General features: G+C 40.2%; 4 protein-coding genes and 2 pseudogenes across 4 annotated transcripts in view; all 6 read right to left on the bottom strand.

Moving 5' to 3' along the window:
* Nucleotides 1-13,075: 13,075 nt before the first annotated feature.
* chrnb3a (cholinergic receptor nicotinic beta 3 subunit a) lies at nucleotides 13,076-26,690 on the bottom strand. Its single transcript, XM_029431987.1, has 8 exons — nucleotides 26,405-26,690; nucleotides 20,525-20,676; nucleotides 17,852-17,896; nucleotides 17,338-17,447; nucleotides 16,009-16,522; nucleotides 14,702-14,892; nucleotides 14,101-14,308; nucleotides 13,076-13,592 (listed from the first exon to the last, which is right to left on the bottom strand). The coding sequence occupies exons 1-8, from the start codon at nucleotides 26,478-26,480 to the stop codon at nucleotides 13,461-13,463; spliced, it is 1,428 nt and encodes a 475-aa protein (XP_029287847.1). The 5' UTR covers nucleotides 26,481-26,690; the 3' UTR covers nucleotides 13,076-13,460.
* Nucleotides 26,691-44,751: 18,061 nt separating this feature from the next.
* On the bottom strand, nucleotides 44,752-75,426 carry chrna6 (cholinergic receptor, nicotinic, alpha 6). The gene is made up of 8 exons (XM_029431887.1): nucleotides 75,289-75,426; nucleotides 64,264-64,403; nucleotides 62,728-62,772; nucleotides 59,933-60,042; nucleotides 57,836-58,043; nucleotides 55,938-56,549; nucleotides 51,297-51,569; nucleotides 44,752-46,778 (listed from the first exon to the last, which is right to left on the bottom strand). The coding sequence occupies exons 1-8, from the start codon at nucleotides 75,344-75,346 to the stop codon at nucleotides 46,653-46,655; spliced, it is 1,572 nt and encodes a 523-aa protein (XP_029287747.1). The 5' UTR covers nucleotides 75,347-75,426; the 3' UTR covers nucleotides 44,752-46,652.
* A 15,006-nt stretch (nucleotides 75,427-90,432) lies between these two features.
* On the bottom strand, nucleotides 90,433-103,492 carry chrnb5a (cholinergic receptor, nicotinic, beta 5a). Its single transcript, XM_029436896.1, has 8 exons — nucleotides 103,177-103,492; nucleotides 98,080-98,225; nucleotides 96,975-97,019; nucleotides 96,772-96,881; nucleotides 95,159-95,685; nucleotides 93,331-93,824; nucleotides 92,244-92,389; nucleotides 90,433-91,456 (listed from the first exon to the last, which is right to left on the bottom strand). Exons 1-8 carry the CDS (start codon nucleotides 103,220-103,222, stop codon nucleotides 91,441-91,443), a joined length of 1,530 nt encoding a protein of 509 aa, XP_029292756.1. The 5' UTR covers nucleotides 103,223-103,492; the 3' UTR covers nucleotides 90,433-91,440.
* Nucleotides 103,493-111,829: 8,337 nt separating this feature from the next.
* Nucleotides 111,830-117,347, bottom strand: LOC115007797 (excitatory amino acid transporter 3-like; annotated as a pseudogene).
* Nucleotides 117,348-122,074: 4,727 nt separating this feature from the next.
* Nucleotides 122,075-127,868, bottom strand: LOC115007792 (serine protease HTRA3-like; annotated as a pseudogene).
* Nucleotides 127,869-130,067: 2,199 nt separating this feature from the next.
* pi4k2b (phosphatidylinositol 4-kinase type 2 beta) overlaps nucleotides 130,068-144,179 on the bottom strand; it is a 15,565-nt gene continuing 1,453 nt past the window's right edge. Inside the window, exons 2-11 of the mRNA XM_029440694.1 lie at nucleotides 137,874-138,025; nucleotides 137,437-137,517; nucleotides 137,189-137,308; nucleotides 136,771-136,902; nucleotides 135,449-135,602; nucleotides 134,519-134,601; nucleotides 133,197-133,299; nucleotides 132,278-132,411; nucleotides 132,119-132,178; nucleotides 130,068-131,373 (exon numbers count right to left, since the gene is read on the bottom strand). Coding sequence (XP_029296554.1) covers nucleotides 131,200-131,373; nucleotides 132,119-132,178; nucleotides 132,278-132,411; nucleotides 133,197-133,299; nucleotides 134,519-134,601; nucleotides 135,449-135,602; nucleotides 136,771-136,902; nucleotides 137,189-137,308; nucleotides 137,437-137,517; nucleotides 137,874-138,025 — 1,193 coding nt within the window. The 3' untranslated portion in view covers nucleotides 130,068-131,199. The remainder of the gene's footprint in view (nucleotides 131,374-132,118; nucleotides 132,179-132,277; nucleotides 132,412-133,196; nucleotides 133,300-134,518; nucleotides 134,602-135,448; nucleotides 135,603-136,770; nucleotides 136,903-137,188; nucleotides 137,309-137,436; nucleotides 137,518-137,873; nucleotides 138,026-144,179) is intronic.

Genomic DNA, 144,179 nt, shown 5'->3' with positions numbered 1-144,179 from the left:
TGCATTTCCTTTTGGCTGAGCCTGCAGGGATTGGAGTTGTTACCGTGTGTCTGTGTGTATTTGTTGAAGTGTTTCTATGTGCCTTTGTTTTGTGTGTGCACCTGTTTATTTACAGCGCAGTCCTGTGTATTCTCTTCTAGTCCAACTGAATAATACCCCACTGTCTTTACCGCACACATTAAAATTTGCATAGTACATAGTAGCCCCGAGCCCATGCCATAAATATAATAATCTCAAGCTGGATCGTCAAATATAGGGCTGGACATGTGATTTATGCTGAGACTTGCGTCATTGCATATGTCTCAGCATACTTCAACATTTTACAGTTTTTCTTCAGCACCCTTAATGAAGCTGGGATCCATTTGATCTTCATCATTAGCACAGCAGAAGTCTTCTCTGGCAAATGTGTTGAAACTTTCTCATTGGTTTCAAACTTTATTTACACCCGTTTTTCAAAACAATTACAGATCTTATAGAAAGAGTCAAAGCGCTATTGGATTTACTGTGTTAAACAAAAAGGAAAACTTATTTTCATTATAAATATAAATGATTTCCTTCATTATGAAACTCTTGCTGCTACAGTATGCCTTTGCACAATCATTGGATCCACCAGAGTTTAAGCTTTCCAGTGATCTATGCAATTCCAAGACTTGGAGACCTCAGTATACAGATGTATTTAAATACACCATTTTTAGAAAATGCTAAAAAAAAATAACACATTTGTACCATATGCACAGAACTGCATGATTTTTAACCAAAACTGCACAGGATAAGCTTTAGGTGGGCATGTCTGTAAAGGGGAGACTCATGAGTACCCATTGCATTCAGATATCTTGAGGTGAGAGGTCAAGGGACCCCTGTGCATATCTTCACTCTTAAACACTGAGCCAGCTACAACCTCTGAAAGATCGTAATGTCTGCCAGGATCCCGTGGGTCACACAGGATATTAAATTCAATTGAATTGGATAATTTCAAACAAAGATAGCTGTCACTGATTCTACCTGGTCGTCTGCTTTCATCATTGCATTCACTGTAGTCATTTTTTCATAATTTTATAAATGTATATTTTACTTTGTTTTTTTGATGAAGAAAAGAATCAGTACAAAAGCTGAATGTCTAACTTAGTATAGGTGCTTACTGTAGGTCTTAGCATGAAGAATACTTATGTGGAAAATGTCTTTTGTTTCTCTTCTTTTTTTTGGTACAGTATTTCAGCAGGATGTGCAGAGGGTTTGTTATCTCTAGTGAAATTATCTTTGGAGAAAATAATAACTTTCATGATGTGATACGCTTGCTTGCCTTTTTTGGCACATATTATATAAAGCAAATCAACCAATGGCGCAGTCTTATCACAAATGAAGGTTGAACCGGTTCAATGTATTGCTGTGTTTTTGTATTTTGTTATCCATTGTACATCTACTGATTGCAATGATAATAGAATATATTAATAGAATAGAATAGAAGTTGTGTCGTGTGATTTTTTATGTTTTGTTTTGCAAAATAAATGTGTCATTTTGGTCGGCAACTTTCAGTTTGAAACGAATTGACAAGGCAGAATTTGACAAGGCTCACACACACACAGTTTGTATATGTGACGTTTTAATGGATAGCACAGGTGAGATATGGCAGTTCTCTCTCCCAGCGCTGCTTGCAGCCCCAGAGCCAGGACACTGCCCTGTAAACTCCCCATGATGTACAACCTAGGGTTGCTTCATTAAGAATGTATGTGAGACTGACCTTGTGCTAGAATGTGTGTTTCAGCCTTTCCTTCCCGATGAGCTTAATTCTTTCAGTAGTGATAACATATGTGAGGCAGAAAATTGAGTCTTTCTACACACCGAGACGTTCCCCAGAAGGCACACATAATCACGTTTTCCATCTTTTTTTGTATGCTGCTACTGGAGCTGTACACAAGTGTCACAGGAAATTATGTATGTACGTCCCAAGTCAATTCTAAAGAAAGAGAAACACTGTACACGCTCTGAATGCTGCTCAGAATGAGCTTTTATTGTGTATTTCAACAGTGTCTCTGTCAAGAAATGCATTGACTTTAAATTGCAATACCTGACACATAAATGCAGGTCAGGTTGGATTCAGACTGTATGGATTGAGTTCATAACATAATATTCACAGATTGTCCCTTTGGCATAACGTAAACACATAATCGAATCAAAAGCTCTATGAATATATGAATAGTGTATGTAGACTCCATACAGTGCATTACTTGTCCCCAATTGTATATTGGCCGTTCATATTACATAAACAATTCACACACGTTGTTTTATTAAGCCATGCTAGCTACCTGGCCTGGAACACTATGGTCGATCTGTCCGTCATTGTCAGTGCTGGTCAGTCCAACACTTTGGTCCGGACTGAAATATCTTCACACCTATTGGATGGATTGCCTGAAAAGTTAGTACAGATATTCATGGCGAGACACAAAAACATTGTTTTTATTCAATTTTGAGAGTTAGCTAATTTCTTTGAGAGAAGCTATTGTGCTGAATAGCTATTCTATTCTCCTGAGTCTGTAGATTTATCCTAAATTCAACAAAAGTTAGCGTTAGATAATGCCTCATGTTCATATTTAAATCTAACAATTTACAGAACACTTGTAATCCAAGTAATAATTGTGTTAATCAACTGAGGAAGTTTCATGGTGACATCTGTAGTGTCTCCCCTTATGGTCCCCAGAGGATACATCCTGCTGACTTTGGTGATCCTCTGAAATATCTTAGCATCTATCAGATGGACTGGCTCAGCATGTTGAACAATGGTTCCCATGAGGTTGACATTTGCCATTTTAAACTAAATGTCTTTACAACTGTGCAGACATTAGTATTCCTCTCAGGGTGAATTGTAATAACATTGGTGATCTCCTAACCTTTCATCTAGTGCAATCATCAAGTCAATTATTTCATCTTCTAGTGCTTTGGTGTATCTGCAAAACTAATGACATTCCCATCATCCTCAGCTGTACTTTTGTTGATATGCTAAACAATTGAGTTTAATGTAATACAAATAACTTATATGTCATACAATGTATTAGTATTAATTTATGAATTTCACAGCTGGTGAATGTTAGAACATAAAATACGTATATATAAATATTTTGGTAGTCCCACATATGATCACAGATTTTGTTTCCTTGCAAAGAACCTGAAAGCTTGTTTATTTGTATGAAATCCTGAGGGGCTCACACCCTGCTGTGTCACAGTCTGTCTGTGTCACACACACACACACACACACACACACACTCACGCACGCACACACACCTGTCTGCTTGAGTCAGATCTGTATCGGTGAATAATAGATGAGTGGGCTGAGGTCAGACTGTTCAAGTACAGGGGAAACAGGGGAGAGGCTTTTACTTAAGCATGTCAACCATTTTTAATAAGTCAGAGAACAAACTCATGTCTCCCGAAAACTAGGCCAAAGCAAAGACACGCTGTGAAGGTTTTGGGGACTGCTATTGTAACGATGGGTGACAAAAGCCTGATGGCTAGACAAGAAAGTTACAACAGCAACTAACCCAGACCTGGGCATTGTACAGCCCGCAGGGCACATCCGGCCCGCGTGAGGACAATCGTAAATTATAACATATATGAAAACGTATATATATATTAGTATATATATATTTTTTAAACAGCACCCTTTTCAAAATAAAAGCAACACCATTGTATTGCGTGCATGGTGTAAATAACTTTCTAACTGTGTTGCTATTATTTTGAAAAGCGTGCTGATTTTTCTTTATTAAGTATGCGCGCCGCGCGCGTGAACAGCTACAAGTAATGCTGGCCCTCAAAATGTTCGCTCACGACAAAATAAGACAGATTGATACAGAATGCCGCGTTTTCAAGAAGACATGGACTGCTAAGTATGTATTTATAGAAGTCAGAGGTAAAGCCGCGTGCTTAGTTTGTGGTGCGCAGCTCGCTGTGTTCAAGGATTACAATTTGAGTCGCCGTTCAAGAACTTGTCTGACTGAAGAGCGGGAAAAGGAGTCGGTGCTTTGCTATCTAAACTGTAAAAAAAACAAGGACTTTTTACAAAACATTGCACATCCAGAGATGCAGCTGTCAACACAAGTTATGTCTTATCCCACAAAATCGCTAGAAAAAGTAAACTGTTTTCTGACGGAGAGTTTATCAAGGAGTGTTTGGTGGATTCTGCGGAACTCGTATGTCCGGAGAAAAAGGAGGCATTTGAGAAGCCATGCAGTCAATGAAAGGGACAACAACAGGGAGTGATGTGTTCACGGAGGTAAATGCATGTGTGGACAAGTTGGGACTGAAATGGGACAAGCTGGCAGGCGTGACAACGGATGGTTGTCCAAATCTGACGGAGAAACATGTTGGACTTTTGAAGAGAATGCAGTATGAAGTGACAGAAATGAACCCTGAACAAAAATGGGTATTGTTGCATTGTATTATACATCAGGAAGTGTTGTGTAAGTCAGTTCTAAACATTAACCATGTTGTTGATGTTGTAACTAGAATAGTTAACTTCATCAGGGCAAGAGCTTGTTTGATGTCAAGCACTGTGACAGACAGTTTGTTGCACTTTTGGAGGAAAATGAGACTGAACATCATGACATAGGCTACCTCACAGCTGTCAGGTGGCTCAGCCTGGACAAAGAGTGTCTGAGAGAAGAGTCAAGACTTCTGTGTGAAGAAAGGAAAAGACGTCCCACAGCTTTCAGATGCAGACTGGATGGCAGACCTTGGTTTTGCTGTAGATGTGACTGCACTAATGAATGAACTAAATGTCAAACTGCAATGCAAGGGCCTTTTTGTGCATGAAATGTACAGCGCAGTGAAGGCTTTCATGGGAAAGTTGCAGCTTCTCAAGCCAAATGGAGGACAACATTCTCACCCACTTGCCAACACTGAAGGAAGCCACACCATCAGCTGATCACCTCCACAGGTACTCATCCATGTTAGAAGCACTGCATGGTGAGTTTTGGAGGCGATTTCAAGACTTTAAAACAGGTTAAGAATGAAATGCACATGATTTTTCCCCATTTTCATGCAATGTGGACGATGCACCCAGTGATGTTCAGCTCATTGACCTGCAGTCTGACACACTTCTGTCAGAGCACTTTAGGTCAGTCTCACTGCCTGAGTTTTACTCTTCCCTCAAAGAGGAGAACTTTCCACACATGAGGAGACATGCGCAGAAGATTCTGGTCCTCTTTGGATCTACCTACATATGTGAACAGACATTCTCAGTGATGAAGTTCAACAAATCCAGATACAGATCCAGATGATGATCACCTGTCAGCTGTCCTGCACATATCCACCTCAGACATTCAACCAGATCTCAGTGCACTTGTTCAAGCCCAAGACAGACTGAATGTTTCTCACTGAACAAGTAAAGTGAACTGAAAAACATCAAAAGCACTTATTGCTTTTTGTATAAAGTTGATTACTTGCTTATCTTTACATACTGTAAAACACCTTTTCAGTATTGGTTTGTGAAGAATACTGATGTAATGATTGTTTTTACTGTTTATTACTTCTCTAGGAGTATTTTCCTATTTTTTTTAATGTTGTACTTTTTACTTCATTATATTTATTTGTTAATTACTGTTTACAGATTTAGATTCATGTAAATAATAAATCAACTAATAATGATGTATTATTATAGGTGAAGCTACTTTCTACTTTACTCCTACATTTTAGAAACCAGTATTGTACTTTTTACTTCATTAGATTTATTTGACATTAATTACTGTTTATAGATTTAAATTAATATAAGTAAATTAATACTTAATTAATTAATATAAATCAACTAATAATGATGTATTATTATAGGTGAGGCTACCCATCTTTATACAAAGTAAATAAAAGTGGCTCCACCTTTACCACCTGCAACAATAATTCAATAATTATAACACAGTGATATATTTAAGCAATAGCTCACGACAGGCCGTGGTATATGCTCATTATATCACAGTTAAGGGGCGTGGTTCGCGGAGGGTCGACAACCCCCTTAACTGTGATATAATGAGCATATACCACAGCCTGAAGTGAGCTATTGCTTTTATAAAACGGTTACCAAGTGGGGCAATATGAAAGAAAAATACACACTCCAATTTAAATAGTTTTTATTATTAAATAATGATGTTCAAAATAAAATAGTCCCTCTGTTGCCTTCTGCACAAAACATAGTGCTAACAGCTAGCGCAGTGTTCTGTTCGTTTCGTTTTTTTCTTCCATTTGGTCTACCTGCTCTTCACGTAGCTCTGCATGTCGTCTTTTATATATATATATATATATATATATATATATGTGTATATATATATGTGTGTATATATATATATGTATACATATACGTACATAAACATATATATATATACATACATAAACATATATATGAATACATAAACATATATATATGAATACATGTATACACACATATATATATATACATGTGTGTATATATATATATATATATATATATATATATATATATACATACGTATATATATATATACACATACGTGTATATATATATATACATACGTGTATATATATATACAGTATATCTCAAAAGTGAGTACACCCTTTAGATTTTTGCAAATATTCTGTTATATCCTTTCAGGGGATAACATTATCCTACTGAAACTTTGATATAACTTAAAGTAGTCAGTGTGCTGCTTGAATAACAGTATAGATTTATTGTCCTTTGAAAATTACTCAGTACACAGCTGTTAATGTCTAAACAGCTGGCAACAAAAGTGAGTACACCCCATAGTGAACATGTCCTAATTGTGCCCAATGATGTTGTTTTCCCGCCCTGGTGTCATGTGACTCGTTAGTGTTACAAGGATTCAGGTGTAAATGATAAGCAGGGCTGTTAAATTTGGTGTTTTGGGCACAATTCTCTCTGAATGCTGGACAACATGGCACCTCATGGCAAGGAACTCTCTGAGCGGCTGAAAAAAAGGATTATTGCGCTTCACAAAGATGGCCTTGGCTATAAGAAGATTGCCAACACCATGAAAATGAGTTGCAGCACAGTGGCTAAGATCATACAGCGGTTTTCCAGGACAGGTTCCACTCGGAACAGGCCTCGCCAGGGTCGACCAAAGAAGTTGAGTCCACGTGCTCAGCGTCATATCCAGAGGTTGGTTTCCAAAAATAGACGTGCGAGTGCTTCCAGCATTGCTGCAGAGGTTGCAGAAGTGGGATGTCAGCCTGTCAGTGCCCAGACCATACGCCGCACGCTGCATCAAATCGGTTTGTATGGCCGTCGCCCCAGACAGAAGCCCCTTCTGAAACCGATGCATAAGAAAGCCCGCAAACAGTTTGCTGAAGACAATGAATCCAAGAACATGAGTTACTGGAACCATGTCCTGTGGTCTGATGAGACCAAAATAAACCTGTTTGGGTCAGATGGTGTCCGGCGTGTGTGGCGGCACCCTGGTGAAGAGTACCAAGACAAATGTGTTTTGCCTACAGTCAAGCATGGTGGTGGCAGCATCATGGTCTGGGGCTACATGAGTGCTGCCGGCACTGGGGAGCTGCATTTCATTGAGGGACACATGAATTCCAATATATACTGTGACATCCTGCAGCAGAGCATGATCCCCTCTCTTCGGAAACTGGGCCGTAGGGCAGTTTTCCAACATGATAATGACCCTAAACACACCTCCAAGATGACAACGGCCTTGCTGAAGAAGCTGAAGGTTAAGGTGATGGACTGGCCAAGTATGTCTCCAGACCTAAACCTAATTGAGCACATGTGGGGCATCCTCAAGAGGAAGGTGGAGGAGTGCAAGGTGTCCAACATCCGTGCGCTCCGTGATGTCGTCGTGGAGGAGTGGAAGAAGATTCCAGAAGCAACCTGTGCAGCTCTGGTGAATTCCATGCCCAGGAGGGTTAAAGCAGTGTTAGATAACAATGGTGGTCACACAAAATATTGACACTTTGGGCACAATTTAGACATGTTCACTATGGGGTGTACTCACTTTTGTTGCCAGCTGTTTAGACATTAACAGCTGTGTACTGAGTAATTTTCAAAGGACAATAAATCTATACTGTTATTCAAGCAGCACACTGACTACTTTAAGTTATATCAAAGTTTCAGTAGGATAATGTTATCCCCTGAAAGGATATAACAGAATATTTGCAAAAATCTAAAGGGTGTACTCACTTTTGAGATATACTGTATATATATATATATATATACATACATGTGTGTGTATATATATATATATATATATATATATATATATATATATATACATACATGTGTATATATATATATATATATACATACATACATGTGTATATATATATACATGTGTGTATATATATATATATATATATGTACATACATGTGTATATATATACATATATATATACATATATATATACATATATACATACATGTGTATATATATATACATACATGTGTATATATATATATACATACATGTGTATATATATATATATATATATATATACATACATGTGTATATACATACATGTATATATACATACATGTGTATATATATACATACATATATACACAATTGGCATTTATGTATGTATATATATACGTATGTATATATATATTTTTTTTTTAAACTTTTTTTCAAAACAATTTTTAGGGCACATTTGGCCCCCCCTCCACAATCATTTCGCCCCTCCCCATGACCTCCCATGTATAGGGCCGCCTTGGCTCATTTGACCGCCGCTAGCACCGGCTTATTAGGCCCCCTGGGGTTTTATTGGCCGCCGGCGATTGGGCAATTGCGGTCGCCAAGACTCATTTGGCCTGCCCTGGTGTGTGGTGTCTGGCCGCCCTGGTTCTTGGTGCTTTGTACTAGAGCCGTTCCTAGCTAGCTGTTAGCGCCGCTCCTAGCTGTTAGCGCCGCTCCTAGCTGCCTGCCTGCCTGCCTGCCTGCCTGCCTGCCTGCCTGCCTGCCTGTCTCGTTTCCTCCTGCTGAATGACCAACGGCCTCAAACCGGCGGCTTATATAGCCTCATCTCGTCGCTCATTGGTCAGTTAAAATTGGCTGTTGCGCGTCGCTCATTGGACAGTTACAACTGAACATGTTCGCCTAATCAAAGAAGCACGCCACCAATAGATCGTGTGCATGTGACGTCACGCTTACGTCCCAACCCGTAAATCAGCCATGTTGGATGATATACACAACCAAGACGGCGCCCGTTCGTGTGGGAGTTGCTGCACGCTTCGTAATTTTCTTTGTATTTAAACGTCTAAGATTGAAAGAAAATGCCAATTGTGTGCGCAGTGTATAATTGTGGTCATAACGCTACTCGTGACCCAGATAAACGGTTCTTTAGATTTCCTAAAATCATCAAAAACAACAATCCACAAAAGAGGGATGAATTAGTGGACCTAATCCATGACAACCCGGAGTTGAGACCACTCAAATCCCCATAATGACTGTGTCTGCCCCACGACCAATGAAATGAATCAAATCAATGTTAAACAGAGGGGGAGTTATACAAAATAAACTAATATAAATTCACACCTCCGCTGCTAAAGTGCAACTATGTAGAACAATTAAATGTGGGCTCTTAAACATCAGATCTTTGTCATCTAAAGCTGGACTAGTAAATCATTTAATATCAGATAAGATTTATTCCACTTCGCCTCGTCATAATAATACTCACGTTCCTCGAGGCAACGGCCGAGGAGGTGGAGTTGCAGACTCAAGCTTCTTAATCATTCCTAAACCTAAAAGCCTTGTTCTTACGCTTTCAAACCCAACATGGAAAACAATAAAGCCAATTTTATTTGTTATACTGTTCTGAATTTATATCTGAATTCTCAGAATTTAGTCCTTAAAAGAGATAAAGTAATTATCGTAGGTGACTTTAATATTCATGTGGATATCGATTACGACAGCCTTAATAACGCGTTTATCTAATTAGATTCAATTGGGTTCAGTCAGAATGTACATAAACCAGCTCACTGTTTAAATCACACCCTGGACCTTGCACAAAGTCCAGTGTTGAATTAACTCCCAGAGTTGATTTCAACACTTTTTCAGGGTTTATATAGGTCCACACTTTAAATGAACCCTTTCATAATAGTTAAAACACTGTGCCAGAGTTCCTTCTTTAACTCACAAAACAGAGTTAAAGTAACACTAATTAATATGTTATTAAATAATATATTCATTGATTCCAATAAACAAAGCCATTTTCATGGTATAATGTACAAACTTTCATCTGAAACATTGTATGAGCTTTGAATATCAAATGGCTTATGGAATTTAAGCTCAGACATTTTTATTATGAACCTTTCCTCACTTTGTAACACTCGAAATGCACGATGATGGTCATCAAAAGAATTCTCGGTGAATAGTTTGTTAATAAACAAAATGTGTTACCTTCAACCAAAAGTACATCACATATTTGACAAAAGACAAACAAGTCCAGATGTATATTCTACACACCATCAACTTTAACACTAGTTGAGAAAACATCTTTTGACAAATCATTTCAAGCATTTCATTGTTGACCACTTTCACATCGCTGAGGGAATAAGTCTTAATCGGACCACACTCTTTATTTGAGGGTGAAGGTTTCCCAGTGATAAGCAATAGCCATCTGATGCTTTTTAGCAAGGGATTTTGTTGTTTTTGAAATAATCTTTAAACATCTCGTCTCGTCTATGTGGATACAAGTGCTTAAATAGTTTGTGGTGGTCAACAATCAAATGCTTTAAATATATTGTCGTACCTAGAGTGAGAAAAAGTGACAACCATGTTCATTATTTTAAGTAACAACAGTAACGCATTCCAGTTTTCGTTTCCTGCAGGAATGATGTCACCAAACAGGGGGATGTTTTTCACAAGACACAATGTCTGAATAGAATTCAAACCAATGCCATTGCCAGCACTGTCCAAAATTATCTTTGTGGGACGTTTCTTTCGTTCTAAAAATCCGTAGTCAACAATATAAATTCTGGAAAGCAAGTTTTCTGTTGTGATATTAAGTCTTTTGTGAGATATTCAAAAAGCAATTTGATCTCACACTGAGTCACACCCTCAAGAAGGTCATGCATTATATCAAATGAGTAATTATTTCAAACATGGAAATACTTCAATGAGTTAAGTGTAGAAGTCTTTTTAAAACCATACAAGGAGTTCAATGGTGGGTTGTCTTGGAGACATTTCTAATGCATATCAAACATATTTCTTCCACGAAGGATCACTTTGGGATCTTCCTCACTGTATACTGTTTGAGAATCATTCCTCTCAATCAAACACTACTAAGACTAAGGCCTTGGGTTTCCAGTAATTTTATATCATTTATCAACGGTTCCAGTATAACACCATCAACTTCTGGCTGCTGGGATACAAATTCTGACACATGAAACCGGTCAGTATTGTTTTAGCCTCTTACTCAGAGAGTGAGACCGGTACTAGCTGGTCAAGCAGTCTGGCTCTCAAGTCTCTGACTCTGGGTGACTCCTTCATTTTCCCCACATCAATGTTATACACTGTTGTCTGCAAGAATGTGTAAAATTTCAGTAACGCAGCATCGTACGACAAATTAAACACAAAATGGGTTGAGGGATGAGATGCTTATCCATGTTGATGTAGAAGCTGTCAATCTTGCTCTTCTGACGGCCAACAGCGAGGAGGTATGGCTGCCGACCCTGCTGGTTGCGGAGATGCTCCTCCAAACTGCAGCATGACTAGGGTTGAGATAAAGAAACCTAACATTACACACAAGAATAATGTGCAGCCACAGAGAAAACTACATTATCACATACATTATGACACACATGAGTGATCAGTTATTCAAACATCTTCTTACTGGCTAGTGCAAGATGGGAATGCTTGTGAAGACTTCATTTCAATTTCATTCACTTTTTAACAACTCTCTTTTGTGGCTAAGAAGGTGACGTGACAATTATAATCACCTTAATACACAGTATAACCCTATATTAACTACAATACCTCACCACTACAAAGTATGTGCTCAAACTAACAAAATTGTCAACAATAAAATGTGTTGTATCTAATTTTGTTGTTCAGGTTTTTATTCCATTGTTCCCTCTCCCTGTATGTCTGCACAGCTCTGTGAGATATTAATGACTGCAACCGTGCAGATCCTCACCTGGGGTGAAACTGAATGAAGATGCATCATTAGTTTTACCACATGGCCACAACTTGTCAAATGTTCCAGATATCGATCTGCACCATCATGGCAACCTGATATGTCATGAGTTAACACTTTACCTATCAGGTTGCCATGATGGTGCCATATTTTAAATATTTTTGATCACATCATTTTTTCTGTGAAGCTGCTATTTTTTTGACCAAAAAAAGATGTTTGCTGCCACTTAGTGGTAAGACTCTGACATTACAGCCAAAAACACAACATATCTGATCCACTCCATCCTGTCTACTCTATACATACTTATGGTTATGGTGCTTTTCTACAGTAACAGGGCCATATTAACCTTATAGGTGGACCTGGTGCTATAATAAGATGTTTACCCCTGTTTCTTCAACTGTTTTTGCATCGTGGGTTACATGGTAATAAGCAAGAAGTTGGTGCCAAATTAGTTTGGAAATATGCACCATGTAAGCATAAAATGGGACCACATGATCTGATCCTCTTACCTGTAGTGCTAATTATCAATCCAGATTGTTTTGTTGTGAGAGTGTAGAGATGTCGGCCTTCTCTCCAATACAACAGAAAAGTGGCAAAAAACAAATACATTTGTAAAACTCAACAGCAACGTCTCTTTCCAGAAATCATGAACCGATTACTCAAGATTATCCGCAGACCTTGTTGTGAACAGTTTCATGTAGGAACTATTTCCTTTCTACCGAACTACACCCTCCAACCGTTTCACCACGCAGAAGGAAGCGTGCAGAAGGCAGACATCTCTATGGCCGATATCTCCAACACAAGGCATCTGTAATACAATATTACTAAACAAATTTGCAGGTAATTAAATGAACAAAAACAAATGGTCATGCAGTAAACCTGCAGCTGCCATCTTAACCTCGTTGTAAACACAACGTTAGCCTCAAACACAGGACTGGATAATTGATTTTGTATATTAGATTTCTTTTAATTCTCATAATCATTACATAGTTTACAACGGGAGGGACAACATGTGACACACAAAACAACTTATTATTCATACAAACAGGGATATTTAAATGATACACGCTACTTCCACCTGCTTATTGCTTTTATTCCTTTGGACTCGTGTGCATGCACCTCACAGTGCAAGTTGCATCTAGAACATCACAGTTTGCTGTAGTCATTACAGGCTGCAAACCATACTGCAGGGAGGTAAAAGTTTGCAGCTCGAGCTTGTTTCAAGAAAAGAAATATACAGTGTGAATGTTTTATTGAGCTTTATCAATAAGTCACAGTCAGACAAAACAAACTGTAAAACAAAAACGAGCTGTTGGAAAATATTTGTGAGGTTGTGTGTGTGTTCATCACGGTGTGCTGTAGTACATCTGCAGTGCAGGGGTGAAGATTAGGACAGTTCCCAGTATTGCCACTGTAAGGAAGGCCCACAGGAAAATCCTGTCCAACACCTGAGCCACGAACTTCCAGTCTTGAACAACCTGAATGAGACAGAGGGGGAGAGGAGTCGACAGGAAGAACAAGAGAGAGACAGACACAAAAAAGAAAGAATCGCAGGTGTGAATCTGTGTCAGCCGCAAGCTTATTCACAGTGAAAACATCCCTCGCTCAGGACACAAGAACGACTTTGTGTCATTTTAATAGCAGTTATAGAGCAAGTGAGATCACTTTAAACGCACAATGTGTCATTTTCTGCCACTAGAGTTCTCTCAATCAAAACAATAACGACAGACAGAGTCTGGTGGCGGCCTGAGGTAGCGCGGGATCATGGGAGTTGTTGTCTTCACCACCATTGTCATTTCGACCTTGTTCAGATAGCTCAGCTTGTTTCTCTAATGACTTAAGATCCAGACTTACGATGATTTTAGACATTTCAATGTGGAGAACTTATTGTATCTTTAACAAACAATAAGGTGTAACAGTATATTCAAAAAGAGAATGAAATACAACATGCGAGCAAACACTTTCATCCCATGTCTGCCCACTTACCTCTCGTATGAAGTGCTCCTTTTTGATGTGACGGCTGATGTACCGAACTGAATTTGTGGCTTTCTCCAGCATGGCCAGCCATGCCTGGTTCTCGTCCTCCTTCCCTGTGAGGGGGCTTTTCTGCTGGCCGCCGGGAGCCCCCTTCCTTCCCACACCTTTGCGGGCATTCAGCTCCGGGCTACGCATCTCCATATCTGGAAAGTGGTATCTGAGGATATTGGACACTAACTGTCTTATTCATTTCACATATTTATATTCTAATATGTTCTGGCAGATAATAACGGAAGGGTTTGACATTTTGGGAAATATGCTTATTTGTTTTATCAGAAGAGATTGATACCGCTCTCATCTGTATGCTCAATATGAGACTGTCTCCAGGAAACTGTTAGCTTACCTTAGCAAAAAGACTGGAAACAGGGGAGACAGCTAGTCTGGCTCTGTTTAAAGGTAACAAAATCTGCAAGCAACTACTTCAAAAGCTCACAATTTAACGTGACGGGATGTGTAACTATAATAATCCTCTACTCTAACTCTCTGACAGCAAACAAACATTTCCCGAAATGTCGAACCGTTCCTTTAACTACAGTTGATCCTATATTACCTGTCAGTGTGCCCCCTCATACACAGCAGCCTGGGTAATCTCTGAAGGAAGAGGCTCTTTACCCAGGGGGCCATGGGGTGGTAGGTGGTAGAGGAACGGTGGTGGACGTTGATGACAAAGACAGTGACGATGATGGAGAAAGTGACGAAGATCATGATAAAGAGCAGGTATTCTCCAATCAGTGGGATCACCTGGAGACAGGAACACGTGAGGAGAAATTAGATTATTTACCAGATCAAAAAAAAAAAATACTCATTGGGTATTTCATAGGCTGAGTGCCCCTCAGCCTATGAAAACAGCTGCTTAATGTCTCCTCTGGCTTTTTTCTCTTCTGGCTGGAGTTTTTTTAATAATCTTTTTTATAAATAACCCTGATGATGTCATCAGGGATATTTATAAAAAAGCTCATCAGAAACAGTGGTGCTTTGAGTTAAATGATAACATTATCTAAACTACACAGACAGTGCTAACATGCTAATGTTTACTCTGTAATATTTACAAGAAATTTAGTTTAGCGTGTTAGCATGCTAACATTTCCCAATCAGCACTAAACACAAAATACAGCCGAGGCTAATGGGAACATCATTAGTTTTGCAAATATTTGCTCATAGACAAAAGTATTGGAAAATAAATAAGTTAAGGAATCACCAAATTGATTTGAAATAAACCCGTCGTGACCTTGAATATTTGAAGAAAATTAAACATTTTCACTCCCAAACAAAAATGTCGACTGTATAGTGACACTACAGGAAGTCAAGTCAGGATATCTCCAGCCTTTAGGATTTGGAACCATGGTTGTCTGTACAACATTCTTCCCAAAATGTTTTCTTTTTTAAATCAAGTAGATGTCTATTTTATAGAATGAGTGAACACTTTGACAGCCTGATGGCGTTAGATAATAAGTCACAAAGGAGGTATCCACTAGGGAACTACGCACAATGCACAATGCACGATGGTAGTTGAAGCTTTGGTAAAGTATTTCATGTTCAGTACTTTTTACGTTGCATTGTGAGATGATTAGATTTGAATAATCCTGAATAAATATAATATGGAGTATATATGTATGTGGAGTAGAGGATGAAGTGGTTGTCTTCTGTAGACTTCTGTATTAGAATGAGATGTACAGTGTCTGAAGTCAATAGCTTCCTAATTGAGTTGACATGCAGTTCAAGTTGCAGGTAATTAAGAGGGCTGTGGTTTGGCTCTGGGCATACTGCAATTAAGATTACAATTAGGATAGATTTAAAAATGACAGCCCAGTAGAAAGTTTAAAATGAATATTGGCTTTTCCCCCTTATGAAACCCACCTTTGAGGAAGAAGGGATAATTTCTTCTATGACCAGGAGGAACACTGTGAGCGACACCAGCACAGATGTGGACAGTGACAGTTTCTCTCCTTCGTCTGACGGCAAATAAAACACGAGCACGGTCAGAAAGGAGAGGCCGAGGCATGGGAAGATGAGGAAGAGGGTGTAGAACAACGGCAATCTTTTGAGGATGAAGGAGTAGGTCACAAACGGGTACCAGTACACTTCATCCCTCCGGCTTCCCCTTTGTCCCGTTGCATTGAGAATCTCCCACTCGCCGTTATCGAAGAAGTCTTTACGGTCCACGTAGTGGTCCACCAGGACCAGGTCCACCATGTTTCCCTCGTAAGTCCAGGAGCCGAACTTCATGGAGCAGTTCTGTCGGTCGAAGGGAAAGAAGGTGACGTCCATGGTGCAGGAGGACTTGTAGCTGGCAGGTGGAGTCCATGTTATGGTACCATCCCAACGCACAATGGCTTTGGTCATCAGGGAACCCTCAAAGCGACCGTCCGCACTGGGAGAAGATGAGGTGGCAAAGAAAAGTCATTAAAGGAAAACTTCACAACCAAAATGATAATTTGTATGTCAATTACTCAGTCTGTGTTACATTGAAGAAAACATTTCTCGCATGCCTACGAGGTTGAACGAAGAATCCAAAAACAGACAAAATGATTGATAAATTGAAGTAAATGGGGGCTGTGTCTGTTCTTTAACTTGACCCACTCCTCATGGGATTATCTAGACACATTGACTAACAACAAACCAAACATCCCGGCATGTGAAACCACCATCATCTAACAGCACAACGGAAAAACAACAAATACACAAAGCAGCCCTCTAAGCACAAGACACTAATCCAAACAGACAAGATCTACATCTATAACAACAATACTTAAATAATGACAAACTCTCCGCATTAACGGTCCCATGCAGAAGTGTTTTAAATAGTAAGGTTTTAGAGAAAATGCATGTTTCTAGGAAGTAGTGAGAAAACCACTGGATAAAGGAGACTGTTGTGAGTTTGAACACAGAAGTTTTGATATAGTTTGCTGTTGTTAAACTTCACTTCAATTCATCAAGAACTTTCTCAGTTTTCGGATTCTTCGTGGAGGCAAGACAAACAAAGTTCTCTTCACGGATTCAAGGCAACACAGGTTTTGTAATTGATATATAAATGAGCATTGTAGGGTTTAAGTATTCCTTTAAGACCAGGCAAGTTAAGATGTGGAAGAGACATAAGTCTGGAAAGGAAAATGGTATGTGCATCGGAGTTATCGGGCACTGTTTTAGGAGGTGCTATTGATGTGTGCAGAGTGCTGCATAACTCACTTTTCATACAAGACGATGTCAGGCAGCCATATGGTCTCTGAAGGCACTCTGATGGAAGTAACACCTCCATAGTCATCTGGGTTCCACTTCAGCTTCACGTCAACCCACTGCTTTAAATAAATCAATATCAACGCATGATAAGTGACATGATAAGACACTAGGCTGAACTTAAGAAGTGTTGAAGTGCACCTTTTTCATTTCAGCACCATGCACTGGACTGCAAATCCACACAAAGCAAATGGAAACTATGTTTGATGTATGCGTGTATGTTTGATTCAACATCTTATTGCATTCAAAGAAGCAGAAGCTATTTTGTTGATTTCCTTTAATGTTATTTTTGATTATATTTACTTCTTGAAATATGTTTATATTTAAAATGTCTGAGCTCTTGAATATTCATACACGACAATATGTCACAACGTATATTAGCTCTAAATGTTGTAAACACAGATGTAAAATAGCACCCCACAATTTAAAGATTCTGCATTCGTACAGGGTAGCGTAGATTTATTACCTGATAGAGCCAGACATTTGTGGTCATCAGTTGATTCTTTTCATCCTGGAGGAAGACAGGGAAGAGGTTTTGTTCACTATTTATACATCTCAGCAGTGTTTACTGTGAAAGATAAGTGAGGCTAATGAGGAGGTGAAGAGCAATCCAGAAGCTGGAGACCAGAGTGTGATGAAAGAAAAACCTAGTTAGAGAGGAAGATTTATTTTTTTTCAAAGTGGGTTAATTGCTTCTATTGCATTCCACTAAGAAAACACACTGGAGCAGCTCGGGGTGTTAAGTACCTTGCTTCAGGGTGAATCTACAGCATTTAATGAGTGAGAGAAGCACCAATTACTCTTCAGTGAACAATATCACTGGCAAGATAGGTACTGCTGCCACGTTAGCTCAATACAAACGAGGAGGAGGGCAAAGGTAGTAATGCATTTCTGGAAGTCAGAAAGGTTTTCAATGTAAGTTAACTTTCTGTGCAGGAAAAGACTTCCAGAAACAGAACAAGTTAAACTAGTGAAGAGAGAAAATCTATGGAATAGATTTTGTGGTTTGACTGCTCTCGAGAATCGCTGAGGGGAACCTGATTGCATGCCCCTCCTCTCTAAACCAAAATTGATCTGGGGTGTTTTTCTTCCATAAATCACAGTAACTTGGCCAGAATACCACAAGATGGCACTCTTCTAAATGTTAAATCTGCAGTACAGGCTGATGTAGTAGTAGATGTAGTCTATGGAGTTGTGGGAGCAGCTTTGTGTGTGTGTGTGTGTGTGTGTGTGTGTGTGTGTGTGTGTGTGTGTGTGTGTGTGTCTTTCCTTGTGTAAATAATAAATGCGATTTGGTTCCTCTCAGCCTGATGGCCTCATTACTTCCTCTGCTGCTGTGAGAGACCACTTTGGACCTCTCCTTTAACCTTTCTTCTTCTCTCTTCCTTTTACTCTCTCTTCCTGTCTATGTCCCTTTAAATCCCCCGACTCCTTACCCTCCTCCTCGTTTATCCTCACACTTCTGTCCTCAGTGTAGCTTCTGTACTACACAGAAGCTCCTCTGGTGACCTCCCTTCAAAGCATCCCTTCCTTTCCATCTCTTACACTCCTATCCTGCCTTTCTCCGTCTTTGTATTTGTACCCCTGCCCTTATCATTTATTCTCAACATTAAATAGTAACCTTCTGTCCCGTCGTAAACCGATGATTAGCCACCTCTAAACAATCTCTACCAAATTCTTCTTGTGGATTTCTTTCCATTCCCTTCCTCGCCTCTTCTTCTTTCAGAATAACCACCTTGTACTCTGTATTCTTAGGCTTCTCAGAGATGGTGAATTTGACCTCCTCCTCTCCTTCATCTTTTCCTTCCTTTCCTCTGTAGGACACACATAAACCTTCGATCCGCAGAAGACTTTGACAGGATAAGGCCATTTTAATTGCTGCAGAGAGCTTCCTTAACAGGTACACACAGCATAAGACTGTGTGCTGCGTAGGTCTCCTGGTAGCATGAGAGCCTTTATGTTTGGTTCCACTTTGCTCAAGGGCGCTCAGGATGTGATAACTGCAGAGATCATTTAAAATACCCTCATCTATCTAATATTTATATGATACATAATGTGTGGCATGGACAGAGCCAAAAGTACCATTTAGGACACTGAGGTCATCAGCTTTCTATTTTATTTGTGGGCTTTGGCAAAGATCTAGTTTCTAAATTGACTTTTCAAAGGTCGGCCTGATTTGATTGATTTCCCTTCTTCCATTCTGCTTCCGTCAATACAACTAAAACTGCAGAGTAAGCCCACAAGCTGCATACAAATAAGCTGGTGAATATGTTGAATACTCCACGTAAATGAAAACAACTTGTTTATTTTGCTGAGAATTCATAAAGAAATGGCCTAATCATTTTTTCATTCACTTCTACTTTGTTATCCATTTCATATAAACCTACTCCCTGTCCCATCTAACACCATTCCCTTCAGCTCAATTCTAATAAAACAGAAATCCTTGTTCTTGGCTCCCAATATATCACAAAACAATCATCTCAGAAATATTGCCAACATAATTAATCCACTGGAAGTTTTATAGATGCAGGAACAGTTGTACAACATTGTTGCAACAATCTCGTCTCTTGTCTTAGTCAACAACTTAGAAACCACGACAGAGTAAACAGATCTCAGCTGCTAGGCTTTAAATCCGAACCAAGAGGTACGATCACATCACACCTGTTTACATCGGCTCCCTGTTTCTTTTAAGATTGAGTTTAAGATCTTACATCGATTACCTTTCTTTTAACTCTCTTTTAAAGATGTACTTATATCGGAACGATTACCCTGATTGTATCCGAGCTGCCTTTGTCTTTTACGTTCTTGTTATTATTATTGTTGCATGTATTTTATCATTTATTTTGGTATTTATTTCATTTTTGCTGTATAAATTAAGTTTTTTTATTATAATGACAGCCGAAAAACTGGCCTTAGAAATGGCCATGGATTTAAAAACTAATCAATTTGACCAGGATTCACAAAGGCAGCATTTATGCAGGTGAACAGGACATTAAGATGGAGAATGCATGAGCCTTGTGTTACATGTGCTTACAGATACAGCCCAGGAGGCCTGTTCTCTATATAAAAAGATTATTAATTAATATCTACGTTATGCGTATGCCTCCTGTGTGTTTGCTTTTTGGTGTTGTGTACTCACCACGTCAACCAGCTGTGAGATCTTGAGTCCAAAGCATACTGTGATGGTGTCGTTGGCATTGTGGACAGGCCGCACCCACTTCTGGTAACCTCTGAAAAGGTTCCTCAACAAGGAATCCTCCATCTCGGCAAGCGACATAACGTCTTCCTGAGCTGGAAGGAGTCAGAGAAGAGAGTAGTGATGAGGATAACATAGAGAGGAAGCTCGGGGGAGAAAATGGTATCTTCATGAGATTATAAACCATGGTAAAATTCCAGACAATTAGTATTACTATCAAATTAATCAAGATGAATTAATCCCTTGCTTGCCATGATTAAAGGTTTAAAGTGACCTTTAAGGTGGACCAGCTTGTATGCAATGTGGGGTGGGCTCATTGTAATTGGAAAACAGAAGATAATAATAATAAAAAATAATAATAAAAAATATATATATAAAAAATAAAAGAATAATAATTAGTAATATTGTAACTGAACATTTTCAGCCCATTTTAATACAGATATAGGTATTTTTGGCCTCCCTGGCTTTCCATACCAGGATACTGACGCGTTGCTCTTGCCACTGTTTGCATGCTGCGTAGACATTATACAATACATGTGTACTAAGGCTCACAATGACCGTTCTAACACACCGATATTTAGCCGGTGTCATCTTTATCACGCTCACCAGTTAAGCAACAACTAGTACTTTCAGTAGTTTAACCCCACATGTGTATCTCATGGTAACGCTTGGATCAGAGGATCACCAAAGTTGTGAATATTGACATTGAATGTATATTCAATGGCTGTTGAGATTCAGTCTGAACCGAAGAGGTGGACAAACCTACAGACAGACCTTTATTATATTGCTAGTTAACTTTGCTTGTGTGTAATATTAATGTGCACAGACAGACGTGTGCATAAATGTCATCCTCTTTCACATGTTTAAGAGCATACAAAGACACAGTCGTGCATGAACACGGTGAACCACCTCCCCAGAGTCTCAAAAGCAAGTGGAGGGAAAAATTAAGCCAGGGCCTTCGAGTCAAACACACACACACACACACACACACACACACCGTCAACCCAGGACTGACAGCTGGTCATGGCCAAGCGAATGCATCTAAGCTCCCAAGGCTGACAAAATGATCACGCTGATATGATCACCTCAGACAGAACAATTGCCAGGGGAGACGAGCTGAGCTCCGAGCGCTATGTGCAGCCAGGCACAAGACATGGTAGTCAGTTAAAGAGTGATGCTCACGCTGAGCAGGAGACGATGCGATGAAGGAACAGTGCTTTTACTTCATCCGCCGCGCGTTCAAGTGCAGACAGCTGGGAAATATCATGTCTCTTCGGTAGACAATTACAGAAAACACTAATTCAGTTAAGAATACACAGTCAGACTGTTGAGAGACTGTTTAAAGTTTGCCTTCTTCATTCTACTGACAGCCAGCATGCTCATCATGAGTTATATGTCCCGACGAATTGTCCTTGAGCAAGACACTGAGCCTCTTCCCTGTTGCTCATTGTAACTCGCTCTGAAAGATGCAGATGACAGCAAGCATTTGCTGGACGCTCTGAGCATTTTGTGGTATTTATACTTGAGCCTCAGTAAGTCTATCAACTCTGAGCATTTTGTGGTATTTATACTTGAGCCTCAGTAAGTCTATCAACTCTGAGCATTCCACTGCAGAAGAGGACGACATTTGGCACCGCCAATGGTAGCGTTGCAACAGAGGCGGTGGCTGATAGACAGAAAAGAGAAGTTCGAATCAACAGCCTCTCAAACAAGGGGGATGGAGCAGAGGAGTGGAGAGAGCTGATAAGGAAGAGAGTGAGACAGAGTGACCCGGAGCAATTCCCTTCAGTGTCTGAAAGAGGCAGAACGAGGGGGCAGGGTAGAGGTTGGTACAGAAGGAGAAGTTAACTGGGGCAAGGGGAATGAGAAGAGACAGCAAAACAGATAGCAAGGAGAGAGCAACTTCCCATTTCAGCTTGTTTTTTCACACAAGGTTGTGTTCTGCAGAAGCCAATCCCTCTCATCCCACATGCTACAGATATTACTTGATACACTATATTCTGCTTTAGTTCAAGATTCTGTTTGGGGTTGAATCAAATTTAATTTCTCTGTCTTTTCCTTAATTTACACATTCAGTATCCAGAACAATGATGGTGAAAGAGAGGAGGCACAAGGTGTATTATCATCTGTTTTTCAAGAATGCAATTAGGGTAAAGGGTTGCAGTTAAAAATGATTATAATGTTTGTTTTTTACAACGGTTTTGTCACAGGATTTGGATTCAAATATATTAGTTTTACTCCAATTTTAGTCAATTGACGTTAGTTTAGTCGAGTTTTGGTCTAATGTTTTGCTCTCTCTCTCTTTTTCTCGTTCTTGCTCATCTAGCATAACTGCTATTTAAATAGTTTTTCTCAGATATTGTGTTGCTTGCTGCTTCTTGTCAATTTTAGTGGATTGTAGATGCATTTAGATCGTAAATCAGTTTCTTCCAAGAACCGGTAATGTCAGATAACAGTATTGACAAAGATATAATGTTACTGAATGCAAGCTGCTTCTTATTAACGAGAGTGTTTGCAGCTAAATCCAATTCTGAGATGTTTTATGTTTTGGGGGACAGAGGATGGCGCTTTACGCACCAGGAGCTACTGTGTGTGATTCTGCAGATGCATGCCGGTTGTTGAAGAAGTAATTCATACGATTGTCCATTTGTCCATCTTTCACATTACCATTTATTTGTTATGCGTTTACAAAAAAATGTCACATATTTCGTCATAGTTCTCATTTTGAATTTTTCAATGAGTTACAGTTAGGGATATGTGTATATGTGTATGTGTAATATATAGTTTATTTTCTTCATGGTGAATGCTCTGGAATACAGGGAGTTGTTAGTGAACATTATTCAAACAGGAGTAAATTGTGGATTTGTTAGGTAAAATCTTCATCGGTGGATAAATACACATTTGGCACTCTAATAAATATTTACAGCAGCAGGACGGTATTTTTTAGGATTGATTTAAGATTTTTGCTTTAGAGTAGGGCTGCACTACATTGGAAAAACTGACATTGCGATATATTGTTTCTGTGACATCTATAGCAATATGAACAAATATAGGAATTATCACCAGATAATGACAAAGTACCTTTTTCTCACGCACGTCCTGCAATGTGACTATTACGCGTGTGTTCATCCCAATGTTGATGGTAAAACAATAAAGCGTGCAGCCCTTTATAGAGTGTGTGCATGGACACAAATGCACATTTATATTTCCTGTCTTCAGTCTCCTCCTGTTTCCTGTTGGGTGTGTTACAATCTGAATTTTAAAGTACACAGCCTGTTCAGACTCAGACAGATTACCTCCCATTGCATCAGATCCCCCGTAAAGCACTCAGTTTGTTAAGGCTTGAACTGGGCCAGCAGTGCACTCAGTCAGCTGAATCTTATCTACTATCTCTTCAGGAAGCAACTCTGTCTCAAGATCACCATCAAGAAAAAACACAGGAGACAAACTAGTCAAACACTGCAGGGACAGATCTTCAAGAGCCCGCTCCCTCCCTCAGATAGGTACTGATGGACTGTGTGTGTGTGTGTGTGTGTGTATATGTGGTTGATTGAGCAGAGGTGAAGGGGATAGTATTGATTAGAACATACATCCTGATGGCTGGGGGATGGGGCTTATTCTCTTTGGAGAATTTATGATGCATTAGTGTGTTGTGTGTGTGTGTGTGTGTGTGTGTGTGTGTGTGTGTGTGTGTGTGTGTGTGTGTGTGTGTGTGTGTGTGTGTGTGTGTGTGAGAGAATTACAGTGTGCTGATGATTGATACAGACACAGGGGTGACCCAGTGTTCAAGCAATCACCCTGCCTACTCCTCAATCTAACACACCCCATGGGTGACACTGTGGTATGATCACCTCTGCCCTTCTGCCATTTGTTCACTGTGGAGCCACAGCGGGATGTACCACTGAGAGGGGTAAAAGGATGAGAGGAAAAACAAAGGGGAACCATTTTTTTTCTTCACCGACTAGTGCAAATAAAAGACAGTTTATCTTTTTGTTTTTGCCTTTTCTCAGTGCAGTTGTCACTGATATCTAATGAGATGCTTGGACATCTTTGAAGGCAATAATCAAGACAGAATCATAAAAAGAGAGAGAGAGGGAAGCAAGCTGTACAATCTGAGCTGCAGCCCGGCTCTTTTTTACCCACAATGCAACAGGACAGGGGGAGCCAAACATTTTCACAATGGTTAACCCCATCAGTCACAGTACGGTAGGCGAGTGTAGACACCAACGCATGTAGGTTTCCATTGGAACTACTTTCTACTAAAGAAATAGTCCCTGTGGAAACTGTTGTCAGCAAGGTATTTGGATTAGAGTAAAGGCCTTTGTATACCGGAGGCGTGACGAATAAACACGAAAACACAAAATACTCCTCTTCAAATATTATGTTAGGGCTTTTATTGTGAAAGGTAAGAGCAGAAGGAGTGGATCTGGTATACGCTGTCATTGTCAATGTTAAAAGGAGTTATAAAGTTTGCCATCTTGGTTCGGACAACAGAGACTCCGTGTTGTTGTTTTATAATCCTCATGAGTAGAGGTGCAACTCAACTGTTCAGCACAACATCATTGGTGGATGCCTTTATTCGCAGTGCAAAAGCTGCAAAAAATGTAACTTCAAATATAGTGACGTGCAAATGATTTGCACAAAAAAAGTTTTTACTGAGACATTATTTCTGGAAAGAAATGGTGTGGTTGCATTTTTAACAACTGTGAATGCCACAAAGGAAGTTGAATTCATCTTTTTTGAGTTGGCAGCATATACGGCAGAGATGAAGATCTTGGAGCGATCAAAATCTGTGATGCCTGCATGACACTAGAGGTAAGGTAAGTGAGAAAATATGTATGTTTTTTTGTAATTTGGGTGAACTGAACTTTTAAAATTCAAGCGTGCCAACCTGCTTCCAGTAGGTGACATTATGCTGTTGCTCGGTATTCAAAATGTGATTCCTCATGAACTTTTCTGTGGACTGACACTGGGACAGCTAATTACTCACTGAAGGTGCATTGATCATTTGCATCAACCTGTCATCACTTCTCTCTCCTGCTCTCTGTCACAAGCACACACACACACACCACACGCACACGCACACGCACACACACTTATATGCAGCATAAATACAGCAAGAGAGATGTCCAGCATGTGCTGCCAAAAGCCACTCCATCTCAAGATTAGAGTGGTGAAAATGCTTTACAGTAAGCTAATAGCAACACACACACACACACACACACACACACACACACACACAAACACAATGAGAGAGAACACAGCAGAGTCTGCTTTTCACAGTTACACAATATTTAATTATTTACTTTTCACAACAAAGCCGCAACTGAGTCACAGCTTTGGTATGTAAGGGAATTCTTTCCCCATTAATTTCAATGTTTTTTTTATTGTCCCATATTGCTCTCTTGCAGCGTGATATACAACCGTGCTCAGTCACACATCCCAAGGGGGGCGCTGTGCTGCCATACTTTAATAAATCATGAATGTGCTCTTCTCACCTGACCCCAACATTTTGTCCTGCTGCCACCCACACGTCAAAAGTGCAATCACATTAACACTACACATTATGCGGCATCTTTTATGAATATTTTATAAATATTCTTTAAAAACTCATTTTATATTATTAAGAGGCATTGAGCAGGACGGAGCCACACTGGCCGATTACTCTGTCACATTAATGAGTTTGTAAGGTGTTTTTGAATGCTGATATGTTTTGATCGCGAAACACGGCACCGTGTCCTCCCCTCTTTTTTGTTTGGACAAATAAGATGCCACCGGGCAGCAGCGCACCTTCAACTGTTTAGAGACGAATGTGTTTCTTACCTTCCATAGTAGCCTTCCCGAGAGCCAGGGAGAACCACAACACCGCGAGCGCGAACTTCATGCTCCCTCTTATCATCTACAACACCGATCGGAAGTATCCACAGAACAGATCAAATAATTTTACTGTTCACTCATTCCTGCAGAGTGCATCCCTTCAACAGCCGAGTGGGACCTCCGGAGTATCTGTGTGCTGTCCAGTGTAAGTAATGAAAGACAGCCGGTTTTTGGTGGCTTTGTATAATGGACCAGCCTTCACAATGTGGGGCAGCAGCTCGTGTGTTCTTTTTTTTTTGTCCCTTTCCTTCTGTTCTGTCGCCTGTGCTGTTAACCCGCAGCCTCTTTTCGTGCGCGTGTCCCGGTGCCGAGATGGATGTTGCCGGAGCGGAGCCGGGTTGAGGGCGGGACGGAGGAGGGCTGGCCCGTCAGAGGATGGAGGGAGGACGCGGGCTGGGGAGGACAGATCTAGTACCCATCCAGACTGAAATAAATAATTAGAGCTGGATAGATAGATGGACAGACAGATAGGTGCACACATAGGCCCATTGTTCACAATACTCAAAAACGTAAACATATAACAGAGATTTTAAATGCATTTATATGACATGACATTTCCTTTTTGGTTAATTGTTATGTAATGAGAAGCTTTTTGTTTTTGTAGCCTTTGCTACGTGTCAAAATGTGTCATAATAAACAGTTTGTCAAAAATCAGTAGCTCCACCTTTAATTTGATAATATATATTTGTTAAATGTCAGTTTGGGTGTTGTCAAAAGTAGTGATAAATATGCTCTGTTGCTGTGCAAACAACTGCAGTACCTTGAATGGCCACGGGAGGCTGGATCAAAATGGGTGAATCCCCATAGACCCCCTGGTTAAAATCGCCAAACTTTACAGCAGAAATAAACATGTTTACAGCCAGGTTCAACAAACACTTTTGGGCTCTGTCGCTAACTTGCTATATACAAATTCACACTGTACATCATGAACTTGGGGTCACAAGTCTCTAGCCGCAAGCTGGGCCCGCCTCAGCTCCACCACCTCTCCACCTCTTTGCCCATTTTTGGATTAGCAGGTAGATAGGTGGAGTGAGCACTGTCAAGATAGCGATGGGCGGAGCCACCCACTTTTGAGCTTCACAACCTACTCTTCAGAAACCTATGGGTGACGTCATGGAGACTACGTTCATATTTTATACAGTCTATCTGTTGCACCTGTAATCACGCCCAACAGTGGTGTAAGAGTGCTTCTACATATTCTACATCACTGCAGAAAAAAGAAGTTAGGAGGAGACGAGTAGTGCTTTAAGACACAAATGTTAAACTATCCTTTAAGCCAGACAACAACAGCGGTGGTCAAAACTTGACAGACATCCATCATAAACTCTTCATCAAGGCTACAACTCAAGTTACTGCACAGAGGTTCACATAAGGAGCAAAGGATTGCGCTGAACTACAGCATTTACTTGATGAGTAATAGGCATTGAAGTCATAAAGCACTTTAGTTTGTGATATATGGCTGAGGATCATCTTTCAGGAAGCAGTGACCTGTAAGTTTCCTCTCAGAAGCCCATCACACTGTTTTATAGGCAGTGAGTGCGCACATTATCGTAAATCATCTAAGAGCGCAATTTGATGCTTAAATCATTCAGCTACGCACTTATCATGCCATGTCATGTCATGTCACGCCATACTATACATGCCATGCCATATTCTCATTATTGTCACAGGGAGAGGCTGTAAGCACAGAGAATGTTTCAAGCAAAAGTAAATATATGCTAATGCTATAAAGACACTGGGCTCTGGAGTGTAAAAGGATCCCAGATGACCGGAACAATACACTCTGCCACATCACATCCTGAGAACAAATCTGATTAGAGCCCTTACTGTATGTGGGCATCATGGAGTCTGATTAGAGCCTGATTCCAGTACAAGTGAGCCCGCAGGACAGGAGGTGGTTGCGCTTTTATTGTACGTATGTTGTTATTCCAAAGCTATCACCTTACGTTGATAAAAGGTGAGATGGAGAAGATGAGCACTTACTGTAGCACAATCTATCTAATTACCTGCTGTACACCCTGAGCGGATGAGGTGATCTAGCTATTGATCTCAAACAGAGTTTCATGTTGGGAAATTGAGAAATATTCATCTCTTCCGGTTCAGTTCACCTTACTGTTATGAGTTAATGGTGGTGGGATAGAGGGAAACCACATGAATATAATCAGGCTTCACAATAGGCTTAGCAGTTTTATTTTCCTTGCATGTAATATAAACTGCATCATTGTGTCACTGGGTAAAACACAACGAGCAGGAGAAGTGATAGAGTGTGAAGAATGGGATTGGATTTATGGAGGCGCAAAGGTCTGACAGCCGGAGCATCTGACAGAGCGCAGAGAGCTCGGATTCATTTGCTTTGTGTCATTTATTCAGGCAGTCAAATAAGCAGTTAGTTCACTCGTAAAAACATTGCGGCGAGCCAACAAAGGAGATGGACACTCTCTCTCTCTCTTTCGTAATTAATTTCGAGCCAACAGCAGCTGGAAGAAGAACTGCAAGGTGAATCATTCTGTACCCGCGCACAAACATGGCAACAAACGCATGGGATTCAACGGGTCATTCTACGTCAACATGGACACATACTTCTTCTCTGCAGGTCACATGGCACTTGGCTGCTTCAGTTGGCTTTGTGTATCTCATTAAATGCTGTGTTACTCGGGCACCTGATCGCTGCTCTGCTACTGCCAAGACTTGCCCACAGGGGGCCTATCTGGCTCACACACCAGCAGAGACAAACACTCACACGCATGTTTCAAGTAGGCATAACCTTCTGGCTCATCTTACACCCAAACAAACCCGGCCACTTCTGGGTCTGTGCATGCAAACCGACAGCGAGTGCGTCAGTCAGTCTTGTTATCCAGCGCTGGAGGGGAATGCAGATTCTGGATGGTCTTTAAATGCCAGACTACTTCAGTAATTAGTCTCATTCCACTTTCAATCCATGTTAATTAAGAAAATGAGTTCACAATAAGGTCATCAGAGCTGAGGGGAGGTCGGGAGAGCAATCTGTGCTTAAATTATAAAAGAGATGTTAAAAGCCCAATTTTGACAGAATTGCCAAATCTCCTAAGTATTTTGAAACAGAAGACACAAGTATTTCTGTCATTTCTTTCTTTCTCCAGCTACATAATAGCTTTCTAATGTGTTTACATTTTATCTCCCCCTTCTTTCCATTTGAGAAGGAAACAAGTAATTGAGTGTAACGGAGAGCACCATGGGATCTACTTTCACATCTGTGTGATTTTCCAGGATTACTGTATTTGTCCCTTATGGTAAAATGTGCCGTGTTTTTGTCTGTTGTTTACACAGATGTATGGTATCCTAATGCAACGATGTATGTTGTTGGATTGCTCAGTCACCGTGGAGCTGCAGCTGCCCTTTCAGCTAACCTCATCAGACCGATGCTTAATGCAACAGCACAAAGGCATGTGCACCTGGCTGCTCACACACACACACACACACACACACACACACACACACGCTCATAATCAAACTGCTGTTGTTCCCACTACCATGTAACAGTCCTGCTTCAGTCTGTGTTCAGTGACCTTTTCAATCCAAACAGAAAGATAAACTACGATCGAAATAGGAGCTTTTGCCTGTGGCTGTGTACACATGTGCGTTCCTGTTCATCTATCTTTATGAGAACCAATCCCTCAGAGCAATAAATGTGAGCAAAGAGAAGCGATTTTGTCTGTAGAATCAGGATTACTGTTAATTAAAGGTTGATTTTACACAGCAACGCCAGTTTACTCGACATGTGAAAACAGAGCTGTCTAAAGAAAATGACCTTGATGATGTCATCAGGCTTGGAGACACACTTATGACAGAAAAGCTGGTCACAAATTTGAGGTTTCCAACTGGGAGGGTCTAATGAAATATGCTGTTGAGTTGCAGTAAAGGAAATATTGAATCCTGTGGTTCTGGAGCTTGAGTCATAATAGGGAATATAATACAGGACAATTCAAAATAAGATAAGGTTGTTTTTTTAAATCGGTTATTCCCAAGGCCTCTAACTTTATGTAAGTGACATATTAATCAGGCTGTCGTCATTCACTGTTCGTACCTATATCTACGAAAAAGTAATGCTCTATAATTCGTATACAACCCACATTATCAATTTGTATTTGTACCCTGTAATTGTGAGCCAGGACGTGGCGTAGTATAAAGAGTGATAGTGTCCACACAGGAAGGAGGTGTGGTTGGATGGACAGGTTTAAAAACCCTGGACTTTCATCCAGGAGAATGTTGTTCGTGTCCCGTGTGAAACTAAAAGTCAACTTTTATTTAAATTATTTGTACGCACTTTTGTTACTCGTCCTTAACTAACCTCAGGTGTGTAAAGGACACAGCAAACGTAGGCTACTTTTCTTTTTACTTTAACCATGATCGTTTCCTAAACCTAACCAAGTAGTTTTGTTGCTAAACAGGTTCTGCACTGTCGGAGCATGCACAGGCACACTGATCGCTCGTGTTGCTAGACATTTGTAGGAAAACGCAGAAGAAAAAATAACTAAACATTGTATGAGGATACGTAGACCTGGACTACCATTTTAAATTTGAGGTGAAGTACTGGAGAATGAATGTAGTCATAGTCCATTTAAAGATAAAACAGAAAGGGGTGTGTGTGTACAGTAAAATATAGACGTACTGGTAAGACTGTTATGCATTAGCCTGACAACTCTGGGACTGGATCTATGCATTGCGGTATAAGCATATAAGTAGCTAAATTTCCCACAAGAAGATTTAGAGAAAGCTGACATGATTCAGATTCCGGAATCCCGACTGCAGGAGCTACTACCTGGGACTTCAGCTGCTGTCATTTGTCATAATGATGTTGTGTCACGTTATTACCCTTCCCTCCTCCCCTCCCACTGTCCCTCCAGTTAGGAGGTTTCTTATTTTTCTTCATGTTAAGATCAGTTACTTCACACAGAAGCAAAACAGGCATCCAAGCATTAACTTAAACAGAGGATGACAATGAATGGCTGGAGCAAAGCTTCATCCACCAGCAGTGATCCACCAGGGCTGAGAGACCAGTGTCTCCAGGAAAGAGCAGCGCCCGGGAGAATAAAGCTAAAGCTCCTTCTCCGTAGTCGTCTGACAAAGAGTGAGAGAGAGACAGAAACGGTGGGAGATGGACGACAGAGAGAATGAGTTGTGGATTTCAAAGAGAATTGTTTAGAGCCAAAACAAATCCAATCTTAATCTGTATGCTTGTGTGCAGACTGTGTGTTTTAATGCAGGTTAATGGTGACTCCTCTGCTCTCAGACTCTTAAACAGGAAGTATAACACAAGAATATTAAGAGGACAGAACAGAAATCACTTGCTTTTCATTTTTTCTCATTGTTTTACAGATTACAAAAAAGTAAAAGTAACTAACATCAACCCAGAAACGGTGCAATTAGATGATAGTAACATTGTCAAGGATTATTTGATTAAAGTCTTTCAAATGTGTCAATTTTAAAATGATGAAACTTCTTTTCGTGATTAGTAAATTTACTCATCTCAGTGTGCCAGGTTGCCAGTTTTGTTTTTGGCTGATTAACTAATATTTGTTTCAGTTTTTTAAGGATGATTTATTGATTGTGGAGCTTTTATTGCTTTTTATTTAGATTGAAAATGAAAGATGGATCTTGAATGTGGCCTGTGATCAAAAAACAGCAGCAACATAAATGTATTTGAAAGAAACAGCATCTCACATGTTGTGTAGAATACACAAAGTACACCTGTGCTTTTTGAATTAACCATATGTAAATGCTAAATATGCAAAATGCATTTTATTTGCATTGACAATTGCATTTGAGATGCCTAAAGAGAAACAAATAATATTTTCTCAAATAGTTGTGTCCATTTTTATTAAAACTAATATTTTCAATATTTGCTTTAATCCAAAAGTATTCATATAAACTAACATTGTTTAGTAATCCAATGGATTTCATCAATAATAAAAAAAAAATCCATGTAATTTGTATTCAGTAACTGACTGCTGTTCAAAGTAATCAACCCTGTGCACAGGGTAGAGCAGCTATGTGAAAGAGTGTGACAACATGCAGCCACCACTGGTGCTCTATGCTGCTCTGCTGGAAGACTCCCAAGAGGAAACGCTCTGTAGTGCTAATGGAAGGTTCAGGGTGAAGCGCTTTCTGTAAGAGCTGGGGCACGAATGTTTGCATAGGCACACACACACATCTATAGACATAAACAGCACTTGAGTGTAAAATCAAACCAAAGAAAGATAATATCATCAAATGAAAATTAGAAGAGTGAAGAAGCGGCAGACAACAAAGAAAGCTGGAAGAGAGACGAAAGAGGTCAGGGAGATCGGAAACCGCGATTCTGAGCGTTGCTGATTATGACAAAGCGATACGTCTGATTTTCTGCCCCAGTTCCCGTGGCAGCCAGGAGCAGCTGCAGTGACAGGGTAGCATTCGCTTTGCCATTCCACTCCTCCGTTCCCCGAGCCAGTCGATTAGCAATGATACGGAAAAACAAGGAAGATCCTGCCGGGCCCGCTGCCCAGCACATGCTAGGGCCACAGGAAGGAGAGGACGGGGAGGCACACTCCGAGAGACATAGTGAGACAGAGAGAGGAGGAAATGCTGTTGGCTGTATTATTACACCAGTCCATGCTTAAAGGCAAGTGGGACAGTAGAAAAGGGAAGTGAAGACAATCACACACATGTAGTTGGTAGATACAGCAATGATTTCCTTGTTAATGGCTTGTGAGTGCTCATGTTATCGGACAACTCAAATGGCTGCATGACTACGATGCTATCATGTAAGGGTTATAAATACTGTGCACTGACAATATAACACTATATGCATTATATTTGGATTTAATTACAAGAGTGTTTGTTTGGTTTTCAGACACATCTCCATTATCATGAGCGTGGCCTAATCCTTGCTCTGTTTGTCTAATCCCATGCATGGCAGACACTCCCAGATGCTTCCAATTGAAAAGTTTAGGGAAACAGCTGCTTCATCAGAGGTTGGGAAATTAATCCGATGTGCATTTGACAAACCAACCACTAAAGCTGGAATTGTACTTATTTGAAGATGCACTTAAACAGGCAGCAAAAAAGGGATTGTAGAGGTTCACAGTGGAGCCGACTTCATGTGTTTGTCCGCAAGTAGATTGGTTGACTCAACTCCTGTCACGAGTCACGTTGGAAAATGAAAGGAAAATAAACATAAACATATTGCTTCCAAATTTCAACAACACGCCACAGACAACAATGTCAAGCAAGCTCATTGGTTGATCCATCTCCTTTTAGGAGATTAGGAGTTTCAAACAGAGAAGAAAAAAGTTGTGGCTCAGGAGCTAGAGTGGTCGTCCAGTGGTTGGAGGGTCGGTCGTTCGAGTGCACCTTGTATGGTAGCCACTGACTCTGTATGAATGTGTGTTGTAAAGCGCTTTGAGTGATCGCAAAGATTGGACAATTGCTATATGAGTGTAGTCCACTTCCCATTAAAAGTATAAAAAAACAGCCATCACATCTGTGAATGTGCACATGTGCAGTCCTGAGAAGCATGTTTCTTCATACTTGAAGCCTGCTTGCTTGTAAAACTGAATATTTATTTGAAACGCTTCAGATGAAGGATACATCTCACCTGTGTGTCCAAGTAAGTTTCATATTCTTCTTCTCATTCTAGAGCACCAAGCAAAAAATGGACTTATTATTGTCTTCTGTAGCAGATGGGGCTAAGGTGGTTGGGGAGAGCTGCTGTTGTAGTTGACGTTTTGTTTTTCCCCCATTGACCACAGCGGGCAGGAATGACACCATTCTGGTAGTACTCAAAAACAAACTTAGACAAGCCACACAAAGATGAGATTCGTGACTTAAAGCAGTACAGGAGAACTCATGAATGAACGAGGTTTGTCTGGTTAACTTTCCCACCTCTGATAATGAGCATTGCACAGCTAAATTCTTCAGTAGGTATCATCTGGGGCTGCATGCAATGGATGAAACAGTCCCGAACAGGGCTAGCCTAATCCTATCCTTGACATTATCCTAACCCTAAACCTGAAATGAAATGGGTTACCTTGTGGGGACCAGCTTTTTTCATCAAATGGGAGGTGAGTTCCTCCCGTAAGTGTGTGAACAGTATTATGTTTCCACTCCATGATTAATGCAATAAAATGTTGTTGTACATATTGTTGGTCTATAGGGCTGAAGCAGTGTAGAAGTGAAGTTATTTATAGTAAAAGTCATGACTTCATTGTCAGTCATGTACTGTCAACTGTGTGTAGTAACACAACTAGAGCTGAACTGACATTTTGTCCGTTGAACATTTTGTTTGTTGTCTGACAGCTAAAAGGACCTTTCAGTGAGAAACAAAGGCATCACAAGAACACACACACACACACACACACACACACACACACACACACACACATAAACACAAACTGGAGGGAAAGAAGTTGACATTAAGTAAAACCAAGTCTGTCATTTCCACTCTACCTCGCTGCCTTTTTTCTACTGAAGTTGTCACAAAAATATTCTGATAGTGAGACAGAGATCTGGCTACGTGCGACTCCCTGTCTGCACTCGTGGATGCTGCATACCTTGATACATGCACTCATGCACCATCTGCACACACATATACACTCACACTGATGTACACACTCCACTGCCATTGAAGTTGTCACAAAAATGTTCTGGACTGAGAGTTAAAGGTATGACTCAATCAGACTCTTTCTCTCTTCCTTATTTTACTCCCTCCACTGCATCACACACACACACACACACACACACACACACACACACACACACACACAAATCTTCAACCTGACACAAAGATGCAGAGACTTTCATATATGACTCATTGTCACCATACAACCGCTCGCAACCTCTCTCTCTCTCTCTCTCTCTCTCTCTCTCTCTCTCTCTCTCTCTCTCTCTCTCTCTCTCACTGTCACACACACTCAAAAGAACCCTCTGTTACCGACTGTAAAATACCACCCTGGAGCAGACCAGTATCTGAAGTCTTTGCAGTATCCTGGGGGTATAGCTGTGGCAGCTATCAAAGAATAATTCAGCCAGCCTGCCTTAATATGGAATATTTTACTCTAAAATAGAAACGCTCTGATTTTTAAAAGGCTTGCATGTGATTTATCATGAATTTCTTTCATTGGATCTTCAAATATCTACAAATGGATTGATATCATAACAGTTTATCGACTATTACGCTGCCACGCTGGGAATGAATGTTAAATATAAAGCATTAACAATCATTGTTCGGATAAGCTAACAGAACGGTTGTGATGAATGCTTCTGGGAATGCTTGTTCTGTTTAAGTGTGCCTGGTAAATCTCAGCGGAGGAGATGATTGAAGCTGAAACTGTGTCGCGGAGACGCTAGTGAATTCTGATTTTCATTTCAACTGTCAGTGCAACACTTGTTCTGAAGTATAAAGAAAGAAGAGTTGATAGAGCGATCAGTGTGTTATTATAAAAACATATCTCTTGACGCCCACTCCTGTTCTCTGACGAGCTCTTAGCGAGGGGTCTTTAACAAGATTTCCAATGAGTGGGTCATTAAAGATCCATTATAAGGACACATTGCTCTCAGTCATGTCACCACACTGAGTCATCGTAGAGGACAATAGGCGGGATGAATATGTCATTCCAGTCGTCGTAGTGTGTCAGATCATAATGTAGATAGCTTGACTTCTCTGAAACTGCCTTTTAGTTATATTGATGTTGAACTGTTTTTAATCTTTACTAAACAGTTCCCTGTATGTTTATGTTTAAACAATGTTTCAGCAAAGAGTGGGGGCAAGAGACACAAGTAGTCAGAAAGGTTTTAAATGAGACTTATTATCTACCACTATTAGAGGTTAACCTGAAAGAGAGCACACCCCAAATTTCTAAAATAAAACTCTCATTGCACAAGAAAGATGGGTCCAGTGGCAACCTCCGGGTCTAAAAAGGGAAGCCAATGTGGTAGTGCCTTAAACCTGCATTCTTCATATTGGTCAGCAGGGGCCGACTCTTCTGGTTGCAAAAAGAAGCCCAATTGTATAAAAGTCAATGAGAAAATGACCCTACTTTTCTTTTGATTTGTTACCTCAGGAAACATTTTTCCAATGAGTTTATGGTCTTAATCGCTTGTTTCAAGTCTTCTTCAATACAGCATGATGTTCATTTAGTACATTTTGGTTCCATTTAGAGTAACATAGTTTCATGTTTCTTGCATTAAATTTCAGTGACGTAGCCACATTCCCAGAGACCTCAGCGGGTGACTTGGTTGATTACAATGTTATCATTAACATGGCCGAAACTTCGAAAAAAAAGACACAAGTTGTAACAACAATCAACAGTCAACAGACAACAGTCATGCTGTCATTATAACATTTACATAGTCCACAGTTTGAATCTATTCAGTAAAAGGATGCATTGTGAGAGAAGGTGGTTGGTTTGGTACTATGGGGTCTCAAACCTGTCATGAATTATTGAGACACATGCAGCCTCTTCCTTGTTAGTTCCATTGGCCTGTCTGGCCACTGTACTGATGTACTAAACACTCTTCTGATGGCAACTGTAGTAATGTACTAAACACATCGGGCACAAATGCATATATGATACAAACATCCTGCCACTATGTACTGTACATATACTGTGGCAACACATTCTCAAATCACCAGCATTTCCCTGCTGACCCAGAAAGAGACTGAGCATGGGTTAGGAATTGGGCTGTGATGTTGAGGGAAAACCACCAGACTCTTAAGCGATGTTGTTGGATACACAGAAAGAGATGATGAAAGTCTTGAGGTAGGCGGAGAAAACAAGCGACCTGAGATGTAGGGATGGCGTGTTGGTCTCCTTCCGGGACCCTGGGACACGAGCACATTTAATCCCAGGACAAGCACTCACGTGTCAGAAGGGTTCAAATCTGGGGTTCTGAATAGTTGATGCAAAAAAACATACTAAATGAAAAAGCGGTACAGACGGGCAGTTAAACACAGCTACTTCAGAAAAGCACTCACACAAATCCAATCTTCACAACTCATTCAATTTAACTTTCAATCTTTGAGAACCACAGCACACCTTCCCTTGTTTTCTTAGAGTTAAGTGTCAGTATGTTGAAACAAGACAAGGCAGAGGTGCTTTAGTATTAAGAAAATTACATTTTAATGTCAACCTTGCCCCTTGTGTTCATACAAGAACAGAAATGGACTCAGTAACTGGTTAAAATTAGTTGTTGAATAGAGATTCTTTCAGTAAAAAGGGCTCAGATGTCTGAACTATACATGGCATTGCAGTGTCTATCTCTGCAGTAAAATCTGAATGACGTTATGTTACTTTTTCCTCACAGTTGATAGAAACTGTGGTTTCAGAAAGCAGAAAAATGTCACTGCAAAGAAATTAAATATCAGTGGTGTGTTCTCAGTATAACATTTTATTTCAGTGAAGTCACATACCATCTCCAGTATGCAGTGTTGTTGTACATCTCCCTCCCACTGTTCTGTCTGAAGTGTGCCTGTGAGAGTTGCTCAGTTTAACATTGAACATTAAATCTTGTGATTTCCTGCCTCCGCCAGCCATCAAAGAAACACCTCTCTGTTGCTGTGGACCGCAGCTCTGTCTTTCTTCTTTTCCTCCTCCTCCTCCAGTATCCCACAAGCGCATGTCTCAAAAAGGGAAAGTCAGAACCGCCCTCATAAGTACGGCTGAGAAAAGTAAGGGAAGGATTTTCACTCATAAAAACAACCTTTTATACAGTGCACGTGTTTAATACGTGTCCTATAACAGCAACATAATATCTTATCTTGTCTGTAGGATGTTGCACGTGTTGGTGTATGTGTGTGTTTGTGTGTGATATTATTAACTACCTGACTTGAGATGAACTGTGTTTGTTCTTGAGTGGATGATATGAGTCTTAAATAAGCGCTGTGCATGACTGGTCCCATCATAACTCTTAATACCACTTTCCTCCAGTGTTTACAAAATTAAACCAACCATTGAAAATTAATTCGAAACTGATGCTCAGCTGTTTTACACTCTCTGTCAGCCAGTATATCAATGTGAGCAATCTCTCTGAGAGCTTCAGAGCTTCAGATAACACAATTTGGGTTCATATATTTCTGCACTTGTTTTATTGCAATGCTGAAATTAGGACATCTAACACAATTTTCAACATTGTCATCACCCCTCTCTTTCATTTGGTCGGATGTGCTTTCTTATTCACCCTCTGTAAACTCTTCATCAAATATAAATTTCATCATAAACTCTTGGCAGCATGAGAAACTAATTAAGTACTGTATATAAATATTACACCAGTCACACTGAACCAAGCGGAGGGTTGCTTCGCTTGGCTTTTCATAAAGTCATGTGACATGATTGAATATGCCAGTGCAGCATAGAATGGCAATTTTCAAAAGGGACTCAGATGGGAATTTGTATTACATATGATGATGCTTCCTATTAGAGTTGAGCTCCACTCAGTTTTTCAAATCCTATAGAAAATGGAACATGAATAGAAATTTGACATCCCAATTTCGTTTGACCACCGTTACTAAGAGCCTTTTTTTGTAGACGTAACTACCGAGTTATGATGTTCCTTTAATGTTTTTAATTTCTCTGTCTTTCTTTTGTCTTTAAGTGTAGAGCTAAACTGGTTCTGAATTCAATCTAAATACCTGGTTTTTGGTCGTGGTTAGGGTGAGGCTCTGTGGGGATTGTCTCATCCTGTGTGTGGGAGAGAGCCAGGTGCACATTTGCCAAACCAACCACAAAGTCATCATCAGTGAATTCTTGCAAACCTGTAAAATATCATCATAAACATCTGTTGCTCTGAGTGTGAAATTAAAATTGAAACGAATGGAGTTAGTTGAGAGACGCCATTGGCAATGCTATCAAGATGCCAACAGCCACTGCTAAAGCTTCCAGAAACCCTCTGTCAAGACTTTTTATTCTCTTATTTTGTCCAAATCTGGTCTTTACATGGATTATGGATTTAATATTCAGCCAGTTGATGTTTGATGTGGAACTATACATATTATTTGCTTTGATAAAATGTAATAATGATTTTATCAGCACACAGTACATTTTCAGTTCTACATCTGGACCAGGGGTTGGAAGCAGCCCCCGGATTTAAAAATAAACAAACAGTGAGTGTTTTTAACCGTGTTGCTGCAGAAGCCTACGCTACCAGTTTTTGAGATTTTTTTCCACATTAGTATGACTGATGTACTGAGGTCATGGTTGAGATAAGGCAAGGCGCTAAAAACTGAAAGCACTGTAAGTCCTTACAGTATGCCCAAAAACACTGTGTGTGTGTGTGTGTGTGTGTGTGTGTGTGTGTGTGTGTGTGTGTGTGTGTGTGTGTGTGTGTGCGTGTGTGTGTGTGTGCGTGTGTGAGTGTGAGCTAAAGTAAACACCCACTTTCTCCTGTGTCATATATTGAGGGTGTGATGTCTACATGGAAAACTGAGTAAATTACTCATTCATATCACATTATATATGATTAATATCCAACAGCTGTCTAAACCCAAAAATGTCATCAACTTGGCAACATCCCCCACGTGTCAGTCATTACCCGCTGCGATGTCTCAGCAGTCAAAGATGAACGCTGTGGTTTGTGCTGGATTATTTCTCAGTAATGGAAGATGAGAGCAACTGGCAGTCCACTGTGTTATCCTTTGAAATAGTATGCTGTAGCTGTAACTCTCACTTCAACATGTCGGTCGTCTTTATAACATTTGTTGTTGTTTTTTGGACGAAAAGCTAGCAAACGTTTTCTTCAGAGTAACCCTGCTACATTTTAAAGTTTTTTAATATCAAGTGTTTATCCAGGTTTATGAAACCAATACAACACAGAGTACAGGACAATCCGTGTGTGCCTAGTGTGCATTTAGACAAACGTATTTGATTATCCTGCTAATGTTTTTGCCACGCTTGTACTCATAAATACACATAATGTTTCCTCTGCTGCTCTTTATTAAAACTCTCTCTCTCTCTCTCTCTCTCTCTCTCTCTCTCTCAATTTCAATTTTAATGTGCTTCACTGACCTGACACATCAATACATCTTTGTTATCAAAGCATAGGAATAAATATAAAAATAAAGGAAATAAGAAACAATTTACTTTCTCTTTCTCTCTCTCTCTCTCTCTCTCTCTCTCTCTCTCTCTCTCTCTCTCTCTCACACACACACACACACACACACACACACACACACACACACACACACACACACATTGTTTCCATGATTACAAGCCTCAGGGGGCAGTTCAGGATATTGCGTTTTTGCCTTTATCACCTCAAATGAAGTCAATTATCCCCCCTGTGACTCTATGAGTCATCAGACACATTGTGCACACTAAATATTTTTTTATTTTGCATATTTAAGCTTGGAAGGCTGCTCTTGTATGATGCAGAGTATTGTGAATTGAAGAGCGCATCTGTTATGTCGATCTGCAACGTTTTTGGTTGGTTGACTTATTTAACAACCACTGAGTCTTAAATTGTTTTGTATGGAATTTATATTGCTTAGTGAAGACTCTTTGACACTTCTTAATCCATCATCCAAATGCACGCTTTACACTGTACACACAGAGAAACATATGAACCCAGTTACTTACCAATAATTACAGACAGCAGGACCACAAATGCTGCTTTAACAGTCTTGTATGTTATTGAGATGATATTACTGTAACTGTTTGAAGGATATTTCTTGTTTAACGATGTCCACACAATATAAAAATAGGAGAGGCAATAGGAGATTTTTTATTAGGTCTATATTTACTGGGCAACAATTAGTTGTGTAATGTAGCATTTAGTCCCACCCAGCACGTACAGAGTGTTCTCTTCTAGACCAGCCTCCACGTCCCTGCTGGCTGTCCCTGCTCTCTGGCACTGTTAGTGCCTCACTGAAGCCTCTCCAGCCTCTGGGCTACAGCCATGTGTTTCATGCTCTGATGGCACCATAACATACCATAGAGGAGATTATCCACTGAGTCAAACTGCTCTCTGATCTCTTCTAAGTCTGTGCGTTTGAGTGTGAGCAGCCATGTCTCCCATGAATTACGTTCATATACAACTATTATGCATTAGATATTTATGTTCAGTGTCAATGCAGGAATTTAAGGCGACGCTCATAAAGTGTGTGAAGGTTGGGGTGGAGGGCATACACTGTGTGTGTTTGCTGTTAATGCTCAATGTTTTAACACAACCTTTGTGTTATTATTAGAAATGTACAGATGAGAGTACAAATTCCCCTAAGCCATACAGTACATGCCAGGAGGATGTGAATGTGAACATTACATGTGATTGCTGAACATCTCATTCTCAACCTCCACTCTTTTGGGAAGGTTTTCCACATGATTATGGAACCTAGTTGCAGAGATTTGCTCCCATTCAGCTGCAAGGGCATGAGTGAGGTCGGACAGTGATGTTAGGTGACAAACGATGATACTTTGTTGTCTTTTTCTGTCTGTGTGTGTTGCTCCTATTTAGGACAGGTGGGGGGGGGGGGGGGGGGGGGGCATTATTATTGCCATAGACCAGGGCCATGGACCATGGGCTTTAAATTCAAATCTTAACACATTTCAACGTGCCCCCCTTCTCTGAAACTGGGCACCAGTTAAAGGTTTCTAAACGCATAAGTAATTACAGATATTTCCACAAATATATCAGCAGAGTTGTAAGTTATAGATCAAAACGTAATTTTGCTTGACAATTTCACTGTGTTCGACATATCAATAATTGTTGTTTAATCCTGTGTATTTACTGTTGATGGTTTGAGATTGTATTCACGTTTGGATCACAGATTGAGTCAAAGGGGAGTCAAAGTGAGTTGCAGAAAGAACCAGAACTATGGAACTCAAACAATTCCATTCTATTACATGAACAGCAGCAAGAGTTCTGACAGAATCATTTCATTTCAGACAACACTCTGAGAGAGAGAAAACTTTAAACAGAGATGACATTCAGACCACTGATAGCAACAACAAAACTATAACTAAACCATGACCTTCAAGATGAATGTATCAGCCTTAGGCTTCAACACATGGGCCAAGCATCTGAAGGACTGCGAGACAGCAAACGAGGCTCTAGGTGCCCAGGCTGAGGTGTTGAAGGCTCACCTCCAGGGTGCAGAGCAGCACATTGTCTGCCAGGAGGGGAATGTCGGTGAGCTCGCTACCAGTCTGGACACAGAGACCAAAGAGAACAAGTCTCTGGGGGAACAGGTAGAGTTAATCACCAACGAGCTCCAGAAAGAGCAGACCTGCAGAGTGGAGTTCAGTGAGCAGTTGCTGCAACAAAATGATACCCATCAGCAAGAACTTAAGGCAGAGAAAAAATCTCACACTGAAAGGGAAAAAGAGGAGATGGAGCTGATTCAGGATCTGATGGACGAGCGGAAAGCCCTCCATCAGGAGTTAAAGAACCTGACAACAATCCTGGAGGAACTGACCAAAACCAACTTCATGGTTGTCACCAATGTCCAGACTGAGAAAGAGGTCCATCAGGCCCTCCAGAGAGAAACTGCCGGGCTGAAAGACGAGCTGAAGGAGCATGAGGAGGAGTCCCTTGCTGTTTTACAAGCACTGGAACTTGAGCCAGAGCTTGAAGTCTCTGAGAAGAAGCTCCCAGAGAAACAAAAGAGTCACTCAGTCTGGAAAAGAGTACCCCACTTCTTCGGTTTGAGAAAGAAGAACAAGGAGAGGCAGGAGAAGGAGTCTCCTACACCTTAGCGGCTCAGCACCTTCCAACATCATCAGCTGGTGGTTCTCACTGCGGCCTCACAGGCAGACCTCTCTTCCTGTGTGGATTCTTCATTTTCCTCTCTGTGCAAGCAATTAATCGCCTTTAAAAAAAACTTGATTTGCAAAGTGGTATTACACACAACCCTGAATAATCAATGTTTTAGGACAGCAGCATTGTTGGACACAAAACATTTGACATGTGTTTGGTCTTTATTGGGTTTCACATTGTGCCCTCTCTTAAGTGATATATAAATGTAAAGCCTGTCTCTAAAATCACTACCTATTTACTATATATTGCACTATAATTATCCATTTTATTTGAGTGTTGCAATTATGTCAAACGTCTGCACTATATAGTGCTCTCCAATGCTAAAAAGATAATAGCATGTTCACTTTTTGCCAATCCTAAAAAGGTCAAATGTAAAAATGGCTGTTGTTCGACTCCACATCATGAATGTGTTATAAATGCTCTACAGCTGTCAGTGACAAAGCAAAGTGATGAATAATTAGGATCTGAAACATCAATTTGTTAGTTGTGAATAACTGAACAAAGGAATTGATTTCAGACACAGCCTATATTTTACTTACAGACGTTTGCAAGGATACAATATAATTTTAGTTACTACCAGTGTAGTAAAGGTTTCTTCACTAGGTGCTAACTTTAAGTTGCAAAATATATTTCACATCAGTCATTGACAAAAGCAGTAGGAAAACAAACTCTCCTGGTCAAGTTCTTCCGCAAAAACTGGGAAAACATTAGTTTTTTATAGACCTGGCTTTGATCACAGGGGGATAGTCATGTTAAAAAAGCTTTTGTGCTTTGATCCTTTGGTGCTTTGGTAATTTTGTGCTTTGGTACATTGGTGCTTTTGTGCTTTGGTGCATTGGTGCTTTTGTGCTTTGGTGCTTTGGTGCATTGGTGCTTTTGTGCTTTTGTGCTTTGGTCCTTTGGTGCTTTGGTCCTTTGGTGCTTTGGTGCTTTTGTGCATTGGTGCTTTGATCCTTTGGTGCTTTGGTCCTTTGGTCCTTTGGTGCTTTGGTGCTTTGTGCTTTGGTGCTTTGGTCCTTTGGTGCTTTTATCCTTTGGTGCTTTGGTCCTTTGGTGCTTTTATCCTTTGGTGGTTTGGTGGTTTGGTCCTTTGGTGCTTTTATCCTTTGGTGCTTTGGTGTTTTGGTGCATTGGTGCATTTGTGCTTTGGTGCTTTGGTGCATTGGTGCTTTGGTCCTTTGGTCCTTTGGTGCTTTTGTGCTTTTGTGCTTTTGTGCATTGGTGCATTGGTGCATTGGTGCTTTTGTGCTTTGGTGCTTTGGTGCTATTATCCTTTGGTGCTTTGGTCCTTTGGTGCTTTTATCCTTTGGTGCTTTGGTGTTTTGGTGCATTGGTGCATTTGTGCTTTGGTGCTTTGGTGCTTTGGTGCATTGGTGCTTTGACCCTTTGGTGTTTTGGTGCGTAAGTGTAAGTGTGTAAGTGTATGCGTGTGCATGTGAAATGTTTATGTGTACATTCACAATGAATTTGTTGTTTTCAAAAACATCTACCATCAAAAGCTATTAACTTTTTTTGAACAAATATTGCTTTTATTTAAAGTTCAAAGACAAAAGAAAGGCAGAGATCATTTGAACAAACATATTTGCTCCCTTCAGCATGAGTTTCTTCATCGTATAACAATACACATGGATATAAATGAAATTAAAGAAATGAAGCAATACATTTATAGTGAACTAATGTAACGACAATGTATTTGTGGTCGAAGCAATCAAAATTTCTGTTGTGCATGTTTCTTGTATTTGCTCTTAATGGTGAACTTAATCAAAAGTGACAAGAGAAAAAAAAGCTTAAATTAATAGCCATGGAATTGGATGATAGAATCATCTCATGAATTAATAGATGTAATGCTATTTCAGGAGCATCTCATCAAGTATCATTTAATCCAATATTTACCAGACCAACCAATTACTGTGTGGAACATTAATCAGAGAACATTTATAAACACATGGTTTCTAATTACAAAAAAAGAAAAACAGCCTCTAATTCTAAATGACACAAAAAGCAGTGAGCGCGATTGGCTCTGACAGTGAGCAGCTTGATGAATCAGACAGGGGAGCGAGTATGACAGTCATCAGTCAGTTCCATGGGGAGGGTTAACTGGCTGCTGCAGGGTTGAGTTCAGTGCGGTAGAGAGTTTGTGTCACGTCTACTGGATGTGTAAAGTTCCCAGTAAGCCCACATCTGTTGAATCTTAATTGTCAGGTTCCAGTCCTGAAGGACTATTGGATGTGCAGAGTTGCTAAACACTAGTATACCTCTTTAGAACCACAACCACGCAGGAATCAACCTGACGCCTACAAAGTTACGTTCCCATACAACTGAACTGCATTCTCAATTACGTTTTGAGGGAAACTATTCTTTACCGGATTACAGTCGCAGTTTTAAACGCATTTTAAACACGTTTTAAACACGTCTTAAACACGTTTTAAACACGTTTTAAACACGTTTTAAACACGTTTTAAATTTTAATAAAATAAAATAAAAACACAACAAAATGACTTGGACTTGGTTCAGAAAAAAAGATCATGTTTTGACTTAAAATCTGAATAATGTGTATATTTTATAAATGAATGTTGACTTTTGATTTCACACGGGCCACAAACTCCGGTCTGCCCATGACCCACCCATCCGTCCATCCTCCTCCCTACATGGACTTCGACTTAATCCAGGACAAAATATGTTTCCCTACAAACCCAATTGACAATGCAGGTTCAGTGTATGAGAACGTCATTTTCTGGAGACCATGCTGACAGGAATCAACACGACTAAAACTAAATATTTGGTCATAAATTTAAGTTACAACTTTTCATATTTGTGGCATAGAAATTATTGAATGAAGACAGCATGTAAAATTTGCCACAAAACTAGCTAAAAGGAACCAAACCACAGTAAATGCTTTGTAATGCTGGCCAGGCTACAGTAACTGCAAACTGTTTATTCATCTCTGGGCTCTACAACATGTTGTTACACATTCTGACAAACCTAGCAAAACAGAGATATATTCACCTCCTTTGAACAATGAACCACAAATATTTAAAATAAAGTTTAAACTTGTTCATATGGTCAAAACCGCTGAAAGAACACACTGTGTAGATACAGCATTATCCCTTTCCTTTCTGTGAAGTTTATTCCAAGGCAGCCTTTTTAGGTGTTGTGTAGAAAATATTTTTTTTAAGGAAAAGAAGCCTTAAAGGACATAAAAGTAAGGCTTTATAACCTTTGTATCTGTTACGCAGTTTACCAGCCAGTCTGAAAACCTTAAACCCTTTTTTTCACTGTTTCAATATTACTGCTCTGCAAAAGGCAAGAAGCAAATCTAGCACACCAAATAGTGCTTTAGGACTCTAAACTCTGTCTTCTGATTGGTCAACTGAGAGCCTCTTGTTCAGGATTGTTCGACACAGGGCAAAAGTGAACCCTGAATGTTTAGCAGTTATGAGACAAAGCCACAAAGCGGCTGGAGGAAGAGGCCCACGGTTCCCAGGACGCACACGGTCACAAACACCCAAAGGAAGATCCTATCGATCACCATGGCAACGTACTTCCAGTCATCCTCCACCTGTGAGCAAGGGAGGGGACAAAACAGCAAGTGTGAGAGGAAAGTGTCGGCGGTGGCAAATGAAAGATGAAAAGTGAGGCGAGGAGAAGTGCTCAGTGAGAAGAAACAGCTGATTCAAGATCTCAGGGTGGGAGGTTTGTGGAAGTCGATGGGGTGAGGTGAGGATTACAAAGCAAGAATTGAAAGAAGGAAATACACAAAAAAGAGGAAGAGAAGAAAAAAGTTGAACATTTCTTGTAAGCTAACAGAAAACTGATACATAATTTATGCAGAAGGACATTTCTATGATAATCACATTCAAAATAAAAGACAGGCGTTTTGACAAAGCTGATTGAGCCACAAGTTTTGCATATCAAAGGCTGCTTCTCCCCGTTGGGAGATTTCACCCACTGTGCTTATAACATAGAGAGAGGAGGCAGAGCTCTCGACTCACATCTGAAATGATGTGGTTCTAAATGACACTACTGTTAAGTTATGGAGCAGGTTCCGCAACAAAGCTGCACAGAATCATGTATAGCTCTCCCGGGCCAGCACTGCTCACAGTGTTTTTGCATAAATACATTATGCATCGACACGCTTGCAGTGTGTTTGTTTTGCTTCATGTTTATATAAAAATATTTAAAAACACTGGAATATTATATTTCCTATGTGAATTGATCTAAAAGTTTAGTCAACAACTGTATGTTCTAAAAGGGTACAGCTCAGAGTTGGATTTACAGTAAGACTGCGTAACAAGCATATTGTTATTGTTGGTGTTAAATTCAACACATATGATACAGTTACTAGGGCTTTGTCATCATGGGACCACACAATACAGGCTGAAGAATGTAACATGAGAGTTTATGTTGGGCCAATGTAAGACCAGTCCAGCAGCTCTGTTCTGGGCAATTTGTAGTTTCCTCAGTACACTTTTTGATGCAGACGACCACACAGATGACCAAAAGTCCAGGTGGTCTAAAATGAAAGATTTAAATACTTGCCCCAGAATGTGTACTGGACCATATGGAGATTGTCCATTTTCCTTACAATCGTGTCAATGTGCTACCAATGAGAGTCTACTTTCTATTATTAAATGCAGTCTTACGGACTCCAAGATGATGGATTTGGTTTTTGATATGTTCAGTTGTATCCAATCAAAGACCAAGTTCAACTCAGAAAGTATTTGCTACATAATACCGTGTAAGATTGTTGACGTACATTTGTATACTTGCTTTACGTAACAAAGATGACAAGTCACTTCTAAAGGTGGAATACAGGAGTGGTCCTAGACAGCTACCCTGCAGCATGCCACAAAGCCCTTTACAGTCAGACATGCTCCCATTGGAATACACCCTTTGTGTTCTGCATGAAAGACAACTCATGAATGAGATGGCGCTTGATCTAAATCCATAGCATTTTAGTTTTCCAATTAAAAGTACATTATGTACAACATCAAATATGTCAGTAACATTTAACTTTTCATCCTAGAGTCATCCATCTCCTTTAAATAGTCGTCTGTCATGTTCTTTAGGGCGTAACAAGTGGACTAGTGTCTATAAGTGTGTTGAAATCTAGTATTTAAACAATTACAGTCAACTTAATCTTGTATTTGCTATTCTTTCCATTAGTTTATAACATTGAATTCTGATGGTCGAAAGATATATGAGCGGTAAAACAGGTTGTAAACAAGCCAAGTTTAACCTGATTTCCTAAACCACTTTAAAAATGATGTCAATAATAATCCCTCATTGCATAGGAACATTGCGAGTACAGTGGGTCCAAATTTAATCAAATATCCTGTGAGCTGTAATGTATGTTTACTACACAGTCTGGGTAATACTTTCACTTTTTGTCTTTGTTTTGTTTTCCAAAACATGTTTGCTAACCTGGGGGTTTGTTTAAAACCAGCCTGACAAACCTTTTTCACAACACATATTTTGACATGACAGGTCCTAATAATGAAATTAAGGATGGCTGAATTCCATTTAACGGCTTATGTTTCAGAGTCCTGGTATTGTGTCATACAAGTCCTGATATACTGGCTCACTGTCACACTGCCATGACTTACTGGGACACTGACAATGTTATTAGTAACACCTGTGACAAGTCAAAATGTCTGCAGTAAAAAAGGCCTCTTGTACATGTTGGCTCAGTGGGACACTTATTGGAACAGAGCGATTATGCGTCTTACTAATAACACCTGTGCTTTGACCAGTCAACATGTCTGCCAAGAAGAAGGCCGATTATCTTGTGTTGACTTCTTTATATAGCCGGGTGAGTGCAATATTATTATTCATATGGCCCAAACCATAATACACCTATTTTGTAAAAAGGGTTATGCTTAAAGATGTTGCAGCTTTGTGTTTGGGCCATCATGGATAATACAACCAATTACAACCAATAGTACATTAACACATAGACAGATAAACATTTATAAATAAATTGTACTTACCATATTATACTTACCACCACATCTCATTTTTAATGTTGTTATAAATGATTAATGGCTGTATATCTACAATTAAAATGTCTTTATCTTATAATTGTATGATCAGTAGATGTTCTATTTGTATCTATAGAACATGAGATATCTTGTATTATCCTTACTGTGTCTATATGTTATTATCAGTAGATTAACACTTGCATTGTTAAAGTTAAGTCATTTTGAAATTGTACCCGTATATGTGTATGTATTATTTGTTATTTCATTTGCTATTTTATTCTATTATATCCATTTTATTCTATTAAATAATAGTGTTATTCACTTAAAGGTTTTGTTGATTTCATTGATTCAGGGTGCCATCCTGCCCCAGTCTAGTAGTTTTGGGGGGTTTCCTCTCTCCTGAGTACTACCACATGGTATTAATCCTCATCGTGTCACAGTCTGGCTCTGTGTCAAGATGCCCTCAGTCTATTTGCAAAGACTGGACTGAGTAGTAGACTGAGTTGTATCTGGCATGATAATCATTTACATTGCTTATATTAGTCTGTCTTTGTTTTCCCTCCGGTCTGAACTCACCCAGCTTATACCCAGTCTCAATGTTCAAGATGATTTTCTTTTCTGGGTTTGTTGTATTTGTCCTCCTGTGTTCCTGTGCTGCCTTTCCTTCCTCAGCCTCATTAGGCCTTTCCTGTTCCTAGAGTTTTTCACCTGCCAATCAGCTCCCTTTATATCCACCTCACAGCCACTATGTGATGTATCTGCAGATTCGTGTTTAGCCTTCCTGAGTACAGCATTGTCAAACATATTGCAAAGTTTTTTTCTGTGACTTTTCAATTACCTTCCCTGCAATGTTTTTTGGAGAGCATGATTTTGCTCTTTGCACTCAAGTTGCCATACCATGCTGTTATGATAAATTGCTTTCAACCAGGCTTCTCTATGCCATTTCAAGTGTGTATTGGCTAACACCAAAGCTGATTAAAAACAACCGTTGATTGGCACTCTTAAAAATGCTCTCAGACTTCTCATTAAAAGTTAGGCATTGATTAATAAATGTGCCCAAGTACTTAAAATGTTCTACATTTTATACAAGCTGGTTATGACAGGGAGGATGTTACTGGTTCCACCTGGATTTTGCTGGTATTATAAGTTATTTAGTTTTGGCCACACTCATTTCCCGTTTGCTTGCCTGACATCAGTCCTGAAGTACTGTGACTTGGCTAAAATAAGCCTCCTCATGTATGGCATTGTCTTTCAGGAGAAGACCAACAAGAGCCATTTCATCAGCATATTTGAAATGGATGACATTGCTGCTGGGAACAGTCATTTTATGTATGTAAATGGAAAACAGCAGTGAGAGACTTGCGTCTCCCTGTGTGATTTGTAGCCAGATTGTAGGGGATCAAGTTGATTTCATCAGGAGCTTTGTTGGGTCTGGTTTTAGAGTGACATTTAGCTATTTCTCTCTCAGACAGCTGGATAGAATCATAACAAACTATCTGCTTATAAATTGTACATTTAAATTCATCAGGGTCACCCTATTGCAGCAGAGTGTGAATGTTGCATGTGTTAAAAATCCCCAAAACAAACACTAGCTGATCTGCCGATCGTGAAAGCGCAGCATTAAAGCTGTCAGTTTGTGATACTTACACATTTTGTTCATCATGATAATCTACACAAGTTAAGCACTTCTATGATTTTTGTGGTAAAAAACTAATTTTTACACTATAATTTAACCACAATGTGGTTGCATGACTTCAACCTCCACCACTGAGGAGATACATTTACGTGTTCGGTGTGATGACGTTTAACGTCCCTGACAAACGCTGAAGTCTCATTTAGTCACTTGTTAGCAGCCGCCTTTTTTTAAGACACGTAAAAGCTGCACAATTCACGAGTAGGGTATTTGCTGAGGTATTTTAGGTCACAGAATTTTTTTTTAAATCTCTTATACTATACACAGACATCCAGGCATCTAACCAAACAGCTATTCAAAAAACCCATTGACTTGGAGACGGATGTGCACAGTTTTAACTCCTTTCTCGGATTTAGGACTCATTCCAGCAGCACACTATGCACTGAAAATAAGAATGACTCACTTCTTTGGCCTTGTTGCGACTCCTCATGTTCTCAGCGATGTACTTGACGCTCTCGATGGCCTGTTTGATCTCAGGCGACACCACAGAAAAAGCCACCACCGTGTTGATGCTCTGTGGACTCAGCTGACGCGTTATCTTCCCCAAGTCTGGTGTGTCTGGGGTCTCCTTCCCATGCTGGCAGGGGCAAGGGCATTTCTTTCCAGTGCAGCCCTCCACGGATGAGAATGTATTGTCCCCAAACTCTAGACAGTTGAGAGAGCCTCCTCCGACTTGCTGGGGATCACAACCAGAGTTCAGATTAAGTTTGACATTCTGCTTAAACTCAAATTCAACATTCTCTGGTAATCATTTGTATATAAAACTTTGGGATCTCTGGGATACATCTATTCAGTAGGTGTATGAAGGAGAGACTTGTTTCTTTCCAGTGTTTTGGGGAGTAAAACCTTTATTAAGTGCTTCCTCTGAGCTCTCAACATTGATAATTAAGAATGTATTTGATCATACGGTAGATACACTGTGTGTGAGAACGTTGTTAACATTCTTTAACAGTAGAGAAAAGTTTTCTCTTGGATTCCCCTGGCAGTACTTGCAGTAGGTGAGTAGCTAGAACCCAAACGGTTTTGGAAGAGAACTTGAAGGTGGAAGACTGTTTTATGGTCTGACAAGCAAGCTATCAAATGGTTACAAACACTCTTGGTTTGTTGGTGGAAGTAATCAAAGGTTTGCTTCCCAGAAATACTGTATGTTTTGAGTCTTACTTTAGGAAACTGTTCAGTTACTTCCCCTAGCCCCTTTTCGCTGCTATAGTGTATAACTGCCTGATCGATGACCACCAAGATGGTTCCCTGTCCCACAGCTGAAACACAGTTGATAGAATTTTAAATATATTGAGTTGTCTTTCAGACCTTCAGCTGCAGGTTTAGGTTAAAGCCCAGCTGCCTCTTAATTAGTAGCACACAAGAACTGGATATATGGAAGGAAACTGACTTTGACTTGATTAAAGGGAGTATTGTTCTTTCCAAAGTTTTGGAGCCCAGCGTTAATGAAAACTATAAAGCAATATGTTTGTCATTGCCCTTTTTTTCTATGACTTAGATGAGAGGATGATGAGACGGCATTAAACACAAACTGTGACGATATCATCATGCAATATTGTTGACGAACAAGGACAAGACTAAAATGTAGTTTAAATAATAAAAACTTTACAATCTCTATACATTTTTTGTTACTTTTCACCTTTTCTTCCCACTCTCTGTCTCTGTCTGTCTCAAATACACTCATACACACACACACACACACACACACACACACACACACCACCGCGGCACTTAGTCTACAAGGACACAGACGTGCTTGTGCTTCAATATGAACAGACCACAGTCCTGACAATTGTGCCACTATAACCCATAAAGTGTGTGGTTTGCGGGTTGGTTTAGTTACGGGTGGTTGAATCACTCATATGTTTGCATGTTGGGCGGTTCAGATTGGCTCTCATAATGGGCCAGGTGGATACGACTGACCTGCGGTGTGCATCACTAATGAGCACAGTCAGGATAACTCGGAGTAGCAAAGCTGCATTCTTAATCATTCGACCTGTGTTTTTCAACGGATAAATGAAGTTAATTAGTTGACTGAGGTTCAGGAGCGGTGCCATGCCTCTACCACAACTCTAATCACTTGTCAAGCATACCTATACCCAGTCAACACATCCAACCTTGTTTGTCTCAGAACTCTCAACCCACCCTCCTTCCTACTTCATCCTTACCCATATCAGCTTTTCCCATCTTTGCTTCATTCCTTCATCCCATAATACATTCTTCCCATCTACCCTCATCCCTTCCTATTCAATCTGGTGCATACCTCTCCCATGTCTCATTCTAGGTACCGCCTGGGGCCTTTTATTTAGATTGGGCAGAGATACGCCTAAAGGCCCTGTCACACATATCCGCATGGCAGAAACGTATGCTGGCGTATACGAAATATCGGCATTACGTTGATATAAACTAAAGGTAAGTTGTGATCGTTCGAAGGACGCAGACGATACGCCGAACACGGCAGACATAGGGCCCTGTCACACAGTTCCATAAGGGAGACACATATGCCGGCGTATATGAAAAGTAACTCAAAATTTGTCAGAGTCCAAATACGTCCAATTTTTCCACAGCAGTGTTGTAGTTGACGTATACATAACGAATACATAACTAATTATTATACGTATGTCAAACCTATTGATAGCTTATCACTTACTTATACAAAACGTATCAGAGAGTCTGGCCAACGGAGCTGGAAAAGTACCATTTGGTTCACGTCATGCTGATGTTGGAGAACGGCTAGAATGTACTCTCAGCATCCTCCACTCTCTCTGATGATGGGTTGATGTATTCATCAAGACGTGCTGTGAAGAAGTGAGGATGAGCTACTAATAGGGACCCTATATACTATATTCAGACTCCAATAAGCTCCCAAAACGCTAGCTGAACGCTAGCTGTACTGTAGAAACACGTTTAATAAGTTACTCTGTTGTTAGGGATAAGCTTAACATAGGTTATGAATAGCTTATCCACTCGTTATCAATAAATTGGCTGTAGGGTTCACCGTCAGCTGACGTAGCCTATATCTAACGTACCTCTACCGTATTCACGTAGGTATTCACGTAGGTATTTACGTACTGTATTTACGTAGGTAAGTATTCACGTACGTATTCCGTATTCACATATGTCTAACGTAACTTATGTGCAACGTTTGCATAACTTATGAAGCACACAGTCGGGTATGTCCGGTAATTTTGAACGTGTTCAAATCATCATTCACTTTTCCGATCCGATGACAAGTTGGACGTATTTGGACTCTGACAAATTTTCATATACACCAGTATACATTTCTGCCATACGGATATGTGTGACAGGGCCTTTAGACGGAACCACCACACTGAGTCTCACTCTGCCAAGACTTCAGTATGTCCTCCGGACCAGCCTAACAGACGACATCCTTCACTCCTGCCTCTGACAATCATTCATCAGTCCTCAACATCTCCTAAATACCTCCTTAAAATTCCATTAAATCTTTAAACGATATACTGTTGTGGCGTGGTCCTTGCCAGTAAATGATAATATAAAATATGATGTGAAAATGACTAAAATTACAAAATTATTCAAAATAGCACCTAAAGGCACTGTCACACATATCCGTATGACAGAAACTAATGCGGTGCATACGAAAATTTGTCAGAGTCCAAGTACGTCCAACTTTTCATCGGATCGGATCAGAAAAGTGAACATATAAAGATACGCATGTCTAGCGCATCACTTCCTAATACAAAATGTATCAGATGAATGCCCAACGAATGCATAAGATATACAAAAATATGGCGTATACAAAATATCGGCAACACGCTGGTTTACGTTGATATAAGGTAAGGTATAAGTAGTATTCGCTAAGAGCTCACTGTGTTACGCTGGGGTGCGTTGTTGAACGCTGATGTTTTGAGCATGTTCAAAATTACCGGACGTACCCGACGTGTGCTTCATAAGATATGCAGACGTTACGTGACGTTAGACATGTGTGAATACAGAATACGTAGTTGAATATTTACCTACGTACAGTACGTAAATACTTACCTACATAAATATAGTACGTAAATACCTACGTGACTACGTTAGAGGTACGTTAGATATAGGCTACGTCGGCTGACGGTGAATCCTACAGCCAATTTATTGATAACGAGTGGATACCTTATTCCTACCCTATGTTAACATTATGCCTGATGACGGAGTAACTTATTAAACGTGTTTCTACAGTACAGCTAGCGTTCAGCATTTTAGCCGTTCTCCAGCATCAGCATGACGTGAACCAAATGGCACTTTTCCAGCTCCGTTGGCCAGACGCTCTGATACGTTTTAAATTGGTAAGTGATAAGCTATCAATGTTTGACATACGTATAATAATTTGTTATGTATGCGTCAGCTACAACACCACTGTGGAAAAGTTGGACGTATTTGGACTCTGACACATTTTGAGCAAATTTTCATATACGCTGGCATGTTTCTGCCGTACGGAACTGTGTATGTCTGGCATGTTTGGCATAACGTCTGCGTCCTTCAAACGATCACAACATACCCTTAATTTATATCAACATAACATATCAACCTATTGCCGATATTTTGTATGCGCCGGCATAAGTTTCTCTCATATGGATATGTGTGACAGGGACTTTACAAGGCTGATTCACTTTGTCTCCCGACATTAAGTACTTTACGACAATCAACGTAAAGAATACAGAGATGCAGAAGAAAGATTGTAGGCAGGTGATTGTAGAACAGCTTGGAATTGGGGATGGCAGGTACTGATCACAAAACAAAGGATGTATCGAGATTAGACAGTAGTCATTGTGCTCTAGGCAACTAAACGATAGCTTTTTACTCATTTACATGAGCCCCATTTGGGACTAGCCCCATCCATTACATCCATGACACTATTCAGTTTCGTCTTGTTTTGCGAATTTTCGCAATACAAGACAAAGCTGTACTTTAAGATTTTTATTGGATGACAGATTTAAAAAACCCTTGTGAAAAATACAGACATGGTATACAAAGGCCTTAAGAGCTCAAGTGGACTATATGTTTTGGGATGGGGACGCCTTACCTGCATCAAGCTATTCTTTCTCTTCTTCCCTCCTTTCCCTCCTCCGCCTCCTCCTCCCCCTCCAGCTCCTCCTGCCTCCCCACTGCTGTCCAACCCCCCAGCCTTGCTGTCCTCATCAATCGGTCTCCGCATCAGCATAATCCTCGGCAGCACTTTGAGAAACACAGAGCGCACCCAGTCTGGCATGGTGTGGGTCATTGGCGTGCGGTAGTGTACGTTCAGCACGAACACGGTGATGACGATGCTTAGCGTGACAAAAATCATTGTAAAGAGCAGGTACTCTCCAATGAGCGGGATGACCAGCGACGTGGAGGGGATGGTCTCGGTGATAACGAGCAGGAACACAGTGAGGGAGAGCAGGACAGAGATACAGAGCGTGACCTTCTCTCCGCAGTCGGACGGGAGATAGAAAACCAGCACTGTAAGGAAAGAGATGAGGAGGCAGGGGATGATGAGGTTGATTGTGTAGAAGAGTGGCAGGCGCCTGATGTAGAAGGAGTAGGTGATGTCTGGGTAGATCTCCTCACAGCAGTTATACTTGATATCATGCTTGTAGCCTGGAGCATCAATGATTTCCCACTCGCCACTCTCCCAGAAGTCTTTCAGGTTCACCTAGGTGATTGATAAAGATCTTGAAATCAAATCATGCAATGATTTAACACCAGAACAACATTCAGGGTCAACTTACGATTCATTAAAGACCCCTGTAAATCAGTACAATACATTACATACATGTTTTTAAGGTTATATAAGGTTTTTACAGTGTTTTCCTGATGAAAATGGATGAATATTTGTTGGAATTTGTAAAACAAATTAAAACTGACTTTCACCTGGGTTTCATGTCCACATTCACCCACATAAAAGTTGCTGCAAGAAGACGCTGATCACTGTAGTTTACAGTAAATGAGGCCGCCTTGCGATGTTTACAGGTCTTACAGACAGTCTTGCGGTAATAGGAAATTAAGCGGAAAATGAGGAGAAAATTAAGCCATTATCCACCAGAGTCTCTCTAAATAAGCAAACTAGAGATTTGCGTTTCAAATCTTACTTTTAAAATAAAAAATTCACCTTTTAATTCTTCTTGCTGGATTTATATTCAAAGCACACACTGATACAGGATGTTTAAAGTGGTACTCCAGAAATTCATTGCACTTTCATAAACTGAGGGGACTTACAAGAGAAAAAATAAATAATAATGCAACTCAGTAACATCTTTCATTAGACTTTAAATTATGTACCCACTTCTTTCAAACTCCATGCCCCAAGTTTATGAGGCAGTTTTTTGTACTCAAGGTAACCATAATGACATCACCAGGGTTATTTTCTCCGACTTATGAGAGCTCCTTCCAGAGCTACAGAATCAACCGGTTCAGTTGATTCTGTACAACCGGTTGAAGTAAGTATTTACTTACTTAACTTAAATTACGTAATAAATGTGCATGACATATTTTTACCCAAACCATGATATTTTCCTAAACCTAACCAAGTAGTAACCTAACTTACTTAACTTACATACGTGATATACTTAATTTACATCACACATTTAAAATAACGTCAGCCACGTTAAAATTATGCTAAAGTCCTGTAAACAGAGAGGCGTCTGGCCAAGCTGCAGTATTTGAAGAGATGGGAGTCACAACGTGTTGACAGAAGACATTATACAAATATTTTCACAGGCTGAGTAGTGCTCTCCATTACCAGTAAATTGACCTTGGTGTGTAAAATCAGTGGGGTGCTCCTTTAATACACAACAAAAGTACTGATCTCTACAGTAAAGACATGCAGTCATGGATGCATGTAAGCAGTGCTTTTCTTGTAGGTAGGACAGAATAAAAAATAATTAAATACATAAATAATTGATAGTTACGCCAGACTCGGATACAATCAAAAATACTGACCTTAGACCCGATAAGTACCAGGTCAATCTTGGCTTTGTCATAAGTCCAGGAGCCAAACTTCATGGAGCAGTTCTGATAGTCGAAGGGGAAGTAGGTGATGTCCATGGGACAAGAGGATTTGAAAATGGCTGGAGGAACCCAAGTGATGGTACCATCAAACTTCAGCAGAGCTTTGGTTTTATCCTCCACCAGGAAATCACCTACAGCGCTGTATATGACGTGTGTGTGTGTGTGTATAAATGTGTGTAATCAAGCGGAAGTAGTCCCAGAGAGGATATGAGGAGATATGATATGAGGTTAGAGGGAGGCAGAGACGTCAAACAATGAGGGGAAAAGCGAGTAGAAAATGAAAGCGAGGAACAAAAGAGAGGGGGCAAGATAAAGAGAGGAGGTAATGGCGGTAAGAAAGAGAGGATTATGATTAAAAGACAGAGGACAATGAAGCTGCATTATGCATATTTGTGAAATACAAAATTGCCTTTGATTAACATTATGAGTTACTATAGTAAGTCGAAAGAAGCAATGAGCCTGAAAGACTGGAGCACAGCACAAACTAACCCAGAACAATAGACTATCACTTTGGCATATTTCAGTGTAATTACAGTACAGTCTGTTTCACGGTGCAGCAGCTGAGGTATAAAATACATTTGTGCTTCAAGTAATTTGGACAGTTATGTAATATTGTGATGATGGCATTAACTCAAGTTTTCATGCCAAAATGACAGGATAGGTCAGGGCCTTCCAAATGTGCCAATATGACCATAACAAAATGATTCACATGAGCAGTTTTCTCATCCGTCATCTCTACGTATAAACTCTCGTCAAATTTAGAGAAATATAAACTATGTGGTTAATGAAGCAGTAATTGTTCTCCTAACCCTGGGGGTCATTGGAACAAGCTGTAAACACAGCACTGTCATGTTTCCACCTAAGTTTTTACAGCAAACATGTACACCAACAGTTGCCTATTTACACATCTGCAGAGACAGAGCAGCATTAGCATTCGTTTGGGGTCGAGTTTCTTGTGACTTTATGAATGTAAGTCCAATATACACTTTGGTTCTAGCTCTCTTTTGGGCTCCACCAAAACCCGGGTGAAATATCTGGCTCTTCAGCTGCTACAGTAAATGCTCTACTATATTCACCAGCTAGTCTCTAGCTGTGTCTGTAAGCTGTTGTGTCTTGATAAGTGGATTTATCAGAGCAATTATTGCTGAAAACCTCTGCGTAGAGCTCCTGGAATCAATTTTGATGAGAAAGAAAGCTGCATAAAGTCGGTTGTGAAACCAAAACAATGAGCTGAAAGGAGACTAAATCACTCTTTCCTGATATCAGACAGAATTGTCAACCCCATCTTCAGTCTGACATCCACCTTAGCTGATTTCTACTGTTTTGCCAAGGTTTTAAGAGTCAGTGCCTGGGTCTACACCTTTAAATCCGCCCACTCCACCAAATGCAAAGACTGGAGCAGATCGAAGTACCAAACATGTGACAAAGTACAAACATGGATGTTGAGCAAAACTGACATGCCATCTATGGGGCATCGCTTGACAACAGCCCCTGGCGCTGATTGGTTAATCTTTATTTCCCCCAGCGACGCTCATTGATTAATCGTTTTTTAACCGAGAAACTGCTGTTTCATGTCACAGTGCCAGACATATCACTCAACTTGCTCTTTGGTGGAGTGGGCGAATTCAAAGGTCTGGAACCAGACAAAAAACAATTTGTAAAGCTGAGGGAAACTGCAGAGTTGGGTGATAATTATTTTTGGGTTCATCACTAATAGTAATTAGTAGTAGTAACATATTGACTAGTGTAGCTTTAAATTTAAATAGATTGTGATCTGGATTAAAAGAAACATTGTCCACAGAAACAGTCCCCCTGACCTCTCCTTAACGGGATTTGCAGCCTCATAATATCATGCTACTTCAGGTTTTGGTCCCAGCAGACAATAGCCATTATTTGCATGGTGATAAAAAGAGGTCACTTGCCACTTAATGTTTTTGAACAACAAATGCTGTTGATTTTCTGGTATCTAATCTCTAATAATGATTGCAATAAGAGTGTACAAGCTAATAACAATGGTGACAGTCTCACTTGTTGTAGAGCACAATGTCGGGTCTCCAGATCTTGTTTGATGGAACTCTGATGAACTCAATCCCGTCAAACTCCACCGGCATCCATCGCAGCTTGTAGTCATTCCAAATCTGAAAGAGAAGTAGAGAAAATCATTGAGCGCATATTGGGGAGCAAACCATCTGTTTTGCATTTTGCATTGTACACTGCAGACAGTATTAGTCGCTGGAGACATTCCCCTTCATTGGGAATATTTTGAAATACATATTTATACGCCTGGCAGAACTTCCTTTGATGTTCTATAGTAGAGCCAAAGATGGAAAATGGAGCAAAGAATCTAACGCGTATCAACAGAAACATGAGTTTCAAGGAGCAATCGAGTGCTTTCATTGTTTTTTCACAGAACAATCAAGCAAGTATATTTTATTGCAATGCCTCCTCTTAATAGAGTCACGAAGCTTCAATAAGCAAATACAAACACATCTGAATAAATAACTTTTCAGAGAGAACAGTAGTTTAAGAGTAAATAGCTCACTGACAGAACACTGACAACATACCTGCGGGTAACATTTCATGAGACGCAGATCCATTAGTCATGGCTATTTGCATGCCATTCAAGAAGAATTCATTCATTAGGGAGGAGGATTAATATCCAGTTATGACCTGGGAGCTGTTTAATTAACCACTTCCTGCTACACTGGCTTTATTCATTTATCATTTACAATTTAATTGGCTAGAGATGTAACTCCTGATCGGTCGAGGTGTATGGCTTGTTGTTTATGTGATTATTTGATCATGACAAGAATGAGAAAAGCACACAGTGAGTCACTAAAAACCTGCTGGCATATTTAATATGTATTTAAATGAAATGCAACAATAAGAAACAAGTTTTTGCAAATTATCCTAAACAGAAATGATTGGAGAAGGTGGGCAAAAAGGCTTATGTAATCATTAATACGATCAGGAGGGGAGGGGAGTCTGACTGTTTGGTTAGAGTTTGGGGAGGTTCTTTTATCCCCCCTGGGGATTTTGTTATATTTTCCATAACTTTGGGAATTGCTATTTTCACTTCCTCTGGCGCATGCACTGTATGGTTATTCTTATTGCTCCAGATATTAAGTAGATATTAAATTAGGTTTGAACCATTTTAACCATCTTAAACCATTACATTTAGTCTCTCTTTATAAATAGTAAAACGAGTTGTACCAATATGATAAACTTAATTATTTATAATATAGTTTATATTTTCATTAACTCCATATCTTTTGTCTTACTATCTGCCAAGAAAACAACCAATCATCAATATTGATTTCACCCCCAGAGGTTGATTAATAAGCAAGTGTCAACCTAAAATACATACACAATGGAATAAAAAGAAAAAAGCCATGCTGAAAATTGACAGTTGGCATTAATTAAAACTTATATAACAGAGTTGGAATGGAGCTTTAAAATAATAAACAATATTTGTTTATTTCATAGATACTGATTTATTTATTATTATTCATTGTTTATTTATTTAATTAATTCAAGATATGTAGGGATATTCGTATTTATATATATTTAATTTTCTTTTAATATATTTCACCAATTATTTATGTATCTAAATGTATTTTTGTATCATTAAAATGATGACCAATCTAAAATAAAACACCCTAATCATTTCCATACAGTCCCTTAGTGTGCATGCTTAGGGATAAAATGAGTCACAGTGCTAGAAGTAACAGACATGGAATAAAAGAAGATAATGAGCAGAAATAGAAATATTCTGCATAGTTAGAGCGAGGCCGAGAAATTATTATTTTATTCTGCCTCTTCCCAGATCAGCTGTAAACTATTTAGTACTGCTTAAAACTGTGTTCTCTTATCCCCGTTCTAAAAGTAATCAGCGGAGCTTGGTTTTAAGGAGTATAGAATGAACACATTTAGAAACACTGCATGCTGCTACAGAAGGAATCCCCTGCAGTGTTACTGCAGAACAGACACAATAAATTCATCACGGGGGGCTTTCTGAAACAGCTAACACTGTAAACCCCCCTGGCTGTGATTCAAAGTCTGTATCAGTGACTGTGGTGTTGACACAGCTTCTCATTAGAGTTTCCTTGTTATAAATAAACAGCTCAGCCATTACAAACAGCAAATAAGATCAGCCTATACGAGCCTTTCAATGCATTTTAATTGGAGAGCTCAGAGATCACAGTATCATCTAATCAACCATTGAATCTCATCAGCATCCAACATATGTTTGGCCGCAATTAAGCACTTATGCAACTTAAATGATATGTTTTTTTCAAAGAGAAATACAGATTTTGTACATCGAAAAGGAAGAAATAAAATAGCAAAAAGGTATCAGGTAAAAGTGGCAGTTTGGGGGACGGACACAAAATGTGTTATTTAGGAGAATAGCTGGCTGGGGGAGGTCAGGAGTTCAGGGTCCGGGGCCATAGATATGCTGAGAGACAGAGCGTGACTAACCATAATGCTGACATTCATCACTGGCTCATTGCATGCAAGTGTCCATCTGAGGTATCCCTGTTTTCTTCTTCACTTGTCTAATCTTCTTTATTTTTTACTTCAGTGATGTATGACATTCACACACACACATTTGAACCCACAGAGTGAGAGTGTGTGTCATTCCATATTGATGTCTGCTTAGTATGTATAGGTGTGTGCTAACACACAAGTGTGTGTGTGTGTGTGTGTGTGTGTGTGTGTGTGTGTGTGTGTGTGTGTGTGTGTGTGTGTGTGTGCATGTGCGTGTGTATGTGTGTGTGTGTGTGTGTGTGTGTGTGTGTGTGTGTGTGTGTTTGTATACTTACATGTCTGAGCCATAAATTTGTTTCCATGATCTGATTCACCTCATCCTGCAAAGACAAGGAGAAGAAGGAGAGCGTGTTAGCCAGCAGAACTGTGTGTGTGTGTGTGTGTGTGTGTGTGTGTGTGTGTGTGTGTGTGTGTGTGTGTGTGTGTGTGTGTGTGTGAGAGAGAGAGAGAGAAAGAGAGTGTTGTTGGTACAGCAGCTAGAATAACTAGGAGCACCATATGGAATTTTAAAAGAAGATAAATAAGAAAAATATAACCAGGAATGACAATTCACAACATCTTCGAAAATAAATGAAATGTGTCTTCTAGAGTTGGTTGTCTGAAAAGGTTGAGCTAGTTAATAATAGATGGCGGGGTTACAGATGTCACTTCCTCTCCACCTCTCAGTTTGAGTTGCAGGTCTGTGATTCTCAGAATTCCACATAAATCACGTCCAGACGTGCATCAGCCACATACACTGTGTACAAGCAGATACGTGAACATCCACACACTCACCTTTAGATTCATCTCACCTTCCTGAGCAAGCCGCTATAGCTACATATCAGCCCAGTCTGAAAAAGGCTCCTGCTGGCAATTTTCTCTTAATCTGAGGATTTCCATTTTGAGCTGAAACACCCCCAACCATCCCCCACCCACATTAAACTTAACATTTCCAATACAAAACAGCAGCGTACAACAACACTGTGTGACATTTTCGGAATCCATGAAATTGAGCAGACTAAATAAAGACTGTATTCACTTTCTGCTTTCACTTCTCTCGTTCCGCAGCTTATCTTTTGCCTGTTCTGTATCAAAGGTAGGACATATGATCGAGGAAAACGTCTCTCAGTTCATACACACTCTCATTTATGGTTGAGAGAAGGCTATTAGAGAAACAACATTATAGTTTGCTCATACACACTCACTAAAGAGATATACAGAATGGTATGAAATCTCACTTTTTAAAGTTGCTCTGATGTCCACAGAGGAGAAAACATGTTTCTTGTTTCCTTAAAATACACATCAATTTCATTTTTTTCAGTCCTGATAATCACCAGCACATATTAATTAATTTCCCCCAATTTCACCCTTTAAATGTCCGTTTGTTAACATAATGCCACTGTTACTCTGAAAACTGAAAAACATTTTAATCAACACCAGTCCTGATCATCATAATCAAATATTCATTCATTTTCAGAATGTCTCAGTGTGTTTACATAATGCCACTGTTGTTTATTAGAAATGATTAGAAACTGCACAAAAAACACAATATTTGAATAGGTCGAAATGTTAACCTGATATAATGTATGAGTGTATGTTGTTATGGTCGTGGGATGTGGTTTTAATGGGTTTCAATGGAAAGTGTTTGTCTTTAAGGGTCTGAGTGTATTTTGGCCGCACAGTTTATTATAGACTTATTATAGGAGCTGAGGTTGAACTTTCAAAATTCAAAGAAATGTCCTGAGTGACACAAAGAGTCTTTACAAGCTTTGTGCGCATGTTATGCTCAGAATATCCACTTCTGTGTGTATGTGCTTAAGTGTATAGCTTACAACTTTGACCAGCTGAGAGATGGAGACCTCGAACTCCACGGTGACGGGGTCAGAGACGTTCTCCACTGGTCTGATGAACTGGTTATATCTTCTGAAGAGTTTCCTGAAGAGCCGGTCCTCTGCCTTGGATGAACGGCAGTCTGGACGGACAGAAAGGGTCGAGGGGCAGAGATAGAGATAAGTGACTGAACGAGTGGTTAATAAAAAGAGAGAAAGAGACTGAAAGAAGAAGAAGAAGTAAGACATGCATCCAGTTCAGTGGAGATGTAATTGTCTCTGTGAAGTCTGAAAGGCTGGCAGTGCTAATCAATCACAGAACTGTGAGAAAAAGAGACATCCACCTCTTTCAGTTTCAGTCTTTTGACTTTGTAGATGAATGTTTTAATATATTTCATGAATCATCTATAAAGAGGTCTCTTAGGATTATAGCTCCTCTGCTAAGATCATCAAAGTTAAAAGTACACTTTGAACAAGTCTGTGACATGAGTTCACTTTTTAGGGTGATTCTTTGTGGGATTGGGCTCAGCATTGAAAAGGGTGCAGTAAGGAAGCACAGAGCACCACTCTGAATGGTTTGGGTGTAGAGTCAGTTTCTTATTTTCTTTAGGATCATTAGTTCACTGCTTCATTTCAGTCCAGACATGTAGCGTTACGGGCAGATGGTATACTACTATATCCAAGATATCCTATAACAGAATTTCATTTAAGCTCAAATAAAAACATCTAGATCACAGTGACAAGCGTGTCCTGTTTTTTGAGAAGGTGTTGACAGCTGGTTCATCCTGTATAAGTATACACATTAAATACATACACACTAAATATAGGTACGTGTTCGGATGGACTGTGGCTTAAGCGTTGTATACATATCCAAAATAAGAAGGGGCCTTGTTTACTAATTATCAAGGAAGGAGCCTGGGAGGCCTGAGGCACGAGATCAGCACGTCTACCGAGCAGAATGCACGGCAAGCTATTTTAACTTAGTGCGGAGGAGTTGAAGACTGTTGCCCTCGGGAGCAGGAGCAGGAGCAGGAGCAGGAGATGAAGTGCTGAAAGTTAGTTTTTCTTAGCGCAGGTGAGGAATCGAGTTGTGGGAGAAGCTGCTGGTTCTGTTAATGATTTTCCCCCATTTATTGTTCCTTTAAACAACATCCTTAGTGACACGTAACATAGAAACATTGCACTCTCGCGGCTAATATAACAATCGCATAGGTTTACGTTATCATGTGAGTTAGAGCTGTAGCTAATTCAAAACACTGTGCCGTAGTTGTTATATATATATACCCAAAGCTGAAAATCAAACTCCATTGTTGATACTGAATGCATCAACAGCCTTGTGTTGCTCAATTCAGTATCCAGAGATAAACTCTTTAAGTAGTACTTTTATGTTTTTGTGACGCAGTCCATCATTCCCACCAGGCTTTAAATACCTTCCAACATGTGAGGGATCTACAGGTGTTACTGTTTGTAATGTAATCTCATTGATATCAGCCTGTACAGCCTTCATCCTAACACAGTAACAGAGGTGTATTGAGTTACTTATAATGCTAATGCTAACCAAACATTTCCTGCTTGATATTAAAAGCATTTAACACGGGTTTGTTTTTATTGTGAAGGAGCCAAATATGCATTTCAACATGAAAATGCAGAAGGTCGCCTTTTGTGATTCTACACTAATGGAAACATAATTATGAATATTATATTCTATTTCATGCCAATAGATTCCTCTTACTCCTACACACTGGTCCTATATAAAGATACAGTGAAACTGTATTCTTTACCAAGTTGAGCCAGTTTGTGTTGGTTGTGTAAGCCACACATGTTTTCAAAGTGAAACATATCAAAGCGACGAGTTGAAAGTTCCCCACACAGTTTGCTGCCTACTGGATCACAACGGTTATTCACTGCTGCCATTTGTGAAAGTGATCAGCCCACTCTTCTTACTTCAGGACCCCCAGTGCTCTTACAGTACTCACGCAGAGTGGCAGAAACCCCGCTCGCTCCCCATCACTAACAATATCTCGATCAATACCACATTCTTCTCTGCTGGGCAGCTCTCGTGGTGGTTGGACGAAGGAGAGGTTGCAAGAGAAAGGGATAAAGAAAGCAAGAATAAAACTAACTAACTAACAAAGCATACAAAGAAATACGGGAAGCAGCAAGAAGATGTCTGTCATTCAAGAACGTTGCAGAACTTGTGCCACCTCAAGGACACTTCACTTCTGTTGTTTTCCCCGAAACTCTTTTTCAAAAACTATCCTAAAATTAGCCAAAGTGAGTTTGGGTTAGATGAGAGGAAAACGTCTTAATTAAAATGGACTTCTTTGGAAAAGGCCTTGAAATCCTAATGATGAAACAGTGCTGACCCTATTACATCAAGATCCTTCCTCTAAGCAAGGAGATAACCCTGTTCATGCAGACAGCACTGACACCAGAAAGTCAGCTGGTGCTGAACTCCTGGTGACAGCCCTCTGGAGACAACAACAAGAGGAATACAAAGATTTAAAAAATAAAAATGAGACACTGAGAGGGGAGGAGAGGAGGAGGGGAGGAGGGGAGGAGGAGAGGAGGGATGGAGAAGAGGTGAGGAGGAGAGGAGGGAGGAGGGGAGGAGAGGAGGGGAGGAGAGGAGAGGAGGAGGGGAGGAGGGAGGAGAGAGAGGAGGAGGAGGGGAGAGGGGAGGGAGGGGGGGAGGGAGAGAGAGGAGGGGAGGAGAGGAGGAGGCGGGGGGAGGGAGGAGAGGAGGAGGGAGGGGGGAGGAGAGGAGGGAGGAGCGGGGGGAGGGGGAGGAGGAGGGGAGGAGGGGGGAGGAGGGGGAGGGGAGAGGAGGGAGGAGGGAGGAGGGGGAGGGGAGGAGGGGAGAGGAGGGAGGAGGAGAGGCGAGGAGGGAGAGGGAGGGAGGAGGGGAGGAAGGGAGGAGAGGAGAGGAGGAGAGGGAGGAGGGAGAGGAGAGGAGGGAGAGAGGAGAGCGAGAGGAGGGAGGAGAGGATGGAGGGAGGAGAGGAGGAAAGGAGGAGGAGGAGGAGGGGAGGAGAGGAGGAGAGGAGGGAGGGGAGGAGAGGAGGGGAGGAGAGGAGGAGAGGTGGAGGGGAGGAGGGGAGGAGAGGAGAGGAGGGGAGGAGGGGAGGAGAGGAGGGGAGGAGGAGAGGAGGGAGGAGGGGAGGAGAGGAGAGGAGGAGGGGAGGAGAGGAGGAGGAGGGAGGAGGGAGGAGGGGAGAGAGGAGGAGGAGGAGGGGGGGAGGAGGGGAGAGGAGAGGAGGAGGGGAGGAGAGGAGGGAGGAGAGGAGAGGAGGAGGAGGAGGGGAGGAGAGGAGGAGGGGAGGAGAGGAGGAGAGGAGGAGAGGAGGGGAGGAGAGGAGAGGAGAGGAGGAGAGGAGGGGAGGAGAGGAGGAGAGGAGGGGAGGAGAGAGGGAGAGGAGAGGAGGAGAGGAGGAGAGAGGGGAGGAGAGAGAGGAGGAGAGGAGAGAGGAGGAGAGAGAGGAGGGGATGAGAGGAGGAGAGGAGGAGAGGAGGAGAGAGGAGGAGAGGAGGAGGAGGAGAGGAGGGAGGAGAGGAGGAGGAGGGAGGAGAGGAGGAGAGGAGGGGAGGAGAGGAGAGGAGAGGAGGAGAGGAGGAGAGGAGAGGAGGAGAGGAGGAGGGGATGAGAGGAGGGGAGGCAGAGAGAGACTGAAGACAAAGCCTTCTTAGGTGTCACTCAGAAGATTATGACAATTCAGACTTCACAGCTTTATGTCTGGGAGCTGCCCAGCATGTGTTAAGATATTCTAAATTGAGTTTAAAAGGAGCACGGTACCAAACACTTTGTACCTGATCCATGTTTGGCAAAAAAGAAAATATTAAAATATAATATGTTGAAAGCAGTATTTTTTGGACAAGAAAAAATGAATAGAAGAAAAAAGAAGAGTGGAAGGAAGGAAGGTCATTTTAATTAGAAGATAAAAGAAAAGAAGTGGTTGAATTAGACTAAAATGGGCTGTCATGGTGCTCCGTCTGCTTATTGGTATAATTACAATGGCAGAGCTGCTCTCTGCTACACGTTCTACTAACTAAACCAGCTCTTTGATCAAAACCGGATCCACACACACGTGTGAACACACACACACAGACACACATTTAACATGGTCAAATGCATTTCACGTTGACAGTCCTAAAAGAACCAATTATAACAGAAAATGAGCCACAGGTTCTGCCCACTTTCATCTGGATGTGTCACATTTCTTCTCTCTCTCTCTCTTTCCATGTTTCTAATTATAAGTCTACCAATCTCACTCGCCGGTTTCCACCAGCTGCTTTCATCCTGCTAGGATTAGCATATCATGTGGCAAAAAGGTAAAAAATGATTTACTTAGACGTAAATATCAGTGAAAAATGTGTTTCATGAGGCATAAATAAAACCAACATGTAATTAATCATATAATAATATTAATCATGATCACAAATGCACCTTGCTATAGCCATTACCACCAACTAGATAAACGTGAAAGGACTTTATTAGTTTACTGTTTTCTAAAACCCTCCCGCACATGAGGATTGTCACATCAGAGCTTTAGTAATCCATAACTCTCCACTTACAAACTTACTTAATAACTAGAACAGCTGGTGCAACCTCCTGATCAGCATCTGACATTACTTATTACTCGTTTACCTCTTACCTCGCTGATCACTATTACTGTATCAAGTCTATATTATTATTTATCTTGTTTTTTATGTCTTTGTTAAAAACTTTTTAACTTGTTTTTAGAAAAATGCTGTATACATAACATTGTTATTAATATTATAATTCCTGCAAGTCATGTTTTTAATGTTTTATTGAATAGGGCTCCTTTTTAAAAAAACAAATTCAGAAATATTAAGCCAGCTGCAGCTTATGATAGAGGGAAGAAGAGGAGTTTGTGATGGAAGTAAACTCGGAAACATAGTTAATGTACTCAAACGCACATCAATTATTCAACCAGCTGTGCAGAATCTGTCAAAAACCACTTTAGAAAGCAAGTTAGTTAGAATATAGATCCCGTGAGATATTTAATGCACACAAGACAAGAGGGTCAGAGGTCAACATGCATAGTTTAATCAAAATAGTCCAGAGATGACTTGTCATTGAGGACGGTGATGAAGAGCGAGCGTGAGGAGAAGGAAGAGGGGGGTAAAGGGGGAGAGGGTGAAGAACGGATAATGAGTGAAGGAGGAGAGACCATTTTATGGGCTGTTTGAGAGGATATTGTGAGAGAGCCATTTAGCCTTCATTCTCCCCTGAGCATGCAAATGCTTTTAAAGGAGAGTGCAGAGAGGAAGAGAGAGAGACGGTGAAAGAGAAAGTGTGTTTTTACTTTTACATCTTCATCATGCACAATGCTCGTATGGTAAACACTGTAGAAGGAGTAATAGCGTTGCGATGAGCTGAAATGCTTCACTCCTACTGTTTGTTTTTTCTTTTGCTGCTACAAAGCTAAATGAGCTGAAGTCAACTGACAGAGATTAAACAAGGGGGAAGAAAAGAGAGGGGGGGGGGAGACGTTGGAAAAAGACTGAGATAAAACTGAGTAAGATGAAGTAAAAAGCTGATGGCAGCAACAGAACCTGAGAGATTTGTGAGTGAGAAAGTGTGGAGACAGGTGCAAAGAGCCAGAGAAGATAGGATAGTGGGCCAGCGATATGACTGTGTGTGTGTGCTGTGTGTGTGTGTGTGTGTGTGTGTGTGTGTGTGTGTGTGTGTGTGTCCAGTAAATGGAAAGGATGAAATGCCTACGACAGCAGAATGTTCTTTCTCATCTCAACTACACTGTGTCAAAACCCCTGCAAACAACATCCGTCCATTTTTCTTTTCTTTCTGTATTTTTCCAGCAGATACCAGCACTAATATTTACATCTAATACAGTGCTATTAAAAACCCTATGACATTCAAAGAAGACTGCAAGCTTACACTTAACGCAATTAACTTTTCTTTCACGTTCAGAATGAACAAATTGCACATCTTTCCCTGAAGGCATGTTCCCCAAAAAGTGGGTTACATGAATTTAAATATGTTTCATGTAAGAGATTCATTCAACCTTAGTATGTTCAATATCTCATTTAGACATTTGTGTGTTGATTGGCTTTAAATGAGAACCTGAGTGGGCACATTCTTCTGTCTGGGGTTCAGCAAATGTCATCTTAACCTTGAGAGAAGCTAGGCTTCAACAATGTGTCTCCTTTGAGAGAGTATATGTATTATGTTACTCTAAATAATTATTATCACAAGTGTAGGTGAGACACTACAGGCAAGAACACGGTTTCTATGCACTGGTCAATTTTGAGAGTTTAGGATATTTTTGCTGTCGTCTTCTTTCGGGACCAAAATACACATCTAGGCGATTACTTTGCTAATTTGATTCTGTTTATTTTTCCTAAATTCACCATAAGTCTCATAAGTCACCAATAGTGCTTCATTTGCATAATTAAACATAACATTTTAGAGACTAAGAAAAAACGTATTGTCGTGGTGAAATCTATTAGTTAAAGATTGTTTACCCTATTCACTGTCTTGCAAAATGTATGGAATTTAACAATGTACGTCTTTAAAGTATGAGCTCTCTCATACTCTGAGCCAGAATCTCCACTTCAGTAGCACTTACATACACAAAGGTTTGTACAGAGGGCTTTGTTCATATATTATTCTTTCCACATTGGTAGATTGTGTGTGGACAAACAACATAAGGTCCAGGGTCTAGTGAGTCTGATGTGTCGTGCTTGATCTGTCCACTTATCAGGTATGAAGAGGGGAGCAGTGGATTTTTACAGACCCTAGAGACTCTATCTGCTTCTCACTCCAGGTTATTTGACCCTATCACAACGTCCCACACCTCCCGTTACTGTGACGGTGACACTCAAGTCTACTCCTCTCTCCCAGCCTCCAGCCTTCAGGCTGAGGTGAACATAACATGCACATCACCAATTCGCCAATTCACTCTCAAGAATATGGAGCAAGTGTGATTTATATTACATTTTACTCCTAAATGGAAATGGATTCATTTTTATGGCTGCTGTCAGTATTTTCTGATGTATGGAGTGATGCAAAAGAGAGATACACAATTTGACCTTTGACTCTAATGTGTCAACAAAATGAAAATTATGAACCAGGATCCAAAGTTCAGATTTCTGTTCTGGAAATGTATGCAATTTAACACATGTTTACTATGATAATGCACCAATTGCATATTTAAACATAACATTTCAGAAAACATATAATACAAAAAATATTTGCCTCAACTTAAGTAATGAACTTGGAAAGTTTCATAGTTTCACTATTAGTTAATAAATATGTTTATCCTATTCACTTGGGGTGTCTCCACAAATTATGAAAACATTGTTTTGCTGTTGACTGACATTGGCTGTGTGTATTGTCACAAACTTAATGTGCGCAGATAAAACGGTGATTGTCATGATAAGTTGTGAATGGAAACGATTCCATTCCATTACTCGATTACAGCGCTGTGAAGCGAGCACTGCAGTGTGAGGTGTTCTCATTTATCTTTGAGTCACTTTGTTTAGCCATGCCCCCTCTGCTCTGTGGTCCGCTCTATACATGTTACTATGATATAAGCCTTGCTATCATGCAACTACACACACACACACACACACACACACACACACACACACACACACACACACACACACACATACACACACATACACACACACACACACACACACACACACACACACACACACACACACACACACACACACCTCATCACCACAGTTCACTGACCGGATCATCAGTAATGCATTCTAATACATTAAGAGAGCAGCCTTGATTTGAAAACAAGGGGCAGACTCATGAATATACCTACATGCTGAGGTAACACATTAGTAGCAGCACATTTCGAAACCACCTGAAGCAACAGATACACTGTATATATATGTACATGCTCTTTACTGTGTGTGTATTCATGTATTGTGACGGCACTGGGCACCATATTAGTTGTCATGTGTATGAAGCTAAAGGTAAGGTCACATTCGCCAAAATGTTCCAACACTCAACATCTGAAAAGCTTGTGAAGTCACGTTTGATGTGAGGACCAGATCAATTGTGATCAGAGTCATCGCTGTAGGAGCAATGCTGCAGTTTGTAGTCTGGTAGTGTAATATTGCACTTAACATGGTAATGACACGCCCTTAGCCATAGAATAATGTCATTTCAATCGACATCACTGTTTTTGTTGGCAGAGCGTTCACGTTGTTGACATCCACAGTTGAATTTAAGTGAACTCTGAACCTTGTGTCCGTCAGAGCCGGTTGGAGATCGCACACGAAACAGGAAATGTGTGCTTGGATTGTTCTGTTGTGCAGGCTTTTATACAAGTGTGTGAATGTTTCTGTGGTGGAAGTGTGAACGCACCTTAAATCATTTGCTAAATTTGTATGTAGAGTTGTGAATATATGTATTCCAATCTATAAATGTGTGATTGGATTTGTAAATGCCTTTAATTCAACCCTATCTCATACAAAACATGTTTATTGTAACTTGATCTGCTAAATATGTTACAGAGAGGATAATTGCTGCCCTGGTTACATTCATGAGCAATGTTTCTGCAGTGAGACATCACTATATTGCACAAAGGTCATAAGGAGGAGGTCCGAGTGGATGCTTGTATAAAGCACACACAAGGGGTCATGTCCTGCATTTCAGGTAGAAGTTGTTAAATAACGTGTGCTTCAAAGCAGTGTTGATTTATATCAACATTTAATCAAGATTGTGATCTTTCTCCAACCTTAACAAAGTGCTTTGGGTTGCCTAAACATAACCAGAACAGTCATGTTTTAGTTGCTATGCGTGGATACTGTCGGCAAAACAAAGATTTAATATTTTAGCAGTTGGCAACATTTTGCACAAATATCTAATAACTCCAATTTGTTGTAAATTAAGGGGAATTTGTACAAGGCAAGAATTCTTGTTTTGTGAGAGTACTTGAATGTATAATGATGTGAAACAATTGGTAAATGTGCATTGAGATTTGTACATTTGAATCTGATTCGTAAAAAAATAAAATGCCGCCAGATTTGAAAACGTAAATCAAATGTGTCCCTCCAAACTTCATCACAAAAGAAGTCCTCAGCATCAGAGTAAATGTTTGGAATATATCAGCCACATTTGGCCTGCTACCTGGCTAACATTAGCTACTGTAACTCCCCTCCACCAAACACCATTAATGTCAAGGTGGTTCCACTTACTTCCCAGAAGTCCCTCTGTTTTTAGCAGTGAGTCCACATTTGCATGCACAGATTGAGATTCAGGAGCTCTCCACAGACATTTACAACTGATGTAGGTACAAACTTGTCTCCTGAAAATACAGAGGACATGAGTGAGAGAAACACACACACACACACACACACACACACACACACACACACACACACACACACACACACACACACACACACACACATATAAACATAAAAACACAGACCTCCCAGCCAAGAGTGTCATGCATGGAATGAAGCATGTGTGTGGAGCCCGATAAACCATGAAAGAGCCTATCCGCCACCTTGCATAAATCAGATAGCTGCTATTTATGCCCTTGGAGCAAATGTTTACGTTACTGCTTTGAAATGCCGCAGCATAATTACCGTCACTGCATCTCTTCCACAGAGTGGCTCCAGGTCACATCCAGGCGCATCAGCTGGTCAGTGATTAAGTCTGGGTGGGTTTCAATAATACCAGATCCTTCATTCTTGCTCCCCTTCCCCCTGCCTGTCCTCCTTCCTTCCATAAATCGTTTCTTTCCCCCTCTGTTCCTTCCTTCCTTTCTTCCTTCATTAATCCTCTTCTTCATTTCCTTCCTCTCCTTCCCTGTCCACCTGCCCAACCTTCTTCCTTCCATTAATCATTTCCTTCTCCCTCTGTCCCTCTGTCCCTCTCTTCCTTCCTTCCTTCCTTCCTTCCTTCCTTCCTTCCTTCCTTCCTTCCTTCCTTCCTTCCTTATCCAATCAATTTCAACTCAATGCAGACAAAGATGTTCTCTTTCTCGTTGTTAAGGTATATTTATAGATTCCATAGCCCTAATGTCAAACATCAATATCTCCATAATCTTGACTCCCACTTGACCATTTAATCACAATGTGTAACTCTAAAATACCCCTTCATCAAATGTGAAAATCCATCAACATTACCTAAAAATGACGTCACTTTACCAAATATCTCCCCTCTAAAGCTTTAAAAGTGTACTTTTAAGAAGTACCGGTGAAAACACAGTAATGGCAAGTAAGTACAACTTTTTATTCATAGCATAATTGGGGTAAACAAAATAAGGTTATCAGACTAAACCAAAGACGCACATGGCAATGAGAAAGGTTTTTATTATCAGATGACTGCAGGCGGTCAAATCCCCCCTGCCTGAAACCCGCCTATCTGCCCTCTGTGTGAATAATACAATGTTGTCTCAGGCCCTCCCTCTATAACCCTACACTCTCGCTCGGCGCCGCAAACAGGGGAACAAGATCCGGTAAAGAAATTCTAATCTGTTTTGATTTCCTGAAATCACGACTGACGCCTCAAAACAACATTTGCATTCATCAAAATGCATTTCCCAGATTATTCTGCATTTCATTTTGTTGGCCTAGTTAACACAAAAACAAAGACGTGGTTTATGACGCAATCATGTCGAGAGATAAACACATTTGAAATTCACAAGGCTAAAATTAACAGTTTGACATAAGTCTTTGGACGCGTTAACGACTGTTTTGTCTTTTTCAAAATGATAATACAACTAAAAAAAGTTATGAGACTGATTATCGATGACTACAGCTCTGGTGGCTGGGGAACCTCTTTGGCTTTTACGCACAGGACAGAAGCTCAGCCGTTACTGCTGAAAGATTAAGACAAACTTATTGAAAAGCGTTTAATTGAATCATCCCAAAATCTCCAATGCCCATGCACTGATGCTCAAACCTCACACCTTATCATTGCATACTATTTTAAACCACACTATCTCAAATACCTACATGATATATATGTGTGTGTGTGTGCTACCTTGGATAAATCCTACTTACTTTGCACCATCAACCCCACAACAAGAAGCAGCAAAGTCCATCTCGCCGCCGGCTGCATCTCTCCTCCGTGTCGCTTGAGGATCCTTTTCACTTTTTTTTTTTCCTGAAGGACCTCTTGTCGGTTCAATCGATGAGCGAAAGAAATAATGTGTAATGGCATAAAAACGTGCGTCGTCTCTCCCCTGATGCCGTCTGTCTCGCTCTGCCGGTGCGCTCCTTCCTGATCTGATCCGAACTTGACTGACTCGTCCCTCCCCTCCCCTCTGGCGCATCCACGCGGACTCCACACAGCAGGGAGGGAAGAGCCGCCCTAACACTTGCTCTGAAAGATAATAGGCGTAGTTTGATCCCGTGGAAAGAAGGAAGAGAACATACATTTTTATCAAAACAAATTTGAGCCTAAATTGAGGAGGAATGTTTGGCACTGGGAAGTGTTGTACTCACCATGTGTAGTTTTCTTTAAACAGATGGTGTAAAATAGCCAACAACTCACACTTTGGAGCATTCAAATGCCCCTTAAATTGTATGTGGCAGAGCCAAGGAGGTCAGTAATCATAATAATACAATAGAATAATATTGCTGCGCTTTTATACCCAGATATGCAGCTGATATAGAAAGTTTCCATGTTATGGTGAATGCGAGACTGAACGATGTGTCGCTGCTGATTTCAGCACCACGGACAGCGGCACTGAGTCAGCTGCATACTCACTGTAATTAAATGGATATTTCATATATTATTAGTATTTTACAGCATGTGTTGTTGCATTAGACAATACCTTTTTGAAACACATGTCATTGTGCCCTGGTGAGTTATGTGCATTACTTCACACTGTTTGCGTTGCTAAATCCAAGATTAGAGTGCGTGTAGCATGCTGTGTCTTTTCCCAGCCACTAAACTGCAGCACTGCGCTGCTGAGGAGGAAAGTTTAGCTGCTCCGTAATAAAACATGGATTATGTCTCATTGAGAAGCGCTGCTCGTATGAAATGTTCCGCAGGTGCCTCTGGATCGCGCTGATTTAGTTTAATTTTAGCCTGCGATTCTCCACGCTTAGTTTGACGTCATCAAACAAAGTAATTAAGGGAGCTGAGCTGAACCGAGCCGACATAAGAAGAAAAAAACTTCAGCGAGTGGGTGGAAGTGAACGAGATACAACTGGGGAGGAGAGAGAGAGAGAGAGAGAGAGAGAGAGTGTGTGTGTGTGTGTGTGTGTGTGTGTGTGTGTGTGTGTGTGTGTGTGTGTGTGTGTGTGTGTGTGTGTTTGTGTGTGTGTGACTGTCAGAACTTGATTGTTCATGCGCAATGTTTTTGTTGGCATTGACACATTGGCTTCATGCTTAAACTCTTGTCGTCATCACTACCCCCCCCCCCCCCCCCCCCCCTGTTAAACCATTTCTGATTGAACGACCAGCTAAATTGCAAATTCCATTATGTATTTGTTATGACCTATAGGAAAGTTCAATCATTATTTGTGAACATGAGCTCCTCTCAAACTTTTTTGAGATATTTTAAATGTTGTGACCCACATAATGTTTGTTTTCTTTTTGTACCCACAATAAACTTTATTTTATTGAAGTGTTTTCAGTTTTAAAACAGAAATCTACCCATATGTGCTCTTAATGTCACCTGTAACATCTTACCAAAATCATTGTCTATGGAGCAGCTCCAGACTTTATACTTGATAAAATCACTAATTTAAGCTTTAGCGCTCTAGTTTTTGGATTTAGAGAGAGTTGTTCATGTTTAATAATATATTTTGGACTGTTTTAGACCATAAGAATAATAGGCAACTACAGACAATACTTCTGACTGAGTCATGTGACTTTCCAAAGAGAAATCTTAATAACAGTCACTTCAATCAGAGGTGTTGGGGCTCCCTAACACCTTTGTCTCTGGGCCTGTGCCCGGTAGGACTGTTAATTATTAATTAATACTTAATAGTTTATTTGTATTAGATCATGAAAATGCAAAATGCACTGTAGATGCATAAGTATGTTGAACCTTTTTGTCAAATACTTAAGTGACCTATTATAATACCCCACGTACAATAATGTGTTGCTCTGGTGATGTGTTTTTGATATACTTACAGAAGAGTATCAGTGCCAGGCATAAGGAGAATAATGAGAAGAGGAAGATTTAATTTAATTGATTTAGCATTCTGAGAATAAAGTATAAATATTGGGAATAAAGTTGACCTTTCAGTATATGCAGTAACACTAGTAGTTTGATTTATCATCAGCAGTTTCATGTTTATTCTCAACATTTTGACTATATTCTCAAAATGCAAAAATACTTTTTTTTCCTTTTAATACACTTTCATACTACATATTCTGATATATATATATATATATATATATATATATATATATATATATATATGTGGCACCCATTATCATTATATTCAATTTAGTTTAATTTAATATTATCTTTTTAATTAATTACCAAGATAATGAAAAGACAGCAATATGAGACTGGGTGGTGTTTTGTCTCAGGCGAACTCCACCAGATGTGGCATGTGAGATATAAATAACATGTGAAAAAAAATAGGTGTTTGTATAATACACACACACACACACACACGTACATGCACACACACACACACACACACACACACACACACACACACACACACACACACACTTAATGTCAGAACCTCCCCTTCAGCCTGAGGCCATATCACCAGGATAAACACAATCATCCCTCACAACAAAGTCTAAGTGTTGTCACAACAATCAGTATACTCTCATTTCAACACAACTAAAAGAATCAAAATATGCATTTCTCCCTCTTTTCCTTATTTAGTTATTATATGTTATATATATGTATAAAAACGACAGATGAAGAAAAAAGTGAATGAGCATGGCAGGGATAATGTGTTTTTGCTGTTGCTGGTGTCGCCATCTGACAAGTGCAGAGCTCAGTGTGGCGTCATGACACGCTTGTCTTCGCCAGCCTTATTAGTGAAGCGGTTCAGAGAAGGAACTAGGTGAGAATCAATGTTTCTGCCAGGGTTGTTTAGCGTGACGCACCATGGCTCTGCCCTGGGCGATGTTTAATTCATGTTTTTTGTAAAAGCTGTATGCACCGAGCCCAAAAGCCATTAGTGTCATCCTCTTTTCTCTCCACAGCGTCATCTCTCCATTTTCACTTCCTCTCCTTTCAGTCGTCATCCCAACAATACAACAACTTTCTTTATCAATCTCTGTCCTCCTTTTCCTCTCAGTCCTCTTGTTTTTCTCGATTTTCCTTCCGAAAACATTTCTTACTTTTCGGGCTTTCTGTCGTCCTTCTCCTTTCACCTCACATACTTCCAACATGCTTTCCCCCTGAACCTGCTCTCATTCATACAGCGTACACTGGTGCCATCTTTCTACCTCAAGTGAAACACAACATATACAAATATCTATCTCCCTCGCTAGAACTTTTAGACCATCCTGAATAATTCACGTCCACATATTTGCAGCACCACATCCCCTGACCCCGAGAGAAGTGCTTTTATTTTCAACCCCGCGTAATGAAATCTGGATGGCCTTTTTTATTCTCCCTGGCATGATCGTCTCGCTGAGGTAGAGTTTAATGGAGCAGAGATGATCAGAGGCTTCTGGAAGCTTGCAGGAGGCAGGGAGGTGGATATCATGTCTTCCTTATGTGGCGAGATAAGAAATAAGAGTGTGTGGTGGAGTAAAAAGCTCAGGGTTGCAATATGGACAGAGCAGAAGGCATGGCTTTCAGAGACGCATTGAATCCAGGAAATAACATTAGACTCACTAAGAGACTCTGTTCTACAAATGGCAAAACACAAATGAAATATGTCATGGTAAAATAATACATGCACTTAATCAGTTGAGCAAATGAGGTTATAAACAGGAAATGTAATACAGCTTCGACTGTAGAATATGCTTTTTACTGTCACTGCTAAAAGCTGCGCTCCCCAAATCTTTTTCTTAGTTTCTGAGAACAAAAACTCAGGAGTATTGCGTGTATCACAAAATTGTAAGGTCATAAAACGTAGAGCTCATTAAAAAAAAAAATCAATACATCTTTCCCATCATTAGTGCCTTGCCAGGCAATATTTAGCCATTTGTTTTATTTCACTCTACTTACCTTTTTCTGTTCGTCAATGTAGTTTAATGTAGAAAATAATATTTCAGGAAGAGATTCTAATGAGTTTGTTTACATTTTTTCATTAAAATTATTGTTTGGTAAAATACTCCACTGGATCAATGAAAAAGGAGAACATGGTGGTTTTAATTGGGCTGTCCTCGATGTGACTGTTGTAGGTAAAGAACAGTGAAATAGTAATAGTAAGGATAAAAAAATATAATATAAATATACAAAAGATGTCTAAATTAAGTGTTTCAATCATTCGCAATGGAAATGGGTGCTGTCGTGTTCTTTGATTTGGCGACGGAGTTTCTACCTCAAATCAATCCAGTAAACTTATTAATGTGATATGACCGCATAGAAGATATACCCAGCTGAGGACAATTCAGCATCACCGATACACAGACTGCAATGAAGCAGGTATTGTGTCCTCTAAAGTTTCTAACATTTTGCCTAACTCTCTTCCGTGGGGCGTTGTCCTCTCCCATTGGTTGACCCCCTGTTGGCGCGCAAGCGTGTCCACGCCTCCTGGCGCAGATGTCTTCCTTGGGATTCTTCAGTCGCCCCCTTGAGGAACTCCCCACCTCTAGCAGATGTTTACACTAATATTTCTTGACCTAAGGAGTGAATACATTCAGTACACAATACTTATTTTCAGTAGTACACAAATACATAGTTAACTATTACAAATTGTAGTAAAATAAATGCATATTTATACATTCAGGTGTTAATTATATCACAGTGCTGTAACTCCAAGAGTTAAGCAGATTGGCCATTAATTGTATAGGGATTAGGCCTGTCTCTGGCTCCTCCTGTCCACATGTAAAAGTATCCTTGAGCTACACAATGAACCCCAAATAAAAAGAATACTTGGCAGATGATTGGATGAACCATCTGTCATTCAAACTCTCGGGAGAACAGTGAAAAACATATTTTCCATAGAGAAAAGCCTCCAGTGCTGTTCTCTGCTCTTCTTTCAAGGAGTAATTAGTTCTGATATGACTATACAGATGCTTGTGCAGCATCAATGCTAACGTCTTTAGGAGCCGCTGAGCAGTTGCCTCACCTTGTGCTGTCACACACACCTAAACCACGCCCAAACTGCCAGTAGCTCCTCACAGGATGCTGATTGGTCTGGACACAAACCAAGCCCCCGGAAGAGCGCAGGGCTTTGATGTAGTGGACAAACCATGGACACGTTACAACTTCCGAGTCCTTCACATGATGCCATTGGGCCCTAAAATACTTTTTCTCACAGACTTACATTGGAGAAGAGACGTCTGTAAATCAACAGCTAATTATTTGTTTCGGTGAATCAACCTGCCAGCACGAACACTTAAAGAGGTCTTATTAAAATCATTAGGTCCTTAAAGCTATCAAATGCAACAATAGCCGAGTGCAGAGTCATTTTCCTTCCTCTATTCATGTTAATGAGCCCGAGACCGGAAACTCTAGTGCACTTGCTCTTCGTGCCCCATGGATGCGGATTCAATCTCATTCGTCAAGTTGTTTGGCTTCATCTGCCACCGAGCAACTTTCTTAGGAATTGACGCCTCCAACACTGTATCCTCTTCTCTTTATTTATTCATGACTCACAAACACATTACTTGATACTTGATTGTAAGATTTTCGTGTGATTCCAACTGCCGTCCAAGGTCACAAAACACCATATTCATGTGATGAATGGTCTTTTATTACTTCAATGGTGGCTTAATTGCAGCCATTGAATTGAAGTCCTTCCCTCAGAGCAATCTTTTGTATCATGTTCTTTCATCCAGCAATTTTGAAAATAACAGAAGCAATCAAAACATAAGCAAAGTGTAAATTCAAACCAAGAAAAACTGAAGACTTTTACACATTATATCAACACATCCTGTTGTGTCTACATTAAATCCCATGCCAAAAGAAGAAATGTTGTTTTTGAAAGAAGGATTTTCAGCTTAAAGCACACACACAAATACATGCAGGTGGATCAGCACATACACACACCTACACAAACACATCTGTTCATTTGTCTGATTAAGGAAACCAATAATTTGATTGACTCTGCCCACGTAGATCTATTATAGCTCCCCAGTGTGAGTGTGCTGTTGTGTAGCTTTGTGTGCCTACATAGAGATGGTTTACGGCAGCAGCAGGTACTATATTTTACACTGGAGCCAATACATACACACAGAAACACACACATGCTGGTCTTGCAAGAAACATTTCCTCTGGGACAGTAAATTTCATACGGTCCGGTGCATAGAGTCCAAAAATGGGTTAACTCATGCTCACTATAACTGCGATTCATCGGGGACACCAATTTCCACCCCAAATTATATATGAAACGTCCAGATTAGTAGTTTAAAGTCCTGCAATGTGGCCCCATATGTGGTTTATGATAATCTTCACAGGCACACATGCAAACCACTGAGCTCCACAGGTCTCAGTGTGAGGAGATTGCAGGTCAGGGATTGTTAACTGATGTATAAATCCAAAATAAATGCGGCAGCTCACCAGTCTGGTAACACTTTGACTGTTACAGCTTGTGAAAGCGAGGGTACGCCTTGTATCTGAAATTCATACACACTCGAGCCACAAACGAGAGGAATACTTAAACAGGCTCAAATCTCTGTTAGTACATCATAAGTGCCGTCTTAGAGCATCGTCCTCATTACTGTCTGCTGGATATATTTTATTCAGCGCTGTGGTAGTAGGGGAGTGTAATTACCAAATGTACTGTCAATACTTGGGATGTTTTAGCATGGTTTGGATATCTGAAATGAACTGAAAAGCCAAAATTAAAACCCGGCTGCCAAGGAAAGTGCATCAGTGCTGTGTTCCCAACGTGGAATATCTGAAAGGATAAGTCTTTTGAATATTCAAAGTTGTTCAGAAGAGTCGGGCATTCATTTTTCGACTTGAATTTATTTCCCGGCGTTGCTTCTGTGCTGGTGTCCTTTCTGGTCATCTTCAGACAGCAGGCCGAACATACAAACACACACACACATCACATACACACACATGCAGGCTGACACGCACAGCGATCAAATTTTGTGTGTTGCTGAGAGTGGGTTATCCTGTGGGACAAGCTGACTTAAGCCATCATGCTTAGCTGGCGATATCTAGTGGAGCCACAACGACACAGGGAACACTCAGAAAGTATAATACTGCAGGGTCATCAGGGAGCAGCCTATTGCTGCACTGGCACAACTTAACATCAGCTGTTTCTCTCTCCACTAGTTTTCACTTCTTCTCTAGTCCGGAATAAGAATTGTGTCAAAAATCAATTTCAATTTCTTACAGTCAGCTTGAATGCTGCGGTCAGTTGATTTGTGGTTCCACGCTGGTAACAGCCGTCAGTGAAGCTTTTAAATTACTGCACAACACTCAGGTGGAGGCGCACAAACACACACTAAATCCACACTGAAGGCTGGTATCTGGCGCACAGCCTGTCCCATGTTCTAAGCTATTTGGGCGTGTAGCGTGAAAAAGGACATATAATTGGGTTTATCACTGGCGTATTTTTAGTTCCCATTTCTCCACACGCAATTTACAAGAGACTGAAAAAGGGGCGGAGAGAGTAAGAGAGTGGAAGAGCAGATATAGAGAGAGGAGGAGGGGAAGGAGAGGAATGGAGGTTAATAAAGGCAAGATAAAGAAAGAATGGGCCACATAGATGGAGCCTGGCACGTGTCCAGGTTTGGTGGAGTGTGTGTGAAGGAGCAGTAGTGTTTTCCGCCCTAAGGATCCAGTGCGGGTAGACGGAGCAGAACAAGCCCTTTGGATGACTGCAGGGGTTCCTGAAAAAACCCTGCTTATTTGGGAGAGCAACCTTAGGAAACTTTAGCAATGTAGGGAGCAGGATTATCCACCACGATGCAGACCTCTGTTAACACAGGCAAACATCGCAGAGCATAAGAATATACATCTGATGGTTCTCGTGGGGTTTGAGGCCTCACGTCATGTTGATAAGGGAGATGTGGAAACAGTTTGATGCGAATGCTAGTGATTATTTACATGGCAAAAATTCCATTAGGGGAGGTCAGGAGGAGAAAAAGAAAATACAAGTATTATTTGACAATAGCATCACTCTTGGCAAGAAGGCTAAAATGCATATCTCTTCAACTATTCCTTTAAAGCAACTGAAACAATGTGTTTCAGTTGTTCTTGGAAATGAAAACTAATCTTATGATATAAATATTTGTGCTTGCTAAATGACCAGAGTTTGAGTCTACAGTACACCAATCACATTTTTCACCACGCTTTTTTTAATGTCTATCCACGACCCCTTCAGGTAATATGTGTGCTTTATTTTCCACAGAGCTAATCATTAGGATTTGAGAGCATTTTGCATGACAGCATGCTGGATATTCACAGGGAGCTATGGTCAATGAAAAAGTGTTAAATGAACACCACAGCTGCTGTACCTGAACAAATGGACAAAAGGCCCAGTGAGTACACGTGTGTGTGTGTGTGTGTGTGTGTGTGTGTGTGTGTGTGTGTGTGTGTGTGTGTGTGTGTGTGTGTGTGTGTGTGTGTGTGTGTGTGTGTGTGTGTGTGTGTGTGTGTGTGTGTGTGTGTGTGTGTGTGTGTGTGTGTGTGTGTGTGTGTGTGTGTGTGTGTGTGTGTGTGTGTGTGTGTGTGTGTTGGACAAAAGGTGCTGATCTGAAAAGCTGGGTTCACTTAAATTAAGGCTGCAGCAGAGATCAGATGGGTGAGGGTGAGGGGGTGGCTGCAGAGGTTGCTGTAGCAAGAACGGGAGAGATGGAAAGAGAACAGTTAAAAAGCAGTGACCTGGAAAAGTGCTGCTCTGTGAGAAACAGAGGCATCATTCAGAAATCAGAGTCACAGTAGGAAGAGAAAGGAAAGCCGTTTCAACCGTTTAATCCATTACTTTCAGTTAAAGGTTCAATGTGTAATTCTGAGCCACCTGCTCCAAAGAATTAGGGGGCATCGTGTCACCTTTAAACTGGGTCCATACAAACTCTAATGTTTATATTTTAGTTGTAGGAGTTTGGCATATTTATTGTATTCTAATTCTGACATAACGTCAACACTGTTACCTCTTTACATTCTGTTGATGATGTAAAGGCCCTGTCACACATATCCGTATGATAGAAACGTATGCTGGTGTATACGAAATATCGGCAATACGTTGATATAAATGAAGGGTAAGTTGTGATCGTTTGAAGGACGCAGACGATACGCCGAACACGCCAGACATACGGCCCTGTCACACAGTTCCGTATGGCAGAAACATGCCAGCGTATATGAAAAGTAGCTCAAAATTTGTCAGAGTCCAAATACGTCCAACTTTTCCACAACGGTGTTGTAGCTGACGCATACATAACGTATACATAACTAATTATTATTATACGTATGTTAAACATTGATAGCGTATCACTTACCTATTTAAAACGTATCAAAACGCTAGCTGAACGCTTGCTGTACTGTAGAAACACATTTAATAAGTTACTTCCGTCGTCAGGCATAATCTTAACATAGGTTACGAATAGGTTATCCACTCGTTATCAATAAATTGGCTGTAGGGTTCACCGTCAGCCGACGTAGCCTATATCTAACGTACCTCTAACATAGTCCCGTAGGTAGTCACGTAGGTAGTCACGTAGGTGTTCACGTACTGTATTTACGTAGGTAAGTATTCACGTACTATATTTACGTAGGTAAGTATTCACGTACGTATTCCGTATTCACGTATGTCTAATGCAGGGGTCACCAACCTTTTTGATACTGAGAGCTACTTCAAGGGTGCTGAATAATACGAAGGGCTACTTGTTTGATACAAACTTCCTGAATAACATAGTTGCACGGTTCACCTTTAATGATAATATTATCATTAATAATAATAATCATAATAAATATTAATATATGTGAAGAGACTGTCTGAACACATGTTAATGTTAATTATTCCTCACAATGATTATTAACAATGATTTACCATGGTAGGAAACAGATATATTTAAACAAGCAACATTATTTATTTACTGTTCTCAATCTATTATCACATCTCTGATATTTTTGTAAATATCTTATTGACAGTTTTGTATGAATGAGCACATTTGTAGCATTTGGTTCAAAATCACACCGGTGATATTTTAATACAAAGTATCACTTCTGTAACATTTTATAGGAACTCATTAACTGTCACATCTTCAAATCATTTCCTTTTTGTACAAACACTAACTTTGTAACATCGAGAGAGTGGCGATAACATCAGAACCTTTCTTCTCTCTTAGAACAGTGTTTTCAACACACATCATTGCACCTTTCAAGACCTCTCCGTCCAAAAAGGAAAATAGTTAGTTTTCTTTCGCTTTTCTGCCATGTTTAGCGTAAAAAACGCACCTAGCGCCCATCGTAGCTGCTCCCGCTAGCTTGTCTCAGCGAAAAGGGAAATGGAGATTTGGCTTGCGCAGGGTCAGAGTTCATATACATAAAACATTTTTGTTTTTTAAATTCTATATTCAATATTGTCATTTTAAAATAAAGAAGTGTTATTGATATAAAAAAAACAGCAAAACAAAAACGTCGGGTACGTCCGGTAATTTTGAACATGCTCAAAACATCAACGTTCAACAACGCACCCCAGCGTAACACAGTGAGCTCTTAACGAATACTACTTATACCTTACCTTATATCAACGTACACCAGCGTGTTGCCGATATTTTGTATACAACCATATTTTTGTATACGTTATGCATTCGTTGGGCATTCGTCTGATACATTTTGTATAAGTAAGTGATACTCTATCAATAGGTTAGACATGCGTATCTGTATACGTTCACTTTTCCGATCTGATCCGATGAAAAGTTGGACGTATTTGGACTCTGACAAATTTTCATATACCAAGCATATGTTTCTGTCATACAGATATGTGTGACAGGGCCTTTAGTTAATTGTTTTAATGTTTGAAGTTTAAATTCTGGCACATCTTACACATTGATCCTTTAACTATTTCACCCATTCATCCATTACTTTTAGTTAACTATTTCAACTGTGAACTATTGCAGCGTGACACCATATTTTACAAATATATAATAGATAATTATTTGAATTGTATAACGAATGCACCTGCAAGCCTTGTTTCTAAAAAAACCAGAATGAGAGTCAAGCAACAACAGGCAATATCTTATATGAAGTACACATACAATTTTAACACATTTGTTTATGAAATATCTGGTTTTGCATATTTGTTCCTTGTTATTTGTTAAGTGTCATGTGCTTGTTATCCTGCAGATTATACTTTTTTTTTCTTTGTCAGATTCATGTTTGAAATAACATAAGCAAATTCAAGGGCCTGATGTAAGTTTCACAGAACAATATAATACTGCAGTATGACAGCTGGCCTTTTTCTGTCATCTTCTGCCTTTCCTCCAGACAAACCATCTGTCACCTTTATGCTCCAGTCGACCTCATATTGATAGGGTGGGACACCTGGTAAATATCACACACACACACACACACACACACACACACACACACACACACACACACACACACACACAGGGGGCACAGTAAATATGCATTACGTCGATAGCTGTCCACCGCCGCAGAGGCTCATAGTATTTTGCTGATGTGCTGACTTCAGGAATCAGCGCCTCACTTTTGCTGAGATAAAGGAATTGGGCCATTTAAATCTTATCATAGTCTATTATGTGAGTACGTGTTCATTCAGTAGAAGTACATAAAAAGTAACTGTGTGCTCTGTCTTCAGAGGCTGCTGACAGTTGGAAGGTGATGTTATTTCCCCCTGATATTACCTTTTAGTTTCCAGATGGAGTTTGCAAATTTGGGCACATGCACTCGCAAACAGACGGACACACACACACACACACACACACACACACACACACACACACACACACACACACACACACATGCCTCCGATGGAACAACAGCACATTAGTGCTGTTGAGCACATTTCCTCTTCTGTCAGACTGAGGAAGGAGGCTTTCTCGTACACACACAGAGACACACGATAACAAGAATGTCCATTAACAGTCTGTGACCCTGCATGTGGATTCAACCTTTTTTCCACTTCAGCTAGATCCACTAACCAGAGTGAAGACTCGAACGTTTTTTTTTATTTCAAGTGTGTGAGTGTGTGTGTATGTGTGTGTGTGTGTGTGCGCAGCTTTGCGTTTTGAGGGAAACATATTTTCTTCCGGATTACGTTTGTTACTGACATGCCACAAATAGGTTTCCAATCAAACCCGGTCTCCTACAAAATGACTGTCTCATACAGTTTATCTGCATCGTCAGCGACGCTTCAAGGGAAATGTGTTTCCTGTTAGGTTTAGAAAAAAAATCATGGGTTTGGCTTAAAATGTGTTATGTTATTTAAGTTACGGGTCACCGGTCTCCTGGGTGAAAGTCCTTTGTTTGGTTTACCCACAAATCCATTATGTTATTATATATTGTCACTGTGGCTCATTTTATATCACCAATAAGCTCTACGTGAATCTGGACAAGATTTGGTTATCGGAAGCGTTCCAGTTTCCATTTGTACTTTGTGTAGTATTGACCCATCACGTTTGAGCAGGCATTGGTTGCGTGCAGGTGAACAGTCCGTGTGCAGAGTAAAAGAGGCAGCACAAACAGCCCGAAATGCCATCTCCGAACGCGTCGGCTATCATTTGATTTTAGCTGCATGCGTCGTAAACGTCATCTCTCATCTCCAATCCATTCTCGCGTCTCAGACCGTAAACAATGACCAGCATACGAAGGAGGAAGTCGTGGCCCTGATATCCGTTACCTGCACTGGAGCCTCTGAAATATTCTCAGTTGCCCCCAGAGGCTAAATCTTCGTCATACCGCTCGCCGATGGGTTCCGATATTTCTCACCCATAGCACAGACGAACATTAATCAAATTTTAAACAGGACTAGTGCATGTTGTGTGAAATACATTTCAGAGCAACACTTACACATACGGTACATTCATAAGACCTCAAACACGCAAAACACACACAACTGCTTGTCTTCCGATGCTGTTTGATCAACACTTGATGAAAACTAGTTCAATATGTCTTTGAGGTCATCCAGATAAAGCACATGTCACAAATGACACATTAGTGTTGTTATACCAACTTTTGAAAAGTATAAAAATACTTGTATCACTTTCTGTCAACCCTGTCTTCCCCTTTTCTGAGAGATTGAACACCTCCTTTTATCCCGTACTGTCAGGACTCCGCAGAGTCTTTTAACAGTGTCAGTTATCCCATCCACAAAAGCAATCAAATGATATCTCTTCCACTAATAGTTTCTCCCTTCCTCTCTCTTACTGAGAGAGTGGTTCAACTATATTTACCCTTAAGTGCAGAACTCCTGCTGTCAGTGTTCAGCTCAGAGTAAGTCTGACCAGACAGCTGAATTGTATTCTATACATAGACCTGCATTCGGGTGAAACGTGAGCACAAAGTCTAAAAGATTCTGAGCTTGTAAAATGATGCTCGGACCTATTTTCACCAGGGTTTGTGTTTGTAAATCACCTTTTGTAAGCCTGTAGAAATATGTGTGTGGGTAAAATATAAAACCAGAGACTTGTAGGCATTTGACATTAAGTATATTTATTTGAAACCATTCATAATTGTCTCCTTTTCCTGTGATGACAGAATTAATGTGAAGTATTTTAATGTTATAAAGTTTCTCATAATGTTGGTGAATCGTGTTGCACATAGTGTTCATTGCTTAAAGCATAAGACTGACATTATTCTCTTTTTATTGTCAACAAATCACATAAAAGACCAAAAACAACAATGCATCATTCATCTCTCAATACGTTCTGACTTCCCCCATCTGTGGAACCCCGCCACAAGCACATTTGCTCGTACTGAAGTTGTGAATTTCTAAAAACAACGAATATATAGTTTCAACTTCTAAAACAGCCCAGTGATATTCTGACAGAGCGTGGCACTGTAGATTTTAGCAGACCTTACTCAAAAAGGAGTACTGGTGGATTTGTTGGGGACTATTTTCAGCCGTGGATTGATACACATTTGGAGCACCGTGAATATTTACAGTAGCAGGACGTTGTATGTGGGATTTAATCAAAATGAAGTGTCGCTGCTCATGGTAATAAAGGAACATGTTTGGAACTTTAATCAGTCAGTAGAGTAATAAGAGGAGTTTATCAACATTACAGTCATATAGTGCAGAGATAAAAATTCATGACTATAACCTTAACTCAGACCAACTTTAAGGACCATACCGGTGTTTTTTCATGTATAGCCAAATAACTACTGTCTGTTTACCCCATCCTAATTATTTTTTACTAACTAGTATGCAAGTTTTCCAGCCCTAATCGTTCAATGATAGCACAAATCTGAGGGTGCGTTTACAGATGCAATCACCTAGACTCTCCCCTCCCAGCCAAAGGCCAGCCGCTGGGACTCATCCCCCCCCCTCCTGTTTCCTGACAGGGTGTGTCTAGATTCCACTGTAAACAGGACCATTCATTCAATTGTAGGGTGTCACCATGAGATGAACTTCCTTCACAAAAACACATAAACCAACTGAAGTGCACCAAAGAATCATGTTTCCATTTTGTCTGTATGTGATGTCATGGAGCTATAAAGTCACCAAAATAATTTTCAGAGACCATTCAATACAACTTTCAAGAGATTCATGTCTGATAATTATTTGTGCTTCTTGTTGAGTTTTTTAACATCATTTTTTATGAATGCAATGCTTTGTGGCAGCTGAGTGGCAAAACTCTCTTCACCTTCACTTCAGCACATGGATGGAAAGATTCACAGATAATTTTACCACAAATTAAACTCCAAACTCCACCATTTCAGCTATGTTGTATGTTGTGTAAGTTTCAAGTCTCTGCAAATTGATTTTGATAACGTACTAAAATGAACTGAAACCAATGAGTCTCTGGAAGGTAGGAACAACGCATTTAAATATTACACTTGCACCAATTGGGATGGTTTTCAGTAATGCACGATGTAAACACACAGGATTTACTGGACTGTGCACAACTACTGGTATGGTCCTTTAAGCAAAGAGACAAGATGTGACTGAGGGAACAGCTCTGGCCAAACACATAAAATACAGAGCTTTTTATTCAACATGTAATAGAATACAGTCAGTGTCATATTCATTCTTAATACTGTATGTAGCCCGGCACTGCTACAAGTGTGATGATATATGGCATGTAAAGGAGGGAGAATGAATAACTAAGCAAGTGAGAGAAAGACAGAAAGAGAAAGCAAGAGGAGAATACACATTATTCAAAATAAGACATTAGCGATTACAACAATGCTTTAGGGGAGGATGGTGGATATGAGGCACAAGGCTCTGAAGCAGAACATGGAAAGGACAGAGCGAGAGAGATGATGCATTATTATTTTCATGAAAAGAAAGGGTGAATAAGACAAATGTTCCTTGCGTTGTTACAATAAAGCTTGGTTTTAGAAAGGAGAAATTATGGTTCATTGTACTGTGCTAATGATTGGTTTAATGTCTGATTTTTTACATCAACAGTGCTGCAGAGGACAACAGACCTCGTGGTCTTATAGGAGCTGTAATGTGTAATGAACCTTTGTGAGTCTGTAAAGAGGTCCAACTGTTCCATCAGCAGCACAGCCAGTCCAAAATGAAACAAAGACAACAACATAACATCATTTTTCACCTGCTTTGTGGTTATTGTCTACACTGGGAAAAATAAGAGCTTAGTAAAATAGACTGCATTTGTCTTGTAGTGTCAAAAACTGCACGGGCAATATATCGGTTAAACTACATCTGGTTAGAAGAATGTTTTACTACAAAAAAAGTATATCAGGATTGCTATGCTTGTGTTGATGGCGGAGCTTCGATCAAGGAAAAATCCATCCGAAGTAGAAGCCATGCAGTAAAAAATAATAAGTGTCCAAGTATGATTCTGTTTGTTTGAGGTCCACTGTTGCAAACACAACCAATGTATATGGCTGCCTTGATTAGGCTGGTTATGTATCGGATCCAACCAGAAAAGACAAATCAGAGCCAGACCTGGTGCAGTTTCTCAGTTATAGTTATAGTTATAGTTCATGTCCAGAAATCCTAGAAATCTCCATACCTATGGAAAGAAAAACACAAAATTGTAAATAGTAAATAGAAATTAAGACATAATGTAGTGTGCAAAAACAACCTTGTGCATGTATGCTGTGATTTATGTACCTGGCAGCACCCAGGAAATGTTTGAAATAAAGAAAAAGGTTTAAGTATATAATATTCCTGCGATTGTTACCCCTGCCTAGGTAGTAGGATGTTTTTAGCAAATAGCTTGAGCGAGAAAAGAAACTGAAGAAAGTCAAAGCATTAATCAACTATTTTTTATCTCATTTAGGCTGTCATGAACAGTCATTGATCATAAACTATAGTACATGATTCTACTCTGCTGTATCTCAACCAAGTGCCCGTTAATCTGCATCAACAATCAGACAACAACAGAGAAAGGTAGAAAACACGGCATTATCTCATCTGCTCGGAGCTTTAATGAACTCTGACGCAGTTTAGATCTAGTTAAGAAAGATAACACTGCTGCCTTGCAATTAAAGCTTTCCACTGTACAGCAAGGCTTTTATTGTGAAGCAGCTACAGCTTCATGTAACTGTTTTTTGCTAAATTAACTCTTCAAATATGGCATACAACTAGCAAAGCTGCTTACATGCAATTTAACTTGGCATGTCATCAGTTAAAATCAAATACAATACAAATGCTGAGCCTCTTTGTGTAGACGCTTGGGTCAAGTCATTTATCGAGCACACAGAAACAGTATGTTTATTTTATATTTGAGACAAATTAAGTGACAGCCAAGTCACGAGGTGTGTTATGATGTATTTTAATGTGTGTATGTGACTCACTCTGTGTCATCAACAGTGGGTATGTTATAGCTTTGGAACAGCGGCTGCATGAAGAGCCCCAGAGTTCCCACCAAACACACCAGGATGAAGATCCACAGGAACAGACGGTCTATCACCATGGCTACGTACTTCCAGTCTTCTATAATCTGCAACCAAATCAACAAGTTTAGATTATTACAGGTAGGTAACTTCAGGGAAACACCAAACACCGTCAGAAGAACATACGCTTGGTGACGGGTCTCTAAAGGCTTGTCTAGTGGCTATCACTCTCCCAAACAGTGTCCAATAATAGTTTAGCAACTGTACAGTAAACAGCTTCCTACCCACAGTAGTAACATAGCATTACTTCCAAGGCCACAGAGCACATCATTAACTAACTACTTAAATGTGTGGGATTATTATGTAAAATACAAAGACCTTCATATCAGTCAGCTGGAGACAATAAGGTTAGCCAGCGACAGCATTGTCAACCAACCTCAGGGAGCTAACGCCTTTAGCTTAGCATTGTGATCTGAAAGCAGTGTTTAACTATTTCTGTGTCTATGAAGCTTCTAGGACACCCAATGCATATCGGGGTATCATTTTGACTGCACTGCAGTCGATAGGAAATGAGGCAGATTGATGAAGAATTTGGCATGAGCCCTTACAGCTGCAAAACTTGTTTGTAATATTTATTAAGTTTGGGAATTTTGGGGGAAGTTTAGAAGCCCAGAGCCACATATCAGGGGTTAGAGTCCATCAGTCAGGTTGTGTTTGTGTGAGGGTTTTCTCAGTTCATCTGATATTTTTAGAAAATCATAAATAATTGACAGGTTGAAAAAATGTTACAGAAGGACAAAAGCAAATACTGAATGATTTAAGACATAGCTTGTTCTGTTTCTTCTTATCTGGCCCTTATAACATTTTCATTTATTGTACAAATCTCTTTATTCCTCCCTGTTGCATCTCTGTCATCACCCATCTCCATAATCTGCTTTTAAAGGTATTTTCTTCCCTCAGTCTTTCCAATGATACATTCTGTCTTCCTTTCTTTAATCCTATCTCTTCCTGCTCATTTATTCTTTTAACCGCAGCTTTATCTCCTCACCCTTTCATCGTCATCTTCTGTCTTCATGTGTTCAGCGATGTATTTCACTCCATCCACTGCTTCCTCTACATCTGCATCCCACTGAACAGCCAAAGGCTTCCGGAAGTCTGAAAATCCACCACTCCCATCTGGGACGTCATCCACCTTCCAGGAAAACTTGTGCGCCAAGTCCTCATTCACGTAGAAAGAGTCGCCATCTGTTCGAACCCCACCGAGTCTGATGTTGGAATACTGCCTCTTGCCTGTGACGCTCTGGGTATTGTTTTTCCCAACGGTACTCTGGTTGTTGGCGTACTTCCTGCGGAGTTTATCACGGACATTAGAAGAACCTGGACGTCTCATGAAGAGGAAGGTGGGGAGGCGGATTAAGAAGAAACGTTTGACCCAGTCAGGCATGTGGTGGGTGGATGGGGAGCGGTGATGCACATTGAGTACACAGACGGTAGTCACAATGGAGAAAGTGACTAGCACCATAGTGAACATCAAATATTTACCTTAGAGAGAGAAAAGATGAGATGCTACAATGAACAAATAAATATTGCACATGTGTACATTTTCACATTGCTGCAACATCAGAATCATGTCTCACTCGCCGATTTGTTGCTATGAGGCTCCAATCTTAACCGAAATACTGTTTTCATTTACAGAGCAATTACAAAGGTGGCTACTTGCTGTTCTTTTGATCGCTGGGATTATGCCCCTTGGGATTTTAACATTTTAATTTGCATTAACAGCAAAAATATGTCAATCAATAGCTAGATAAAATTAGAGGTAATCAGAGAATTGGGATTTATGATAGAATTGTCACGATCTGCTTGTTCTTTGGTGTCCTGTTTTATTTTGAAGTGTTCACTCCCCCTTATTATATGTCTAGTTGTACTTCCTGTGTGTTTGCCCCTCCCCCTCTGATTGTTAATGTGTTCCTCCTGTGTCCATTTACTCTGCCCTTGTGTTTTTGCCTTTCTCCCCCAGCTGTGTCTTTTGTCATAGATGTTACGTTGTGTTCTGCGCGACCCCGGATTGGTTTGTGTTTTTGTTACTATTTTTGTATTTTAGATTTTGGCTTTGTTTTAATAAAGTTTGTTTTTTGTTATTATCCTTGTCTTGTACTACATTTGGGTCCTCACCTTTACCTCTGCGTGAGAAGAATATTCTAATCAGGGACAATTAGAAATAAAGATCTGTCTTTTAAATAAGCACTTTAAAGGCCGTTTTCGATACAGGTACAGTAAATAATGACCCTGGCCACTAATTGAGAACTTGAGGTGATGTATTTTGCAGTTGCAGTTGCACTTTTTAACGCCTTGAGATTGCTTTTAGCTTTGAAAGGCGCTTGACAAATAAAATGTTTTATTATTATTATTATTATTATTATTATTATTACTTTTTACACATGCAACACAAGGACTTAATTGTAATGAACTTGGCATTAGTTAGACATTGTAGTACCTTTTGGTTACTTTGTAGTCTTCTAGCGCTATGGAAAGGTAACAAAATCAGCCAGACTTGTTCTTACCTGGGATCAGTGGCTTCCTGGATTTTTATTGTTGGTTACCTGGCAAACTGATGGTTTAAGCAAAATCTGACTGAAGGATACATTTATTATGTTTGGTTCTGGTCTTAACATCTTAAACAGTGTCTTCGATAAAGACATCAAAATGTTAATTGTGTGTTTTTGTTAATTTATCAGATCTTGACGTATTTTAAATTTGGTTTAGGTTTTTCTAATTAATTTAAGTCCCAATAATGCATGACTCATCTGTAGGTAACGGTTCACACCCCTAACTTCATACAGTTGCACATAGACACACACATAAATATGACTGACCTATGAGTGGCACTGCGAGAGAGGTGGGTGGCACTATCTTTGATATCAGAAGCAAGAACACAGTGAGCGCCAGCAGCACCGAGATGCAAAGCGTATTTTTCTCCTTGCAATCTGACGGCAGGTAGAACACCAGGATAGCCAACGACGTGATCAGCACACAAGGGATGATCAGATTAATGGTGTAAAACAGCGGCTTCCTCTTGATCACAAAATCATAGGTGATATCCAGGTAGGTGATGTCATTGGGATCCTCGTTTTTGCGCGCCGGGAGCGAGACGATGTCCCACTCTCCGCTTGGCGTGAAGTCGTCACGGCTGGCAAAGTCGCTTGTGAGAATCAGATCCAATTCTGTGTGGTCGTAGGTCCAGGAGCGGAACTTGAGGGTGCAGTTCTGCTGGTCGAAGGGGAAGTTCTGCACCTCGATAGCGCAGGCCGACTTGTAGATGGCGGGGGGAAGCCAGAAGATGTCTCCTGTATTGGAGACTACAGCGTTGCAATAGAAGGAAACCTCGTACACGCCATCAACACTGTGAGAGGTTGTGGGTGAGATGTAAGATCAGAGAGAGTATGGATTTAGAGTCTACAATTACATCAGACATAATTGAAGTTAGGTAACTCTTGAGGCAGCACTGTAGCAACCCTGTCGCCTACAAAATTACAGTATTTTAAATACTTTGAAAATGACGATATGCTATTACACAATGTGATGGATTCCACTATTGCAAAACCAGGTAAATATATTGTAAATGTGAACGTTCAATCAACATCTTCAAATAATCTGTGAAAAAATGTCCCTTTTGATCCAATTTTAAACATATTTTCACCGGTGACCATATTTAACTGAAAAAATTATCAATTACGTTTTGAGGGAAATCTATTTTCTCCCGGATAACGGTGGCAGTTTTAATCCTGGCGCTAGCGTTGTAAAATGAAACAAAACACAAACCTAAACAAACGACTTGGTAGGGTTTAGTAAAATATCATGGTTTGGCTTAAAATAAGTTTGTTATTGAAGTTACGGACGTAAATTTAGAAAGTAATAGTTGACTTTTGGTTTCACATGTGACCAACCTCCTCCATACACGAACTTCAGCGGACTTCGATTTGAAACATATTTGTGATACATCAAAAATAAAGTAATCCGCTGAAGAAGTTGACAATTCAGTTCTTCAGAGACCAGACTGCTCTGTAGACCTTTTTTCCTTCATTGCAATTATAATAATCAGACAAACCCAAGCTCTCCCCCATGACTGTCTAAAAGCAGACATTGATTAAGCTTTTACTAATCCCCTTCACCTCAGAAAAAGGCTTGGAAGAGAGAGAATGCAGAACCTTTAATTACTAAATCCCCATAGAAAAACATGCTTATTTTGGCAGCAGATTTTCTACTTACAACGGCCGATGGTAATTTTGGAAAACCTCTTAATGATATACTTTAAATCCATTAATACCATACTGTAATCCATTATTTTGAGGCCACCACACACACATATACACGTAGGCTGTAAATGTAGTTGTATTTTTCATTGCACTTGTTTTAGACCAGCATTATAGAACTGGATCTTCAAATAAATTGGTCTTCTATTTGGAGGGACAGACATGCACACACTTACTTGTTGTAGAGCACTATATCAGGAAGCCAGATGTGTTTGGACGGTATTCGTAGTTTCTTGATGCCTTCGTACTTCTCTGGTTCCCATCTCAGCCTGTAATCATTCCACTCCTGCAGAGAGTGTTTAGTGAAGGTCAAACACACCTACATATTACATGTTGAACTATGTATGTGCACTGGGCGGTTAGAAAGATTGTATTATACCTGAAACAGCCACAAGTTGGTCGTCATTATCTGCTCTCTCTCATTCTACAAGAAAACAATAGCATAATTTGCATAATATTTCACTTTACGATATAAATATAAATGCAGAGTCTGGAGGCAACGGGACAAGATGTTGGTATCGCAAGCATTCTGGTCACGTTTGTAGTCCGAGTATGGATCACATTTGAGTGGGTTTTGGTTGTGTGCAGGCCAACAGTCCGTGTGGAGAGAAAAATGCAATCTCGGAACCCATGAGTTATCGTCTCATTACGATTTAGCCTTTTGTTAGCTTTTTTGAATGATTTAATTCAGCTCCAACTGCATTCACGCGTCTCTCTATTTGGACTGTAAACAATGACGGGGTTACGAGATGTATAAATTGTAGTATTGACAGTAATTTCAGGTGTCATATATGATTTCAGGATCCTGGTTTTGTACGTGCTTCTCACTGTCTCTCTCTGTCTGCACGTTATTAAAACTGAGCCATCGTTAGTGTTATTATTAACACCTGTGCTTTTCATACGACGACAAGTCAAAACGTCGCCTGTGAGACAGGCCTTTTGTAGATTCAAGTTGTGTACACAAAGTGTTGTAAACTTGTATAATTGTCTTAATTAAGTAAGTGAAAAAACATGGTCAGGGTGTCCCGCCCTGATGGAGATGTCAATCAAACACAGCTGGTACACATCCACACAGTCGTGAGAAGAGCACTAATCAGGCTACATGAGTGAAATCACCTGTGTGGGGGACTGATGGGCCTGCAGGGGTCTTACAATGTATGATAGTATGACTTTATAAAAACAAGTAAACCAGGGATTCTGTCTTGAAAGGCTTAATGATGAAACCAAGTGTAAATGTTACTACATGTTACAAGTTTGTTATGAGCTGGGATGCACAAGAACTGCTGGAAGCTTTAAAATATAGGAATCTGAGTTATCTGGTCAGATTTACGTAACATATCAAAATAAGTTTTGGTTATATGTCTATAAACATTTTGTTGCAATCAGAATGTGAGTTTTCAAATGTAGAAATAATTAAAGTTTGTGTCAGAGGCCCAAAGCTTTTCTTACAATCTGTATGTGTGCGTGTGTACGAGCATACTTACTACACTGATGAGCTGCGACAGAGACACCTGTATGGAGATGGTGACCTGTTGGCTCTTATTGACAGCCGGTCTGATCAGTTTGTTGTAGCGCTCTGGACCCAACAGGTAGTTCACCAGCCGCTCCTCTGCATTCTCTGCCCTGCTGCCTACAGACCAATCACAACACAGAGAGTGGGAAAACGTTTTATTTTGAAAGGGCTATAAACCCCAGGATTCTTACATTATATTTGTTGGTTTTTAACATTGAAAGAACACACAGTCATACATACATTAAATAATGTTTATTTAAGTTTTTATTTTAAGTAAATACATCTATTTAATTAAAAATAATATTACTAATAATATATATATAATTAATTAATTAATTAATTACATATATAGTAATTGTTTTTGTTATAGGTGCTTGTCAGTGTATTTATCAATTTCAGCTTGATCACTTTCCAGGAAAGGCACAAAGTGTCCCATATTTCTTTGAATTTATTTGATTTCCCTCTGTCAACATAGGTTAATTTCTCCAAAGCAAAGCAGGACTCCATTAACCGTGAACACATTGCAGGTGGTGAGAAGTGAATCTATTAGACTATATAGTCACCAAGTGGGTGACAATGTTTACAGACAATCAGCTGTGCAACTACGCACATCTAGCTGATACAAGAGATACAAGCTGACACATCTAGAGATACAAGAATACAAGGGGGACACTACCAGAGTGTGCTCAGGTCCCAATCGCTGTAAGTAGGACAAACATAAGATGAGCATATGAAGAATAGGACAGTACAAGACAAATTACCATTACAGAGCCGTCCATTTCCACCTCAATCCTAGCCTAAAGTAGGCATATATTAATCCGGAGTGCTGCCTCAGGATGATCAGTGATCAGGATAGATAGCTAATATTTTAGGTAATCTCTAAAGTAGTTATACATGAGACCAAATGGACTTTACAAACAACTGGATGTTTTGGCATTCTCACATACAGTGCAGCAGAGTACCAATATTATCATGGCATCTAAAGCTGTCACATTGTATCAGCTTCAGTGCTGTGTTTGTGCTTTTAAACAAGCATGTTCCACTCTGTAATATCTACTTTCAGATCATGTCTCTAAGCATTAAGTCTTGAGTAGTTACAGCCCTTTTTGTAATCTTTATAATACCGTGAGTACCGTAAGTATTGGTCGAGGGTAGTGTGTCTCCCTTTCCTTGTGACATTGAACACAACAATGCACCACATTATGTGTGCGTGTGTGTGTTGCTGTTCCAAGCGTGATGTCCTCTCCTCTCTATCGCAGTATGTTTTCAGTCCAGTGTCACCACGATGAACAATAAACAAGTTGGCTGTAAATGAAGTAAATGTTACTAAAGGGCATTAAGGCGGAATCACGAGTTCTCTTTATGCTACGAGTGTGAGTGGGTGTGCGTCTTGCAGTCTCACGCTTTACTGCAGGGTTTTACAGCAAAAGAACAAACAAAAAGATCCAGTCATGCATCCACCGCTGTGAGAGGATCCCTGAAGCTTTGTGTTTCCTCAGCCCTAAATTATTGGTTACATAAAAAGTGATCATATGAATAAATCAGAAGCTAAATGCTCTCCTGGCTTCCACAGCCGTTGTGTCTACATAGTCAAACAAACTGACAACAGCGCAGTGTTAAATATTTGGAATGCTTCACCTCCTCTGTGCCGCATGAATTGTCTGTTGTTGTAAGATCACATGCAGGGAAGGCTCAGTGATCATGGATGTTCGTTCTTTTACAATAGCACCCTGCTGTTTTGAGATTTCATGTCATCGTGAACGCCAACAAGTTTTTAGCTATTCGAAAGCAAGAGAGGCAAGTTAATGGAACTTCTGTCTAAAGTTTATCTTAACTTCCGAGGACAAATGATTTGCCATCAAGTTAAAACATGAACGGTCTATTCGTAAACAAGGAAGATGATGGTTAAACTGAAGGTTAACCTAGAAGTTAGAGGCTTTAATTACATTTAGATTTTTCCTAAGGATGCCTTAATTCGGCCCTATGGCTTGTATTTAGCACATAGATATGTGTGTTAAGGCTTACAAAACATTCTGTAATTACGTAGTATATACAGGATATCCATAAAATGCTTACTGGGTATCTACACTGGACAAATATGTAACTACTGGGAAAGAAAAAAAGGGGTTAGGGAATAAATTAACCACCTTTCATGTGGATGGTTGATCAGTGTTGATGGTAAATGTTGTTGATTGAAGCAATGAAATTGCTTTATTGACCGAGAAAAGTTGTGTTCACAGCTGCGAAATCAGTTGTTCTTCCTGCATCCAGCGCCCTCATTTCTCACAGCTTGGATTTCTAGTCTCAACCTGCGGGTAGCCATGGGACGATCGTGCTCTAGACGACACTCAAAAACAGAACTTCCTAAACCTGTTGTAAGTTACATTGTGTATATAAATCTTCTTCTTTTTTTTAACAGAACTTCCTTGTTCTATTCACTTGTATTTCAAACTAGCTACGTTTCCAACAGCAAAAATAGCATCTCAAAAATATGAGTGCACAGGCTGTTATGGACGAGGCTACACTTTATAGTATTTTTGCTGAGTCGGATATTCAGCCGTATTTATTTGAGACAGAGTATATGGCCGAAGAAATGCAGCGGAGAGAGGCCGAGGCTGCTGCTGCATTAGCCGTACATGTGGATTTTCCCGACAGGGACCCTCCTGGCGCCAGAAGCTTGCGCGTAATGCATTCTGGTAAATAATGGCCGTGATAACAACTGATAACGGCCATTTAATGGGCTGATAACATTCAAAATGGCTGGTCTGAAGAAAGATAGACGACTCCAATGCAACTCGATCGTCTTTAGTTCGCGTCGAGATTCAGGTCTGTTATGCTAGTAGAAGCTAATGTAGCATCGAGCTGCTAGCCTCAAGCAGATATGAGGAGCTACAGAGGTCACTAAGATCACTTCTTTCTTACTCCACACCTTCAGATCTTTGTCCTTTTTTTTCAAACTCGCAGTCTTCAGACCCAACCGACGCTGACTCAGGTGACATATCTTAAAATAGTTAATCCGTTTTCACGACGCTCCCTCTGGGGCCACAAAGGCTTTATACAACTTCCCAAGACCTGTAAACAGACTTTGATGTACAACATTGATAGAGTTGTTTATTTTATTACAATGGGTTTTATTTATTTTTGTATCTCTATGTTTTACGACAGCTTCAGTTAAAGCACAGATCCTGTGACTGAGGAATGGTGGCTAACGTTATTGCATAGTACACGGCCTGGTCCAGTCTTCAGGCCTTCCAGGAAATGCAAACACTCACATCAACATGGGGGAAGACGCAGTAAAGTGCTATGCACCTTCTTGGTGTATTACATCATTTAAATAATTCAAACCTCGATTTCAGGGTATCTTTGCCCTGATGGAAGTTACAGAATAATGCTCAACTGTGTTGCTTGTCATATCTGATCTTTCTCAGAGTCCACTTGTTTTTGTAGACCAGATATAAACATCGATGGCTCTGATTTTTGTTTCTGTCTCGTTAATGTTGTCTTATTGTAGCTAAGGCTTAAGACAAGCCTATCAGCTAATACAATTTCATAGGGAAAGGATGCAAAAGTCCAAACTCCATGGAAGAAAACCTGAATCAAGGTCAGGTTAAGAAAAGGAAGCTCTTCTTTTAGGACAGCGGTGGAGACATCCAAGTGTTCTGCTTTCTTGGTGGTAGGTATAAAATAGCCTCCTGTAAATTATTCAAAGAGCCCATCTGCTTCTACTTACAAGTATTTTTAAAGTATGAAGACTACTCACTGTTTTTTAAGACCCTGTCTCTGAGGCAAAACTTGAGTGTTTTGATACAAAAGCTCAACTTTGTCAACAAAGATGTACGACATCCTCCCCTTTTGGGGTCCTCTGAGTATCCCAAAAGCTCTACACCAACAATGTAAAGCAGATGTCACAGGATACAAATACAGGTAAGACAGGTTGTGTAAGATCATTGCCATAATGCTTTTTAGGCGACATGAACTAAACACATGCACACATTGGAACCTAATTATGTTGTGTTGCTATTAACAGACACAATATGAAAAAAATAGAAACAAGAAGCACAGTGCATAGCGAAGCTACATTCAGGGGCGTAGCTTTTATGAAGGACACCGAGGTCATGTGCTTGATGTTCTTTTTGGAAAATAAGGATTTTGGCAGTACAAGGGGTTCTAAAAATAAACATAAAAAACACACGATGGGTTCTTTGTTGCTGATTGTGATATCCTTGTTTATTTCGAATTTGAAAAAGTGAAATATAATTTCAATAAAATAATTGGATTTTATGACATTGCTGGCAGGTGGAGAACAGTTTGAATAGTATACTACAAATGTGAAATGTATAATTAAATGTAAAAATGTATTAAAAAGAGATACGTTCACCGTCTTTCTTGCAAACTACAGTTTTGTGTCTTTCTGTTTATTAAAGAATATAACGAATATTACAAAACATGTTTGAAGCATACAGTAAGCTACTTTGAACCCTCACCTGATTATTTTAAGTAACTTTAATTACAACAGTTTGTTAAATCTGTGGAAGATTTCTCACAGAAAGATTTGCAGTAATGAAACACAGACAATAAAGAAGCATTTGGAATATAGCTCAGCATTTGATTAAGAGTCAATATGTAATTAGTGCCACCTTAAATACGATTATCTACAGAACGTTCCTCTTCTGCAGCTCACTGAGACCTAATTAAGTCAACTTCCTACGTGTGCGTGTTCGTGCGTGTGTGTGTGTGAGAGAGAGAGAGAGAGAGAGAGAGAGAGAGAGAGAGAGAGAGAGAGAGAGAGAGAGAGAGAGAGAGAGATTATTTATTTATATCTTCATCTTTTTAAAAGATCTTTGCATGATGGCGAAGTTGTGTGTTCATCAGCACCATGGACAGCGTTTAAATGACGCACAGAAAAGGTCATGCACGTTTGAACAAAACACTGTAATCAAAACAATAGTTCACTGTAGTAATAATAATAAATAAATACAAACATTTTAAAAACAGTAGTTGTACTACGTCACCTCACCTAAGCACACATCCATACTTTGGTAAATGTAAAGAATGCAGAATAACTCACTTGTGAGAGAGAGAATGAAGAGCAGGAGGACATTGCTGGAAGTCATCTCCTTTCTGCTTGCCTAGACACACTTGCTACTTTCTTATATTGTCCTCCAACAAAAAAAGAAGAAGTGTCTCGACACAGCGGAAATATACAGTCTGTATACTCCGTCGCGGTACAGTAAGCTTACAACTCCCTTCTCTTCTCTGCACGGATTGATCTTCCTTTTGCCGGAATATTCAGCAGCGAAAAAAATATACAAAAGAAGTAACTTCTCTAATATAATAAATAGGTTATTTGTAGAAAATGTTTATTTGCCAAAGACAACATGTTGTTCCTTTATTTTATAGCCGACTATTAACGGAGCTGGGCTGCCCATTGTGCGCAGCCACAAAGCAGCCACGGTGACATTTAAAGCGATCAAAATCCAACTGTCCGACCGAGGGCTGAGGTGTTGTTGTCGTCCAGAAGAAATCCTCCTTTAACTTCTTCTTCTGTGGTGGAAAGCAGCCCCGCTCAACTGCGTGGTTCGCTCTCCTCTGATGAAGCGCAGACAAGTTCTAGAAGATATCGGCACAGTTGCAGAAAGTGCAGGGCGCGCAGACAAGACGCGTATCGTACAGTTGTTACCTCGGGGTAACTACTTGCAGTTAAAAGTCCATAAAGAGGCCAGACACGGTTTTCCATGAAACTCCGTGTTGCCCGGAGGTGAAGCCAGGAGAAGCAACGGGAGGAGGAAGAGGAGGACGTGGGGGAGGGGGGGGGGGGGGGGGGGGCGCTTCGGACCGGGGTGGTAAAGATCTACGTCACGGGATGCACTGATGTTTAGCTGCCAGTCTGCTCTGTTCAGCCAGTGGTGCTTTGATAGCCTACTTATCATCGCACGAAGTGAACCCAAACTTGGACAATACAGAGAGGAAAACACGCACGAGACCACAGCACATGACTAACCGGACATGTGCAGACCCATCTGATGGACTCCGTCTGTACAATAGGCTACCTTATTGTAAGCTGATTGTTCTGGCAGACATTTAATGTTAGCTAACCTACTAATATTGTTATAGCATGAGCAGACACACATACGAGGTGTTGCCATAATGAGAGAGGGGAGAATTGCATTTATTTCCATTGCCCTGTGTGTGTGTGTGTGTGTGTGTGTGTGTGTGTGTGTGTGTGTGTGTGTGTGTGTGTGTGTGTGTGTGTGTGTGTGTGTGTGTGTGGGGAAATTCAGAAAAGACATGAACATCATGTAGGCCTATGGCTGTTTTAAGTATGGTGTGCACAGTGTAGTGATATGAAACTTCCTTTAAGTAGAATATGTAGAAGTAGAAATAGAAAGTGCATTGTTCTATATTGTTGTTGTCGTGGTTATGGCAGAGATTTTTTTGCCAAGGACCCCTTACCACATAGATAATATACCAGCGACCCCCTTCATGTATAACCTTTGGAATAATTTGACGTAGTCTATTTTTTATTATCTGAACAAACAACACAAGACAAATGTATTATAAAAGATATAAGACATGTATTAAACATAATTTGCAGATTCTAAGTTGTGTATATAAGTACATGTATTCTGTATGTGTACATGTATATCAATTTCACTTGCTTTTGATTTACATTGTCACATTAAATTGTTGTAGTGCATTAATTGTTTTCTATGGACCCCAGGAAGAGTAGCTGTGCTGCTGGTAACAGCTAATTGGGATCATAATAAATAAATAAACCTGGTTGATCTCCTGTAATAGCATAATGCCCTGCTCAAGTGTGACTCAGCAAGATATTCCACACAGGCATCGCTCAACACTGCATCTGAAAAAATTAATAATTTCTTAAAAGATTCCTAAAGTTGAAATGATCATTTGTGTCTGATATATTTTTTCACAAACAGGTTGAATGACATAGTTAGAAATGGCATCTATTACTTCTCCCTCACTGAATCTAAGAACATGCAATGTTAATGACACTTCTGTACTACTGTCCCCTTGGATCTCAGCAAACTCCCTTTGACCTTTTAAAAATAAATTAGAGACCTATCTTTTTAATTTGATGTAACTTTACTTGTATCATTAATGTTTTGTTGTATTGTTGCCAAACTGTTGCCATTGCAATTTATTGATTATTTCATCTGATGTGGTTTTAATCAGCACTTTGCATCTTTGCATAGAAATATGCTGTACAAATAAAGTTATTATTACATCATCCACCTCAGAGCTGCTATAGAGCATATTCTGTTATGCTGCATATGTGTGTGTGCGCCTCGCCTTTATGCACATGCCAAGAGTATTTCTAACAGTTGGACCGGGTGCACATGGCTGTGATTTGCCATCACACTAAGAGGAGAGTCATGTCGCAGGCCACTCTGCAGCAGGAGTCACGAGAAGAAAGAACGACTCTGGTGTGAAAAAAATAAAGAGGAAAAGACATAAAGCCTGCACCTTTTTTAGATATTTCTGCCTGTCACTCATGAATAACCCATTGCAGAGTCTGTGGCTGACATTCGCAAGCATGGATTTCTCTTGGCCAGAGGGATTGAGAGCTTCTTTAATTTGTTTTTCTTACAATACAATATAATGCACAAGCAAGATATATAAAAACAGTTACCCTTACGGACCAAAAGAAAACACATTGTCATAATAGAATCTAAATCAGAGACACACACACATACATACACACACACACACACACACACACACACACACACACACACACACACACATACACACACACACTCACAAAATCTCCTAAAACAGAAATAATGCAGACAAGAGATTTACTCCTGTCTCATTATTGATGGTTATAGCATGTGCGTAAATCTCTCACAGTCCAGGTCATATAACTAACACATTATCCCTTTACACGGCCCAGTGGACATTTCAATCTGCCATAATGGAAGTGTGTCTCTGCTTCAGTCAAGTTAACTAGCATGAGCACGCCACAGCTTACGGCAATTCCCCACACCCTCCCTCTCTAACTCTGCTTCTCCATCACTACATCTCTCTCACACAGGCTGTTAAATAACAGTGCCAAGACTGTACCTGACACATTTATATATTTATAGTCAGGACACACTCTGTTTGGTGGGACCAATATATCAACTTGTTACACAGAGGAGGAGATACTCTGATAGAGCTCTGTGCTTGTTGGCTTTTAATCTTTATTTATCCTGATAACGTCTGCTGAGTGTGCATGTTGGAAAGATTGCTGAGCTTGCACCAAACAACCTCCCTGTCCCATTCATAAACACACTCACACTCGCTCACACCTGGGTCAGCGTGCTAATGTTAGCCAATGAACAGGATTACAGGATTGTTATTCTCTCGGAAAACAGTAATTTTCAACTCTCAAAAAAGCATCCTTAAGATCCTTTTAATACAGAGATCTACAGTAAAATAATAAGAAATCTAGCTACCCTGACTACGCAGGGAGTAAAACCCATCAACTTAATCAATACTAGTGTCAGTCTGATCCTTAAAGGGGCACTTCAGCAATTTAGTATCATGCTTGCTTAAAATTGTAGGACTGGCCAGAAACAGATTTATTTTTATAAAGGGTCAAAATTGAAGCAGCAGAGGTTGGGATATCCTGACTTTTAGTCCCTTGTATGGGTAAAGCTCCAAAAACTTTCATCATACATTTCCCATAATGCAACTCAATATCATCTTTTCATTAGGCCCACACTGCCTGATATGGACGAGAGGTTGGAGCTTGAAGGGAGCGAGGCCTGGCGGGACCTTGTACTGTTAGCATAACAAATGCTAAATTACCAGCTAATGCTAGCAATCGCTAGCTAGCTTCGTTAGCAAGGTATATCTGTAATTCATGTTAACTGTGATATTATTTGGGCTGCTAATTTTGGCTTGCGAAAAACAGGCTTGTTTGTAATGTACTAACCAGAAAAAAGAGTGTATTTCACTACAACAGAATGGTGAGTCACACCGTGATAGCGACATGTCACTCAAAGCGGCAACTCCCTTAGTTATGGATAACTTTAAGACTTAATATAATTCAAACTTTTGAACTAATAAAAATACACCCCCCATACAGACATGAATGGAGAAAATATAGAAACCAAAACGGTTTTTAGTATGAGGCTGTAAACATGTTTATTTCTGCCATAAAATTGGGGATTGACTCACATTTGGAGCCAGCATCAAGTGGCCATTCGAGGAACTGCAGTCTTTGGCACTTCTGCGTTCCGGAGGTTGCCGCTTGTTTATACATTTGTAGTCTCCGAGTTGAGATAAACCCTGATGACATCGGTATTGCAAATTTACAACTGGTATTAACATGTTATCTGTATCTGGATACATTATCTGGATGTGATCTGTATTAATGTATAAATGTATTCTGGTTATCGGGATTGTGCCCGCGTTGTGATCGGATCTCAATATGCAAAAGTTAGATTGCATTAATTTTTGCTTATGCAGATAACGTCCAGATACAGAGCACATTTTCATGCCAGGTGTAAAATGGGGTATATGACATCATAAGGAGTTATTTCTCCGCTTGACCAGTAAATTGACATTTCTTGTGGAATGCCTCTTAAAGTTGTTAACAAAATATCTCAAATAGGATGTGGCAGGCAGGGAATGGGCAGCAGAGCAGCAGATGAATATGCAGCCCAATAAGAGGAGCTTGAGGATAGAAATAGAGCAAACAGCAAGGAGGCAGGGAACAACTAAGGTCGTGCATCAAAGCAAAGAGCCAGTAGAGAGTCATGTGGGGGATGTTTTGAGTGCACTGGGTGTTTCTAAAACCACACCAAGATTCTGAAAAGGAGTCACTATGGGTTTATAATGTAAAGGTTGTGTGCAGGGCAGACTGTTCCACGGAAAAGAGTGATTCCATATTCATAGAGTGAATTGGAACAAAGGCTGTACAAGATATGTACAAAAAATTATTTTTTGTATTAAAAGTTTTCTGACATATTGTTTAAATATGCAAACAAGGCATTATCTAATGCAAACTTTTATGAATTTAGGGGAAATCTATAGACACAAATATAATAACTTAAAAAAGTAATAAAATATGACAAATACTAGAATACTAAATGTTATATAATTACCTTGTAGCTGCATGTATTGCAGGACACTGTCAATATTGTAGTCCAGGGGAAAAGCACTGACGTAGACAAGCAGGACACACACACAGACACAGACAGACACACACAGACACACATACACACACACACACACACACACACACACACACACACACACACACACACACACACACACACACAAACACACACACACACACACACAGAAGGGTAACAGGTGTATTATGTCACAGTCATCAACGCCCCAGAGCTTTTACTCTGCATCTAGTCCTCCTTCTGTGCTCTTACATCATCATATTCACTTTTGTTTTGAGTGCATGTGCATCCAAACGTGTGCAACTCTCTGTGACCTTTTATGGGAGTGTCTTTTTTTTTTTTTTGCAAAAGTGCTTTCTTTAGTTTCTGAGCTGGATAAATATTTTGCATTATAATATCTTAACACATAAGAAGACAATATATATTATGTTATAAAGAGCTTTTGGATTTCATTATTTTATTTTATTCTTTCACTCAACATATTTTAAAGGTTTTAAAGATGGATGAAGTGCTTTTCTGTGCTACGGTGGTCTGTATAACAGGAATGTGCTGTTATATTGTTGGTAAAAAAAATAACATAAAGACCTTTCAAACCAAAATCTATGGCCTGGAAAAAATCGTAAAAAGTTGAATCAAGTATGTATCCTGATGGAAACTAAATGTACTAACTGCATCTCTCAGCTCACTGATTTTAGGACTGATTTTGCAGTAAGTTCACCTCTTGTAGCAATGAAGGGGGTGTTTCAGGAAGGCAGTCCTTAGAATAAATACATTTTCTTCTTTGGCACAATATTTCAGTGTAGCTGATTATATTTCCTGATGTTTTGGAAGTGTTTCACTAAGATTAGGCGGATTAGCTGACTCTCGATGCAAACAACACCTACCGCTTTACTGATCCATGACAGCAGCCTGGATCTGATTCAAACAGTCAGTCAAACATTTCTTTCAAAATCTTTTCAATCAAACATCAGATCATGTTTAAACTGTCACAACAGCTTTATATGTTATGGCTCGTGTGAAGGTCAATAAAAATATAAAAAAGTATGCTTCAAATATAACTTCTTAAAAAATTAAAGCTCATTAAAGCCGGCTCTGAAAAAAAGATAAGAGGTGTAGAAATTGATGCGTGGGTATTATTTGGTCATGCATGTACTGTATTACCACTAGATGGCAGTAGTAACCTACTGACTGAGTCCTATTAATCTTATAGCTCTGCAGTCTGAAGCTGAAACTCTGTTGGATGTTCATCCATTCATCCACTCAAGTAGCAGTTTTAATGTCAATATGACGAAAAAATTACCAAAATGTAAATGGTTTTGTTTCTTTTTTTTCACATCTGTGACACACAGTTAAAAATAATCTCATGTTTTAATTTATGTCACTCCTCAGCCCATCCAAATGTATGCTGATGGGTCTCTAAATGATGGAAATGATCCTCATACATGTGGCTGTGAATGTTCTATACTTTATATTACAGAGATAGACTGGACAGGACACTGGACTTAAGTCTGTGTGAATACACGCAGCACAGATGTTACCACTCTCTATACATACAGTACGTGAGATCTGCCCAGTTATACATCAGGTATGTGGAATCTTTACTTTTCTCAGTATCATTTAAATACTTCAAATGTACATATCAATACTTAATAATGTACATTGTTGTGATCCAAATAATCTTTGTGTTTCTTCAGCTGACCACAGCGCTGCTCCACCTCGAGGCCCTGAATCATGCATGCTGATTTAAAGCCTGAAATTATAAAGGTTGTGAACCGCTGGCAGCAGCCATAGCAAGTCAAGCTCATTGACTTTGACCTGGCTCGCCACGTGTCCGAGTCTGTGGTACAGGTAAGTACAGAAACTGGAGGGAAAAGAACATGTGGCACAGATGCTGTGTCTGTGCTGGAAAATAAATCAAAGTTAGTTTTGATACATGAAGTATTCCTCTTTGCTCAGGGCACCAGAGGTCATGCTGGGTCTGGACTTCAAGGAGCCAATAGACCTGTGGTCTCTCGGTCTGGTGGCTGCAGAACTTACTGTGGGCTTCCTGCTTTTCCTCAGGGAATATGATCAGAGGAAATTCATTGTGGACACGTTTGGTCAGCCATCAGATTATCTGTTGAACCTTGGATGAAGAAGCAGCCGCTTCTTTCACATTCAGGGTAGCTTTAACCAGCAGACCTGGAGACCTGAGGTGTATGTCGGTCTGTCTGTCTGTCTTCTGTCTGTCTGTCTGTCTGTCTGTCTGTCTGTCTGTCTGTCTGTCTGTCTGTCTGTCTGTCTGTTTGCCTGTCTGTCTGTCTGTCTGCCTGTCTGTCTGTCTGCCTGTCTGCCTTTCAGGATAAATAATGTAACCTAAACACTGTCTCTCTGTAGTCTCCTGAGGAGTTTGCCAGACAGACTGGGCATCATTTCAGAGACACCAGACATTTTCACCTCAGCTGTCTGGATGCCTTGGAGGAGGTACGTGGTCTCTTTTGAGATTACTGAATTGTAACGTTATTACAAGAATATCTTTGATTAAAATGGATGTATTTGTTGACTGCATTGCTATGATCCACTAAGATTATTAGACATGTTCTGATGCTTACATTTATTTCAGTTTTTCAAAATGATGCTTTAGAAACGAGGCCCAGAAGAAGCCGCGGAACTTTGTGGACCGCTTAAAAAAGATGCTGCTGGTTGACAAACACGGAAGAATAATTCCCCTTAAAGTGCTGGAGAATCCATTGTTCTCCGTTGAGCTGAAAACTCACAGCAGCCGGAAAATCTACATTAAAAACCTGACTGTTGACATGAAAGAGTCTGAGTCGAGCGTCACTCAGCAGCCTTCCTCAGAAGAAGAGCGTCCACAGTGTTTAGAGGTTTGAACATGTATAGTCCAAAGAGAACTGAGCAAAATCAATCTGCTCATGAGGACCATGTGATATGGTCAAAAGCCCCCAGACAGCTACCAAATGAACCTTGATGTGGGAATAATTGGTCAAATGATGCCTGTGTAGTTTAGGGTTTTGTAATTTTCTGACATGAAGTCTGAAAGAACTTAATCTAGAAATATACAAATAATGCATTACTTTTCTTAAAAACTTAATTTTTATATTAATATTAAAATAGTCATATGTAACAAAGAAACGTTGTCTTACCTCTGTCAGTTTACTTATAAGATTTGCAAAGTACTGATTGGGAGTCATTCTATTTAGCTGTGGTCAAGAAAACAAATGTTTTGGACTTTCTTTTAAAGGGCAATTTGTCATCCCAGTAAGTAAATCTGTGCCCACTACCAAACATTCAAAATAAAGATAAAAGAATAATTTCAATCAAATAGCAAATAATCCAAATAAATAAATATTATGTAGCAAATAAATGAAATAATAACAAATCATAGAGATAGAAATTTTATTTAAAAATCAAGCCTCTTCATGTTGCTAATGCACAATAATTAAATACAAAATACATATACATTTTAATTATTAAAACGAAACAATTAACAAATAATTGCTAATAAATCAAAGCATTTCTGGCACTCAAGAATAGTTTCAACGTCAACCCTGTTTATGCTGCGAATGCATTAAAAACAATACTAAACGAAAAAAAATTTGATTCAATGAATCAGTTGCAACAGGCTTTTATAAAAGTACAACATTCTAAAATGTAACTGGAAATAAAATTAATAATTATTTTAATAATTAAAGAAAAACTGTACATTTTGTGGCACTTTGGAATTCCTCCTGGTGTCCAGGGTCTCGCCTCCTCCTTGTATGGACCTGGACCTGGAGCTCCTCTTTCAGAGTCAAGCTCTTCTGTCAATCAATACATACTGTACATGTTATCCATCACATATAATCCATTTATGTCCATTATTTGATTGACATATGGATGGAAATCAAAGTATTATGTTAATTATTGTAGGTGGCTGTGAGCAGGAGGCAGAAACTTTATAATGTATATTTGCGGATGTTAATTTGAATGCAGTATGAACCACCTAATATTCACCTTCCCATGTCCTCTCCGTCCATCGCTTCCCGTTCTTTTCTAGACAAATGGTCAACAATCCCCACACCAATACAGTCTCCCAGGACATTAAGAACCATGTTACCGCGATCTCTGAAAGACACAAAGAGGAGGGGATATGTGCTTCTTCGCACTGTGCTGTGTGATGTCAGGTGTTCACTGCCAACACACGTGTTAAACTCACAGCAGCCATTCTAAAACCAACAAAAGGGAAGTGTCCCTTGCAGGAATCCCAATGGCGGTCAAAATGAAGAAAGTGGTGACTGTGCCTGTAGCGGGGATTCCTGCTTCTCCAACGCTGGACACTGCGACTGTCACACTGCAGAAGAAACAGAGTCAGTGAGTGGACTGTTGAAGACACACAAATATGTTGTTGTCTTTTTCATTCACCAGCTCTTAAATATCCCATATTATATAGTATATCAATGTGTGTTTGATTTCCAGTATCTCTCTCTTCCCCAGATGTTTTGGGTTTGGACAGGGGTGTCTGTTCACCAACGTACAACATGTGCCATCATGGGACATGTGAAGTGACGGCTGGAGGGTGAGAGCAGGGCACTGCTTATATCCAACTTTAACATGGAACAGTACCACATTATTGTCCCGTAGTGAGCCAGAGTTTCTTAGACATTTGAGCTAAACGCAATCATTTTGTGTTTTTAAAGGGGACAGATCATGCTTATTTCCAGGTTCATACTTTTCGTATTTTGGGTTTCTACTAGAACATGTTTACATGCTTTATTGTTCAATAAACACTTCATTTTTCTTATACTGTCTGTCTGAATATACCCGTTTATCCACCCTCTGTCTGAAATGCTCTGTTTTAGCGCCTGTCTCTTTAAAGCTCAGTCTGCTCTGATTGGTCAGTGTTTCCAGGTCTTCCATATCTACAGTATCAACAGTAATTATAAAGCACCTAGACCTGATTTATAATCAAAGAAGACATGACGTCTCACTTTTTAAAATATAGGATCTTCAAAGGCTGGCAATAAATGGTTCATACAAAGGAACTATAGTCCACAACACCAACAGAGCAACACTACAGGTGAATAGGGTAAAACAAATAACTAATAGATATCACCATGACAAACCTTTTGTATTACAAGTTTTCCAAAATGTTATGTTTAAATATGCAAATGATGCATTATCTAATGATAACTTTTGGAGAATGTTTTCTTTCCACTAGTCTGAAAGAAAACATGTTATTAAAGCAAAATAGCCAAAACTCTCAAAATTGAGCAGTACATGAAACGTTTTTCCTGTGTCTCTACTTAAATACATATACAAATAACATTTATCATTCTAACGTTACTGCTTGAACTAAATTCAGTGTTCTACTTGCGAGCGAATGAGAAAATAATATTTGATTGTGACTTACCCAAGGGTAATTAACTGGCTCCATTTCAGATTGATGTAGGAGAGTTGGGCGATGAAAACTGCCGCTGCCACTTCATAGAGGGCCGTTCCCCCCCACGTTGACATTGATCCCAATCGGCAGCATGAAGCAAGTGATTCTTTTGTCCACCTTGTTTACGTCCTCGCAACATTGGAAAGTCAGCGTGAACGCAGAGCTTGGAGACACAGCGCACCCCTTGATAGTCCTTAAATATCCATATATTCTCTAGATGTATCAAGCTAAATCCTTGCTGTGATACGATCAGGTTGAAGGGTTCATTTCAAATACTCTCACCTGCGCGAGATGAGCATGGCCCTCATCATGGCAGGCATAACCCCTTTGATGAAAGGAAAGGGGCTCCGTCTCACACACAGGAGGTAGATCAGTGGTAGGACTACCGCTCCATGGATGAGGAGCCTAAAACAGAGCAAAAACTTCTCAGTGAATATTGACCATACCAAACAAAATTACTATCAGCAAATCAATTTGCATACACAATGCAACTGCAATAGTGCAACAAGTATGGAAAAATAGAACATACCCAATAACAACCACTACCATGAACTTTCCCAGTTTGAAGACAGTCTCCCAGTCCCCAACCTCAACAACATAGCTAGCGGTCATGAACAACAGCCATAGTGGCATGAACCTGGAAAAGTAACAGTTAAAGGAATACTTTAAGGACTTGTTAATGGAAAGAAGAAGAAGTACTTTATTAACTGCTCATTGGGAATTTCCTATTTTAAAAGCAACTTAACAACTTCCATATTCCATATTTAAATAATATATCAACTACACAGAGGTTTTCTTCCAGAGCGTTGGTGCTGTTTCACCTTACCCTATCACCGATCTAACCACATGTTTGATGGCCCTGTTGACGGCGACGAGGATGTCCACAAAGAGTTTCCCCTTTTCTCCCATAGTCCTGAGGGCCAGTCCAAAAATACCAGACCAGACAATAAGGCCCAAAGTATTGAGTCCCTCAATATTTTCACCCAGCAGGCGCACTTCTTTGCTAATCTGAAACAAGATGAGGATCTCAGTGAGAATAAGGGACTGATAGCAACTTCATGTATCAGCAATTATCCAAATTCATAGAAAGGGGAAAGTGTTTACTGTTTCAAGGCCAGAAGTTTCATCAACTTCCACAACTTCAAACTCCACCTTCCGAGTCTTGTACTAAAGGTAAGAAAAGAATCTTGAATATAAAACGGTCTTCTTTATGGGCTATATATCCCAAACATGAGTAATAAAACATACCTGTTAAAAGCTTGCCCGAACCAGATTTTGTGGCACCATGTTCCTATAAAGAGTAAAGATGAAACACACACATCTACTGTCATGAAACTGATGAGTACAAATATTAGTCAGCTAAGAAATGCAAAGAAACTCTTTCTTCTCACCTTATTAGATCCAACAAGGCCTCGACTGTGGAGAAGGTTTCATCCTCTTCTTCATATAGCGTACGTCTACCAGTATATTGACCGACCCCAGGCTTGACCAACAGTACCAATATTAATCCTATAACACATAAACTAGGGGTGGACACAGGAGGGTGTATTCTATAACTGTTTCATATAGACTGAATACAACACAATACGGTAGCTAGATTGAAATATCATATTGGACTGACTGGGAATAACACTACAACAGCTAATATTAATAATCACTTCCAACTGTGTATGAAGAAATGTGCATAAATACAGTGAAAATAACTAAACTACAATCACTTAGTTAAAACTATTGGAGTCTTGTGCTGCAATAAATCCTGCATGCCTTCTTCATTAGGTAGAATATTGCGTTTTTACTAAACCTCTTTTAGAAAGGTGGTGCTGTTGAATTCTATTAGTGCTGCACAACTAATGATTATTTTCATTTTCAATTAGTCTATCTATTACATACATTATTTGTAATTTTCATCCCAGTTTGTCAAAGGTGATGTTTTTAAATGTCTTGTTTGGTGAGTCCAAAACCCAAATATATTCAGTTTAATATGAAATAAAACAGGAAATATCCAAAGTTGAAGGGATGAAAGAAATATGTTCTGCCATTTTTACATGAAAAATTACTTTAATGATTAATTCATTATAAGAAATAGTTATTATTTATTATAGTTATTAGCAATTATTTTTCTGTTGATTGACTGATCAATTAGTCGCAGCTCTAATTTCTATTAGTTTGTCCATCCGGCAAAACAAACTACATCCTCCAAAATAATCATAAAGTTGAATCAGCACCTCTCTAAAATAGTTTCAACACAAACTGAACAACATAAACTTCATGAAGGCAGTACATTAATACTTTGACTGTATTAGGTTTATCTAGATGTACCTAATAAACTGAGAACTGAGTGTATATTATATGTATTATATTTATCTTACCTGTAGCAACAGCCACCATAGTAGTTGAGAGGTGCCAGCACTCAGACTAGAAACTCCTATTACAAGTAAAAAGTGTAAAGTTGCATCACTGTAATGTCAACACAGTTACTGTCCACCTCAACAAGGACAAGTCAGCTTCAGAGTGTAAACTTAAACCTTCAGAGGATAACTTCTTAAAACATATATAACTATCAAATGTGTGTCAGCTATGTAAATTATTATTATTATGATTTTTGAATTGCTTGGTGTGTAACATGTACAACCTAATGTAATAGCTAACTGACTGAGATGTACACCTGTTGCTTACCTGTTATTACACTTGAAACAATGAGAGGAATGGTGACCAACTGAAGCAGCCGCATGAGCATCTCTCCTGGGAAGCCGATGTACTCGATGTCGAGGGTTGACAAAGGGACGAAGCTCTTCAGAATAATGCCCAAAGCAATGCCTGTGAGACAGTAACCGAAATATTAGACTATATCAAATGACTATATGTCACAGTCTGGATTTTTGTATATCCTGTTTTATTTTGAAGTGTTCACTCCCCCTTATGTCATGTCTAGTTGTACTTCCTGTCTGTGTGTTTTTCCCCTGTGATTGTTGATTGGTTCCTCCTGTGTCCATTTACTCTGCCTTGGGCTACTGCCTTTCTCGCCAGCTGTGTCTTGTTTCCTTGTTTGGTGTCTGTGTATTTAGCCCTGTTTGCCCCAGTGTGTTTTGTGGGATTGTCATTTCATGTTACGTGTTTGTTACTTGCCCATGTCTGCCTGTTCGTGTCCTACTCGTTCCCTGATTGGTTTGTGTTGTTTTATTACTTTGTATTTCTGTATGTTTAGATTTTGTCAATAAAGCTCTCTTTTGGTTAAAATCATCATCTGCGTCCTGCAATTGGGTCCTCACCTTCACCGAACCGTGACACTAAAAGCCTATTTTGTATTTGTGTATCCTAACATGCTTACAATACAATGAACTATATTTCAGACCACGTGCGCACAGGACCACGTGCGCACAGGAAGCACGCAATAATAATAGACATATCCAAACACGGGCATAACAACAACACAAAAGAACAGAACAGCCTGACCACCATGATATGATTTTACATATAACAATTAAACAAAGACAAAAGCAGAATACGTCAGTCAAAGAAATATCCATCAAACTGCAAAGCATATTTCCCTTTCTTCACTCTGTCAATCAGATGACACTTTATGTCCTGGGGCATGTCCGTGATGCGCCGGGATATGGTCCTGTCAGACAGCGGCACTGCTTCTAGCTCCCACGCCTGTTTATCCCCGTGCATTGTCCCACTCATAGCAATAGCAGCAGGTTTTATTAGGGTTTCCCCTATTGTGTGTGGCTTTTTTGCCTGTGCAATTAAATAGGCCACCTCATATGATGCCTTTTGAGTCGATGGCCTTTGTAACGGCGGATCTCCGCTCTCCTCTGCCTTGTCTTTGGTCGGTATTAACCAACAAAACTAGCTAGAAAACAATAGCTCATAATAGCTAGCTAAAATGTTAGCTCGCTTTAAGCTAGCTAAACTGTTTGTTAGTTAGAGCCAGTAACTAACGTTACTTCACTTCACAGAAAAACAGCGACCGGGCTTTTAACATATTTTGGCGAAACCCATTTCTGCAGACGATAGACCTCTTGGGGGGCACGGAGGAATTAACTGTCCGACTGAAGGGCAGGACGGCAAAACGAAACACTCATGACGATATGTTGCTATGGTGATGTATTGTTTACAAATAATGGAATAAAATATAAGGACCAGGACTGAATCCGCGTTGTTCCCCCAACGATCAGATACACAGCTTGGCTGGTTCCCCGATTCCCCCTCCTTAGGTAACGGATAGCTTTCCAGAAGCACCATGGTGCCGACCGAAAGTCCTTCTCCATAGCTTCTTTGAACTTCTCCCACACCCGTTGCTTTGCCTCTGCCACGGCAGAGGCTGCCGCCCTTCGAGTCCATCGGTGCCCTGCAACTGTTTCAGTCGGACAGCTTCCCTGAGTACCGGGGTCCACCACGGTGTTCGAGGGTTACCACCTCTAGAGGCACCTAAGACCTTGAACCACAGCTCCTCACCGCAGCTTCAGCAATAGAGGTTTTGAACACCGCCCACTCAGGTTCAATGCCCCCAACCTCCACAGGGATGTCTGAAAAGCTCTGCCGGAGGTGTGAGTTGAAGATCTCCTGGACAGGGGCTTCCTCCAGACGTTTCCAGTTCACCCACACTACCTGTTTAGGCTTACCAGGTCTGTCCAGAGTCTTCACCCACCCCTTGATCCAACTCCCCACCAGATGGTGATCAGTTGACAGCTCCGCCCCTCTCTTCACCCGAGTGTCCAAAACATGCGGCCTCAGATCAGATGATACGATCACAAAATCGATCATTGACCTTTGGCCTAGGGTGCTCTGGTACCACATACACTTATGAGCATCCTTATGTTCCAACATGGTGTTTGTTATGGCCATTCCATGAATAGCGCAAAACTCCAACAACAAACCAGACCGTTCAGGTTTAGATCAGGGAGGCAGTTCCTCCCAATCACGCCTCTCCAGGTGTCTCCATTGTTTCCCACGTGTGCGTTGAAGTCTCCTAGCAAGACTACGGAGTCCCCTACTGGAGCTCCCTGCAGGGCTCCATTCAGGGTCTCCAAGAAGGCCGAATACTCCGTACTGCTGGTGGGCCCACAGGATGGATGGATGGGAGGCACCACGTAGCTTCTTCGGGCTGTGCCTGACCGGGCTCCGTGGCAAACCCGGCCACCAGGCGCTCGCTGTCGGGCCCTCCCTCTGAGGCCCTCCCTCTGGGGCTGGCTCCAGACAGGGACCCCGGGGTTCCTCCGGGCAGGGTCTCTCCTTCTCTTTCCCTCTGTTTCATGAAGTAGTTTTTTAACCATTCTTAGTCTGTCCCCTCGCCTAAGACGAATTTGGCTTGGGAGGACCCTACCAGGATTACCAGACTCCAGACAACACAGCTCTCAGGTTCATAGGGACACACAAACCTCTCCACCATGGTAAGGTGATGGTTCCCGGAGAGGTGTGTACTGACAGTTGTGGCTATATCATGTCCTTCTTGTCCTGATGGTCCTGGTCTTGAATTCATCTCAGTGACAAGGTCTTCGTATGAGTCTTCCAGTGTTTCATCTTAGTGCTCTGCAGAGTCACCAGAGGCCAAAAAACCTTTCCAACTCCTTCTCCACTTTTTGGTTAACACAACGAGCCGCTGATTTATTTTCGTCATCATCAGCCTCTCACCTGGAGATAGACTGGATCAGCTCGTTGATATTTACAGAAGCCCGATTGAGGTTGTCTGAGGCAACTAAACTGGCAATTTCAGAGGTTACTGAGGTAGCCGTGGAAGTTGAAGAGACTGTCTTCTCGCTTTTCCTGCTGGAAGGATTTGATTTTGAATCCTCATAATCCTCAAACCCTGTGACAGTCTCACTAGCATCGGGGTTGGCTGTTCTCTTCTCACAATGTCTAGCTTTTCTTGAAAGGTTCGTCTTGAAAATGGCGTTGTAATTATATCTGCGACCAAATCGATCTCTTGTCCTCCTTCAGCCATTGTGGGTTGAAAAAAAACAGCTTGTAGAAATCTAAATTAATCAAGCTCATTCAAGTTCAGTTTGCTAGATCTGCATAGCCTCTGTGTATCCAATCAAAAGACATTTTGAAAGACACTGTTGATTCTGAAGGCCTAAGGGCTAATTTCTTGCACCCTGGCAACACATTATGGCTGAAATATGATTGGATAAAATCTCTAACATAAAGGCCAGCCCTTCAAATCTCGATCTGAGGCTGGAAGCAGCGCAACCAAGAGGAAAGCTATGAAATGAAGAGAATAGACTATTGGGAATAATTTAATACACATTTGTGGAAAAAATATATCAAAATTAAATTTATATTCTGATGATGTTTAGGCAAGCAGAGAAGGCCTTGCTGGCCCTGACGGCCCGCCACTGCTTAAAAGGTGTAGACAATCATTTTCCACTAACTTTTTTGAGTTAATTCACTCTTCGACTCTTCAAGCTCATAGGACAGCGCAGAGAGTGAGTGAGGGGTGCCTTGCTCAAGGGCACCATAGCAGGGCAGGAGGTGAACTGGGACCTCTCCAAGTAGCAGTCACACGCCATTTTTTTGTCGGGTCGGTGACTTGAACCATCAACCCTACAGCTCACAGTCCAAGCCCCTACTGACTGAGCCACTGCTGGACACAATAACTAATAATATAAAATATGATCCTCTAATTATTAGAGGATCATATTTTTATTTTATTTATAATAATATAATATTATATATATATAATATATATAATATAATAATAATAATAATTACCTGTAATGACTACTGTATGTTACTGTATGGTAAGCCTACTTGTGGACGAGCCATTTAAACAAGGTTAAAGCATGACATTTGGTTTCTTGAAGAAATTACCCTTATGTAACATATTCAAATATTAAGTGTATTGTAATTAGACCCTTACTTACTTAGTAAAAACACATCAGTACATGAACGCATGCTCTGTGTAGCACAGACTTAGGAGGCAGCATCTATAAAGTCAACAATGAACCACATGACACAGTTTTGATAGATTTTTTCTCGACTTTTATACTTTTTAAAACAAACAAAAAACAACAGATTAAATCAAATTTACATTAGACATACTGTATGTAATCATTGTGCACTTTAACTACTTCTTCTGATGAGTTCTGCACAGCTGTCAACGAAAGACGCAAACATAATGGGGCGTCGTGGGGGGCGGGAGCGGGGGTATGTGGGACAGAGGAGAGGACGGAAGAAGTGAGGTAGAGGAAAGAGGAGAGCGGGATGAAGAGGGGAGGAGCAAAGGACAAAAGGAAGACCTAAACGGTTTCACTCAGGGGAAAGAAAGAAAAATATACTGAATATATAGATTTATTTGATCACTTATATAAATATATTGAATCCTAAAAAAAAACAACGCAATACAAGAAACCCACAACAGCAGTAAGGAAAACAGAAAGCAAGAGGAGAGAACAGTGAGACATGAGAGGGACACAAGAGCAGAGAAAGATAGGAGGCAGTATGAGACATGGGAAGAAAAGAGAGCAGGTGGGGGAAGTTAGAGAGAGCTCAACTGTGCGTATGAACATTTATAAATATGTGAGATTAAGACACGACTGGGTGAGTGTGTGTGTGTGTGTGTGTGTGTGTGTGTGTGTGTGTGTGTGTGTGTGTGTGTGTGTGTGTGTGTGTGTGTGTGTGTGCGTGTGTGTGTGTGTGTGTGTGTGTCTCCTGGAGTGTGCGTGTGTGTGTGTGGTTGTTGTGTCTTTGTATTCTAGGTGCAGCTCACTGATAACTGAGGGCACCTGTGTGAAGATGTGGGCTGGGTCTACAGAGGTGACTCCTTCCTACTGTCTCTCAACTCCCTGACACAAGACGTAGCTTTTTGTGTTCTTATTTTATCCTTTTTGTAAATCGAGGGGATTCTGTTGTCATGTTCCTCCGTATGTTGCGATGTTTGAGCCGATAACATAGAAATATTAGAACTCCAACACAGAAAAAGTTTCAAATGACCAAATGTACCAAAAGCAAAACAAACCAACCCTTATATTTGTACAAATAACACATAATATAACAACATGACAAACCAAAGTAAATGTCACACACAAGACAAAATACAATAAGAAAATCATAAATCAGATCAATGCCTAACAAATGGACACATGTATGCTGATGAACTATGACCAGCAATGTGGCATTTTAGCACACACAATAAAATCCTAAAAAGAAATGTAATAGCTGGAATAAAAATGTTAAAAGTTAAACAAATTTAAAAATAGCAAGTTGTCCATGATGTAATTTCACATGCCTGCATCATAAGTGCAAAGTGTTGTTTCTGTGTGGGAGACACATGATCTTCCATCACGGTTGAAAATCTAAAAATCTCTCACAAATGAAAGAACAAAGAAATTAATCAGCATTTCTGCATTTCTGGTTCCCTCGTCTCGCAGACAATCTTTTTTTGAATGTGTTGTTGGTTAGATGACTGAAATAAGCTCTGTGGTTAACACAAGCTTAAGAAGAGATTAAAGAGATTTTAACGTTTTGTTCTATGTGATAAAATACATCAGTAAATTCCTCACTCCTGAATTTTGAAGCTTTTACGGGTCCTAAAGAGGGCGGTTGCTAACAAGTGGCTAAATGAGACCACTAAACGTTATCAAACACTAGTCCACTTTTAGTTTGTAAAGTGACGTAATGCGACCTAACGTTAGCTTTTCACTCCTGGTGTTTGCATTTACGCTTCAAAAATCATAACATTTCTGTTCATTTGTGGAGATTATCCTGCTGAAGAAAACGTGTAAGTATCATTAACGTTTGTTAGCCACAGAATCTTGTTTTTCTTCAATAATATAAAAATTCGAATGGGAACATTTCACTGGATTTCTGTAAAGGGAACCAGTGTGATGCTGGCTTACAAAAGTACATCATCCCTGCACCACTCTATAAAATGTCAGGTGAAGTGTTAACTATTAAAATGATCCCTGCCTCGTTGTGGGAGCGTTTGCTTTACTTCTTAGAGCGTCCCTTACGGGTGGTTACTCTTTAGCTGAATCCATCCACTTCATCGCCCCCCAAGGCTTTATTTTATTTACCTCCCTTGCTTTCTGTACGACTTGTGTAATAAAAGGACGGTTAATATAGCCTATACACCAGCACTTGTACTTTTTCTATTACTATAATAGCTACACCGGCCATACTGGAACCAACTTGTATGTGATATTATTTTGTAGATGTTGTGTAATGTAAACTGTTTACATGCCAAACACATGACTGACCATAGATTTTGTAACAAGTCGACATTTATGAGCAAGAAATCTTTCATCAATCTCAAAATAATAAATTACATTATGGCATTTAAAGAATATTAACATTTGAGTGTGTGTGTGTGTGTGTGTGTGCGTGTGTGTGTGCGTGTGCGCGTGCGCGTGCGCGTGTGTGTGTGTGTGTGTGTGTGTGCGTGGGTTTTTTGCATGTGTATATGAACATACTTTTCTGCATGAGTGACAGGTATGACGTGTTGCACCAAAACTCCACTGCTGACCTCAGGAAAGTCTGGATTCTGACGCTTCAACTGGGCTACTAGACTGAAAAACACAAAAACACAACGATAATAATAAAACATTACGATCTAAAATGTGTCTGTGTGGATTTCACGTCTCACGCTTTGGTGACCGTGAGCATCCTGGTGCCTAAACATCTTTCTGACACCTGTGAAAACAACAACTCCATGGTTATTCCATTACGACAGACAGACGCTGGCACAGCAGCAGCTCTCACCTGCATCAGACTGTGGCTCCTCTGGAAGTCTTCTTTGCACTCTTGTCTTTTCTGTCACAGAAAACACAGCAACAAGTAAGTTGGGATTTACTGAGAAATACCAAGAAATAATCACTTCATACATCTCAAACCAGAAAAACTGAATCTATTTGCTATTAGTCTCTACCTATGTGCTGCTCAAGCTCTGACCTCTGACCTGTGCTGTGTTTGGTCTGTGACTCTGTGAGGAAGCGGCTGATTCTGTCAGAGGGGATAGCGAAGGAGATCCCAGCTGTCACTTTCAGAGTGTTGATGCCTATCACCTCACCATCCTGAGAGGAACACACACACACACACACATGTACAAACATGCACAGCACACAGTAACAATTGGGATACATTTTGGCAATGCATTCAATATTAACAGGCTAAAATATAATTTTGATTACTACAAATATTATCTAAAGGAGAAGAGTGCATAGTTAAATATTGTCATATACAGGCACTGGTGCAAAATCTTGCAATCATTTTTACAAATGTTATCCTTAAATTCAGGCTGAATTGTCTTTTTTTATTTCATTCAATTATTCAATGCATTCAATTTTCTTCATGCAATAACTTTGTTTATTACGTGAGGCACCAAAATTTAAAATCAAGTCAATGTTACTGATAGAGTTCAAACTCACACATTTTCAAAGTAGTAATATAGGAGGAGAATAAGAGTAGTCGGAGTTGTTATCGTTTTATGTATTTTCAGCCCAATGTGGAAACAGAGTTTTATAATCTTGGTGTTTTGGGTCCATGTTGAGTTTCTTGATGGAGATATTTCTTACACTGCTTTTTATTTATTTTTTGTATTCTAATAAAAAAAATACTACTAACTACAAATGTGGACTCAGTAGAATGCGTCTCCCCTCCCAAACAAAGAAGAGGTGAATATCACTCTACTGTCCCTCCCGGCTCCCTTACAGTCAAGATGGCGGCAAAAATAACAAAAACAGGGATTTATTCATCTCCTATCGTGCTTAACTTTAGTGAATCATAACACATCATGTATGGAATTAATCTGCAGATTCTCTGGTTTAAACTGAGACCAAACTTTTCTGTCAGTTTTTGAGCCAAAATGTGGCCTGCAAAAGACGAATTGAGGCTTATTTTAGTGTAGCCAATAGGAGGAAACTGAAGCAGTTGCAAGACCGGTCGATGAAGAGGAGTGAGGAGTCAGCAGTCAATGACGATATAAGAAAACAGTCAATAAAATTAATTCTTAAAAGATTTGGAATCACCGCAACCACGAGGGGTCTTTGAGCATACAGTCATAAATGTGCACAAAAAATATTAGGCTGATGAATTCAGTAGTATACGAGATTAACTGCGGACAGACAGACAAACACACACACGACCTCTGACTAATCTTCAACAATCATATAACTCATCTCAACACTACTCACCAAGTTAACAAGAGGTCCTCCAGAATTTCCATACTTCTTGCAGATAAGATGAAATGTGAGACAATTACATCAATGATTTGACACATATGTAAACATCCATATGCAATAACACAATGTGTGTGTGTGTGTGTGTGTGAGTGTGTGTGTGTGTGTGTGTGTGTGTGTGTGTGTGTGTGTGTGTGTGTGTGTGTGTGTGTGTGTGTGTGTGTGTGTGAGCTCACATTAATAATAGCGTCAGTCTGGATGTAGTCCATGTCTGAGTCCATGATGCCCAGCTCCTTGCCAGTCTCTCTGAGCGGTGCTGACGATGCCGGTGGTGACGGTGTTCTGCAGGGCGAAGGGGCTGCCAATAGCAACCACAAACTCCCCCGGTCTCAGATCAGCTGAGAGGCCCAGAGAAAGCACAGGGAGCTTCTTCTGCTCCCATGTGGACACACACGGATCAAACATACCGGCACAGACAGGCGGGTCAGATGGAGACTTATTGGGCAGGTTGTAAAATGCAAAGGATAAAAGGCTAAATAAACGGGCAAAGGAGACAGACAGAGAGGGAAGTGAAGAAGAGTTTAATGCTTACAAAACTGTCCACGTATTTGAGATGTGGGTGTGAGAATACACACATCAGCGCTGTGTCTCTGAGTCACAGAGCTGGTGTTTAGGAAAGTATCTCACTAAGAATGTCTGGCAGAAAACTGTCACAGACGTGTGTCAGGATGTGGGTTACTGTGCAATAGAGCAGGATGTTTTTGTATTAGGATCAAGAAATGTCTGCAATATAAAGTTGTTTTTAACATTAACATTTGCATTAAGAGAAAAGGGTGATATTATGATCTGGACTACATGAATCTGTGATGAGTGTGTATATTCTCTCACCTGGGGATTGACCTTGATCGTGGCGATGTCTGCCTTCTTGTCTACATCTTTGACCACGGCCTCGTACGCTGTTGCCGTCGTGGAGCTGCACGCGCAGCTGGGGCCTCCCTGTCACCGTGGCAGCCGTGGTCACCACAGTGAGCGTTGGTTACAATCACGCCGGAGGGCGTCACAATGAAACCAGAGCCACTGGAGAGACACATGTGGCGACCAAACAGGGGATGTCTGGAGACGGAGTGGGAAGGAAACGCCAAAAACATTCAAATCTTATTTTGGGTCCAGTGGAAGTGCTTTTAACTTTCCATTCATCACGTTCTGTGCACTGAGAAGATTTTCCCAGAGGTGGAAAGTAACCACATTTATTCAAGTACTGTACTTTGAGGTACTTTTACTTTACTTGAGTAGTTCCATGTTATGCTGCCTTATACTTATTTTTAATGGATCACTAATTATAATCCACTGATATAATGTATATTATTCTGCATGATGAGCACTTTTAGTATATTTTGATGCCAATACTTTTGCACTTTTACTTAAGTGATAAAAAGATGCAGTACTTTTATTTGTAACAGAGTATTTCTACACTTTGGTATTACTAATTTTACTTTAATAAAATATCTGACTACTTATTCCACCTTCAGCCAAATAAAAACATTTACAATTTAAAGATTGAGGGTAAACTTCTGTGTTTGTTTGATACATTCTGCTAAGACTGCATGGTGTGTCTTTTACACAACACTCCCTTCTTATAATGAAGCTTTAGCATCTCTCTCTACACACACACACACACACACACACACACACACACACACACACACACACACACACACACACACACACACACACACACACACACACACACACACGTGCCACACCTTATGAACATTTCAATGTGGACAACAGCTGGTGCTATTTTCTCCACTACTTCAGCTATGAAGTTGAACTTGTAGCGAGGGCTGCTGGGATGGATGGAACGACCTGTACTGACATGAAGAACACACCACATTAACATAAACACACACACATCATTACTGTAGGATTAAATAACAATTTGAGATCATCAATGCTACTTGAGTTTTCTTTTAATGTAAAACATTTTTACTATCTGACATAAACTCTATTGTACACTTAGTATCAGGAGAAAGACCCATTTGTTAAAGTTGGCTGTGTATTTCCCAGTAAAGTGCAATATGCAATAGTATTTATATCCAAAGTATGTACAAAATAAAATCCTGATTAAGGCTGTAACTAGGTATTATTTTCATTATCGATTAATCTGTTACGTTTATTTATTTGAATCGATAGAATAGAAAATAGTCAATGTTGAGTTTACAATAATATGAAACAGAGAAATCCTGCTAACGAAGAAGCTACAATCAGAGAATATTAGAAATAAAAATACTAAAACGATAAATCCAATATTAAAATAGTTGCCGTTGATTTTCAGACGATTAATGGATTAATCAACTACTTATTAAAGCTTTACATATAGTGTATTGAATGCCAACCCTACTCTATCAGGTCAAATACTGTACAAACATCTCAGCACAACTAGTCTGAGTCAAGAAAAAACTATTACAGCTGTTTGATATGACACGTAACTATCCGACAGCAATATAAACACATAACTAATCACAGACACCTTTACAGTTCATCAAGGATGTTTCATGAATTGAATTGATCATTTACCCAAACCCCAAAAAGTGAAGTCCTCCACCCTCCAAGGCTGTATACCATCTGACCACCCAGAGCTGCCTTACCTGCGGCTGAAGGTGCACAAGGTCCTTTGTGCGCCTGGCTAACTGCGGGTCTCCCCTTCTGCTCAGCTTTACGGCTGACCGCTCTCATCTTACACACATTTATGTACGTTCTCCCGTCGCTTCCGCACACTTCCTGCTCCATCTTACACCGGCAGAACCCCTTGGAGCCTCGCTGCCTCCCCGCCTGCAGGCAGCCTGCACTCCAAGCCATCTCCGCAGGGCAGGTCGTTCTTGCGACCGCAGGGGTCTCCCTCGCGCGGGGAACACACCATGCAGCAGTTACATCTATCCGGGACGTATCCGCCGGCCGGACAGCTGGGGCTTGGACATGAACTCACGTCGCAGCGGGAGGCACACTTGTCAGGACGCACAGCTCCGGTGAAGTCGTGCGTAAAGAGAAACGCCGCTGCAAGTAAAAGTAACTGCATTGTGATGGATTTTGACAGAATGTTTGGGTGGATTTAATGGATTCCTTAAATCTTAATATGAAATGTCTTTTTCTAAATGTTTCTCTGTGTTCAGACCCAGATACATAGAAGTATACACTATCCACTGGCTACTTCCACAGATGTACGCTGCTGTTTGAAAGATGACGGGGTCCATGAAGCTCGTGTTCTCAGCTCTTTGTAGATTTAACTCCCGAACTGATCGAGTCATCAGTGTCTGCCTGTTTGTTATGACAGCCTGGTGACTGTACATCATTTAGTTGGGAGCCGATCATGATATGAAACTGATAATGCACACCATCTAGTGGGAACAAAGCACATAACAGCCATCTAAGAGCAGCTTTCCAGTCATACGACTTTATGGCCTATTCCTCCATCAGTAGCTATAGAGGTGGATGTAACTAAGTACATTTACAAGTACACATTTGATATACTTGTATTTAATTTAAGTATTTTCTTCTCTAGCTACTTTATACTTCTGCTCCAACACATTTAGAAGCAGATAGTGCACATTTAACTCCACTACAATTGTTAGACAGCTTGAGTTCGATGTTTCCACATATGAACATGTTTATGTGCTTCTGAAACAATCAGTCTTTAATCAACGGTATTTTTTTATAATTTTGCGGTTTGGACTCTTGGTAATTGTCACACAGCGTTTCACACTATTGTCTGAATTTTAATCAAAACTATTTTTGATTAACAATTAATGTTCAGCAGATTAGTTGATAAAGAAAATAATCATTAGTCACAGTTACTAAATAATTCAAAATGAGCTCCACTAAACCTATAGTAAAATCTGGCTTTTACATCCATGAGTAATAATAATGCAATATTATAATATATATTTTCTGTTTTGAGTACTTTTACTTGTAATACTTTAAGTACATTCCTGATTATACTTTCATACTTTTTACGTTTGAAATAACATTTTCAATGCAGGACCTTTAGTTCTGAAGGAGTATTTTTAGAGTGTGGTATTAGTACTTTTAGTTTAGTAAAGGATCTGAATACTTCCTCCACCGCTGCACTAGTGTACAGTTTTCCTCTGAAGCAGAGACTAACCTACTTTAATCTGAAAACAGATTAGCAGTTATTTTACACTGAATTGGAGAATGACATATTGAAACATGGACATGCACATAAATTGGCCGCGGGATTTTATTAAAATCTAAAAGACTATACTTGTTTCATTTATTATATTAATGTATCATTCCTATTTTCCATATATACGATTTGGAATAGTTGCTCAACAGTTTCAGTCCACTCCTTCAGACAGTAGCTGCATTTCTTATATCTGCTGGGTTTTTGTGTGTGTGTGTTACAGTATAATTACAATATAGATAGGACTAAATTAATTACAGTACAATTAAGAACAATTAACAATTAAACAAGCATTGTACAGCACCAGAAGTTTTAATATTAGTCATTGTTTTAAAAGACTTGTCAGTCAATTTGAGAGTGGTAGCAGACTCCAAACATTGCATTTCTAAAGATGTGCCTCTAGATTCATCAGCAGAAGGAATATGTTCCACATGGTGGCAGTGTTAAGCTGAGTGTCCACCGGCTTCTTGCTGCTGCTGACACAGAACAGATGTATTCACATTGTATTTCCTCTCTAGATGTGTGCTGCACCTCAGTCAGTGTGTGTGTGTGTGTGTGTGTGTGTGTGTGTGTGTGTGTGTGTGTTGGCACTTTTCAACGACTTCACTTGTACCAGTATGATGGTAGAAGGGGCATACTGGGGAGGCAGCATGAGGGAAGGTGTTGGTGCACATGCATGTAGATGTTTTAATGAGGGCAGTTAAATGATGCACGTGTTTGTGTCCACGTGATAACTTTAGTTACTTTCAGTGTGGAATTAGTACTGAGTAAAGGATCTGATTACTTCTTCCAACACTGTGTGAGACAGCTGTGCTGTGAGGTTGTCTGTTGAAGGTTCGAGTATCACTACATTCTACAAGGTCATTGATTACCAGGGTGTTTCCAAAACCATGGGGATGAAGAAGCACAAGCTGGTTCGTCTGCTTTTGAATTCAACAGTTATTAATAGCTCACTTTGGCTTGAGGCATTACTGCACCAGTCATCAGTTAATCATTATGGTGTAATGGTGCATGGAAACTGTCTCTGCTGAACACACCTATAGTGAAACCACGATGTTAGAAGACAACAAACAAGACTCAAATTCCCCAAATCTTTATTTTTTCACCTGTTAAATATACAACTTTTCTCTTACAATCATTGAGTTGGAATAGAAATTTCAAGATGCATACATAAGAAAAACACAACATCATTGAGCATGTGTGAAATGTTGTCCTCCGTTTAGTTTCTTCTCTTCATATAATGTATCATAAAGGTCGGGGACGAGGTGCCGTCCCCCACGCCACGAGGTTCAAGAGAAAGCTGCTTGCCAGCAATTAAATACATGTCAAACAACAAATACATTCATTGTTACGAAGAAGAAGAAAAAAATAGTATATTTTTGACAGCATTCACTCGTATTGAAATGTTTAGGAGCAAGAATCTATATAGAAACCGTAAACAGATTACATTCAAGCAATGTTGTTATTACAAGTCCTCCTTCCCCAAATGCTATATTCAAGTTTCAACACTATTCCTTTCCTTGAGGCTTTTGAACTCCTTCCACACAGATTTTGGCAGTAGTGAGAGTTGAAGACACTGGGTTTGTTTAACAGATGCGGTTTTGAAAAACTAACACTGTTCTGTAGAACAAGTCAAACACTTCCAGCAGTGCAAGTGCATCTATATTTCATTAAGTTATCCTACAAGGCAAAGCAAATAGTTTGGGACTTTATCCCAGACAACGCAACAACGCTGTCCCAGATATTTAAAAATCACTTTAGATCCCCAAACACACTGAGCCACAGATCTGTCAAGTACTTCTTTGGCCATTAGCCCCACTAAGAGACCTTGCAAGAGACTTCACTAGGTACTTGAGGTGGGTAAACAAAAATCCTTTCTGCCTCCCAACAATAAACAAAGCCCACTTCTGTGGAAAAGCCGATAATCCAATCAAGTCACTATGGTAACCGTAAACAGCCCCAAGGTCTCTCGGAGACACTGGTTTGCCAATCTCTCTGCGCTCTCTTCACAACATGAGGAATGTTTCTCCATCTTACTTTCTACCATCCGTGTCTTCCTCTTCATTTCTTCTGTTGCTGAAGAAATATGAGCAATCTGCAGATTCACATCTTCTCCCTCGCTTCCTGACTTTGGGAAATAAATAAATAAAGAAGAAGAACGAGCTGTTGCAGAAGTCTCTCGTCAGCTGCCCTCCTCACCCGTCTCTGACTACCAAGAGGAGAAAAAGGGGCGCTTGCAGTGGAAGGTTTGTGTGAAGGCGTTGCCGAGTGTGACCACGCGTCCTTGGCTGCCTGAGCGGCTGCGCTCCACGACCACCCGGGGCATCTGCACCAGCTGGATGGGGCTCTTTCCGTCCTTCAGCGCCTGGGTCAGGTTCAACACCTGGTGATAAACAGGGTTCATGATGTATGACAAACGGAAACCAGTTGTCAATCCCAGGAGTGGTTGAATTTGAGAGTGTACGGGAGGTTAAAGGGATAGTTTGGACATTTTAAAGTGGGGTTGTAGGAGGTACTTAGTCAATCCACAGCAGTACGTCGTCTGCTTCGCCAAAGTGGGGGCATACCAACAGCCATCACACAGACTACAGATAAATAACCTGATACAACCCCACTTCAAAAAATACAAACTATCCCTTTAAGCACCTGTGAAATCTGAAGCAACATTATGCTAGCCTTATCTCATCTGTTGAAAAATGACTGACTGAATTAATGGTTGAAATAGAAGACAGCATCATGTAGCCTAAACAGAACAGAACAATACTGGGTACTTGAGGCTTGTTTTATAGAAGTAACCGTCTTCTGTGTCCTTTCTTTGACCAATGAAATCAATATGCTAGGACATACTCAGAGGACAATAATCCAAAGACACACAGGGAAGACGAGGCAGGACAGTAGAGAGGACAGTGGAGAGGACAGTGGAGAGGAGGGTTAGAAATGTGGTCAAGATGGGTAGTGAGGAGGTCATAAAGCAAACAACGAAAGTGACTGAAAGTAGGGATCAGGAGAGAGAAAGGAGAGCAGGAAGGATATAAAAGGAGAGAACAAAAGAGAGGACACGAAGGCAGAGAGGCTGATAGGTACAACAGAGTCAAAAAAACTCTTTAAAAACAATTAAGAAAACTCACCTGTCCCCTCATAACAGACATCTGTCTCTCAAACATGGTTTTATCAAAGCCTTTATCCATCTGAAGAGAAAAACAACAACTGCTGTTAGCATGTGTCCTGTGACAGCTGTTTGTTTCCATAACTGTTAAAGAGGAGGAAAGTTAGGAGGTGGCTTGTACCTTGAACATCTCATAGAGGTCCTCACAGAGGTCCTGGACAAAGTTCATGTCAGAGATGCGGGTCAGCACCAGGTCTCTGGTCTCCTGGGAGAAGGCCACCTTAGCTTGGGGGAGCCATGCCCAGTGGAACGGGTCTAATGGAAGAATGCCACAGTACACGTTGTTAAGAGCTCTCACAACACGCTGTATGACATTAAACAACCTTCAGCTGCCACTACAGTCAAAGCCTTCCTCGATCAGTTCCCTATAACTATTTGATGTTTTGTCTTCACTTTTTATTAAACTTTGCTGTTTCTTTAGGGTGATTACATCATAAAATATGATGACATACATTCAAATCTTCATTCGACAAACAATAGAAGCATTGAATGTAAAACAATGACATTGGATACAAGAAGATTCATACCACTCTCACTAGAAGGTAAATATGAAGCTACACCCAGCAGCTGGTTAGCGTAGCACGAACATTCAGCTGAGGCTTTGACCAAATGCAACAAAACTAGATCTCCTGCCAGAACCTCCAAGCTCACCGATTACATGTTATATCCTGCTTCCAGGCGTAGAGCTAAGCTAAGGTAATTGTCTGCTAGCTCTAGCATAAGTGTATTTGCCAACATTTCCCAAAAGCTTTTCTTCTAACTAATCATTGTCTGACTGAGAACAGCTTTAAAACCTAAAATATCTTTCTTGTGTTTTACATAATAACAAAATGAATGGTAATGCCATCGTTAATAAATGGTTTCATCATGCTGTGCTGTTAGCTTGTGATGGATTTGTCATTTTATAGACTAAATGACAAAAGTACTTAATTCAGGATGAAAGTCAATAACCGCTGTTTGCACAATTATTAGTAAGAACAAGGTGTTGACGGAGACGGGACATAATGAAGAGAGGTGAGAGAGGAAACAGTGCAACATACAGGCTCTCCATTCGTCCGGGTGTTTAAAGGGGAAGGCCAGGCCGTTGTCGATTGCTGCAATCTTGGTGCAGGAATCGGAAACATTCTCTCGCCACTCTGCATCCTACAGCGAGGCGAAAGAGGATCAGAGAAGTCATCACCAACACCTGACTGAGTGATTAACGATCAACGACCACACTTTGCATTGATCGCTGTCCAAACGATTGAGTAACTGCTACAGATAGATGACAACCTTTTGCTCATTAATCAACACATGATGGGGAGCCAGACGGGGTTCTGGCTGAGCTTTCCTCGAGGATAGGGAGCAGCCAGCCAGGCAGGGGGAAGTAGCTAGCTCGGGGGGTTTGGAGAAAACAATTGGCTGTAAAGAAACTAACACATTTGGTGGCCTCTGGCACAATCTAATGCCACTATTCACAATATACACTTCATTACTTCATGTTTTGAAATATGAGTTTGATCCGATTGTAAACATGTAGTGAAATATTGTAAAGCTTTTGTGTTTTAACCTGTAAATAGTTATTTATATTTCTACAAAGCTTATTCCTGACTGACCAGAACTGTTGTAATTAAGAATCATTACACATTATTTATTAACACCTTCACAGTAGTGTTCATCAAGACATGTCATGATGGTTAATGTCACATAGATGCCCTCTTCAACTAAAATAAACAAGGATATTTGAAGAGGAACATGTTTTTAATCCCATGTCATATCTGGCCTGTAGAATGACAGTGCGAGGCAGAGCAGACACGGGGTGTTACTTTGGCAACATTGGCTGTTTTAGCGTGTGTGTTTGCAGTGCGTCTTAGAGAGAGCTTTGCTTTAAAAAGCACAATGTAAATAAACATTATTCATTAAGCCCATAAACATCTGTGTGAGGTTTATGGAAAATGCAGCGCTTTGAGTTGGCTTCTTGATGCTTACTGCACAATCGTCGACTCGATGCCACCAGTGTGACAAGTAGCCCGTCTAACGAGGATGTTACCTGTCTGTGTAATCAATGCAATTCATAACGTGTTTTGTCGTCACAAACACTGAAGATTACTCAAGTCTCTGGAGTAGAAAGAGCAGCCTGCTGTTTAGCTAGCAGCGGGCGCTTATAGAAAGCTCTGGTTCTAGTCACAGGGGCGCTGGTTTGTTCCTGCAACATCCAAGCTATTGTCTGTCTATGTGTGCCCCGGTGCGTCCTGCGTGTGAATGAGTGACAGAGCACCGTGTTTAACATGAGCGGTGTGCCACGATGATGTTGTATCAGCAATCCAGCAATTCAATTGCATCAGTCTGAGCACACCCTTAGTATGTGTTGGTATATACGCACCTTTTGTACTCCTCCTCCTCCTCCTCCTCCTCCTCCTCCTCCTGGCTTCTCATACTTGATCAACCAGTTGTCATTTCCTCGATCTGAGGAGGAAGACAAATAGAAAGTGGAAATAAAAGTGTAGAGTATGATGAAGTCTTCATATGAAGACATGTAGGTCGGAGAAATAGCACAATCAGACAGCTGCCATAATAACTGGCCAAAAGGGTGACGAGTGCAAATTCAGCAACAAGCGACTATGTCGTGCAAAAGAACTCTGGTGAGAATGATAAAATGAATTCACTAGAATATGACAAATGGCATTTCATCATTACCAAAACTTTGTGAGAGAATACAAGTAAAACAGGAGCGTAAGTTTCAGTTCTGGACTGTTCTGCACCGTTGTGTTGAACCGTTGTGCCTCACTAGGGACTTGTTTGGCTTCTTCAATGGAAAACATTTTGGGATGGGAGTAAGTTGTTTGTTTGTATTCTGGAAGGTAAACCTCAACTCCTTTAATAAATAAAAAGTGTGCAGCCGAAATACAGACACTCAGACCATTAAATACAAAACTGTCCCCAGGGACATCACAGCATACAATCCTGCATTATATTATATCAGGCTTTCAAACTGGAGTCCTGGCGTCAGTCGTTTTCTCTCATGTTGGGCAAATACATGCTGTAAACAACCGGTAGCATCAAATTAATGTTGTTGCTCATCACTGACATATGCCAGATTGTGAAGAGAAAGAAAAGATTCCCCTACCATTTAAATATACAGAAAATATTCTAAATGGTTTTTCCTGAATAACAACCGTTTCTTTAAGTAAGAAATTATAAATAGTATTAATACATAATGTGATGACAGACATTTTTGTTCTCCAAGGACCTCAGAGCAACTTATTTAAATGTTTAAATTGTTTACTACATGTCAATGCAGACACACCCTAACCTGTGTTTCTGATGACGTAGTCCAACACTACCAGCCGCTCAAACTGGGACTGCAGCTGCTTCCTGATGTTCTCCGGCAGCGGTTCTGCCTCAAAGCGCCGCAGCCAGTAGTCCGCTTCACGGTAACCCCCCACAAACAGCTGAAACGAGCCCATCTGGAAACATACGCACGCTCCATCACATATAAATAAATAACAACCAGCATGTTCAGAGGCAGCTTGTTTATATGGTAATAATGTGGTGTGGGGGCAATGTTGTAAGGTGGAGAAGTTGTGATGTCAACAGGCTGAAATGTCAGCAGTGTATGACAGTTGAAACGTGAAACCAACTTCCTTATACTACTTCCTGAACACATTCTTTCAACATCTAACATCGACCATCAGGAGGGCTGTCTCGGGGGAGAAACACAATTGATGAAGTGCTAAATTTGGTTCTGGATGAGAGTACAGCACACTACAAAACACATACACAATGACATTTATGCTTCCTCTGACCTATTTATCTGAATAAACCTGTCTTTTAAGGGAACAGAGAGTGTGACACGATTCCTTTTACTGTCCTCTGCCAGGGCTGCGTCAGCAGCAGCTATTCTGAGCACACTACCCTTTCGTGTTACAGTGACGAGACCGCAGCCCATGTATATGTAAAGCAAAAACATATGACCTTTTAATAACTGTTTAAATTATTGAAAGCAAAAACGTTTTAGTATATATTAGTATTTGTTCTAATTACTAAGATGGTGTATTAGGACCAACAATGTTTGTTTAAACACAGAGCCAGGGGAGGGTGGGAATGTAAAAGAACAGAGTTAAAAGATAAATTGACAAGAATAAAACTTCTTCTCTGAGATTAAATGGTAAATGTATGCAAGAAAAAAGAAACTTGGATATTCTCTGAGATTATAAAGTCGGGAATGTACGAGACTTTGGAAGAATAGTGTTTTTGTTTTTCTTGTCAAGGAATCACAAAGCATGTTTGCCTCATCACACACAGATCACACACATTGGTGAGGTGTGGAATTATATGATGCTATATATGCTTATGATAATAATAATAATAATAATAAATATGATGATGATCCTGGGACTAAAATTTCCTTAATGCTGAATCCGTTTGCAAAGTATAATTTGATAAATTCATCCACTGCATGCATGATACACGGCAAGGGGCGGCAATAACATAATAAGAACATAAGAAAAGTAAACCTGAAGAGGTTTACGACACAGGAATGAACAGGAGACGAGTTTCTAGCCTGTGTTTCTCTGTGATTGCTCCTAAAAGCAGCTAAGAGCTGGTGGCCATGACTGGTTACCACTCTGTTACCTTAGGTGGCAGGCCCACTCTGTGGAAGCGTCGTCCCACCTTGGGGACTTTCTCTAAGGCGTACTTCTTCCCCCTGGATTTGGCTCTGTCGATGGCGCTGTAGTGGAATGTTTCACTGGCCAGATACACCACCTGATAAAAAAGGCAGAAGCTCAGTTAGCACTGCTTTGGTTGGACCTTGTGACCAGTGCTGGGCAGGTTCTCCTACAGCTAGAAAAGAAAGTCTCACCTCTACATCCAGGTCCATTCAGGCGTTTACTGTATATTCTGTAAACTGTACATTTTAACTCCTATAGATAACATAACTGTTAAATGTAAGCAGTGAGAATGCAAGGACTTCATCTGATCTGAACTGTGATGGCATGTTGCAAATTCAAAAATCAAAACAAATGCAATAACATGCCCTCAGAGCCCCCACCTTTGTTTTCGGCACCACTCCCAGGCCGAGCTTTGTATCAACCAGCGAGGCGGCGGCCTCCGAGAGGTAACCCTGGTTAGGCAACAAGCAGCCTCGGCCGAAACAACACGGACAGCACAGCTGGTGAGAGGGGAAGAGAGAGAGGAACCGGTTTCATTTAGTGCTTAGCTGTTTTAAAGTGTTGTGACATTTCTGATTACACTCCTTTAGAGTGTTTGCACACAGATTACACACGTGACACAGTGTACCTTGTGGAAATATTTGGTCCATTTGGGGTTCAGGTGACCGTAAGGTTCCTCTGACTTTGGTTTGAAAACACCAATGGATTTCTGTAGAAGAGAATGATAAAGAGTGTTATACATCAAACATGCATTTTCTACATTCGGCACATGGCAGACAACGGTAGAATACGGCACACACAGGGACATAACAGCGACAGCACCAAGAGCTTTCTTAAGTTTGTGGGACCTTTAAAGAACCACAGGGCGAGACATGTCATAAGGAACAAATGTAAAGTGACAGAGATGCTGCACATTTAATCAACAGCTTGAGTCTACACAATACTTTGGAATGGGGAAAGTGAATATAGCATTATATATACATATATATACTCATGTAAACAATGTTTTAAAGCTATGTTTAGTCCATGCTCCACGGTCCTTCCTCTCCTCTTTTCCCTCCTCACCCCTTTTGGGTCTTTGACAAAGTAGCTCCCACTGGAACCCTGGGAAATCCTCTCTGGGAAGACGCCATTCTCGATAGCTTGTTCCGCCCTTTGGATAATATCTGCAAACTCAGGATCCTCAGGAAAATGGTTGAAGTCTCCACCGCTGATACCTAGAACACAACATACATCTCAGATTTATATTCAAGTTTACACTTTGGGCAATCAGACTGTCCTACAGTAAAACATTAAAGAACAGACCAATGACACTGCATCATCTCTTCACCAGAATACGGTGTTAAATCAAGGTCATAAAAACTTTGCTAATTAAGTTTTGAGAATCTCAAATATACATTGCAACCTGTGTCTCAGCATATAAAAAGGAGCCGATTTCCATGAAAGACACAAAAATAATTTCTTCTGTGTATGAATAATGAATGAATGACATTGAAAAAACATTTATGGGTCATCTTTGCAAAAACCTTTTGAAAAGTAAAAAGATGAGTGAAAAATAATTTTTAAGTCAAGACAGATTTGTAGAAGCCTCCCAAAGGAAACGTGTGTGGTAAGATCAATCTTTGCGTTTGTCCAAAAGTAGAGCTGCGGCTAGTTAAATTATTATTAAATTAAATGAATCGCCAACTATTTAGATATTCGGTTTTTAGTAGTAGAAGAGAAAAAAGTCATAATTCTCTATTTCCAGGTGCTTATGTTTGAATACTTTCTGGTTTCTTTTCTCCTCTGTGACAGGAACTGAATATGTTTAAGTTGTGGACAAAAACAAGACATTTGAGGACGTCATTTTGGTCTTTAGGAAACACAGACTGACATGTTTCACCAGACAACTACCGAATTAATCGATAAAATACTCAACAGATTGGTCGACAAATAATCGTTAATTACTACCCTATACAAATGTACTGAGCATGATAACGATTTCATCCAAATAACGTAGACTTCTATTTGCTGTTTCTCCTCTGATAACCCGCTGTGCACATCAAGCACACAGTTTGCATGGGAGAGGCAACTGGAGCCCTCCGTCCTTTATCTGCTCTGCTTATCCTGTTCAGGGTCATGGCAGGCTGGAACTGTTCCCAGCACTCACTGGGTGCGAGGCGGGGTGAAACCTGGACAGGTGGCTGGTCTATCACACACACACATTCACACTTAGGGGCAACTTGGACTATTCACTATTGCACCAAGCCTTCATTGTCTGTGTGATGAAACCAAAGATGATGCATTACAAGCGACGCCAATGGTATGAAATGATAAACACTCTCCTAAGTGGGCGTGGTCTAATGTATTTATATCAGATATTTACACAGCTATCAAACATATTGATCATTATGAACGTGTCTGCGAACATTAGTTGACGTTAGCTTAAACTTTTGGCACAGTTTGGCTAACGTTAATGCTCCGTTTTGCAAGATCTCACGAGAAATAGGACAAATCGGTCTGAACAAAGTTCATTTTCTCATGATTTGTCTGAAAAATGTCATTTTAGTGTCAGAATGTTCGGAACATATGTGGCTTGTGCAAAATGGGTCTAATATTTCCTTTGGTTAATATGGAGCAAGAAACGTTCGTAATCTGTGTTCACTTTCACCTCTCCCATTAGAGTTAATGGAGGCGGGGCATTAGCGAAACCAAAGGGACACAGATACAGGAAGTTGACTCTCAGTGCGACATTTCCTTTCTAGACCGTCTCTGATGAAACCCCCACAGGCACAGCGAACATGCAAACAGCACACACAAAAGGTCCGGAAGGTCAGGGGATTTAAACCCAGTACCTTAGAGCTGAGTGATTCTTCTGTGATTCTCGTCAGAAAATGTCATTTTCTATTCTGCCTTGCTCTCGAATATAATTCTCTGGGTGTGACTGCTCTCTGATGGGTATTGGGTGCTAAATATTATTTTGATGAAGGCCCAATCATATGGCATGACATGTTCCACCGTCTCTTCCTCACACAGGGGCAGAACGGTCAGCTGATAGAAAGGCTCCATATGCTCTTTATCAGTCACAGTGGGATGCAGGGAGGGATGAAGGGACAGACACAGGGAGGAGGGGACGGGGGTGGACAAAGGAACGGGAGGACAGTTAACACGCCATTTGTCACAGAGAGATAAGGAGAAACAAAGATGGCTTTGAAGCTAAATCACTTGAAGTTGGGCTGAGAGAAGCAAATTAAAAAGAAGGAAGGGGAGAATCGACGGATAGAGATATGCAAACAATATGCACGAGGGCAGGGCTCGACAGTGGCGGTTGCCAGGTTGCCATTGGCAACCATTTTGGAAATTGGCAACCCGTTCTTGGCCTTTGGTTACCATCAGTGACAACAACTTGTTACTATGTAAAAAAAAATAGGTACAGCAGACAGCAATATTTGCTCACTAAAATATATATATAATATATAATAGCGTTGTTATTTATTTTTGGAGCGACCTGTGAAGAACAGCTGCACTGCTGGTATTTTGCATACTTGAAATGAGGGCGGGCACGTTAACTGATAACCCTTAAGATTCAAAATCTGTAAAGGATAAGACAAATCACAAACTGTAAAGAACTTTGTTCGGCCAGCCGCACAACCACTTTAAGTTCGTGTCGAGCCGTGCACCAGGGACCTCGATTATTTAATCATGTCATAAAAGTCAGCATTTTGGTATCAATGCGGCCCACCACTACCTGCCCAAATACATTTTAAATGTTCTATCATAGTCTATTTGGAGTCCAACTCAAACAGAGTCCTTACTTAAAGAGCTCTGAAGGACGTCCACCAACTGTTTCAGTTCCAATGTGTGCTGACAGGTTTGTGCTTTCGTGTATAGTTCATTTCCATCCACCTTAATAAACCAACATCCTCAACATCATCGCTGACATCTCTCTAAAAGCCACACACACTAATGCATTCTTTATGTTTTCAAGGTCTGTGCATGAGGTGCACCTCAAAAGTAGTGCTCGGGGCGACAAAAATAATGTTTTATAAGTGAGGCTGCGCTCGTGTTTTGTGCCCCATTTGGCACTTGGTAATCCTAGTTTATACTATAAAATGATTAAAGTCATGCCTTAAGGGGAGCCTGAAAGTAGCAGCACTGGATGATTTTTATTTATGTTTTTAAATCACCAGCAGGTCACATCATCATCCTAAAGCAAATTGGCTCCAGACTGTCAGCCCTCTTGATCAACTCAATTTCCATTAACCTCTTAACGGGTGGACGGCCCGCCGCCATGTGATAGTTTTGCATTTTCAGAGAGGTTGTATCTTGCCCCGTGTTGTTTACAGTCCGCTATGATGGACTTGTTACACAACGCTACATATCATTCAAAAGATTAGAGTCTCGTCTATTTAGTGAGCAAAACGGTTTTCAGATCACAATCACAACAGCAAGTACAGTAGGCATCGCACACAAGCAAGCAAACTAAAAATCACATCCATAACTTTGAGCCAACTCACATATGAAGTCTCATCGTAATCCTGTAATCAGTAATAATCAAAAAGAACACTTCTGTGTCATTGCAGAGGTCCAATAGATCGTTTCCAGTAAAAGTATATCCATCATGAACATCGCCACATCGACAAAAGCCCATGAACAGCTGTTGCAATCTTGCTGATCGATGTGTACAATTTTGTGACCATACACGGTAAAAACTTAATATCTCCCCAATTCAGCGCCGTTTCAACGCTTCTAAGACGGATGCCGAACTCTGACCTTTCGATTTACACCTCATTTGAGCCAATCGGAGCTTTCATGCGTTATCTACAGCCGGATACGTTGCGCGGATTCGTTCTCTCCTTTCCTTTGTTCTGCTCTGACTGAAAACAAATAAAGAAAACACCTTGAATTTCAGGGGGGGCGCGGGGCTTCCTTGGGGGGGGCGCTGCGCCCCTCCAATACAATGTTAGGGGAAACACTGGGGTACATAATAGTTATTTATGGCCTTTTTATCAATAAATATTATAATATCTCCAAATGCACAGCTTGTGAACGCCTGGTGTTACTCTCAGACAAACCTGTCTAATAACTTACGTTTTTGTCCCTTTTATCTGAAATGTGAACCTGAACTTGATAACACTTGGTTCTATGTTTCTATTGTGTATTTCAGCTCGGGACTACCAGCTATACCATCTTCAGACATCTTTTTCAACAACAAAATTCTGGCGGAGTGTATTTTCTTCAAATTCAGTATATTCAGACCACTATTACTCAGTGCCAGAAGCACTTGGAGTGTTCTGCAAGAACAATAAGAGAGTTATCTTTTGAATGAGACCAAAATCATGCAGCTGGTGCAAATGGTTGAAGAGCAGCTTTTAATTTGGGTATGTCGTTTGTCGGTATTTTGAGATAAATTCCCCCACCCCTTAAGAGGTTAAGGAAAACTACATTGTTTATATATATATATATATATATATATATATATATATATATATATATATATATATATATATATATATATATATATATATATATATATATATATATATATATATATATATATAGTATAAACATTATTAACAACTATTTATTGACACACACAGTTATATGGTAATATACGCACAATGTTTTGAATGCGTGTAATTTTTGTGCATTCTCGTGGTCCAATTGGAAAACGCTTGATAATAGAAAATAACAAGTGACCCTCTGGTTTTGTGTGCATGTTGCGCCATCTTTGTCCGGTAACCTCGTACGAGACGGGTAACATCAAACCCCCTGAAGCTTGAGGGTCATTTGACTGACGTACAATTATCAAGTTCTAATAACTAGTAAGTGCCACAAGAAGTGTTGCCATGAAGGTTTATTTGTGGTGGTCTGCAGGGAAGCTGATTGCTATTTAAAAACAGCTCTGTCTTGACTTCAATATGGAAATAATATGGTGTCAACACAGACCTAAAGATAGATTGAGATAAATACTGCAGGGTGCCTCTGATTTACAAAACAATTTCTATGTGTGTAAGACTCAGCTGCCACAATATTTTATCTTCATCATTTAATTTCCAACAATAGATTCCCTCTTTATTCAGCAGTCTTGCCTGATGATGGATGTATGCTTGCAAGGGTTGTACTGTTGATGAAAGTCTACGATGATAATGTCATTGTGCAGTGTGACTGCAAGAGGCGGGAATCTCTCTTTTGTCATTATTTTCACCGCACAGATACACATGTATAATTCCTCGCTCCCAAATTCCCCTCCTCATCAACATCACCATGCACTGTACTGGACTCCAGAGTGTTTGCATGTCTGTCCGTGTGTTTGCCTCCACAAAGGCCTTATGCATATTTAATGTCTATCTCTCAGAGCCCTCGGTCAGTTAATGGGCCCAGCGGAGCTTTTTCACAGCGCGAGTGCAGCTCGCTCAGAGCTCCAGAGACCTGCAGTGCAAATCGTGTGCGAGATGTCGCAACACTGCACTCTGAAAGGGGTCACTGCAAAAATGTGTAAGATGTCAGAACTTTACACATAACTTTAAATTTAAGTCATTGCAAGCTCATATTCTTGATTCATTAGTTTTACATTGAGATCTTTGTCCTATGTTTAGGCATTGACATGACTAAATGTTTCAATATATGCAAATGTGTCAATACAGATTAATATGTAATTTGTATATGTAAATAAAAAGAAAATGTCACATTGCTTCCTGCACATTGCTTTCAGCACTGGTGGACAATGGGCTCTGTTGAAAGAAGACAGTAGGAACAGGTGAACCAAAAGCTTAATGCAGATTATATTTACACGTTAGCTGGAAGGACTCACATGGTTTAGGTTCATGATCAGTGCACGATAAAAATGTAACTGCCACAATTTGCAATGGAGATTGGCATGATGTTTTGTGACACAGTACAACAGCTCTGCGGACTATGTGTGACTCCTACATTTGTAATGCACTGAAAAAAAAACAATCTTGAAATTCTAGACCTAAACACTGTTATTCTAAAAGGCCAGAAGAAATGGGACACTAACCCTTACCTACCTGTGACCTAGATATCTGGCCCCAATAGAACACTTCGATAGAGAGAGTGAGAGTGAGAGACAGAGAGAGACAGAGAGAGACAGAGACAGAGAGAGACAGAGAGAGACAGAGAGAGACAGAGACAGACAGAGACAGAGAGAGACAGAGAGAGAGAGAGACAGAGAGACAGAGAGAGACAGAGACAGAGAGAGAGAGTGAGTGAGTGAGTGAGTGAGTGAGTGAGTGAGTGAGTGAGTGAGTGAGTGAGTGAGTGAGTGAGTGAGAGAGAGAGAGTGAGCAATAGAAGTGAATATAAAAGGAAACAAAGCTCCAAAATGATGTTGCAGGAGAAAAAACGGTGGGTGGTATGAGGGCGAGTGGT

This window comes from Cottoperca gobio, chromosome 1 (genome assembly GCF_900634415.1).
Source record: "Cottoperca gobio chromosome 1, fCotGob3.1, whole genome shotgun sequence".
Taxonomy (NCBI): Eukaryota; Metazoa; Chordata; class Actinopteri; order Perciformes; family Bovichtidae; genus Cottoperca; species Cottoperca gobio.
Note: the sequence above shows the minus strand (reverse complement) of the source record. Positions and strands in the feature narration are given on the sequence as shown.

Bases quoted from the DNA above. Each gene is read 5' to 3' on its own strand.
- chrna6 (XM_029431887.1), bottom strand. From the start codon at position 75,346: ATGCAGCCGGCGGCGAGATGGACTTTGCTGCTTCTTGTTGTGGGGTTG. The intron at 64,404-75,288 runs GTAAGTAGGATT...CTGTCCGTCCAG, and splicing joins TGTGGGGTTGATGGTGCAAA to ACTGCCGTTCATCCAAGGCA. The intron at 60,043-62,727 runs GTAAGTATACAA...CTTCTCTTTCAG, and splicing joins CAAATTTATGGCTCAGACAT to ATTTGGAATGACTACAAGCT.
- chrnb3a (XM_029431987.1), bottom strand. From the start codon at position 26,480: ATGATAAGAGGGAGCATGAAGTTCGCGCTCGCGGTGTTGTGGTTCTCC. The intron at 20,677-26,404 runs GTAAGAAACACA...GACTCCTTCCAG, and splicing joins CGGGAAGGCTACTATGGAAG to CTCAGGAAGACGTTATGTCG. The intron at 14,893-16,008 runs GTGGGTTTCATA...TCCTGTCTCCAG, and splicing joins TTATCCCTTCTTCCTCAAAG to GTGATCCCACTGATTGGAGA.
- chrnb5a (XM_029436896.1), bottom strand. From the start codon at position 103,222: ATGACTTCCAGCAATGTCCTCCTGCTCTTCATTCTCTCTCTCACAA. The intron at 98,226-103,176 runs GTGAGTTATTCT...ATTGGTCTGTAG, and splicing joins CTTCATTCTCTCTCTCACAA to GCAGCAGGGCAGAGAATGCA. The intron at 93,825-95,158 runs GTCAGTCATATT...TCTCTCTCTAAG, and splicing joins TCTCGCAGTGCCACTCATAG to GTAAATATTTGATGTTCACT.